The 108103-nt window shown below is 46.2% G+C and overlaps 1 protein-coding gene across 5 annotated transcripts; it reads left to right on the forward strand.

Moving 5' to 3' along the window:
* The first annotated feature begins 1570 nt into the window (after window positions 1–1570).
* LOC142579868 (uncharacterized) lies at window positions 1571–64491 on the forward strand. Of its 5 annotated transcripts, none has more exons than XM_075690500.1 (11): window positions 1571–1985; window positions 6775–7011; window positions 16017–16055; window positions 23925–24192; window positions 35249–35716; window positions 37724–38116; window positions 52212–52447; window positions 55245–55576; window positions 60197–60420; window positions 63155–63349; window positions 64261–64491. In XM_075690500.1, exons 3-11 carry the CDS (start codon window positions 16024–16026, stop codon window positions 64291–64293), a joined length of 2181 nt encoding a protein of 726 aa, XP_075546615.1. In that variant the 5' UTR covers window positions 1571–1985; window positions 6775–7011; window positions 16017–16023; the 3' UTR covers window positions 64294–64491. The 5 variants fall into 5 exon arrangements, with proteins under 5 accessions (XP_075546615.1, XP_075546614.1, XP_075546616.1 ...); XM_075690499.1 differs by having other exon boundaries at window positions 16020–16055; XM_075690501.1 differs by lacking the exon at window positions 16017–16055 and having other exon boundaries at window positions 1573–1985.
* The last annotated feature ends 43612 nt before the right edge of the window (window positions 64492–108103 follow it).

Here is a 108103-nt window from a genome sequence, read left to right on the forward strand (position 1 = left end):
GGGAGCAGATAGTTGCTCTATATGGTCCACCACTGGGAAGCAAAATGAAACAAGGTTGAAGACCTTTTTCATTTTCCTAATCTGATATTTTTTTGGCAACCGTTTATTTAGCGTTTCTGAAAGCCATAGTCATAGAGCGCCCATTCTTTCTTGGAAAGCTCGTTTGCAGGCTCTGAAGTTGTTGAGACGCAATTCATGCAATTTTTTTTTCTTTGTGACTGATCTTGTGCTGCAGTACCGGAAAATACGAAGCCGAGTTAGATCGATAGATTATTCGCATAGAAGTCTATGATGGTTTTCTGTGTGCCAATATATATATATATATATATATATATATATATATATATATATATATATATATATATATATATATATATATATATATATATATTTGTAGAAAATTGTCACTGAAGGTCCGGCTGTTGCTCGTCAATTTTGAGTTGCCCACACCAAAAGGACGAGCTGACATATTCCCCATTTGACTGCTCTCCTTGCGGCTCTCTTTGAATCGGCCAGTGCTGACGTCACATGAAAGGTACCTCCTTGGAGGTACCACGGTACATTAGAGGTGCCGTCACATTTATTCTCAGTTTTCGTCATTTTATCACTTACAGGCTCTGTTCTCGCTACGAATAACGAATTCTTTATTAGAGAAGCCTTATCTTTCGATCTAGCACGACACAATAAATTCCTTTTGTGTCCCCCCAAAAACTCTTCCTTTTTTTTTTTTCCGCAATAGTTCACTGTCTTTTCAATAGTCAGTACAGGTATGTCACCTAATTATGCCTAAATAAGTATTACTGCGCGTAAATATTCCTGCTCTGTTGTCAAGTCGCTACAAAATGCACATCGGTTTTGAAAAACACGTTCAAAACAAGTACCCCCTCCCGGTCCCTGTTCTTTCGAAACCTTTAGCCACGCCAACTATATATATGCCCGAAACGACTTCAATCGGTTTCAAATGATAAATTATTCCTTAAAAACTCTATTTTTGTTAATTTCATTGCTGAATAAGAAAATGGAAAGTGAAGACCGAACGTTCAATTTCAGATGTTCGCGCCGAAACCTCAGCGCCGATAAGTCAATGTGACGTCATGAATTTCTTTTTTTTTAATTTTGCGTGCCTAATACCTAAGTTGTTGTGGCGCTGTTTAAGTTCTCAAAACTTTCTATGTCAAGTCTTCGGATCCCTTAAAATGCGGTGTAGTCCTCCGTTGTACCGATAAAAACTAGGCCCTTGAGTCGCGGCAGCTGGTGCGGGAATTTCAACACGGCATCGCCAACATTATTTCGTCCGTGCGTCTTTTCTGGCTTATCAAGCCTTCTCTCACAGTATGAGTGGCTTGAATGTTGATGGCAAAATGCAGTTTGCTAATACAGAGCCTTTTTAACGCAGCTATAGGGATCGTGCGGAGCAAACAGCGCGTGCTTCCCAGCAAGGGTAGGGAAGGAGCTAGGGTGCTAGGGACGTCATTTTCATGCGTACAGGGCGTACCTAGACGCTAGGGCCAGGTGGCCAGGCGCAGATGTAGTGCATACCTATATGTACGCATTATCCATGGTGCGCTCGTTCTTTTATGTTATAGTCACTCCTATTCTACCACGCTTACAGTGCTGATAGTTTTGTGCTACGTCGCTGGAAATGAATCGCACCGCGAGGCGTGCACAATCAATTCCGTGGTTCACCGTGGTTCTTAAAAGTCCCTATACCAGCCATTCCTTTTTCACCAGCCAAGGCCCCTAGACAAGCAGCAACATATAGCGCCGTTTCACCCATTCCTACGCACAATTTGGTTTTGGTCATCACCTATCGCCTGTATTTTGGTTTGGTTGTAGCCATCATTGTCATCCTGCGCTTTTGCTGTCTGTCGCCTACGCGCGACTTGCACACGACGTGGCAGATACAGACTCAGCCGTGGTTAGAACCGTTTATGCTCGCAATTATGGAGTGCCAAGTTCCGCCTGAATGACGGATGACGTTTGCGGTGAGACGTTTCTTTGTGGGTCACATGGAGTGCGTTGGTGTGTTGTGCGCAACGAGTCGGCGGTGATGAAAATTATAACAGTGGACTGTGGCGTGGTAGCGTGGAGTGTTTTCGTTGGCGCCCGTACTACGTCCGTGCGTGAACGCAAGCGCTCCCATACACTAACCCTGTCCAGCTGCCCTGTCGCTGCATCCTTGTCGTTCCTCGCATGATAGTCACCCTATAGCCTCAGTGCTAGCGACGTTTATGTTTTGCAGTAGCGTGCGCCCCTTGTGCTGTTGTATTTGACTTAGATGGCGTTTCCCTTTGTAAATCTGCTTCGTCCTTCCTTTTTTTTTCCCCCCTTGGAAGCAGCGCCTCGATCGTGCATGCCACACACACGAGGCGAGCCGGTCGGAATCTGTTTAGTAAGAAACGATTTAAACCGTGCCACTTCAGCTTAAGCCAAACATTTTTCGCTTCAGTGCATAACGAATCAGAGCGACAAATTGACAAGCGGCAGCAGATTCTTGATACAAGCACAGAAGTAGCTAGACCCGGCAGAGCGCCTTGTCCGTCTTTCCTTTGTGTCGGGTTAGTTCGTACTTTTTCTGTGCCTGTAGGAAACCAACAGCAAATTGTTTTACCCTGCTCACATGGTCGAAGCAGGGCTACCGAATACGCGGTGAAATCCCCTACCAAAGCAAAGCTACATTAATTTGCGGTGTCGGACAGGGTTACTGCATCACTAAAACTTGACAAAATTGCCCTGTCTTTCTTTTTCGCTTTCTGCTAACACCTAGGTGCCAACATTTTCGGCTAAACACCGTTACAATGGCTTTCTTCTGTTTCAAATTTTTTTCTTTTCTTCTTACTTTAATTTTGCAGGGTTAATAGGTGCATGCTTTTACAGGTGGGGTGCCACGGCTTTCCATGCAACAAGGGATCCAGATTTAATTAAGCTTTTCCTTGGCATGTGCAACAGGGTGTACAGACATGTTGCAAGCATATGAAGCACCACTCATTGCTCAAATCTACTTAATTTATTTATAATCAAGCATGCTGGAGTATTGCGAACAAAGCGCATCGAACAAGCACTCATTGCTCGTAACACATACCAAGCATAGCTGCAGCTCCTGCTAGCATTAAGTGTGGGAGTCCCTCACAACAGTGGTTGACTTGGCATGCAGGACAGCAGACCTTCATGTAAATATGCCCCTGTAATTTGGAGCTTAGCATAATAACTTCGGCAGCATGTCGACTCTAAGTGGCACTGCTGAGCCAGCTCTGCCTTCCCCTTATTCTAGCCTGACCGTCCCTCTTCCTCCCGCAATATCCACCCTCAAATATATGCTATAGAAAGTGCTCACTCATAAGAAAATATGAGGTTACTAATAACTGCTCATTCATCGTATTTTGACTAAAAAGTGCATTAGGCTAACGTAAACATTGTTGATTTTGTGCACTAGCATTGAAACCGGGCTTGACCATGTACCAAATGCTGAAACAATTCATTTTGGTTTAAGTTTGATGATATAGACAATTTTCTCTCCTGTGCAGGAAAGTGCTTAATGTGTTGTACGACACAGATTCATAAAAGTGTGCAAGTTCATTTTCACAAAACTCGTTTGAACAATAAATGAAACTTATTCAAGTTACATCTTCCTACAAGTATGAAAAAGGGGTTAGATTTCAAGTTAAATGAGGTGACTTTCTTTCTTTTTTTGCAATTGGTGATGATGTCTTGTTCCTGAGGTTGTTTTATCATATCTGGTGCACTTGGAACAAAATGCCGCATATCGTCGTCCCTAAAGACCAACCACTTAAGACTCTAGGAAGTGGCATTGAGGTTATTTATTTATTTATTGAACCTTACAGGGCCAAAAGGCATTGTCTAAGGGTGGTTACAATATCAAAATGAATATCAGAGAACAGGGGGGGGGGGGCGAACACTAGGCATTCCATAATAAAATAACATAACAAAATTAATCAGATTTAACAAAACTAAACACAGACAATACAGAATAGCAATGCATGCAGATGCATACAAAAATATAAGATGTGCATACAAAAGAGAAAGCTAGCATGGTAACAAAATTATGTGGATTCTCCTAACAGTACAAGCTAAACGCGTGCTCATGGATATGGTCACGTAGATAGATTTTATTGATAGGAAAGACAGAGAGGGTGACCTGAGCTAGTGCACTCTATAATTATAGTCTGCTACTCTATACTGGGGAAGAGGAACATGGTTATGTAAGTCTTGGTGGGAGAGATGGGCAAAGGTGGACCAGCTGGCTTCTTGGTGGTCTTGGTAAGAGGATGCAATGTGGCTTTTGTGGGGCAGGTACATATAATCTTAATTTGTGCAGTGGTTGTAACACTTCGATCTCAAAGTAACATACTGTAGCTAGACATCTTGTTTAAATTTGTACGAGGATATAACAAAAAGTATTCAGTGATTGAATCACATTTGTTAGGCAGTTCCATTGAAGATGGTCATGTCTAGAGATAGTGTTCAAGTGCTAAATAAACTGTTTCAACACCTATTATTGGCACTAAGAGCTTCTATTCGGCATACATAAGTAGAATCAATAACTTAAAAAATTTGTGCTTCCAAGTATAACACCGGTGTCACATGACCGCTTTTGATCGCAGCCATGTGACACAGGATCAAATTTCATGACTGCGATTGGCTCCCTCCTGCATCTTGTGCAAAGGAGCCAATCGCGACTGAGAAATTCGAGCCCGATTGGGCTCGAATCCTGATCGAAAGTACGCCATGTGACACCTGTGTAAGTAATCTAACTATACATAAGGGAAGAAAGGAGCATGGTAAGGGTTGAGTATGTTAAGTACATTAATTTTCACTTTAAAGCTACACAGAGACCAAATAAACTCAAACTAAGAAACAAGCAGGAACCAAATACCCCATCTATATTTGAGGCTTTACAGTTTTCTTGGCACTGCCGAAGGGTGTTAAACTATACTTAAAAGCATATGATGGATTTATTTGCATTGAAATTACGCCCCTGCCTAGAACTTCTGATGTTTATTTCAACTCGGAAAGGATATTATTCTAGTCAAAGTCTTGAATTAAGGAAAATGAGACATCCACCCTATCGTAGCAATTGCTACAAAGGAAACCCATACGGGTTTGTCGAAAGAAAACCCTCACAGTTGAAGGAAAGTTCGTCCTGGTCCTGGACTCGAACCCAGGAGCATCACCTTTCCAAAGGCAGCCGCTCTACCATCTGTACAAACCAGGCAGCTAGCAGATGGCAGGGCAAAGTCGAATTTGTCAACAACTCAAAGCAAAGGCAAGAGTGTGATGTAATAGTTCTGCAGAAACCCGCAAGGTGGAGAGCAAACCTTGCGGGATTCCACAGAACTATTACGTCAAAGTCTTGAATGTTCAAATTGAATTTTTCAGTCAACTGGTCATGTGACATGAGGATGGTGGCAGACTTCTCTTGTGTGTCTGAAATGAGAAAGTTGTTATGGTTCACCATTTTGCCTGAACTTTCTCTTGGTAATGTCTGCAGTATGCGTGACGTTGGCTAACACACACTTTAACATCTTTGAGAGGGAATTTCCAACCATCTAATTTTTTTTAACAGTGTTGAAGGACCTTTGAAACAATTATTATCACACATGAGAGGATCATTTAGATGCGGGGAGTGTCTCTTAATCCAAGCTTTCCCTAAAAGAATTTTGACACAGTGCGGTATATTCAAGCAGTTGCAAACAAACAAAAATTATCCTCTGAAATTGTTGCTTTCTTCTAAATTCTAACTCTTTTAACAGGTGACTGTGTTCTGCCACCTCGAATGCTGTATCATACAATGACGCCTCAGTTGTCTGGGTTGCTTTCTTCTAAATTCTAACTCTTTTAACAGGTGACTGTGTTCTGCCACCTCGAATGCTGTATCATACAATGACGCCTCAGTTGTCTGGGTCTGACTGGTTTGAAGGAGTGCATCCCTGCATCTCTCCTTAGCAGTTTTGTTCTCTCTCGTTGCTGGGATGATGTTGCCTTAAAGGGAAGAAAGATGCAGAACTGTCATCTGCAGGAAGCAGTTGCTAAAGCGACCTTCTTGCACACAACTGTTTTACAGAGAGGTGCAGCTAATTCATCAGCATCTTAGAAGTGAGCATAACACGGCTATATTTAACTCTAATCTAGTCAGTCTGTTATACGTATGCAAGTTGTTTGCTGTCAACTCTCCATTATCCTCTTGCCCTGTTTTTTTGCTACCCTGCACGAGGCAAATACTAAAGGTGTGCATTTTTCCAAAGATTAATTTAGCATGATGTCCTTGTGGCATGCCATAAACATGGTAAACAGGCAATTTGAGTTGTTTATTATGAATTATTCAACTTGCACAAGTAGGTATATAAAAGCACCTGAATATTTATTATCAATGAAAACTGAAATATTTGTTGAATTTTGGAATGACCTTGTTATCTTAGCAACGACTCTTCTGATCCCTGAATGTGCAAGGCTAAGGTTTGATGAAAAGGGTATAGTATTTTGCCACGTCAGTGTTTCAACGAGAAGTCCACGATTCTTTCGTTTTGGCTTTTATCTCTTAAAGGAAAAGGAGCTGTGCTGTGAGAGAACCAAACAATGCCATCTGCTGTTTGGTACTGCAATGAGCTTTATGTGCAGTTTTGTTAAACATCTTGCCTCAGAGTGCTTGTCACAGCATTTCTCTGAACACACTGGTTTGATTGGCCTTAGGGCCCTCATTTTTCAGATCTTCATGTAAAATTTGGAGCCCATTGAAAGGGGAGTTTATTAATGCAGGTGTGTCAAGCAGCTGAAGATGATGAGAGCAGCTTGTGTGCTTGGAGGAGGAAGGTGGCATTGTGATGAAGAAACTGTGAAGATGGTACGATGGATGCAAGCTCTGGTTAGATCAAGGTAGCACGATATGGCCTGGGGGCGCCTGTTTCTAGTCTAATTATTACCAGCACAGCCAGTGTGGAAGAGTGAACATCGAGAGCACTGTCCGAGTTTCCAGTTGGAAGTGCCGGAAGCCAGGTGAGAGTCGGGCTGCTAGTGGAGCCAGGATTTTCATAATCTACTATCGGAATTTGAAGTGCTGCGTTTTAGATGTGCTGCTTTGTTTTACAAGCATGCTTCCCAGCAGCTTGTGTGACTGGCACTTCAGCTCTTCTGTATAATGGTTTTACTTGCCACATCTGCAGCTAACCCAACTAACTGAGATGGCCAATGGGCAGTGGGAGGTTGATGTGAGCTATAGGCTTCAGGTCTCCTTCCCTCGCATGTCCACAAAATATCAGTGAATTCTCGTTAGGAGGGAGCGCACTTAACCTGTTGCTCCTGGAGTAAGGGGAAACAAATTGGCTGTATTCCAAATTTCCGGCAGGGAAACTGGCCCACAACACTATTGCAAAAAGGACTTCCATTACAGTGATAAAAACATATAAAAGGCACTAGAGGGGTTTGAGTCAAGCTAAATGAATTGGTTACTGCTTCAAGGCATATTAAAGCACCACTATTAATGAGGACGGCTTTTTTCTCAAGTGAGAAAATGGCAAGCATAAGACAGGATTGGTGAAATAAAGTACCTGCTCCCATTGTTTAACATGTCCTCCTAGTAAATGGTGAAGCATAGTCAACCACTGACAGTGAACAAAGGTGGATACATTGCTTGTCAAGACAAAAAAAAAGGAAATGCAGGTAGGCTAATTTTGTTGGATCCACTGGTGCCACCACTTTACAGTGCCTCAACAGCACATAGTACAGCTGTGTGCTGCCCTCTCTATCTGGCCCTGTGACTCACAGGAGGCAGTATTCAATGTTTAATATTTGTGGCAGAAATAAGCATGGGCAGGACATGTAATGAGGAGGGAAGATCACCGATGCTCATTAAGGGCTACGGACTGGATTCCAAGGGAAGGGAAGCGTAGCAGGGGGCGGCAGAAAGTTAAGTGGGCAGATGAGATTAAGAAGTTTGCAGGGACAACATGGCCACAATTAGTACATGACCGGGGTAGTTGGAGAAGTATGGGAGAGGTCTTTGCCCTGCAGTGGGCGTAACCAGGCTGATGATGATGATGATTTACGGCAAGAGCAGAAATTCGGCTAGTTGGTTTTCCCTAATAATCCAATAACAGTGCATGAAATGAGGAACAAACTTGGAAGACAGTGCTGACTTCCAACTAGTCTTTATTTTTCAGAGGGCACACATTTATATTCAACACAGCAAAAAAGAAAACAATTTACACTACGCAGAAACACCTTTTCCTTGTCAATAAGAAAAATGGATGGGGTGCTCACATACTGCTCACCAAGTTTTTCAGTCAAATTTGTTTCAATGACAAGAGAAATTATCAAAGCACATTTGATTACAGCATATCAACATAGGATTGTTGTGATCAGGGCACCACCAGTAAGTCGGAGGTTGACACTACGTTGTCAGGTTTACAATGTCGCAACGCTGAAGGTTGATAATTGGAGCCTAATTATGTTTTTAACTGATTGCTTTATGGCAAATGTTGTAATGGCAGAGTTGAAACTGTCAACATGCAGGACCATTGCAATTGGAACCAATTTTGTAACTAGAACCAATTTCAAGATATACTGTATACGAAGACAGCTAGCAAGATGAGTTGGTGTCCTAAATACTTCCCTTGAGCATAGACGCCGACTATGGGGGGCAGGGGGGGGGGCAGAGATCCTCCCTCTCCTTACAGTGTCATGAGACAGTCTTAGTTGGGTGTCCGGAACAGCTCTGCATACTCAGGAAACCAGCGGAGGAGCATGCACGGTCTCTTGCATGTGCCCACAGCTTTTAAAAAGCTGCGTAGCGTCCACTGTGGGCCTTGCGGGACGTTATCGCGCGTCTACAGGAGCGTATTTTACGATATGGCTCTTGCCAAAAGTATGACTTCGGCTTGTAGTTTGACTTTGTGACAGGTGATATTGACTACACAGTTTCAGAAGCTGGCATATGGCGGCACCGAGTAGCATACTACCAGCTCCTGTGCATGCAAGTCAACAGTCCCCTTCTTGACTTTCGTGTCCAGTCAACTATCGCCATTTTGTGCACGTGTATTTCACTACACACGCATGACTTTGGGCGTTCCGTACATGGTTGGTTGCTGATACCTAACTTAAACTGTCGACTACCATAATTCTGTCGCCCACGTCATTTGAGGTTTCTTATGAGTTGTCTCTAGCTTTTCACTTAAAATTTTATTTTGGATAAAGGCTTACTGCATCACTGTTCGTGCGGACATGCATGGCTTTTAATTCATACTCTCGCATTATTTCTGCAAATCCTGGCAATAGGAGGACAAGCACATTAGAAACACCAGCAGTGGCTACCTCAACCGTATTTTCTCACTTCAACATTAAAAAAATATTTCTGCTGTAATCACCATACATTGTCATAATTTAATTTTTAAACAGACAGAGGTAGCAATTATTTCTAATGGTATGGATAGCCTATGCCGGAGCATGAATATGTTGCTGTATGTTCACCTCGCTTCAAATTGCTTTGTGTGCTTTTTTTTGACCCTGTAAAATACATGCAGAGTTCAGTGACCTCTTTGGCAGAATCTTTTATCAGCGGTGTGTGAGATGCATGTGAATGGTATGTGTTTCAATACTGCTTCTTTTTCCAGCAAGCAATTCTAGTGACTGATAACAAAACCGCTTCTAATTATTTACAACATTTATTAGGGATGGAAACATCCCCAATTGCCTGCAGAGGTCATAAATATATATATTTCACTAAGCAACCGAAATGAAGTGAAGCCAGATTCACTCAAAATCAGAATCAATAGCAGTCATGCACAGCGCTGCTTGTACTTGAATTCACTTCAATTCATTCAATTCACTTGAATTCATTCAATTGTACTTGAATTACTTGGTTAAAAGCACTACAGTTTCACCAGAAAGGTGATGCAGTATTAGTGATAGCTAAGTCTAAGACAATTACATGATTTAAGATTACACCACCGAGAGACGCCAGATTCTTCATGGTGCGAGAGGACTCGGGCTAGGAAATTGAACTGTCTCCCACTATGAGGCCTTGTAAGAACTCGTATAAAGCTGTTACTTTGACGAACACTTCTTCAAGGTCAGATGAAGTTTCTTCAAGAGCAACTGTTATTGAGGTTAACACATACACACACACGCACGCGTGGGGTGTTTGGAAAGTTGGTTGGGTCCCAGCGTCCTCCGGGAAAATGAAAACGTTCCACCTATGCCCTCGAGCGCTGCATGCATATATTTGCAGTGCAGCAAGAAAATAGCTATGTCACCAAGGTATTTTCACCGCACACTTTGATGTATATCCTGAAACTGGTAATGGTTACAAAATTGGTCCCAACTGAACAGGCCCTGCATGTTAACGGGCTCATTCCCACCATTGCAACATGTGCACTAAAGTTGTTAATGAAAAAAATAATTGGCACAATTTTATCAATTAGCTGCCTATTACACGTTTAAAAAATAATGTCTGCCTGTTAAATGTAGCCCAGATGAATAAGCGGAGTGCTGGTATCTTCAACAGGAATAAAAAAAATAGTTTGACATAAGAAAAGACACCCTGTATAATTTGCTCCTTATTCATGCATGCGTTTGTCTTAAGCATACTATAGAAGGCGAGTGCTTTGTAGACAAATTATCACTACTGTTAAAATTTTGTCAAATGTTATCGAACTATTTAGGTACAAACACAACAGAAGTTGGAAAACATTGTTGTAAAATGCTTTAATTGTGGGTTAGTGGTTGGGTCAAACATAATATGTGAATTTATCAGTGACAGTCACGCATGGGCATTTCAAAATGTCTTTCCTTGAATTGCATGCACCCATTTTCCAGAGAACTTTGCAGCCAGGTCATTTGACTGCTTCTGCAATTGTCCTGCTCTGGCATCTAAAATAAGGACATGTACAATACGCAAGTTTCAGAAGTGGGACATGTATAACTACTTTTTGGTTGCTGAATATTCGATCAGATGCTTCGTGATCTCTCAATAACGCTTTAAGCATTCTGTTTGGGAACAGGTTCTGACAAATTCATGATTTCTAATGACAAACACTAAATACGCATAGGGCATGCACATGCAGTCTCACATTATTTAGCCTCAGTATAGCACACATTGCGGTGCTACGTGTATATCATGGTACACCCACCGTCCACTTGCATGGCAAGCTTTGGCATGTGAACTCTTGCACATTGAGTGAAGTTACAGAGACCACAAGGCATTGAATTTAGGCCGCGCTGTTAACACATCGATTTCAACAGATTGAAAACTGTATACGAGCTCTTGAAACAAAAAAATGCAGCCTCAACTTACTTGCGCGCACTCCCTCCAAATCAACTCGACAAAATACAAGCTCTCATAGCGTAAATAAGATGTGCAACTTATGTGTAAATGTGGAGGTCCATGGGAGCTGAAAATCCACAGGCTGGAAATGTTAATTTCTCGCAAACAAGAAGTGCAGCATCATAAAGACCGTGTGAAGCTGTGCCAATCAAGCAGCCGCTGAATGCTTCTTCCTGCCAAAAGCTACCCCGGTCCGGCCCCCTTACCTCCTTATCGCTCTTTCCCGTCACACCTGAAGTGGGGGACAGAAGAGGAGAAAATAAGCTAAACGGAAGGGATAAGAATCGGTCGCCATCCACGTGACCGCCTCTTGCCCGTTCCTTCTCTGTGAATGCTGCCTGACCCGACGGCCACTGACTCGACCGACCGATGGTTGAGGTGACCTGCTTCTCTCTATTCTTTTGCACCCCAACCCTAAGCGCTGGGACGCACATGCTCGATTGTAGCAGAAATAAGTGCGTTTTCAACTAACACCATATAGAAGAGGAGAAAATAAGTCGGTGCTGGTTGGCAGGGGCATCCTGTATGATCAGCCAGCAGTATTGGGCCAGCATCAAGCTGTTTCTGGCCAGCCGAAGCTTTTGCGCTCGTTATTATGCAGCCCTAGGCATCCGAGCCAGCATCCATGGCTGAGCCAGCGCCGATGAGGTCAGCAGCGTAGGTCAGCCTTTTTAGAGCCCAAGCTTTTCGTGCCGTCGTGATTGGTTCGCAGCAATCTGCCAAGCACCACCACCCTATGATTGGCAATTGGAAAATTTTGCTTGGGTATAAGCACATGCTATCTTTCAGCACATGTGTAGCCAGCAGTAGTAGTTTGCAATCACACAACTATGCCATGCGGTTGACTTATCGCGTGGCTGATGACGTCACAACACGTCCTTCATGCACAATTTTAGAAATGATCATAAAATGGGTGGTCAGGTGGGCACAGTTTCCTTGTGCTCCTTCATAAGGGAACCAGCTGCTCGTGATTGTCAGGACACAGTGGAGTGTTGCTGGTGACGATGACTCCAGGCTTTGGTCTATCATCTGTGTAGTATTGGTGACATCAGAGGTACATGGCAGTTCCACTTCAGCCAGTGGGTCATGTCGTACCATTGGCTCGATGTTCGATGGTCGCAGGTGATCCGCATACATGAACCACACCGTGTTTCGCACATATACTAGATATGCTGAAGATTACTTTACATGCATCATTTCCCCTGGAAACGAGTTCACAACTTCTCCCTGCATAGAATGCACCAGTACACTATCGCAAGCAAAAAACACTTGCGGCAGACCTCTGCGCTTGTGAGCAGACATCTTAGTTTTCCAGTCTTAGCGTTTATTACATCTGGGTGCAGCAGCAACAAGAGGGTCTGCAGCTTCCTTCGTAAAAATAATTCAGCAGTTGTTTTTCCTCTGAAGGTGGGAGGCATTGTCCGATAACAGAATATGAAGTTATCTATTCTGTGTTGACGCATTCTATTGGTGCCATTTTCTGCGTCATCTAGCACCTGCTTGGGCAGTACTTTCTTAGTTGTCTGAACTGTGCACTCCGCTGCATCGTTAGACTGCGACTGGTACAGTGGTATCAGTGTGCGCCTTATACCATTGACTTAAGGATACCATTAACTTGAAGGAAGTCTTTAAACTCAGCAGCTCAAAACTGCGACCCATTGTCCAACCCTGCCTCCGAAGGAAGGCCATGTGCCACGAATCAAGAATGCATGACTTCAACCATCCTCGAGGCAGTTATTACATTCATAATCTTAATTTCCAATCATTTGGAATGCAAGTTGATAGTGACAAGAAATGTCTTCTCTTTTTCTTTGGCAAAATCTAAATGTGCTCCTTCCCATGGTTTTTGACATACTTGCCATGACAACCAAGGTATGGGTTGTGCTGCAGGGAGAACAGTCTGGCATCTTTCACATTTGTGCACAATGTTTTCGAGGGCCTTGTCCATTCCAGGCCACTTACTTGCCTATTGATCATGCTAACTCTTTCATTCGGGTTATTCCGAAGTGCTGTTCATGCAGCAGTTCCAGAAGACCATTTTGCAAAGAATCTGGTACTACACCTCTGTTTTTCCATATACCGCACTAGTCGTTTACACTGAGGCCTAACTGTCATATCCAGAATGGCTTTGGCTCCTCGGACACTGCTTTGGGCCATCCGTACCAAATCGTGTCATGCACAGCCCTCTGCAACTTCGTGCATCCCGTTTCCCAGCTGACATTCTTTTTTGTCAATGGCAAGTCATTTATGGCTGAATGGTAAAGGATTTCCTCACAGTTGTTACCTGTGTTGGGTACTGGTAAGCGAGACAATGCGTCTGCATGCTGGATAGCTGAACCTGGCTTGTGTTTGATTCTATGGCTGCAGTCGGCCAAAAATGTCAACCAGCAATGCACTCTCGCCGTGACCACTGAACTGCTCTGCCGTTAAGAATCAAACAAAATTGTCAACAGCTGGTGATAGGTTAATACATATGAAAGGCTCGTCCACGGAGGTACTTGTGAAGTTTTGCAGCAAACACAATACTAAGCGCTTCTTTTTGAATTTGCCTGTAGTTACGTTTGGACACAGACGGCGACCATTAAGCAGAAGCAACTGGCTTTGCTCACTGTGCACCGTGTGCGATAACACTACATGTAATCAATAATCGGATGCCTCAGGCATGATCCAAATTTCTTTTTTCATATCATACAGTTGCAGCACACTCTTATCAACCAACGTTTTTTTTTCGCATCTGCCGAATGCCTCATCACATTCCTCTGACCAGTGCCAAGTAGTTTCTCCATCAAACACTTCGGAAAATTTCTCAGCAGGTGATGTCTCCTTATTCAAAGCCTTTACCGAAAAGACTTGAGGCCATTTTACTTTGATTTTAGAAAGCCAATCATGGCCAAACAAGATGGGCATTCTTGCACCCTGTGCTTCTTTCGCTATGACCAGGGGCAGTTCGAAGCACCGACCTTCTGCACATCCACATCCGTGATGCCTACAGTAGGGACTCGCATGCCATTGTATGTAGCTTATTTGGCATTTGCTTGTCTGCAAGAGGCATTTGGAAAGTGTTTAGCACACTTTATTTCTGACATTATTGACACTGCTGTGCCCGTAATAAGTTCCATGGCCATCACTTTATAATTCATCAGAACCTCGATTGGTAGGCATGCCTTGCTGGTGGTTTTTATGACACAAAGTGAGTAGTTTGTTGTCAGATTCTTTGTTGTGGACAAGCTTAGTTTTGCACACTTTGGCAAAGTGTCCCTTTCTCATACATATATAACTGGTACTGTTCAGAAATCGGCAACTCACGGGTGAACGCTGTCATCTGCATCGATGACACATTCTTTTCATTGCTTTTTTTGCTGACCGCTGTGCTTTTGCGAAGCTGGATGGGGCCTGCGCTTCCCTCAGTGCTTTGTTCTGTTGCGTGCCTTTCTGTTGCCAGTGGATGTCTTCAGTTTCTGAAGGCACACCTTTGGCATTTGGTTGCAACATTTCTTTGTGTCTTTCGTCGCCACTTCCATGGCTATGGCTATGCTGCACGTGTGTTTCCTTGTCACTTCGTCATCTAGCATTGCCAACAGCTTGCACCATACTCCCTTGGTACATAGCCCAGCAACAAGCCAGTCCCCGACAGCTTCGGTCAAAAAGGTGCCGAATTTGCTTGTTGCAGTGAGTTTCTTCAATTCGACTATGAAATCTGCAACAGCCTCATGCGGCTCTTGCTTTCGCTTACGTTTGCTTGCTTTCGCGATACTGTTTCGTGAGCTGGGAGTTCTTGGGAGCGTAATGCTTCTTGAGAATGTCTACAACTTCTGTGAATGACAATGCTTGTGCTGTGGAAGCAGCAAGCTCCGTAGCATAATGTATGCCTTCTCACCTATAACCGTTAAGAACACTGGGAGCTTTTTGCCTTCTGCTGTGTCATCGGTCACAGTGAACGTCTTGAACCACTCCAGGTACACCTCAAATTTGCCATCATCTGGTTGGAACTCCAGTAGCTTCCCAACAGTGGTCGCAATGCTGCAGTTTGGCCTGGTTATGGTGGGCATCCTAGAAACCTGGTACGAATCCCATCCTCATCACCACTTGTAGCTTGACACCAGGCACGGGTTAGAAGATACTGTATTACCGAGGTGCACGCTGGCAGCATATAAGCACACGCTATCTCTCTGTGCATGCAAAGCCAGCAGCAGCTTACGAGCATGTAAATATTCCACGCAAATGAGTTGTCACATGACTGATGACGTCACAACACATTGGATGACCGTGAGCACTCCCTATCAACACTTGCATGATCAGGACCACCTGCAGGCATGTGCTTGTCTCAAATGCAACACTTTGTGCTGCTTCTCACTTCACCCTTTCAGCTGTGCTGTGTCCAAAACTGGCATTATGTGATCTCTAGCACTACGCGTGCAAGATTATAGCCTGCAAAAAGTCATCAGCCATCTCAATTTGTCGTAGTGCTTGGAGTTGCAAGAAATCCTACTGGAGCCGTGGCACATAGCATAGCAACACAGCTTGTTTTGAGTTATGCAGTGGTGTCTTGGCATTTTCCATTTGGAAAGTGTTGTATCCTCTCTGTGTGCCAAGCTTGCATATCGGCAGATTAGCCCCCGTGATGCGCTTGCAGTTGAATAATTGCTGTTTGTATGTTGACATCCCTTATTTTTTGTTTCAGTAGAAAAATGACTGAGAAGAAGCAGGCTCATCTTTCAAGGTAATTGCTCGTGGAATCCATGTTTCTAGCAAGGTATATGGAATATGGAGCAAAGCGTTGGTTTGGGCTAGTTGGTAATCGGTACTTGATACTGTTTAAGTGCAGAGTTTACAAGAACCACAAAGGGACACGAACAGGACAGGTAACAACTTCCAGCTAACGTTTGATGCAAGACGTCGTAAATACATACAGAAAAACAGACAAAAAGAAACGTAAAAGACAAGAAAGAACATAACTAATCATTTGATCATACTGCCAGACATGTGTGCATTACTAAGCAATTGTCACCGACTGCCCTCATGAAAATTTATTTCTTTGGCAGATAACAAAACAGACGGTGAGCTGACGCACTCAAACGTTGCTACTCATTAATGCAGCTTCCATGATCTTGCGCGTGCACCAATCCTTGTCTCTGAAGAAAACTGCAGTGTTGTCAAGATATGGCTCGCGCTTACAGTCTCAGCAGTTTAACGCCAGGTATCCCTGTCCTCCTTTTTCGACGTTCTTGTTGTGCTTCTTTAACCGCTCATTTAGGCATCGTTCCGTCTGCCCTACATATGTTTTGCCACACGATAGTGGTATCCGATAGACAACACTTTTGACACATGTGATGAATTCTTCCTTGTGCTTTACTTTGCAGCCCTTCTTTTGGCTTTTCACCGGCGATGTCATACTGCGCAACTTCGTTCATTTGTACGGGGCTGACAAGATGGCTTTCACGCCTGCATATCCCCCAATCTTGAGACGATGTGACTTCGTGTGCAGATATGGAATGATGGCCACCTTCTTTCCACCAGGCTTTTCACTTCCGTGCACCTGATCAGTCACGCGTACTTGCTTCGTCTTGCGCAGAAGAGCCTCAGCCACCGCAACTGTCAAGTGTTTAGGATAACCTAAACATCAAAGCGGCAGCAGTTGCGGTTCAAGTGTGCGCTTGCTAAAGTATTCTTCTACGTTTCACAGAATTCTACGGCCCGGGGCTATCATCTGCTGGCGAAGCTGTTTGCTGCTCCATACCGCACGTGGGTGTAATCGCTGCTCCTCCAGGTGCACCCAAGCTCCGCTACGTGGCGACGGCATCGCATCCAGAGCGCCTGCGCCAGACCGTTTGAGGCCTTAAAAGCTTCCGTCGGATGGACACCGGCATCAAAGCGGCAGCAGTTGCGGTTCAAGTGTGCGCTTGCTAAAGTATTCTTCTACGTTTCACAGAATTCTACGGCCCGGGGCTATCATCTGCTGGCGAAGCTGTTTGCTGCTCCATACCGCACGTGGGTGTAATCGCTGCTCCTCCAGGTGCACCCAAGCTCCGCTACGTGGCGACGGCATCGCATCCAGAGCGCCTGCGCCAGACCGTTTGAGGCCTTAAAAGCTTCCGTCGGATGGACACCGGCATCAAAGCGGCAGCAGTTGCGGTTCAAGTGTGCGCTTGCTAAAGTATTCTTCTACGTTTCACAGAATTCTACGGCCCGGGGCTATCATCTGCTGGCGAAGCTGTTTGCTGCTCCATACCGCACGTGGGTGTAATCGCTGCTCCTCCAGGTGCACCCAAGCTCCGCTACGTGGCGACGGCATCGCATCCAGAGCGCCTGCGCCAGACCGTTTGAGGCCTTAAAAGCTTCCGTCGGATGGACACCGGCATCAAAGCGGCAGCAGTTGCGGTTCAAGTGTGCGCTTGCTAAAGTATTCTTCTACGTTTCACAGGTTGGTACTTATTTCCCCTGGTGATAGCATAAGAGTATTTGTGACCGCAACTGCTGCTGCTGCTGCTGCATTCGCGTTTCGCACTCTATCGTTTTTCAAGTTGCTTTTCCGTTATGCCTACCAATGCGGAGTTGGCCAAGCGACTCGATGATCTCGAGGCGCAATTTCAAGGTAGATTACAAAAACTGGTCGAGAAACTTGTTTCCGATGTGAAAGGGAAGCTGCAGGAAGCTGGATTGGATAACAGCACCCTGCGTACCCAAGTTTCTGGCATGGATGGCAGTCTGACCATGCTAAATGAAATTGTCGAGAACACGCGTACCCAGCAAGCTGAGCTATCGGCATCAAACAAGGCTCTGAAATCAGAAAATGAAGCCCTTAAAAAAAGGCTAGCCGAGATGGAACAGTATTCTAGAATCAACAATGTTGAGATCAAAGGAATACCATTTACAAAGGAGGAAGACTGCATTTCTATTGTAACTGCCATTGCCGATAAGGCGGCATGCTCTCTTGCTCCGGTCGAGATCGAGATAGCGCATCGTGTGCCCACTAAATCAGGTCATCAAAATATTATTGCTAGGTTTTGCTCCCGCGCTAAAAAAAATGATTTCCTGGCAAAGGCTCGCAAGGCCAGGATGGATACCGGCAATCTTTGTTTCTCTGGAGAAAACGCAGGGCCCATCTTCATTAACGAACACCTTACTCCTGACAACAAGAGGCTGTTTGCTCAGGCCTTAACACTCAAGAAAGAAAAAGGATGGCGCTTCCTATGGACTAAGAATTGCCGTATTAACGCACGCAAGTCCGAAGACAGCCGAGTTCACCGCACTAACTGTGAAGCAGACCTTTCTGTTATCTCTTAACCTGAATCACGTGCATAATGTCAATCCGTCCCCAACAGACCTCTTATGGCTTCATACTTCACACCGTCCGAACTAGATTCTTACCTTAAGCCTCCTTGCCGATCCCTCGTACATTTTAATGCACGCAGCTTACGGAAACATTTTGATGACATTTATCATTTCCTATCATCCAGTCAGCACCACTTCTCGATCATATGTGTTAGTGAAACCTGGCTCAGCGAAGCCGATAACAACTTGTACTCTTTTTCATCTTATACGCCAGAATACTGTCACCGGAGTGACAGCTGTCATGGTGGCGCAGCTGTCTTCATTTCATCAGAGTTAGAATATTCCAGGCGTCGGGACTTAACAATTAATCAAGTAAATTGTGAATCAGTGTGGATTGAGCTGAACGCATCATTTCTCGATATTGACGCCAAAAATTTAGTGGTTGGTTCTATTTATCGATCGCCGTCGTCATCCTTTAATGATTTTTGTTTAGAACTAAACCATGTTTTGCACACGCTATCGCTAGAATGTAAAAGCATCATTATTATGGGTGACATCAATATTAATCTTTTAGATGTTCACAGTTCATCATACACTGCTTATACAGATACATTGAACGGACATGGCCTTGAATCACTTGTAACTGTACCTACTCGGCGGAATATAAATGGTCCGGATACAATAATTGACCATGCATTGTCGAATCTCATGGTTACTCCTGGATCTGGTGTCATTGAAGTTTCACTAACTGATCATTATCCAATATTCGTGCGCATAAATTCCAATATCAATATTCCAGATATGCATGTTAAAAGAAAAAATCTTGACAAAACTTCATTTGTTAGGAAAATCGCCGAAGTTAATTGGTACCCCGTTATGTCGCAAAATAATCCAGAAATCGCCTTCGAATTGTTTTGCAATATAATTTCTAACGCTACTTCCGAATCAACCACAATAACCACGAGTAAGAAAAGGTTCGCTTTTCCTCGTTGTCCGTGGATGACTGATAATCTTCTCAAATGCGTGCGCAGAAAAGATAATCTTTATAAAAAAACAAAAAAGAAGCCATTTAATGTGACCCTGCTCACTCGTTACAAGTGCTACTCGAATATTTTGAGCAGGCTTCTTAAAAACGCTAAAAAAGAGTATTATGAAAAGGAAATTGACCGTGCTGGCAACGATTCTAAGAAACAGTGGAAAATTATCAATGAATTTTTAAACAGAACATCGCCAAATCCCGCCATAACTGCTATTCAAGTTGGGGAACAAACCCTTAATAATCCTTCAGCCATTGCTAACGCCTTTGTCGATTCTTTTTGCCCCGACCAGCCACGTCTCTCAGTTCACATCGACAAGGCTTATAATCGTTTGCCACACAGTTTTTTTCTCGGTCCAGTTTCCCCAGAAGAAGTGCGCATGACCATTCTGAGCTTAAAGAACGCTGGAGCTGGTTTAGATAACTTCAACTCATCTCATGTAAAGCTTATAGCTCATCTTATCAGTGACACACTCTCACACATAATAAATCTAATATTCAAAACTGGCGTCTTTCCTAGCTGCTTAAAAATCGCCAAAGTTATTCCTGTTTTCAAAAAGGGTAGCAAGAACTCGTTATTAAACTACCGCCCTATATCTATTTTATCATTTTTCAGCAAGATAATTGAAAAGTTATTCGTAGTGCGTTTAACTCGCTATTTCACAAAGTTCAGTATTTTGTCCCCTTATCAATTTGGCTTTCGATCTGGTTATTCAACTGAATTAGCGCTCATAACTTTAACCGATCATCTTAAAACAGCCATTGACACAGGTGAATTGGCTGGTACCTTGTTTATTGATTTTTCTAAAGCATTCGATTCGTTAAATCATGACATACTTTTTGCTAAACTAAACGCTGTTGGCGTGTGTGGTCCAGCACTTTCCCTAATTCGTAGTTATTTACATGATCGAAAACATATCGTCTCTATTTCTGATACACATTCGCGTGCCAAACTAACTAACATAGGGGTTCCACAAGGCTCAATACTAGGACCAATTTTATTCCTCGTGTACATCAATGACCTTCCAGAATACATTACACATTCCAGTTGTATTTTATACGCTGACGACACAACAATTTATTCTTCTAACACTTCCTTGGAATCGCTAATATCTTACCTTAATGCCGACGTGGTTAAAATCGTTAATTGGTGCAGAGATAATATGCTCAGTATTAATGCTACTAAATCGAAATTTGTAATTTTTTCATCCGCGCAAAAAAGTGTACAGGAGAAGCCATGCATTAACATTGGTCCGACTTCGCTTCAGGCTGTTGACCATGCAACATTTCTTGGAGTTGAACTGGACAATCATTTGAAATTTACAAATCACATATCCTTATTAACGCGTAAAGCAGCATATGGTATCAGAATACTAATCAAAGTCCGCCCCTATTTTCCTATACGTATATTAATTTCACTCTATTACGCATTTATTCACAGCCACACCTCTTACTGCATTTCTTCTTGGGGTAATACTTACGCAACTCACTTGGCTCCCCTGCAACAGACACAAAACCAAGCTTTGAGAATAATAAGTTACAGCCATTTTTCATGTAGTGCTCTGCCATTACTCCGCACATATAATATTTTGTCCGTAGTGGATTTAAATAAATGTTGTCTTAGTGTACTGACGTATAAATTTTGTCGAGGAGAATTACCAATTTCGTTGATATCAAAAGACCAAACCCCCCATTTCACTGGCACTCGATTTTCACACCATAATAACTACCTCCTACCGAAACCAAGGACTAACTACGGCAAACTTACTGCGAACTTTTTGGCAACATCAATATGGAATTCACTACCACCCTCCATTAAATCATCTCCTTCCATTCATTTATTTAAGAAGAAAATTCGTCACCACTTCTTGGGAAAGTGATTGTACTGTATATTTTTTACGCTTCTGTATGACGAATAATACTCCTTGGATCTGCTTCTCGTGTTTATACTTTGTTGTTATTACTATGACTCGACTTTGTTTGTTAATACTTTCTGTTCCTAGGATTGCTACTGCTGTTGTTAACCGCATTAAGTAAACTTTTTCTATGTATTTTTTGTTGGAGGTCCCTCCTCAGTCTTTGACTATGGGACCTCCTAGAGTTGCTTCTGTAAAACATTTCAAACGCTCAATAAACTGAAACTGAAACTGAAACTGAAACTGAATCTAGGTGCTGTATTTGTATTTCGAAGCTTTCATTTACACAATGCACACATGACTTCTTAAGTGCATTATGCAGACACATCTGAGCGGTTCCCCTTTTTACCAGCTTTGTGTGAGCCGATAGAAACGGCAACAGGGATTTCTTGCTCTGCGGCTCATGTGTCCAACAGACATGACTTGGGGAAAAAACTAGCTTTAGGTCAAGAAGCCTGAGCATGTCATTTTCAGGCACCTCGTGTGTGATTTGCAGAGGCCAATGTGCGGACAATGTTCACCACGTCATTGTTGAACTGCTTTTTGACACTTCTAATCAACACAAGGAAATTATCCACAAACCTGAAAATTCTTATGACCTTGGAACAGGACAGTTTATTTAGCTTTAGTTCATAAGAGGCCAAATAGAGATGGTTCAGCACTGGCGCTATGCATGAATCTATGCACACTCCTCTCTTCTTCCAGAACACCTGACCATCCCATTGCACATAGGTGGACATCATGTACAAGGACAGTAAATCAAGAAACCGGCATGGGGTCACCTTACATTTGTCTTGGAAAGCCATTGGCCCGTGCTCAAAGATTTTCTTGCTGACACATTTCAAAAGCTAGTCTTGAGGTAGAGAGTAATACAAATGCTTAACGTCCACGGAAAAGGCGTACAAGCATTCTGTGGCGTGGTCATTCAGGACATTAGCCACTTGCTCCAAGTGTTTTGTGGCAAAGGGGTCATAAGCTTCAAGCAGGTTAAGACCATGCTGTAGGAATCGTGCTACACTTTTTTGCCAGGTGTGACACGATGTCACATTGTCTCAAGAAGATTGGTGGAAATGCAGGCGTGAAAGTCGTCATGTCAGCCATGGACAGATTAACCAAGTTGCGCAGTATGACATCGCCAGTGAAATGCCAAAAGAAGGGGTGCAAAGTAAAGTACAAGAATTCATCACATGGTGCCGAAGGTGTTGTCTATCAGATACTACTGTCGCGTGACAAAAGATACGTAGGGCAGGCGGAACAATGCGTAAACGAGCGGTTAAGGGAGCACGACAGGAACGTGAAAAAGGGAGGACAGGGACAGTTGGCATTACACTGCTGAGACTGTAAGTGCAAGCCATATCTTGACAACACTGAAGTCTTGTTTAGAGGCAAAGATTGGTGCATGTGCAAGATTGTGGAAGCTGCAGTAATGAGTAGTGATGTTTATGAGTGCATCTACTCACCTTCTTTTTTGTTATCTGCCAAAGAAATAAATTTCTTGAGGGCCGTTGATGACAATTGCTTAGTAACACACACATGTTAAACAGTACGATCAAATAATTACTTATGTTCATTCTTGTCTTTTCTGTTTCTTTTTGTCTGTTTTTCTGTATATATTCACGACATCTTGCGTTAAATGTTAGTTGGAAGTTAGCGCCTGTCCCGTTCCTGTCCCTCTGTGGTTTTTGTAAACACTGTGCTTAAACAGTATTAAGTATAGAATACAGTAAAGCAGTGCACATCTCAGGTGTGGGGCTAATTTAATGTTTGACATGATGGCACCAAGCTTGTAGCCATGGGCAATTTCTCGCACCACAGTGAGGTGGCGTTCTCTGCAGATGGACATATTGTGTGACCTATTGTCAAAAGGAACATTCTAATGTGTGGCTCACGCACCGCTGGTACTGTAGCTGCAAATGCCGGCTGAAACTATGTCAATGCACTTCACAGGTGTGTAGAAAGGTGGCATAATTAAAATTGACTGACAAAGATTAGCTGTCCCGAAACCGTACATTGGTTTACTGGGTTAAGAAGGACTATCTGGCGGAGGGCTCCAGATAAACGTTTACAAGCTGGGGTTCTTTAACACGCACCCAAAGCTTGGTACACAAGCTTTTTTTGCATTTCACCCACACCAAAATGCTGCCACTGGCATTGAACCCATGACGTTGTACTCGGCAGGTCAATGCCATAGCCATTGTGGTGACTGAAGGGTTTCATCACCACCATCTGCAAGTAATTCGCACATGCTCTGCATTTGCATGTTCAGTGGGCAGCAATGCACATGTTTAAAGTGTTCAGTGGCAGCGCTTCTGATTTCTATGTCCACTCTGGCAACTAGAGTACACCTAATGGCCCTGTGCTGAAGTTTTCGCAGGTTGGCACCTGAGTTGGCAAGGCATTGCACAGTTACGAGCGGGAGGTCATGCCGCATCATAAAGTACCTCCCCTGTGTGAATGCACTGTTGAACAAATTGAATGCCGAAGTGAAGGAGATCACACCCGGCAGGCTCTTTCTGTGCCAGGCGATGGGCATTGGCAGCAGTGTGAAAGATTTTGAGGATGTGCCTGCAGAGGAAGGTGTTATCTTCCTCTATTGCCTGCTGCGGAACCACCACTGCTTAGAAGCTGTTGAGGTAATTACAAAGTTTTGTCTTCATAGCAATTTCCAGTGTGTAACACTTCTGCTTGTTTCGTGATAACACCTTGCAGTACTGTAGCTGTTGTGCTATGCCTCGATTTGTCAGTCTTGATGCCACGAGGCAACATATGAGGGTTCATTGGCCACTTGCCCGCTCTTAAGCTCGCATATTGCCTGATGACTGCAGTTAAGAGGGTGTCCTACATCTATTGCCTTGGTAATGAGCTATTATATTTAACACTATCAAGGCCAATATTGTAAACATACACAACTACCCAAGAAAGTGTATGGAAAATGACACTGTCATAGCCTGGTAAAGTACCACACATGTAATGAAGATGTGGCTTTGGCTTCCATCTGCTGAAAGTTATCTTCTGTGTTGATTTACATTTAATTTAATCTACATTGCGATTACACTCGAATGCCTTTATAACTAAGTGCTTTGGACCTCCAAAATCCTTTGTTATACAGGTCACTTTGTTGTAAAAACTGCTCTAAAAGTCAAAATAAACTGAATTGATTCAATATTAAAAAAAATGTTTCTTAAAAAGCAACAAATGATGTGATATAGATTATTTAACTTTTGTTAGTTTCCTTTTGGGGTTTTTCACTTGGAGCCCATTGTGGCAGCCACATACGCATTCTCATGCGACTAGCGTAAGCGGGAGATTTAAACCGCTTGACCAAGAAATGGGCACAATGATATACCTTGATGACCGAAAGCCAAAATTTCTTGCATAGCTTGCACGGCATTGTGCGCTAAGTATGAAATGGAGTATAGTGAAAGGAGTGGCGAAAATTTATTGCACACTTATGTTGAATTCCAATGGCGGAGTCGGAGCAGCCGACGGACTCCACGAGCGAGCACTTGACTCTGGCGTAGAGCAACACCTCCAAATCCGCGAGTGGAACACAACCTGCGCCGCCGGAGCAAGGCGGAAGCGGTACTTCTATCTCCGAGTTACCCAGGATGCCATGCGTGTTGTCATTTCCTTCCGCTGTTTGCTCCCAGCACCGCCGCACCGGTCACTTGTCTCTTCAGCGCCGTTCACCTGTTGTTTTTTTAAAGTGCGGAATGGATATCTCGCCAAGCGTGCAGCAGCTTTTGCTTCCTCGCGAGTCGTGACCGCTGGTGCCTCCCAGCAGACAAATGTGGTAAAGGAAATACGTCACGCAGAGTTCCGGTCCAGTCTGCCGATTTTGGCGGAGCATCTTTTTCTGCTCCACGAAGTGACTCCCGCTCTGAATCCCCTCTGACTCTCTCATTGGAACACCTTACTCCCTCCCGCCCTCACTCTGTCATTGGAACAAACTTGCTCCGAAATGAGCAGAAAAACTTGCTCCGACTCCGCCATTGGAATTCAACATTAGCCAACAGTTTGTGTGGCTGCTGCCAACTAAGAAGCGAAGTGCTGGCAGGTGCTGTCAATTAATCTGCTCTCATTTGGATAAGACTAAACTAGTAATGTAAAACTGTTGATGAATTGACTATCAGTAGGATCAAATGTTTGTTTCAAAATCATAAAAATACTATCAGTAGTATTACTATCGATAGTATTACAATGTTTTGCTATCCAAAATTAAGAAATGGGCTGACAGAAGGAGTGGCACACTGTAGTACAGAAGTTATATAAAGAGGGTTAGAGTGCCTCAGAAAGGCTTGCCATTGTTCTTTCTGGTTGTTCAGAATTGTTCCATTGTTCTTTCTGATTGTGTGGCCATTGTTCTTTCTAATTTTTCCCTGTTTATATTATGTTTTGCTATGAAACTGTCCACATTGTAACAAGAACTAACTATAGTAGTACTATTGACAAAACTATCAATAGTATTGCAGCAGTTTGCTGTTGACAGTGTCATTGATAGGGTCGCAGTTCTTGGCTAGTGTTATTACCAGGTACTTTGCGATAACTTACCATTAGTTAAACTGAGTTCGTGCTTTTTGGAAAAGGGAAATGTTGCCAAGTTCATGTTGAAGTTTTTAAATGCACTACATTACATGGCTTTACATTATTGATAATGCACTATCGGCAGTACTATAAATGGTATTATAGATAGTACCACAGGTAGTATGCTCTTGATGGTACTATTGATGGTTTTTGTAGTATTGAAATTTCGATAATGGACGGAACTATTGATATCATTGACGATGCATAGCTGGCATGTTGAAGGACCACTGCAGTATAGTAATGCAAGATAAAAAATATTCCCAATTTCAAGGAGAGTGATCCCTCACATTTCAGTTCCTCGTATGTTATGATTAGGACGTGCTGTTCGATCCCAGTATATTTGACATGACTCTGCCTGCTTGCTATGAGTAGCAGCATATAGAGGCATTCAAGCTAGCTGGAAGGAGTGCCAAAATGTTGCGATGTCCTGCTCTCATGTGACCACCTTCTGCATCTCGAAGTCACGACAAATTAAGCTCCTAGATAGGAAACGATAGTGGAACTGGTTATAGAAAAACTATTGTATCAGGGCGTTCCAGTGTTTGTCACTATTTTCTTTTTAGGGTTTCAAGGTTTCGGGCCATAGTGGAGCACAAGAAACTAAGAGTTGATAATATCCAACTCAAGGAGGTCTGCCAGTTTAGACCACTTAGGATTGCATCAATAAACCTTCGGAAAATGAAGGGAGCATTACAAAAAAGCCAAGCAGCATAATAATTTCAAATAAGCCATCTGTTGTCATAAGTATGGTCTTCTCTTTGCCCTCAGGTTGCATAACTATGGTACTAGCCTGATCACAAATCAAGCATTGAGAAATAAGTGGCATGTGGGCACTAAGTGATGTCAATCCTTAGTAATGGACAAACGCCTTATTTTGGTTCTTACGTAGAATACTGTACGCGACGCCAGGAAACTTTGCAGTTGTGTATACAGTCAACGACCGATTTTCCGGGCGCCCGATTTTTCGGACGCCTAACTTTTCGGATATGCCTGATAATTCGGATGCCTTCGCGGCACCGCCACGTACGTCCACAGATAATAAAAACGTCCGAAGTTTCAGACGCAAAAAACCTTCGCCCTCCGATTTTCCGGACTTTTTCCCATGACCGCAGCTCCGGAAAGGCATTGATCGAAGCCACCACCGCCGCTATTTTGATTATCTCGCAGCCTCGAACCGGCGCTCTCACATGCAGATCCGCTGGCAACCACCGTGGCAATGCTAGGCCTAGCTGCTTCGACGTTCGCTTACAAGCTTCTTGCTATTCGGTGCTGTGTTTTTCATTAAAACGATTCGCCACGGTTAGCAATGACGCCGACTCCGCCTTTGTAATCCTCGCAAATGGATTCGAAGCTCGGAAAGTACGGCGCGTTGCATAATGCCGATTCCCGAAAGCCAGCTTTGCCTCAATACAAAACTGTTACGCGGTGAAGCATACGCAAAGTATGGCGGGGTAGCATACGAGAAGTGGGAAGGGGCAATTGTTACGGGACACAGTATATATTCTGAAAGGGGGTTTATTGCAGGTAGTACGCGGGATCGCAAGTAGCGCTTGATCGCGAGTTCCAGGTGTTCGCATCAGCAGCCCGAGCTCGGGTCTCGCGCCGCAGCGGTGGCAGTCCGCACAGCGCCACATGCACATTGCCCACTACAATTGCCCCCGCGGCGAAGAGGAGCCATCCTGATGACGTAAGGGGACGGCACGATAAGGGGGTCGTGGTACGGCTTCAGGCGGCTGACGTGAACCGTCTCGCGGCCACGGCGGCGTTTGTCCGAAGATGGCGTCACCGGTTCGACCACATAATTCACAGGCGATGTACACGCGACGACCCGGTACGGACCCTGATATTTTGGAGCAAGCTTTGGGCTAAGGCCTGGAGATTGGAAGGGCAGCTGAAGCCAGATGTGAGAGTCCACGGCGAAGGACTGTGTGGGCTGCCCGTTGTCAAGGCGATCTTTGTGAATTCCTTGGGTAGCCGATGTGAACGAGCGAGCCAGTTGGCAGCACTCTTCAGCATGGCGAGCAACTTCGGAAACAGGGGTGAATTCAGAGGCATCCGGATGATATGGTAGCACGGTGTCGAGGGTAGTGGATGGTTCACGTCCATAAAGAAGGAAAAATGGTGAGAAGCCTGTGGTAGCCTGAACGGCGGTATTATACGCGTACGTCACAAAAGGGAGGACATCGTCCCAGTTGGAATGATCAGACGCAACATACATAGTGAGCATGTCACCAAAAGTGCGGTTGAAGCGTTCTGTTCTGTTAGACCGTTAGTCTGTGGGTGATACGCCGTAGTGTTGCGATGGATAGTGCAGGAAGCGGTGAGTAGCTCATTAATAAGACACGGCCTCTGTCGCTGAGCAGTTCTCGCGGTGCGCCATGCCGGAAGATGAAATGCCGTAACATGAATGCGACGACGTCGCGAGCAGCAGCCAAAGCAAGCGCAGCAGTTTCGGCTTATCTTGTAAGGTGGTCTACTGCGACAATTATCCAATGATTTCCTCCAAAATCGGAAGTTGACTGTATATTGGGGAAACAGGAAATTTTGACCAGCGGTTAAAGGGGCCCTCAACTACTTTCTTCCGAAGAGGACAAATGCATTTGAAGTTAAAATAGGCTACTTCAGAAATACTCTGCTGCAAAAAGTACTTCAATGCATTCAGCAGAAGCGAAGTTATTGGCAGTCAAACACCCTCTTCTCTTTGCTCCCGTTCCTTCTTCATAGCCTTGCACTGCAAAGGCTATGGTGGAGCAGGGCGTGCCCACAAAGCTCCGCCTTCTAAATTCACAATGGCACACAGTTCAAATTTGCTTTTGGATGTTAACGTGGACACCACTACTTCCAATTTTGGCACTTACGACGCGCCAAATTTAAGCCAAACATGGTTGTCCTCAGCAAGCAGCAGTGCGCTTAGCCAGTGGACTCGTGGCAGCACACCATGACGGCTGCGGTATCACCGCTACATAGAAGACCGCAGCTACATGCAACTGTAGTGCATATGCACAGTGTTTGCTTTGTGCCCGACAGGGCTTGAGTGCGTGCTCATGCTCGTGTACTTAAGTCTGGCCATGCTGCGTGGCGCAGGCCAGCTTTGTCCTTCACCAGTTTGGTAGACGTATAGTAGGCCCATCCACTTGCACATTTTTGAAGCGCTATCAATTAGTCTGCCAAGGCATCTAACCAGGAGCGGCCAGGAGTGAGCGTGTGCTGGCAAGCATGTATGTGGTGTAACCTTAAGTTTTGTGCGTTTCAAGGTTATTTGAGCATTCAAAACTTGTCAAAATTAGCGATACCCGCCAGCTACGACATCGATAAGCAGGGTGGCTAAAGTTTATTTCCTAAGTGGGTGGCTGCGGCTGAGCATACGTGGGCAGATGATAGTTGGCTTCTTCCGGAAGTATGTAATTATAATCAAAATTTGAAAACATTCTTTCACTTCGGCCTACTTATTGAACTTCCTCAATAAATATGCACAGTAACAGTAGAAGTGCACTGATCCAAACGCCTTTCTTGATTGACGTCAGATATTGGCCAATAGCAGCCGTGTACGGGAACCCACTCTATTTTGACACAAAGTGCCCAGAAGAGCATAAGGAGTAGGCTGAGTGAGCATTTGAAAGAAAGGCTCCACTTGTGAGCGCAACATGCTGCGTAAGACAGCAAAACTTGGCTGAGATGTTCACAGCAGTATATGCTATCCACAATGTATGTTTTTTCAGCAAGCCTGAGGGGTGGTTCAGGACCACTTTAAAGTAGTATATCAATGATGTAAAAAGAAACAAGTTGCATTGGACACTTTTCCAGAACATGCAAGAGATAAGGGACATCAAATTGATTGGGATGATGCAAAGGTGCTGAAAATAGGAAAGAAAGTTGGCCTTAGCATATCGCCTTGGCTCACTCGTCATCCAAACTACAGATGGCAAGAATGGCAGCGCACAAACATATATATGCCCTCTTGTGCATGGCAGCAAAAATCCTGCCCAACTTGTTCTTCACTGGAAAAAAAAAAAAAAAAACATTAATGCTGTACCATGCTTTAACATACTTCAAACAGCATGAAAGGCCGCGTATATAAGGAACGCCTACCACGTGACCTTCACCTCCATTAACACTCATCGCTCGTGTTCTCCCACTACTTAAGCGTTTAAATTCCTCCAGAATCCCTTCACTCGAGAAGGCCAAATGATCCACAGGGTATCCCACCTCAACTGGTCTTCCCAACTGTCTAGTGAAGCTTTCCTCCATCAAATGCGGACAACATTTCTTCTAGGATGCAGTCAAACAGGAGCAAACTTTTTGTTTCTGCGCGGACTACTATAGTCGGCGCTTGTCCAAGTATCTTTCCTGTGTAGCTTGTGCCGTTTCATGCTGTCAGTAATTTCAGTAAACTAGAACGCCCAGATTCCTGAGTATATCCTCGCACAATGACAAACGAAAGTCCCTCACCAGAGCATTAATTGGCTGCCCTGGCATACTAATTGGCCATCGCTTCCAGTGTGGCTCTGCCAATTGTCTATTGGCCATTGGCCTCCAGAGGCTGTGGAGAATTTGACTATAGTGCCAGTCAGACCTCCTGCATGGTGGAGGGTGCTAAAGGGCCACTAAAGGCAAATATTAAGTCAAGCTAAAGTGCTAGATCAGTGCTTGAGAATCTCCGAGGCATCAATATTATCATGAACAGAATCTTAGTAATTGAGGAAGTTGAGGTAAATGCAGAACATGAAGACTCCCCTGGCACGTTCAATTGCTTGCCTGATAACGAAGGCACCCCACATTTAAATTCTGTCACTGATACTCAACCACTTGTTATACAAAGATTGTTGTATTGCATTATAAGATGAAAGAAAATGCTACTTTTTCAGTTCTATTTCACTTTTAGAAAAAAGAACTGACTGACAATGATGTGGGCGGTCAAAAGGTTTCATTTTCGCTCGAATCTGCATCGCCCACGCTTTGAGTTTCTGTAATTTTGGTATTGCATAGCGCTGCGCCGGTTTTCCTGGCTCATGAAACTCGCACAAACTGCAAGTAGCAGAAAATTCCACGTCCATGTGTTGTCGCAGGATGCCTGAGCGGCTCACGCCATTTGACCAAAAGCAGCTGCAGCAGCGAATCCACCGCTCTGTCTTGGCTCGGGTTTCTCCATGACTGTGCATTTGCATTTTGTGCAACAAACTGTACCGCGGTCTGTCAGGCATTAATATTTTACTCACAGAGGGCAGCAAAGGGTGGTGACGGAGTACGCAACGCCACCACTTTGCGCTTGGGTGGGGGTAGATTTGAATTGCGATAAAGGTATTCGGAGCCTTCAGGTGCAATTTCCTTGTAAACTAAGTCTTTTCTTGTCACGAAACAAGTGCTATGAGGTTTCTGGAATTATATTTAAAGAGACCGTGTTGACTTGGTATTTGCCTTTAGTGTACCTTTAAGAATCTTTGGATCTGAACACGTCACCACTGGAAGCATAATCCAGCAACACTGTACGCTTTATGGAGCGAAGCCAGCACAGCGGGAGCAGCTTGAAGAAATATCCGGCATTGCCCAGGGTCTCGTAAAGCCTAGTGAGGTTAGTAGGCCGAGAGATGTGCATAGCTGAGTAATGGTGGGTCATCTGTTGCTGAAGCCTTTTTTACTGCATCAGCTATTGAGATTCTGGAGCCATGATGAAATGAGCTGAGCACTAAGACAAGGACAAAGAAGACCGGACACAGTAAAACCTTTAAGAAAAGTCTGCGTCAATGTTTATCGCACTACCCTCATTTCACCACGGGTCTTCATCAACTCATTCAGGTTATATGAACCTTGCTGCAAGAGCTCAAAATCTGAGTATGCTGTTTGTCTATACACTCCAATACACCGGCATTTTTCTGTCCCTTTTTCACGTTCTGTTATGTTGTGCTGCTTCTGCTCAAGTTATGAATGAACCAGCCCAAACACATATGATTCTACGGACAAAATGTTGTTTTATGCGCACAGTCACATCGTTTGTCCCTTTCTGTTTTGCTCAAGAATTTGTCCACCACTGCCACTGGGTGTTGGAACTCAAGCTTGTGGGGCAATGTGTAGCTTAGAGCCAGGCATGCTAACCCCTGAGCTGTCTCACAACCTTGGCATTCAAAAACTCAATATCTTCCTTTTTGGTGGAGCTTGCTATCTGCATTACTAATCTGATGCGTAGTGTGATCATAACGTTAATTTCTTTTCCTGAGTGACATACATTATGAGTTGTGTTCAATATTACGTGACCAAGTCTGCCATCTGTGTAAATCCAGTTCTATTAAATTTACTTGTTTTGTCCTCGTTCATGTGGCAAAATAACTTGCAATCTTTCACTTGTTAATTATTGGTTCATAAACCAAGTGTTTTAATGTTAACAGAAAAAACAAATCACCTGTGACATATTGCACAAACTTACTTATTTAGCTAGATTATTCGAAGAGGTAGACGTTACACTGGAAATCAAAATGCAAGATTCACTAATTAACAAAAGTTTGCTAATAAACTTTTTAATTAATTACTCTTGCATGTGTATTACAATACATATATGAATTGAAGCTAGTGATTTCACAAAGCATATTCACCTGTAATGAAAATTAATCTTTAAACTAGAACCAATTTCGAAATAAGCGCAAACTAGATGTAAAAATGCACTGCTGTTCCGCTTACTCTTTAATCACATCTTTATGCATTGAATCGCGAAAGTTACTGGAACATTAACGTGTTATGTCGCAAACTTTGGGAATGGATATCACGAAACTGGTGTCATCCACAGAATTCATTCCAGGTGTGTGTCATAGTCACTGGCTACAATTTGTAAATTGCAGTGTCTGTTTTAAAGTACTACTAATAAGCTTAAATGTAAATTAGAAATCTTTTTTCATTAATCAAAGGTCAATTTTGATTTTTCATGCAAATAATGTCCGTCACTGAGAGAAATTTCGTTCAAGAAGTACAATTGTGCCACATGCCCCGGGTGATCTTTAAGATTCAATTAATACTAGCGAAAAAATTCGCTGACGATTACAATACTCCATAATGCAAAATTTGAGTGCACCTATTTACGTGTTTTCGTTTTGTGATGTATTGGCTGGTGCGGACAATCTGTCTCGTGCAGCATGTTGTAAATAGAGCACAGTGTGGCGTAACTTGCTCACTAATTGGAAGATCCTGAGAGGCAGCGCGTGGCTGATGCGGGGGCACGATTCACCGCCGCACACAGGCCTCCGCTCATGCAGTGCTTTGTATCTGTATATGGTATTGGTGGTGCCATCGGTGAACAGACGATGCCCGCTCCTGTGGCACTTTCTCGTAGCCATCGTCCTCACAAAGCCCGTCTTGTGCGGCACTATGCCTTTCTTCTCACGCTTTTGCCGTACCCTCCTTCTCTGCTTTCAACCTTGTGGTTCCGCTGCACCCTCCTTCTCTGCTTTCCTCTTCGCCGTCTCTTCGCTATCGGCATCTTTCATTCCCCACTGTGCTCCATGTTCACTCTTTCATCCTTCGCTGTGTTCGTTCGCTTGGTTACGAGGGACAACACTGATGCTCAGCGCAGGAATGGGTGTCTAAGAGACCGTATTCTGAAACTATCCACTGTGGCGATACTATCGCCTCGGCAATAGTCACACTCAGTGAATCAACCGGCTGCTTACCCGTGACGTCAGCATTCACTACCAACACGCGCACTCGAATGCTTCACATTGCATGAGAGTGCACCATGCGAGTACAGAGAAGCTCGGTTGTGTTGTTCTTTAGTGTAATGGTCGCATTGTGCATTCTGCGCACTGACTATAAATGCCTGTGGCCCTTTAGGTAGAATAAATTGAATAAAGGAAGTGTGAAATTTTTTATTTTAGTCAATAAGTTGTGCTACAACTCGCACAGTTGTGAAACAGTATTTCTGCATTGTGTGTGTCAGCCATCATGCACCGCCAGATCGGCATCGTCTGACTTGCCTCTACTACACTTCACCACCACCAACCGGTCACCACCAACCATGCTAGCAACGCGCTGTTCATGGTACTGCTACCAGCTGTTCCAAGACACTGTCATAGAAAATTGTCACTTACACAAGGCAACACAATGCTATAGTAGCCGATCAACAGTGAACAAATATTGCTGCGGAATACTATGTACAAACAGCCATAAAAAAATACTGTAAACTACCAACTCTCTTGCACCAATGCACCACCAGCCAACCGCGAAAATACATGTTCGTTTACTCAATATATGTTGGGAGCACCCAACAACACCGTGACTTCAAATTGATGTAGGCCGGAACTAATAGATGGCACTGTTTATTTTCGAGTTCTGCTAAACAGCTAATCAGCATGTGATGTTGGCGGAGGTGTGGCCAAGGCGATAGTATTGCCGAAGTGGATCATTTCAGAATATAGCCTCTGCACTGTAATATATACCCCATATGGTAAACCAAACATTACCTATTCTTGACATGCATCTTAAAGGTACAAACAATCCAGGCTTCAGCTGTAGGCTTTTCAAACTTTATTCCTTATTTTTTTTTCCAACCAAAAAGGTCTCTAGTATTTGATTTGACATTCCATAACAGGTTTATTTGGAGCACTATACCTGCAGAAAAGTTTATATGGAAATGAAGGGAAAGCTACAGGGGTGCAGCATCTGAACCTTTGTTGCTGCAACAACTGTTCTGACAGCATTTGACGGTGATGTTGGTTTATTGAAACATGTTCTGGATGGGTGGGTGGGCAGGGGGAATCAGTGTAGCTTCCATGGATAATGGTTTTTTGCATTTGCTCGAACATGCAAGGCATAAGCGGAAAAATATATCAAATTTTGTACTCAGTGGTGTATCTTGTGTTATGTCGCTGTATGTAAATCAGATGTTTGTATGTTCTCTTCTGTTGCTTAAATTAAACTGAATGAGAACGTGGGACTTTCTTTTTAGGAGTCCTTTTACCTGTGTATGCTTCAGCTCCATGGCTTACCCTCTGATGCCACAGAAAGTCTTCCGTGGGTGTAGTAATATCTTGAAGGTTTCACTGGCCTGACACAGCGAAAAGATGCCACAGACATCTTTCCACTGGTTTTTGATCAATGTCATTAACTTGCCACTTCCACATGCAGCTCAAGCCTCATTTGAGACGCAAGTCGGCGCTGGTCATCTGCGATGCCCTGTGTTACAACCAGTCCCTGACCTGCCTACGGGTGCACCATGCGTCCCTGAGCCACAAGGCCACATTATCTCTGTTCACCGCTGTGCATGACTTGCTGAAAATGCAGCTGCGTGAGCTGTCTCTGGAGAAACTCAATATTTCATTTACGCCGGAGCCATTAGAGGACGTCATGTCGAAGCCACCAGAGGAGTTTGTGTCGGAGCCGCCACAGAAGTTCATGTTGGAGCGACCACACGAGGTTGTGTTGGAGCCACCACAGGAATTCATGTCGGAGCCACCACGGAGCTTCATGTCAGATCCACCAGACTACTACATGTTGGAGCCACCAGAGGACATCATGCCGCAGGCACTAGAGGACTTCAAACAGGCACTTTCCAGTACGCAGACCCTCACAAAACTTACGCTCCTGAACGTCCGCGTAAGTACACAGCTAAGGCGGCATACTAAGCATGCCGTGGAAGTTGGCCAAATGCTCTACGCGTTATCTGTGCATCATAGTTATGCTCTGTGATCTTACTATAAAGCATAGGTGTGTGAATACTGACTAGTACATTTCTAATCGAATATTGAACGGTATCAAGAAAGAAAAAGCCGAACATTGAATCAAGTATTGAATATACGAAAATTTAACACACACTTCTTTGCTTCCAAATTTTGTGCAACAAACACAGTGCTGCACATGCTTAGGAGGCTGGTCACATTACTTAATTAACATGAATGTTGCTGGCTATCAGTAACTTATGTACCTATGAACCGAGATGCATAGTATGCCAGCAGTGTTGACAACTGAGTTCTTATACGAAGGTCTCAAAAATATAGTTTTATGGATAGAATGTCTGTCAAATAATATTAAGGGCTTTTTTCGCTCTGAAGCCGTACAAATAACGTTCTCCTAAATAACAAAGGGTCTTTAGCTTAATAGTGGGCCATACTTTGCTTAATGGCAATCTTCTATTGCTTAGAAAGGATTCCAGTTTCCTTCCAGAAAATAGGAGGGTTTTGCCATCATTGTGGCAGGTTATATTTGTGGGTTATCGTCAGTTTAATAAGGCCAATCTGTGCGACAGACAAAAGCGGGGAATGCACATTCTGCGCGGTCATTGGCGCTGCACGGGTCGGCTATGGTCGGTGTCCGTGGTTAACAGTTGTCAAATCGGGAGGCCCACAGTAAGTTCGCGCAACAAAAATTTGCTGCCGGTTGATGTGACTACGAGCTGCAAACCTTTGCGGAAAGCTTGTCACTAATGTTCCTGTGGATATCACGTCAGCGAGAATGCACGCCAATTTGGTCTGTGTGCTCACATGTGGGTAGAAAGCTCCGAATTGTGCAAATCTGCGTAACACTGAATTCGCGTATTCAATGTGATCAGCATGCCTGCCGGTGGCTAATCGGCCCAATGTTCACGCATATTGCCTCCGTGCTTTCCACACACACTGCTTTTGTTTCTTCTGTTCGCGTAGCGTTAATCGTTTAGATTGGTCCTGTCGACTTGGTCCAACCTTGTCCCGATAAATATCGCACGCTGTAGGAATGTTGCATGCATCAAGGTACCAACCAAGACTGGGTCATTCGCTGAAAGTATCGATATTCGAAAAATAATATATTCACAATATCAAATATCACGTATTTGATTTGCGAATCGGATGATTTGAACGTTCACTATTCAGTTTAAAACAGAATTTTCGAGCATTTGCACACCCTTATTATAAAGCTGACTCAAAAAGTTATTTGTGCACTTACCGTTCACTTGTCTTACATTTTCGCCCAGTTTTTCAAACCCATTTTGCCCATCTATCAACGAGCACGGGATCCAGTATAATCAGTTCATGTGCACATTTAGTGCTGTATCAGAGAGTCAGAGATGTTTAAATGATATCCAGCAATTTCACGGCTAAAATTTGCATGTAATTCCTTCAAATTTTGCATGAATTAGACTAGGAATGCTGAGGGATGATTTAATGCTGCTTATACTTGTATGCCAGTCATAGTTCAAAGCACTAAAATGTGCCATGCATTACTTTCTGTAACTCTGCTGAAATCCCCAGTGGGAATCACAGCATAACGAAAGAGAGGCTCAGGGAGAGAGAGAAAGAAATAAAAATAAATATATAGCAGGTTTCCTGAAGTGTCTATAAAATTGAGGTTTATCTTTATTGCTCTAAATTTAAACACTTTCAGCAAACTTTGTGAAAACGGCTGTTTTTTCCTTGCTCAAATGCTAGTTCATTGTCTGTGTGGTAACATACACAAAAAGAAATGTGATAATGTTAATCCTCATAATTTGGTAATACAGTGAAATTCTCTTTTACTTCAAAATGATGATAATTTTTTCCTCATTGTCCATAAGACAAGAGTTTCAAGGCCATGCACAGGCTTGAAATTTATGCTGACATAAATTCATCACTACATATTTCCCTGCTGCAGGAACGTATCCCTTCTGCAAGGACAAACGTTTTGACTGCAGCTCTGACTGGTCTACAGGCCAATAAGAGTGTCACCAGCCTGAAAGTGGACACTAGTTACTGCGATGGAATGACGGCAATGAGGAATTTTCTCGACGGCACACGGACCCTAGCCGAGCTACACGTCTACAGCAGTTCCGAGTATGACTCCGCGAGTGCGGACTTGCTCTTCAATGCACTGGAAACGAACAACTCTGTGAAGAGGCTCACCCTCCGCAAATTTGCCATGAAGGATATGTGGTCGTTCACGGATCTCTTGGATGTCAACAAAAACCTGGAGGATGTGAGCTTCTACGCCTGTCCCCGCAATGAAAAGGAGATCCAAGGTGACCTGAAGACACTTGACACTTATCAGGTCAGCCTCAGTGTTTGCACACGTGGTATCCGACATTTAGTTCCTTGTTTTGTCATCATCATATGCGAACTATTTAGGTCCACTGCAGGACAAAGGCCTCTCCCAGTGACCTCTGATTACACCCCATGCATCTTGTACTAGCTGACACCATCCTCCGCCTGCAATTTTCCTAATTTCATCGCATCACCTAGTTGTTTACTGTGCTAGACTGCACTTCCCTTCTCTTGGTGCCAATTGTGTAATTATAATAAACCACAGGCTAACTCACTACACATAACATGGCCCATTGAGCTCCAATTCTTTCTCATAATGTCAACTAGAATATCAGCTATGCCCGTCTGCTCTGTAATTCAAAGTACTGTCTTAATGTTACACCTAACATTTTTCGTTCCATCACTGATTGTGTAGTCCTTAAAGGGACCTTGAAATGATTTTGACGATCTTCTACAAACGTACTGAGCTGTTAGAGTAGGTCCTTCTGATCATTAATTGACACATCTAAGTGCTCCGTGTAAAGCGTGTAATTTATTATAAGGCTTTAAAAATGCACATCGCTGCCGATTGCAGCACACTGCTCGGTGGAATTTTAAGCCGCCCCTACCCATATGACCGAAATCACCCATATGACGGCAGTGGGGCGCGCTATCCGATTGGCTGACCAGGGCGCGTGATAGATAAATTTTCCAACTTTATGGTTAACAAATGATGTTCGTAATAGTTGGAATGTTAGTTAATTTGTTTTTATAAAAAGAAAATAACATAAAGAGAATGCACAAGAACAATTTTTCAGTACACTTAAGCACTTCCGGCACACAGCGTCGTCTGCTTGTGTTACAACGTGCTCCGTCTTTGACGAGAGCTCCGCCGTCAGTGTCGGTTTGTCTTTTCGCGAGGGCTATGATTCGACTTTGTTGCGTTGTGGACTGCAAACGTAGCGACTGGCAATAAGTCAAGCTGCGACATCATGTCCCTCTGCAATCCAGTGGACGAGCGGACTGGCTGCAGCGCATCGGACTGCCGCTATCCGATCGGCGCCAGGATTTGTGCGATTGCGGCCGTCACTTTACAACGGAAGATTACTAACGCAATAGCGTTTCGCGAGTTCGGTATTGGGGTAAAACCAAGTACAAGGGGACAGGGCCTGGCCGGGTCACCTTGCGTGTGGTTTCAGGGGATGAACAGAAGCACAAATGTGAATGGTCTGCACGGTGCAGCCGCCTGGTGACATAGAGCTCAACCACACGCAGTAGCAGTAACAAAATGTAATCTTCTTTGCTGCTGGTGTAAATTTTTTGCAGAAGTGTAATCATTAACACGTTGTTTTTGTAAATGTTTAAAATGTTTTACACTTGGTTAGAGCAATATTAGCTCTTTCTTTGGCTGGTTAAGCTCTGCGCCAACGGGTGGCTGGACCGTGGAGACCGATCAGGCAGCTCACGTACGTCTACGCTAAAGTTCCTTCATCAACTTGAGTTTATGCCTCCATCGTTCCGTCGAAATATTCAGGTAGTGTGTCATTACCGGAATACCAGACACTTTCTGCGCTACAACAGAATGCTCGCAACGCACGCTGCTTCGATAGCTCTCGCTTGGGGTCGACGGCCAAGCGGCTAGCGGAGAGGTTTCTCGCGGGTGGGGGCGGGCTCCAAAACAACCGGAAATGGACGATGTGACATCGCATTGTGATGCAGAACCAGTGAAGGCGGAGCTTAGCCCCGATCGCTCGCCGAACGAGTTGAGGAGGAAAAGCATGGCTAGGGAGGAGGGTAACTTGTAATCGCTTGTAGCTCCATTAATACGTAACGCTTCACTGAAATTGTGGTGCGAATGTTCTACTTAAGTTGTACCCTATGCATCTACAAAATTTGTCCGAACCGTTTCAGGGGCCCTATAAGTTCTCCTCAACCATGTTGATAACCTCGAAGTTTGTGCCCCATATATTACTGCTGGTAGAATGCAATGATGCAATATATGTTTTCTAACGCACGCAAAGGAGAACCGAATGAATGAAGATTGGAATGAGAAAGGACCACCTATCATCAGGACTATGAGGCTTTAGGGAGGAGAGGGTAATAAGAAATTTGGTATTCCAGTATATACAATGGTTTTTGGGTAATACTGAGTTACCAGATGCTGGTAGTGACACCTTGTGATGCTTCATCTAACTGCAATAACATATAGACACGTTTTGATGTTCCGCGAGTGTTCTTTTCAATAAAACGTTTAAAAAGGCAGCGTGTTCATGATTACGCCGCTGCTGAACATTTACACCAGCAGGGAAGTAAGAGTATACTTGGATTACTTCAATAATAGCTCTGTGTTTGTCTGGTTGAACTCTGTGCCACCAACCTGGCCACTCACGCTCATGCCTTCAGTACCCCAGTAACCTGCAAATTTATAGAAGTTTGTGGACAAACTAAATTTCTAATGTCATATGCCGAGGAAACCTTGTTGAGCAATGCACATGACCATTGCTCTGCTACTGTTCTATCACTTTCATGATACCAGGCCATGGAGGAAGGAAAAAAACTGAGAGGCCCTACCCCCTTCGCGAGCTAGGAGAAATGTGTGGAGGAAGTGACGTGATAGTTTCTCCTTTTCTTGCTTTTTTTTTCTTCTTTCTTTTGCTTTATTGGCCATGTTTTCAAGCCACAGTGGCAGCTTTGTTATGGTTGTGCGCGCTCACACATGTTGCTCCGTAGGTTTCGTACCGTGGGAAAGGTGCTGCATTAGTCTCCATGTCTTGTTGCGCTGTGTTATCTGGACCGTGCTCTCCTGGATGTTGTTGTGGCTAGGTGGGAGAGGAGGAACTAAAACTTGTGAAATAAATGTGCATGTAATGCTGTATGCAATGACCATGCCACGGCAATGGCAACGGACGAAGGAATACCAGCAGGAAATTTTGTCCTCTTCGGCGGAATCTTCCTAACGTGCCATCGTAGGCCAAAACCGATGCATTTCAGTATCTGTACAATGAACGCCTTGCAGGTCAGTGATTCCTGCTTTTTAATGTGCATGGTGCATTTGCGGCACCTAGAACATACACTATTCCAGAATGCATAATCCCGGCTTTAGAACTTCGTGTTCAGTCACAACTTGTTTTGTGCATACTCGTGTTTACGAACGTCACCAACATCGACACGATCCTCAAAGACTGCCGCCGTCTCAAGTATGCCCTGTGTCCCAGCACATCACGCGACTTCCCAGCACAGCTGCTATGTCATCCTGTGACGACCTCTTCCACCAGCCGTCGCGATGTGACATTTTTACCCGCATCATTCGTCGTGAGGTCGAAGCAGCACAACCGGCGGCCCCTTCATTCCCGTCACCTGATCATTCTCTGGTGACAATCTCCTTGATCCAGGCCGTCGTCCATCAAGAGTTGGCCAACGTTGGCCTGCAATTCATTCGTTTCGTACGCTCGGAACCTCCTTCTCCATGCACGTCACCACCCCGCTCTTCTTACTTCACTTATGGACAGCACAACCCCTCCGAATGGTGAACCGTGGACGACAAGCCGATCTGTTTTATCCGCCGACGCATTGGACATGTCGCTTGCCACTGGCGCAGCCACTGGACTTCTCCGACGCGCTATTCTCCTGATTACTACCCAGCACCTCCATCAAAATAATGTTACGTTTAGCTGATGCCCAATGCTATTTACAATTTATTTACAGGGAAGCTAACGCAGGCCAAAATGGCGACGCTATATTGAGCAGGTACACGTCGTCTTCTTCCTCCTCAGTGCAGCCACACTGTGGCAGCTGTTCCGTAGCAATATTAAAACAATTGTTACCGATCTGTTGCTTGTTTCTCACAGTACTCGCGACATCACAAACTCTTTTAAGCAGAGTGCATTTGAGGGTTACGCACAGCGGCACAGTTGTACCACAATACACATGCTGATAGAGCCTTACACAGAGTATGTGCAGTTTGCTGCCCTCAGCACCATGCGCTGGCCAGTCAACGCTTCATCCGGGAAGATGGTAAAGAAGCGGCAGCTTTGACTTATGAAGGAACTAATCCTCCCTACTGCAGGTGTATCTTATCTGTGCGTGCGAGAAGCGCAGGAAAGTGAAAGTTAGCAAATGCACTGCAAGAGTGAGCAAGGCTCCACAGAATGTATGCCTGCAAACACATCAAACAGCTGTTCCACAGTTGCATGTAGGCCGGGTCTGCACCCATACTGTTCTCCACCGTGCGCCGGCTATCACAAAACTTTGGTTCTGTGAAGCTTCACTTATTGTGGGAACAAGGCACCTCACGCCGCAGTCAATGTATCTAAACGCAGAGTCAGAAATGACGTTCTGCCTCCTTGCAGGTGCACTGTGGTAGTGATGTGCGACCACTCGAAATTTGTTCAGTAAAGCATGACGATTCCTCAAGCCACAATGAGAATATGTGTTGGTGCTTATAAACACCAGATGGATCACAAATGGGTCGGTGTGTCGTATGTGTCTCCATGCAGTGCAGTGAGAATGCATAAATTTTTTACGTATCGCCAGACGCCTAGCTCGCAAGTCCATCTGAGAGCCTCAGGAAATTCAAGCAGAGAAAAACAAGTAGAAGGGAGTGTTAAAGGTGATATTTTTCAAAAACATGCAAGAACTGTACAGCGGCTGGTATACCTGCAGTTGATGAGAACAGTTAAGTTGGCTGGGCTGATAAAGCATGTTTATTTTCATAAAAGTCGGTAAAAGCAGCGGACTCGACCTGATGGCCCAGTTTGATAAGTTCATTACGAATTTCTTTCGACATGACTTCGTCAATGGTAATGCGATGAGACATTGTGATTTAGGATTGCTGCGGTGCACGCTGTCCGAGCAGCCTGGTTGCGTGCAGCCTGGCATGGTTTTGCGAGAAATGTAAACGAGAGAGGAGAACTGGCCCGACATGATGGAAGAGCAACGCCAACTTCTGGCTTCACTTAGCTTCACAAAGAGTGATGTCAGGGCCCTTCCTCAGTTTTTTCCTTCCTCCATGTGCCAGGCTCTTAAGCTTTTCTTCTTTTGTCTATAGATGCTTTTGACAGTGTTTTTTTCATCATTATATTTGTCAAAGAATTGTAATAAATTGATACAAGTTATCTGGACCAATAGCCTACATTGGTTAGTGGCCTGTCCTGTGAAATGTGCAGGAAACAGGTCAACAGGGCAAAAAAAAAAAAAAAAGCACTGAAACACTAAAAAGGTTTGTACGTAATCAAGTCAGTACAATAGATAATAGGTGATATAAGTAAAATACTCACTACATGTGGAAAAGCTCTCTACAAATCCTGATTTCATAAATAAAATGTTCAGAGCTAAGTTAAACCTCGATATAACAAACTCCAATATAATGAAATTCTCGGTATAACGAAGTGTTTAACCTTTTATAACCGCTTGTCCAAAGAACACCATGTATTTAAAAACGAAGTGTGTTTGCATGCGATTTCGGTATAACGAAATTTCACTACCGCTGCAAAGGAATGCCCGGGCAATAAATGGAAACTTCCGCAGATGCTGATGGTCAAATGATTAAGTTACTAGCGGCTGCTTGCAAACGCACCTCTCAAATTCTGCGCCACGCGACAAGAGCGACCGTCGAAGTGAAGCCGCATCGTGTTCCGTACAAAGTCCAAATGTGATAAGATCCTATCGCACCCCGCGCACTGTGTGCTTTATGTGCGAGTGAAACTGCGTGGGTGAGACAACGAAGATGTTGGCTTCACGAGTGAGGCCTTCCCGCGCGAGCGAAAGAAGAGAGAGAGAAGCGAATTCGCGGTAAAGCGATCAAGCGTGTGCGAAGGGGCGGGGCGGGGCGGGGGGGGGGCGAAGTAGTGGGGGGTATGTTGGTGCGCGTCTCGGCCGTGGCTGCGCATGGCTGTAAGCGCGGCTGAGCGTATACACATATATGCAGCCATGCACCTTGCTTTAGACGTTTTCTGCAGCGTGTGCGAAGAGTGGGCTTGTGAGATGGCGGGACACCATGTAAGCTGTTCTACCCGCGCGTTTAGTATTGTAGGTTGCGTAATCTCGAGTTTTGGTGACCTGTTGGAGCGAGACGCAGACGAAGCATTCGCTACCCGCTGCTGGCGCTTTTCTTAATGATACCTTCATCCTGTGCTGCTACGCTATCACCTGCGGGGGCGGAGTGCACGTGAAGGCGTGGTTAGCCTCGCTGAATTCGTACCGCCGATGTGAAGATATCGTCGACGCACGTGGCATGAAACCGCATCATTCGTGGCCGACTCCCAAATTTGTCAAAATCAACTGTTTTCTCATTCGTGTTTGCTTTTCTCGGTTGCCCGATAATTCGGAAAATTCTGCGGCCCCTTTCCGTGTAAGAAAAATCTATTGGTCACTGTACTTATTCGCATAAAAGGTCAAATTTAAATACAACGAAATTTTGATATAACAAAGCAAGTTGCCGATTTTACCAACCTCGTTATATCGAGATTTCATTGTACATTTAAAGTTTCTTGCTACCTCAATTTCCATGGGTAGCTTATTCCAAATTTTCATTCCATGGAAGTCAATCTCTGTATAACTTGTAGCATGTAGGCAAATTGAAATTGCCATTTGATGCACATCTACTGTTGTGAGATTGTATGGTGAAAAGAGTGACAGAGAGAGGAAAACTGGTGTCTGTTATTTTGTTAACGAAGAGGGCAATCTCATAGTTCTAATGTGCTGATACTGAGAGTATATGTTGCTCCTGAAATATAGTGTTAAAGGACAGACAACTGCCCAGAACATGAATTGAGATAACCCCGCTGATGGAATGATTCCCTATTGTAGTGGCTAAAATGAGGCAAGTTTTTCTCATTAAACATGGATTTATATTTTTAATTCATCAGTAAAAGTCGTGAAAAATGACCCTTGCCGCCCCATGCTCGGCAAAAACATGAAGCTGCATAAGACGTCCACCACATGACGTTCTACTAGTGTATGTGGTTCCTGGTCTTTTTTATTAGTATTGAAATGCATCCTACTTTTTATTACAAGTTTTTCCTGACTTACAATGTGCAGGAAAGCCTTTATTTGTAGTGAGCAGAAAAGTGGCCCTGCCTTTGCCTTTGTTTTCAATGAGTTGACTTGGCTCGTCTGTCGACAGAACGACGATGACAGGCGCCAGCCAGCCACAATGTAGGCGTGCACTTGGGGGAAATTGCGGTACAAATATAAGAAAGGTCTCTACAACAACGCAAACTTATTGCACTAGCTTTTAATTTTCAAAAGTGGTTGAAAAGGTCAGAATGTAGGTGGTTAACCACAGTTTCACTCCTGTGAAAGTGGTACGATAAGCAGCTTTTATGAATTGCGAGGCGGGCTATTGACATCGCTTTCACTTCTCAGCGTTGCTGGAGGAGGGAATCTTACTTTTTTAGTGGCTGCTCAGCTCGAAAAATTGCACTTACAAAAATATCCCTGCACTTTTGGAGGTAACCGATGCAGATGTAAACCCTACTGAGGGTAAGCCTTGCGTTGCACCATAAAAAACTAGGTCTTTAAGAATTGGTTGTCAGTCCCTTTAATATTGCCATTTATGCAGTTACCACATAATACACTTAGTGTTCTCTGTTTTAGTTACAGTTGTGGTTTTCATATATGCTTCATCTCGTGGTTCTATACAATAACTATTCTGAGAATGACAAAATGCAAAGTACAGTGACCGAAGCATAGAATGGGGAAAGCATTGGCTCACTTTAATTAGTGTATAGCAGCCATGTACCACTTTTCTGCATACACTGTGAATTTGTTCTTCCTAGTGCAGATGCTGCTCAAACATCACGCCTAAGTATTTAAAAAAAGTAATTTGTTCAGTTGGCTTGTTGTGTAGATAGTCTAATTGATGAAGTGTCAATGTTTTCTGTAAATTGAAAAAAAAAAACAGTATTTAATCTTTTTTAATGCAGTGTTAATTTGTTTTGAGTAAACCAGTTGCTGATCATTAACAATTTGCTCTTTATGTTTGCTTGCAGGATTGATAGAGAATTTCCGGTGAATATTATGGCCATGTCATTCGCATACATTAGTACCTTAGAATGCACAAGCAACCTCGGGAGATCATTTATGTACAGTAAAAAAAAAGTAGGAGGCCCAGAACGGACCCTTGGACAACTCTGTACGCTACGTTACTGTGTGCCAATTTGTTATGGTCAATTACCACTTTTTATTTGCGTACGGATAAGTAGCTCAAGAATAAGTGAAGCGAGTTGACACTGAACCTATAGATTTCAAGCTTGTGTAACAATGTATTATTAGAAACTATGTCAAAGGCATTTTAATATTTTGAAAGACTGTTATTAATATTTTGCCATTATGAAATGTGGAGTTTATGGCTTGCGATAAGAGTTAAAATAGCTTTGGATGTATATCCGGCTGGAATAAAACCATGCTGCTGTGGGCCAATGGTATTATTTTCACTCAAAAAAGCACTTCAGTCAGAAAGCAATGAGGTTCCCGAAAAGTGTGTTAAGAGCACTTAAAACTGAGATCAGTCGGTAATTGTCTAGATGATTTGAATCTGCTGCTTTGTACACGGTAACTACTTTAGTCGTTCTTAGAATAGATAGATCTGAATGAGATGCAAATGCACGGTTGAATATATGATGTATAGGAATGCAGAGATGGGGGGGGGGGGTAAATATTATATTTAAGAGCCTTAGGTGGTATTCTATCATCACCGGTTGGTTTCTTTACTGAGATATATGCTACAACAGATTTAATTTCATTGGTTGCAATGCATGTTCAATAATGAGGTAACACTTCCATTGCTTGCCTCAGTCTGCCTCCGCTTCATTTGTCTATGGCTGCACATAATGTTCCGGCACAGCAAGCCACCATTTCTGTGGCTTTTGTTTACAGTGGCTAGGTGAATGAAACAAGGCTTCATTTTGTTCAAATTTTTAAGAACATGCAAAAAAGAGAGAGAGAGAGAGAGAGAACCCTTTAATGAAAGGCAGAGATTTTAGCCAGCGTATAGACATAGCTGACATGCTACTCTGCGTGAGGAAGGGAATTGGGGAGAGAGAGAGAAGGGAAAAGTAGAAGGTTCAGTGGTAGAAGAACATGCAACTATTGCACATCCAGCCTCCTAAGCTCATTATGCCTTTTCCAAATGGTGCGAGCACCATGGTGTGGTGCACACAGGAGAAGGCAAAGCTAGAAACTCAACTCCAGGACACAGTAGCATATATTTTCCTTGCCTGAATTAAATCAGCTCACTGCCTTTTGCTCTTAGTTTTATTTTCCTTTATTTGCCAATTGCTTTAAGCCACAGCTTGTCGTGCTTTTGTTTAAGGAACACTTTTCGAAGCAGTGTTGTTTGATTACTTATTTCTGACCTTGTAGCTTGTTGCTTTGCCCAGTTGCGATAGATTTGTTTTTGTTGCACTCTGAGTTTAGAACATTGACATTATAAAGATTTGTAGTGCCTTGATGAAAAGAGGTCGCATTGCTAGTAACTTGTTTACATTGTGGTTCCTGGTGAAACGTCCAGCTTTGAACATTCATGTGCAATGGATGTAAACCACCCATTGTTCAACATACCCCCTAATGAGTGTGTTCATTATAATATGTGAGCAATTTGGCCAGCATAAGTGAGCATCAGCAAGTTTGAGGATCGAGGGGGGTGGGAGGGGGGAACTGAATGTTAATGGATGCCTGATATAGAAAGATTGAGTGTGAGCAAGTGCCTGCCAATATTGTTGAGCTATCTGGCCACCATATTGCTAGTCCTGGAGTATTGTGCTTCATTAAACAGAATCACAAGCACTTTCTGCTAAAGCGAAACCTTTGAGGTAGTTGGTGGTTCAACATTTTATTGCTAGGTCGTGGTGCAAAAAAAAAAAAAAAACAAGCCTGAAGAACCCGTAATGGTACAAATCTACAGTGAAGCAGCAAAAATTTTGCGAGTGATAAATCTTCTCGCCTTATTTCTCCTTTGTCCTCGCGAAACACTGCGAGCTGATCAGCTTTATTACAAAGGTCCATGTGAGAATGCCACATGTCTCAGACCACTAACTGGGAAGCAGCCTTACTGAAGTACGCATAGACCTTTTTTTCATGGGCGCCATCATATTGCGTAGACAGTGGCACCATCTATGGGCAGTCGGCATACTGGCTTGTGTGAGCACTCCGTGTATACGCTCAGCGGCAGTTTCTGCTGGTTGTTTTCGTGCTCATGCGATCTATTTTGTATGATGTGGCATCTTCTACGTGAAAAACGTTTCTGTGAAATGTACTGAAGTGATATAAGTTGGCATGGGCAAAGCTTTTGCTAGCGTTTAGGCAGACGGAGCACCCACCGCGATGAGGGCGTGCATGTTTGCTACTACTGTCAACCTCGGAGAACAGTTGTGAATTTCTGAAAATTCATTTCCCGAATGTGACCTTACTGCAACTTTCTCACTAATTCTAAGCTGTGGTTTAGCTGCAATGAGTAGTTACAAAACATATGACGATCCCAACAGCATGGGTACCGTTCTGCTGTGGAATAAGTGGTGCTGTTAACTTCAACAAGCTTTTAAATTGTTATTTGTGAATAGCACCACTACTTCGTTTGCTCGACAAGATTTCCGCCCACGAATAAAATAGTATGGTTAGTAATAACAGCATACCATACTGTGTGAACTGCACTTGTGAAGTGGTTGGGCAAGTGGCTGTGGACTGTGCGAGTATCTGAAGCAGTGGTAGATGCTGGGTTTATAGATCTGCATGGTTACGGCGCATGGTACAAGCGTGCGGCATGACCATGCAAGGTCTTAGTGAAGCGTTAGCCAGAGTTTCTCTTCTTTCTCTCTTTAGTTTTGCGGGCAAAGAGGACAAAAAGCATTTTTTTTATCATTGTTCACACACTCTCCTGTTTTATAGAAACTGTGTCCTCGTAAATAGCCGTTGGATTCTTTTTATGTGATCACCCTTGAATATTACTGCTTTACAGGGCAAAAAGGCAATGCCCAAGCACAAAGCTTATATGTATCAGTGGTGGAACAGCTGTACAAATTGCGCCAAATTGTGCCAAATTGCACGAAATTGTGCCAAATTGCACCAAATTGTGCCAAACTGCGCTGAGAGCAGTCCTGTGCACCATCCTGCGCCAAAACGGCATTTTAGCAGAAAATTGTGTCGAGCCTGCGCCAAAGCATGCATAACAGCGAATCCCCCTTCTGTTCGTCCTTTGCTGCTAACAAAACTGAAATCAAAACCAACAGCCTGCTATCATCATCATCATAAAAGGAAGCAGAGGCCCGTTGGTAGAGTTCCTCACCATATAGTTGGGGTGCAGTTATGGTGTCGCTGGACATACTTTCGCAGTGCCAGTATGAGTAAATTTTTTTCATAATCTGTGAAAGCCATAGAGAGAGATTGATTGTACGCCACAGATTTTTCAACTACCTGATTGATGACATAGATGTGATCCATTGCACAATAGCACCACCTAAAACCAGCCTGTTCTTTTGGTTTATTGAAGTGAACTGTCCTGATTCTATTTGAAATTACCTTGGTAAATATTTTACATAATACTCACTATATACAGCCACTTTTACATAACTCATTATATAGTGAGAAGCTATGGGCCCGTCGGAGCCATCAGGTTCATCATTCGCACATTTTTCTACAACAAAAGTACAACGTAGTGCTGCTGTACCGTCTTGCTGGCGTATTATTTCGGTGTTCAGTGAACCTGCATGGTACCATCGAGCTTGTCGAACGACGATGTCATATTCTAGGATTAAAGTTAAGCTTTTTCGATGTTCATGGGTAATAGCAGGGCTTCGCAAAAGAGCTGCTGCAATCAGAATCGCATGTAGTGCATAGTTACAAATGGTATTAGCGAATGAGATCAAATGTGCTAGATGGCAAGAGCTGCCACTTTGATAGGTGACGGCATGTTTGTTGACGCGAAAGTTTTGTGTCGAGCTTGGATCACTGTGCTATTTCTGTGAAATAGTCTCCGACGCAAACGTAAAATCCTGTTGCGTCTCGCGCATGCATAGTGGTGCTGACGCTATTTTATTTTTTTTTCTTGTGGCTGCAAAGCCTTTGCGGCCCCTATTCGAAAACTACCTAATGTGCATGGCATGACAGTATATTGCGTGATGTCATGTTCAGTGCAGTCGTGCATACTGATTGGTGTTGCAGTGAGCCTTTGCGCATGAGCCGTGACTGTCACGCTGTGCTGCATCCTGGGTTAATAAACTTGTCTGTTGACAATCTGTCTGTGGTGCCTCCTCTGCACTGTACCGACTAACCCCGTCATAGCACCCTTTGTGTGTTGTGGTGTCGAGGAGCATTGCATTCTTTCCTGACCGCGCTTGCAGGGTAAGCCTCGTGAAAACCCGTCTCCACAACACATTAAATATATCAGTTAAAATCTGCATGGTATATGATGAGCACACATGGTTTGGACCCTGCACCAAAAGTGTTTGCTGCTGCGGAAAATCAGCTGTTTGCCTGCACCAGGACCTGTTCCAAAAGGTGAAATGGCTGTTCTACCACTGTGTATCATGCTGGTTTATCAACACCGCAGTGATCGCTATGTTGAGCAACGCCATTGTCTCACACAGTGGGCTAACGTAGGCATAGCATAGTGATTGCAGGTGTACTAGACTTAAGCTGCGTGAAAATGGTGCCGGTGGCTGATGAAAATATTTTATAATGATTGGTGCTCATATGTCTCGCGGCTGCATTAGGTTGGCCATACACGAGCACTCCTACCAGTTCTTGTAGCAGTTCTTGCCAGTTCTTGTCAAGCGATCAGATAGCGAGGTTTTCTAATTCACGCTGGCAATTCAGAGACATTGCTGCTCTTTGTTCAGTAAGAACTGCTACAACCAAAATAGTTCTCAACACATACAAACACCGTGGCTGACAATGTGTGTCACATGCTTGCGCAGCCCAGAGAAATTCCTGCATACTGCAGTAACCGCTGCACCCAAGGGCTACGCATTGGTTCTTTGATCACCTCGTATGAACTGATGTCACATACATTTCATGGAGAACAAGCTAAGACATTTCTAAATCTTTCCTCAGCACGCGGTGGCAAAACATTCAAGCAGTGCTGCACCGGCTCGCACAAGCCAGAGAGAAGGAAAGGCTCACCGCGTGCCATTTCCTCCTCACCCACTGAAAAGCTCTACACACTGCACATTTGGCAGATAAGCTTCAGCACATTTGCGTACACTGACCTCATCTAGGTCTGTGCTAAGGAATAGAACATGTGAGGTTGCTACCTAGAAGTTTTCACTGCGTTGCACTTACTTTTGCTCTGTGTTAAGGTCATTATTCCACACCTGTGCATCAGCTGCCTATCTGGCAGAGTGCATTCTAATGGTGGGAAGCCAGCTGTCAATTTTGGAGGTATTGACTCCAATTTTTTTTAAAGGTGGCCATGCGGTGTCAGTTCCCAAATGAATGCACAATGCACATTGGTTTGAGGTAGGAAATCATATCAATCAAATTATGGCATTAGACATTTAAAATCAAAACAGAGGCTCAGAGAGATGCTGTATAGAGGTCTCTGGATTCAATTCTATCTCTGGCATTCTTTAATATGTACTTAAATCAAAGTACATGAGTTTTTTTGGGGGGGGGGTGCAATCCGCCCCTATCGGAAGGCTGTGAACCTCCACTGAGGCAGCGTGACAGGCCTTGAGGCAAGAAATGGCTTTGTGCGCCGTAAGCGCCATCTCATTTGTGATGAGCAAACTAGTCAGTGAAAAGAATCTGTAGCAAGCCTTGTGGAATTCTTTCAAAAATATAATAATGGGAGCTGTTTTTTATGTAACTAAGTCACATTTTGGCACTATGATAGACTTCTAGACGAAGGATCTATTGACCTAATTCTGATTAATGTTTTGCTCTAGTGTCCTTTGAAGAAAGCAATCCTTTGGAAGAGAGTGTCAAGAAAAAACCCAATAAGCTCATTTTGTAGTTCATAATTTGTACAGTAACAATTTCAATAAATAATTCCTCACGAGATAGTCGTTATCACCATAGCTATTCAACACGGCGCCCTGTCCCATCACACATCATCAAAAAACCTGGGTCCACTCCTGACTGATAATTAACCAGCACAACTGCCTTTGCTTATTTTTCCTTTCATTTAGGGGCCCGAAGGTTGCATGAACGCTGTGGTCAAGGCGCTCAAGAGGGGGACGTCGCTGCGCCGCTTGACCTTGGACTGGCCATGCACACCCCACATGGTTTATTGTCTCCTGGCGGCGTCCAAGAACTCGCCATCATTTACAGAGCTGCACTTGGGCGATGTCATCGTTGATGATGCAGATTTCTTGCATGGCGTGTTCATCTACACTCGAGCAGACGTCGTCGTGACCGCAGCTAGGTGAGAGGATTTCCCTTTGGGTAGCAGCTGCTAGATTGCCAATATTGACAATGTTTATAACGATATAACGAGGTGTGACTGAACTACTAAACCATTTTGTGGCTTGCATACTGCTTGAGAGCCATGAAAACACATAACTGGTTATAGCAGAAATGGGTGTCCTGTGCCGTGAGTGTGCAAGAAAGTTTACATTGAAGTTACTTAGCATATGAGCTGCAAAAATACAAACTGTGGTTATTGAATACAGTGGAGGAATGGCTGGTGTGTGGTGTAGTTATCACCACTGGTTGACAGTCGGGTTCGTGAAGCTTGAGGTCTGTCAGTCTTCGCGAAGCCGTGTGGGTGTCCAGATGTGCATTAAGGTGTGGTGCAGCAACGCTGTTATGGGTGAAATGGAGCAACGTATAAACTCTGCCTCAAATTTGGGAGAATGTCAACAGAATGTCACGACTAGTGATGTAAAATTGTTGGAAATTTTAAAGTTGCAAGAAAACCAAGAAAAATAAGTTTTTTCTGGAAATTTTATAAATGCTGGAAAAGTACCCTAAATTTTCTTAGCATACAAAAGTAAATATTACTGCAGACGGGGGCGCTGCATGCCAAGACATATCTATAGATGTTCTTGGCAAGATATGGACATTCTATAGCAAATAACCCACTTTTTTATTCACTCGGAAATTCCTAATAGCTTTCGGAATTCTCGTCTATCGACCATGAAAGGTGTTAGTAAGATCTCGATGAGGGCTAGTTGGTTCATATTTAGAACTGAGGTTAAACAGCGCGAATAAAACAAGGACACAAAACAAATACCACAGACAAGCGCTGACTGCCAACTATAAGTTTATTTGAAATTCTCCAGCCACTTTATACCTTTTTCAGCGTAGGCATACGTACACCAGTCGCCAAGACATCTGCAAATCGGCAACATCATAATATTTCATCCAAAAAAGCTATTTCTTTTCCCGACAAGGCAAAAGAGGGAGCACTTACACATTTATCTCCTTCCTTTCTAATGTAATAAGCCTCTATTATTTCCCTTCCCCTCTTACATTTTCCTTTCCCTATGAATTCTTTTTTTTCAAATATGGGAGTGCAGTGGCACTTGTTACAATGTCCTGCTAAACGACTCCCATAGCCATTCTTTAGGTTACTGCTGTGCCGACGAACTCTTTCATTGAAACACTGTCCCATTTGACCTATGTAAGTTTTTCCACAGCTCAGCAGTATCTGATAGATAATGTTGCGCCTGCAGTCAGAGAAACGGGACTTGTGATTTGTAGTGCACAGGGGCCTTTCACGCGTTTTCATACAATGACATATCGAGGACAGCTTACATGGGGCACTGAAAAGCAAATTAGTATTGTCTATTAGAAACTTTCTTTAGATTGTGTGACAACTTGTGTAAGTATGGCACCACATGCGCTTGTCTCTTGTCTTTATTCTTTTCTTTTTGTGATGTTTCGGAAATTATTTTCTCTTTCTGCAAGATGGCTTCGCATACTGAAGTGATCACAGAACTGGGAAAGCCTGCATTCTCTAATCGCGCTATCTGATTTAAAAAACTTTGATCGCACTCATGCTCACACGACTTACTCAGTGCTACACGTGGTTGCTATGCCTCTCTTAATCAATTTAGAGTGTGCGCTGTCGTAGTGCAACAAGGTTTTTTTTAGATCTGGGATGATATCCCCAGCATACATGGTCATCAGGAGGACTTAAGTTCACGTTTGAATTGCCAATTAACAACTGCATTCAGTTTCTCGATATTAATTTCTGTTTTTCTTTGGACGAGCATGTATGCTGGGGATATCATCCCACGTTAGGCTGTTAGGATGTTAGGCTGAAATTTTTCTTCATATCTGTCTACCCTAAAGCTGTTGCTTTGTAAAACACTAATACATCCGAAACTAGAATATGCATCGACAGTTTGGTATCCGTGTGATGACAATCTTGTTACATCTGTCGAACTATTTTAGAATAACTCTGTTCATTTCATTTTATCTAACCAGAATCAAACTTCGAGCATAAGTGTCATGAAAATTATCCCATCATTGCCATTAGTATTTAAGTTATTGCTTCAAGGTATCCAGATTAACACTATTTCATGAGTTATACTATCACCCTGTAATGTGAAACATCACTCCTCGACCCATATTCGTCACATCACATTCATCATCGTCAAAGGTAGGGGACTATTTGTCGTAACATAAATTCATTCAATCTCCTTCTTCCTCTATTTCACAATAATGGAACCACCTTCCTTTGACATTGTTTCAATAAATGATAAATATGCCTTTAACCAAGCTTTAGCTAATGTATAAATGTCCACTACTTGTAATACACACTGCATATTGCTTATTACTTTATTCATTTCTTTGTCATTTGCTTTAAGCTTATATTTTTACGTTATTAGTAATTAGCTAGCATTGTATTAGCAGCCAAGTTTCTTGTATGCACTTTAATCTACTGCCCGTTTCATTGTTTCTCGTTGATTGTATAACCACTCCTCTCTGTAATACCTTTGGCTCTGAGGGTGTGCTAGATAAAAATAAAATTAAAAAATATCATCGCAAATGAGCTAGCTAGCCACCACATTACATGGAGGATCAGTTTTGCTTCTTTTTAGCCAAATGATCAAATGGACTTATCTCATTCGAAAATTTTCAGCTATAGGCTCAGTGCAATTGACTGATGCAGTGTAGATTTGGTTATAAAATAAGGAGCGGCATTTTGTGGTGATGTGAGCTTTACTTTCACAAAGTATTTGACGAAATTAGTGTGTCTGCTTCTGGCCCAGGTGTATGTCTAGCAACGGCACCTTGAGTAAACTAATTCCTCTATGGGAGCCTGGAGACACAGCAAGCTTTGTCGACTGCCTGTACAACGTCAACCTGATGGACGTTGGCCGTGCGTTGTCCTCGGACGACGGGGACTACGTGACCTCGCTCAGCCTCCAGGTCGGCGAGAATTCCAGCTCGGTTGCAGTTCATGCACTGTCACTCTACCTGACTTCCACACCCAAGCTACGAGAGCTGCAACTGCGGCTGGGCCCTATACCACGAGACTTGCAGCTAGTGCTCCTCTCAGCCTTTCAAAAGAATGTCAGCATAGAGCGTCTCTCCATTTTCGGTAGGCTCAAAAAAGTGCATCCTTCCAGAGTCACTGTGATTAATGCAAAGCCTTACATTTCTAATCTGGAGGCTCAGGGGGACAAGCAGTGCCTAGCTGTCTACCGCTTGAATGGCCTTGAAGTACCTAGTTATAAGTTATGTTGCGTCTCTGTAAGTGTTTGTGCCCTATACCGAGAGGCAATCATCAGATATTATTTAATTGCTTGAGCTTCATTGCAACACGATACCCATGCCTGAGCATCCAGCCACGCTCCAGCATATCATAATTGTCCTCTGCAGTGAAAATTTATGCAAGATGTGGCAGTGTACTAAAATCCACGTGATTGCATGTCTGTCGTTAGTATCCACTGTGGCAGGCAGTGCGAAAGTGGCTGGGACATAGGAAAAGTGAAAAACAGCTTGTTTGTAAAACAAGCTGTTGCTTGCAATCAAGCAACAAATTTCGACACAATACCTCTCTCTCTCTGCATACATGCGCACACACTCACACACTCACACACACACACACTAGTGAACTCTTGTGTATTTTGAAAGCACATTAAGGTATAAGTTTGCATAATATTGAACAATTTCATTTTAAAGGTGCGACACCTTAGTTGTTACCTATGTACGTACTTGCCAAATTCATGGAGGGTATACGAATACAAGGGCTTAGTTGTGTAGCATGCTTGCAGCGTTGCTTAGCCATGCTGTTTTCGTAGTGAGCATTCCCAACTGCTGCTCGTGCATAGCTTACGATAAATGGCTAGGAATGCCTGATTTACAACTTAAGTACGATTACCACATCTTCTCTAACACATAAGAAGCATGAGTCGAGATTTCGGTTTCTTATGTTCCTGAACGGAATAGGTACCTTCAGTTGTGAGCCTGCAAAAATCTGGATATTAGGCCACACTTCTTAATATATATATATATATATATATATATATATATATATATATATATATATATATATATCCTAAAGGATCACAGAATCAAATTCGATTGAACTTAAGATCTATTTGCAAATGGCTTGATATATCCATATCAGTACACTCCCCTCTTGCATTCTGGTGGGAAATTTCAATGCCTTGCTTCTAGATTAGAAGTAGGTTACTTTCTCGCACACCTTGATAGGCCCCGAGGACACCCAAGCATAAATAGAATAAAAATGTGTTTTCTGCATATTGCTGTCAGCAATGGCAGTGATTTTGGTTTCCACAAAATTACTGGCCTCGCTTGTAGGTGGCAGTGAGAACTACCTCAATTCAGACAGTGGCATAATGTAGCACGTATGCCAGTAGCAAATCGTGCACCTGGGAGATGAACTGCCAAGGCCCATTGCGTCTTGACTTTTTAAGCCCACATGATCGGCTGTGAGGTGATTATCAGCTGCAAACATCTTCCAACCCTTTGTTTCCCATCTGTTTATTGGTTGGCCGGAGTGATTTTTCTGTGTCGCTGCAGATGTCTTCACAAGAAATGAGGGACCGTTGCCGAAAAAAGAATGTGAAGAGCAATAGTTACATAAACGTGTGAAGACCTGCAGAGGACGCATTGAAAGAGCCAGGCCAGCTCATTCTGTTTACTATATTTGTGCTGTGTTAATAAATGTTCGGAGGGAAGTAATTTAAAAATAATTGATTACTTTTTTTACTAATTGCTTAGTTACTTTCACAGAGCGGTGATTGGTAACCACTCTGGTGAAACAGCTGCGCCAATTGAGAAATACTGCGCCAAGAGCAATCCTCTGCACCATCTGCTTCAATAAGGCATCTTAGTGTAAAATTACACCAAGCTTACATCAAAAGAAGCATAAGAACGAGAACATTTTTCCATTCATGCTGCCTCACTATTAAAAAAAACAAAACCTTATCAACATCAACCTGCAAGTCAACGAGGCAACCATAGCCACTGGTATAGCCACTGCCGTTGTCCTCCATTTGCTGTTCTTGCTCTCCTGTTGTATTTCTCTCTGGTTGAGGTTCCAACCTACTGCCACTGTGCGATCTTGTTGTTTGTTCCACTTGTTCAACAGTTCTGTATTCTTTGTACTAGTATGGTGCGGATCTTGCTCAAGAAAAAAAAATAAGAAAACTCGGGCAATGTCGTCTTCCACATGGTCCAAGTCGCAGTTACTATGCTGGAGAAACTTGGTACATTAAATATAAAGAAACCTTTGGGCGCCTTCACTGTGACTTCATTCTAGTTGCAGACGTCTTAAAGTGCAGTATTCCTTACATTGCCTCATATTCTCTATTTTTTTTTAATGCTAAGCTTTCTTTGCAAACCTTCCCAGACTTTCCTAACTATAGCTGCCAGCTGCTGCCATTCTGTCAAATAGCTCATACTTAAAAAAGAAAAAGAAAAAAAAATCTAATTATATGCATGATGCTGAGATCGAACCTCGGCACCCCGGCATGGCAGCTTGATGCTCTAACCAGTAGGCCAGAATCACATATATACCATATTTACTTGCATAATGATCGCACTCGTGTAATGATCACACCCCTGAATTTTGTCGTCAAAATTAAATTTTTTTTCTTTCCTGTGTAAGGATCGCACCCCGAACTTGCCGCAGCGATATGTCGTGTGCCAAGTCTAGCTAATGATGATTGCGCTGACCATCTGTCGAATGCTATCGAATGCTTTGCGAACGACTTCAAGGCATACCATGCGGTCTTCGCACCAAATATTCTTAAGCAGATGCCCCATTTTAGTCCGTTATCACTTTCCACACTTCCATGAAAAAAAAAAAGCTACAACCAAACTTGCCTAGGCTTTATTATTTGTAGGCTTCATAATGGTTGGGGTCAACTACAGCAACAAAAAAGGCGCCTTTCGATTCTTCTTGTCTGCACTTGTGGGCACGCCACAAATCGCGAGCGGCAACGATAGTAGCCACGTTCACACTGATACATTAGAAGTGTACCCTATTCATACGCCGATGCTTGTAACACAGAAAGACATTCGCCCACCCTCAGCGGAAGTGTGCTGTATTAGGATAGTAGTGAAAATAAATGCCGCAATTTCCGCAGCATAGCCGCCATGTGTTTCTATGTCACTGGCAGCTAAGCATGCCGAGAGGTGGCGACGAGGCAAGGCCTCGAAGTCCCCTCATGGGAGACCTGAGCCCGGGTCATCAAATTTGCCGGATTCAGAATAAAGTTGTTTCCATCCATCCATCCATGCCCATCTCTGTTTCTGTCCCCTCAAAGTGTACATGGCAACGTCTTTGCCACAGACTTGCCGATATTAACAACATTATTCATTACTGATACAGAAGGAACTGTTTCAATGCGCGTAATGTACTCACGAAAAGAAAAAGATCTTGTTCGGCACGTTCGGCTGGCTCTGCCGGCCACCATTTTTGTTTTGGTGTCCCGCACTGTTACAGCAGCAGCCACCTGTTTGTTGACCTGTTGTCATCCCACAGCAAATCAGAGATGAAAAATTTTTTGTTTCTTTTCACGGGAAATTTAACCCACGTAATGATTGCACCCCTGAATTGGCGGCAATTTTTTTTGACAAAGAAGTGCGATCATTACGCAAGTAGATACGGTATTCTTCTAGCGTGCCAATGTAGACTAGCTCTTTGAGATGATTGCTGCAAGTTGATTGTGATGATGAGTTCCATACTATGGCACCTACCAGCAGTGGAGGATTGGCCAAGAAGCAGGTGGTGCATTCAAAATAAATAAAAGGCAATATAAGAGTTGTCACATTGCGTAGCACGGACGCGCAAGAGCACATGCGGCCACACCAGTTTCCTTTAAGCCAAAGATGCAGAAATGAAATGGGTAAATTTATAGCATTTTATTAGCAGCTTCACAAAGGTTTGCTTCATATAGATTCTGAAATGTGCATTGGATACGAATAATTCTTTCCTGGCTCACTTGAAGCGCACTGAACACGCAAATAAGTGTTGCAAGTCGTAATTATAGAAGCAGCTTTATACCCCAATGTGCGCAACTAAAGAGCCATTCTTTGATAATCTATTGTAAATGCTTTGGTAAATTTTATCCCGAATGCCTTATTGGTGTGCATAAAGCTGGCTCCGCTATATTTATTGTCTACTTTGGCTAAAGATGAGATAGTATGGTGCATAGATGTACTTTTGACACTGTGCCGGAAGTGCTTATTGCTGCACCAAACCAGCACTTTGCCTGCGTCAAGATATATGCCAAAAAGTCAGATGGCTGTTCCACCACTATAACTGTAATTAATTAGGTTTTTGAACGAAGTAACTGTAATTGGTTGTTTTCTGTAATGTGTACAAATTCGATCCATACACCAATGCATAATATGTCTTTGCAACAAATGAAAACATTCGTTCGGTTGAATGACTGGGGTTGATAGGTCATTTAAAGGGCTACGTTACATTAGCATGTTGAATTTTGCTGGTTGGTACACTTTGGAACTTGAAGGTAACAGCACTAAAAACTGGACCGAAATGAGGGCAGACGAACACAATGCCATGTTCGTCTAGTCTCATCTTAGTCCCATTGCTGTTACCTTCAATGATATGTTGCGATGGAGGTGCTTAGCTTGGTCATTGACGCTGTGCTGCAGTGTGTGTCTCTTTAAGTGTGTTCGTGCTCATCGTCAAAGCTTCCGCAATGCAAAAATTAACATGCAGGGACTGAGGACCTTTGCATCCCCGAGGATATACAGAACACGCTGTTCACCTGGATGGCGAATAGTAAGCGGCTCTACAGCATCAATGTGGATATGCACAAATACGACACTACGCATCTACTGGGGGTACTCGCTGCATCAGAGGGCCAAAACTACGTCCTCACATCCCTGACCTTTAAACAATGTTGGGCGGATGAGTCGGTCCTTGAGACCACCTTCGAAATGGTGAGTCCAGCCATGATGGTGCCACAATCGGAAATCATTCAGGCATCCAATGCAAACTTCTGCCTGAATGGTGTGAATGTAGAGCTTGAGTGGCTTCTGTAGCCGTGACGCACGAACTTAAACATTTCAAATTTCTCGAACAATATAATGTCACTCATGCCCCCGCAAAAAGGGAACTGATGAAAATCTTCTTTTTTTTCCTATATGGGAAAACCACCATATCGGAAAAATTCAGTTTTCGTGGAACCTGTATTTCATAAACCTTTCTGGCTAACTGTGCATGTGCAAGAGGTCACACATACACACAGTGATGAAACGTGTTGAAGTCTCTCTGTGGTGTTGCTTTGTCTTGGTGTTTGCATGGTCGTGGCAAGCACATTTTGTTCGGCTATTTAGCTAGCGCTGTATCTACATGTCCACACAATGCATGCGTTCATACTTGTACATGCATCAGAATACAGTCAAACCTCGATGTAACGAACACAGATATAACAAAATATTGGATGTAATGAAGTAAATTAAAGTTGGTTGGTTACACTCTATTTGGGTGGGCTAACCTATGGCTGTAACGGTACCGAAAGTACAAGATCTAACGTAATATCAGATATAAAGAAGTGAATATTTGCTCACTCACAGTTCGAAACATGTTACTTGGGAGGCATGCGTTCCAGAGGCAGTATCCTGGGTCAATAATTTTTGAGGATGCAATCACTTCTGTGTGACTTGGCACCAAACACATTGGCATCTACGAGCGACAGCATTCCTGGCTAGGGCTAAGGTAGTGTGCTCGGCACTGTGTGAGAAGTGCTCTAGCTTGTATATCACGACGCTTTTGGTGCCAAGTCATGCGGAATATTGTGAAAGTGATCCCATCGCCGACTGGAATTGACAGAGAATACGGCCTCTGCCGTGCACTTTTGTAACAGTCCTCTCACATAACAAATCCGAACCATGTGCTTGTCAGCAAAGAACCATTGAAGAACCGTTATGAGCACTACAGAAGCCGTCAGCAGGGCTAGGAAGATACGAAATTACCTAGAGAAACTCCTAGCGCCAAGACAGGCTGAAGGTGGTTGCATCCATAGACAACTTGAAAAATGTTATGGCTTTGCAACACCATGGAAAGCCAGCAGATGACACTAAATTTTTTTTTCAAGTAAATTGGCACTTGCGAGCTGCTATTTTGTAGAGATGCCTTCCGCTCAATTCTATGCCAGTCTTCCACCGCTCACGGCTGGATGATCCTGCTGATAACGCAGGCACAGCATTGCTCTGACTACTGGCGATAGCGTGAGAAAGCATTAACGCAAGAAAAAGCATTGGCATAAAATGGCAGTCCAGATGAGTTTGCGTTCACGTGTTGTGCCGCATTATGTTCATGTGCACTTGATCAGTTGGTATGCGGGCATGAGTTTTGCTGGGCTCCGGCAGGAATGGCACGCCACCGCACAATTGTTCTCGGTGAGATTGGCCACACGGCATTGAGTGACAGGCGACCATCGACCCTGTTAGTGCCAGAAGCTGCGCTGCCAGTCTGTACGTGCAACCACACCGAACAACTTAAGTCCTGCTGTGTTGCAATTTACTATAAAAGGGCACTATAGTTGCCTGACTGACATGGCTACCAATACGGATAGAGGTACTGCAAAAGGCTAGGGCCTATGACAGAACTGGAGCTGCGACAACAACAAAACTGCCTTTGCGTTTAGGACAGTGCAACAGAACACAAAAAAGAAAAATGTGCAAACGAGCTGTCACGCATTAAAAAAGAAAATCTGGTGCGCTTATCGTTATCCAGTAGACAAAAAACAAACTAAATTGGGAAATTTGGCCATCTCCACTGGGTCAAGTTGAGACACGAGACATTGTCAGGACAGTCGCGCTAAATTCGAGATGGTTGCCAACCCAAGTTGGAAAGCATGCTCAACACAGTGCCAGGAGGATGCTGTCAACTGATGAGACAGTTGCTAGTCATGCGAAACGTTGCAAAAGTGGTTTTACCTCCGAAAATGAACGACCGAGAATAAAGCTCACGCTGGGTGGCTTGCCATGCCGGCAGAAGGCATCGCACTTGCCCTTCCCTCATGTAGGCACGCTCTCAAATTTTTGTCTTTGATATCAATGTGCACACTTATAATGAATATAGAATGTAATGAACTCACTTTAGTGGCAGCTGCAACTTCTATATAATGAGGTTCGACTGTATTTACAATGCAGAAAAAGAGGTAAGGCATGGAGACACTGACACAACAGAAGTGGACAACACGACAACACACTTCTCTAGTGTCCGTGTCTGCATGCCTTACCCCTTTCTTGCATTATAAATCCTTACCAACTAGCTCATCTTTCTGTCGTTCTGTAGTTACATGTGCATAAATGAGTAATGGCGACAATTTCTACACCTGCGTTTGCTTTTCTCCACCAAGCATGGCAGGCTACTTATGTTACACAATGCATGTTCAAGAAGCAGATTCATATCAAAAACAAAAAACACTCTTGAACCTGTGCTCCTAGGGGTATGGTTCCTCATTGCCAGTAGTGGCCAGTGGAACCACCATTGGCACAACCACTGTTGCTGCTTGCTCATATTGAAGGGCCTTTAAAGTCAGCCATGATTTCATATTTTGTGATACTGTGGGACTTCATCTTACACAGTGTACGCCTGCTGTACTTGCATGTCGCAATATGCACTGAAATGTCGGGAAAATTCACAAGCAAATTAATCGCGCTGCAGGTCCGTCGCAATCGCGAGCTTCTGCGGTTTGCTGCCGCATTCGTTCATGGGGCAGTGGACAAGCGCGCACTGCACGCCTACGATTCTGTCTACTGGCACCCTCAGCTCCCAGAAGTCGTGCAGAGCATGGGGTGCAGCGATCGAGCTGTGGCCAAACAGATGATCCATGAGGCTGCCATGCCACGTCGAACAGATGTGAGTATGCGTAATCAGTTCGAAAGCTCATAACCTGAAAATGAAAGTAAGTTTATACCCTGATGTGGTGTTGCCATAGTGGAACCAAAAGCAGGCTACTGAGAAGTTTGTATTGGTTGAGCCCAATAGGGACGACATTTTTGTGTGTTTAGGAGTGGGGGTGGGAGTTGAAATCATGGTGAGAACCAGCAAGTGTGATGAATCGCATGGATCTAGAATTGGCCTCTACACTTCACAGAGGGTGTTTCAGCACCAAAAACAGACATAAACAAAGTGTCAATAGTAAAAACTTGCAATTTCGGCCCTAATGCAGAGAAGTGACGCAATAGCTGGCGCAATATTATGTACATTAAATTTTGCACTCTTTTGCGCGGTTCTTTCTTTGCACAGTGGCCTTAGAACGTAAATAAAATTGTATTTTTTTGATAAATTTTTTTTCTCAGACATTCGTTAGTCCAGACTTATTACATTCTCTGTGAAGTCCGAATTATCGGTCATCGACTGTATAATCGGAATTGCGAAATGGATGCATTTCATTGCATCTTACTAAGTTGCCACGTGTGCGTATTCAAAATTGAGTTTCACAAGTGACTTAATCAAAGAAACCTGGTATCAGCACTTTTGCGGATTGTGTTCTAGAAGTTGCTGGGTTTGTGCTAGTGCGGCGAGTTTTTTATTTTTTTTAGCTAATGGTATCGCTTGCTTTGCACTTCACGAAAACGCTGAACTATTTGCACAAGTTTCATACTTTGAGCAAGAGCAATAGACTTGCTGGTTAAAAGTGCAACCTAACTGCGGTTTAGCTTGAATCAATACTTTTATGTAGTTTTCTGTAATTGCAATATTTATTTGCAGTTCTGACGGCTGACAGGCATAGTTAGAAATAAAATTGTATGCCTTGCCCCTTCAAGGCCGTGGCAAGTTCAGCTGGCAGACCTTGGTAAAGACACCCTGGACCGCATCACCTCCTTCCTGAAAGTGGACAATGTTGTGAGTGACGACAAGTCAAAAGACGGCGTGTCGCAACATCCGCCCATTGAGTATGATAGAGCTGCCTGTGGAGACCACACACATGGGAGGACATTTGTTTTGTGAGAGGCATCTCATGCAGTGTACAGAATAAATTGCTAAATTGTTGTAAATTGTGTTTTCTCTCGAAAAGTACCATGAAAGTTCAAGCGGCACAAGTAGCGCCAGAAGCTGTCGCCATAGAATTTGTCTTATTTGCTTTTTTGTTGTCTTTCTTCATCCTGCGAGTGAAGAGCCAGCGGATAATTCTCTTAATCATGGTACTAAAAAATACCTTAGTGGTTTTGCTGCTTTACTTTTAATATTGTAAAAATGATGCCTAGTGTTCATCTCACACACACAAAAAAGGACTTACGTTGCACCTATTTAGTTGTGCGTTTGAATGACATGGAATTCCTTCGTGTTTGTCACCTGAATGTCTGGTTTCAATCCAATATGCATTGCAACCATCAGATTAATACTGTATGCAGAGAAGTGACGTATGGATGCCATGTCCTTTCATGAGCCTTTGAATGTTTGAACCTGGATGCGTGGCACATCTTTTTCTTCTTCTTTGTGGATAGTAACTTATCTCTTCGAAATCTGAGCTTGTACATGTAGCACAACTTACACTGCACTGATTAGAGTAGAACTAGGATAGAATGATCACTGCTTCTCCCTGCTACTGTGTGATCAGCTGTCGGATATTCAATTGGGTGTTCGCTTACGCGCTGTGCTCCATTCACGCTGCAAAATGTGGAAACGGTAGAGGGAAGATGTGTGGTGTAGTTGGCTGCAAAAATAGGGACTGGGATATTAACGAATGGAATTAATCTGAGTGACTGAGTTCATGGACTGTTGCTACATAAGGACTGCCTGTGTTGCTGGTCCTTCACGATGCACGGCTTTCCTTGAGGATGAAAAAATTCGCTCATCTGCCAGCGTTTTATCGCCAACCACCAAAAAAGGACTTAACTACGGAACGACAGCAAGAGTGAGTACCACTCTGACACAGTGGCAAAGTGAGTAGCGCCGCTCCCTGGCATATAGCTTCTCACATGTTATCTAACCGCATCTACCCCAACCCACACGCAAACTTATGCCCACTCTGTTACTCACATCAAGAATAAGTGAATGGGCTCACACTTGACTCAGTGTGCTGAAACATGGGTGACAGCGACTACACCGACAGCACTTGAATGTTCGAAGCTGAACGTTTTGTGACGGTCCCCAGAGTAAGTGAGTGATCAGCGGTAATATGTCCTTGATTCAAGCTATCACAAAGTACAGGACATCTACTTTCCAAGCCTTGTGCACAGCAAGAACAAATCCATTGAAACAGCCCTCCCGCGAGCGAGTAGACAAAAAATAAACAATCAGATGGTAACTGCGAAGAGAAACTTTACCGAGTCAGAAACATGACAAGCCGCTGCTTAAAGTGCTTGCCTAATAAAGAACAAAGAGCAAAGTACACTGATAATGATTTAATCCATAAGTGAAAAGTTTGGACAGCTTGGAATATATTTCTAGTGCCGCTTTAGTACAAGCACCGTTTACGTTACCCATGCCGTTCTGACAAGGTGTAATAAGCTCCGAAAGTGCAATACAGGGTCCACCATGAAAGTAATGGGCATTTTCTGGGAAAAACAGATTTATTGACCGGAGCTGTACAAATGGTTAAAATTCTTCAAAATACTCTCCCTCTGCATCAATACTCTCTTCAGTCCCAAGAAAGAAGTTTTCGTACAATCTGTCTCAAACTTGTTTATTTGGCACTTCTAGACGCAAATGAGCATAGGAAAAAAAAAACAAGTATAAAAAAATGAAGAGTGGTGAAATTTGGTTCTACCCGATCGGGGACTGTGGGTTTCAACGGGTATGGAAGTTGAGAAAGCAGTTGCGGTTTTGCAAGCAGAGAAATATGCCACGTTTCATGCATTTTAGTCTCTATTTACCGCTGCAGCCTGGATTTCGGCATGTGTTGTACGATCCCAGCTTTTGTTGCTCCGGAAACTGTCCGGTCCTGTCATATCTGACGTCATCCGGACGTAGCAGAATGCTCTTGAATGCAGTACGTCCCCTTGAATGCAGTCCGTCCTTTTCGTCGCTGGTCATTTGTGCTGGCCGGGCTGTCTTCAATTTCTGATTCTGTGTCGCTATCTTCGTCTGAGTCGTTGATGGTGTCAAAACTTTCGATGTCCTCTGAATCTGATAGACCAGCATCACTTTATTGAAGAAGAGCCTGAATCTCATCGTCAGTGAAGTACCTCACTGAAAGCCGCAAAAGAACAACCGTTAAGAACCACAGTCTCCGTTCGGGGGCATCAAAGTTAAACAGCACCTAACGAGACGCAGCAGCGAAGCAGGCAGACTAAACTTGACTCAAATTGTGGGAACACCTTTAAATACTGCTGAAATATTCTCAAAATAGAGAGGCAGTGAGTAAAATGTTGGAAAAAAAGAAGGAAGTACGTCGAGGTCGACAGCTCGCGCTTTTGCTGGAAAACGCCATTTTGAAACGCGCACTTTTTTTATTCTTTTTTTTCTCTCGTTGGACTGGCAGCGCCATCTCACGGATGATAGAGAAAGTAAGATCTCAGGAAGCAGGAAATGTGAATTCGGAGTTGAAACGCGCATGACTGCTGACGCTCAAAGCAGTGTTCCCGATCAGGGACATAGGGACCGAGGACTTGTGGAGATGTGTCTGCCACGCCTGGAAGGCACCCTGAAAGTCCTCGACAGGAATGTCTCTCAGAAACGCTGTAACATGCTTATGGATTTTCTCCACGGTCTCCCAATGCTTACCTTTCACGCTCTCTTCAGTCGGGAAAAAAAAAAGTCGCACGTAGTGTTGCGTACTCCAGGGTAGCGTACCGTACTGCTGCCGAGAAGTAGCGACGACTGCCTATCGAAGCTCGACCGACATTACTTATTGGGTAGCGTGGCGTTGTCGGCGGGCTGCAGGCATCCGGTAGATCATGGCGACCAAGCAGGGGCGAGACGATTTGCTAGTGCAAAACTTGCACTGTTTATTCAAAGGTAGTTGAAAGAAAATAAGAAGAGCATGAAGTATGAAGTCTGAAGTATATTTCGGAGCCCCTTAAATAGGCTCTCTACAAGTGTGGGCGGGATCTTGCTTCCGTCGATGACACGTGACAGGCACAGAGAGAGGGCCCCTCTTCCTGCAATAACGAGCACGGGAAGGAGAAGTCGATCCTCTTTTCGACGAATCCGGGGGGAAGGTCGGGTGAATGACCTCTCCGGCGCCGTGGGGTCCGGCCAAGAGAAGGTGAAGGGGATGAGGTCGCCCGTGGGCTCCGGCTCAGGAGGTAGGGTGAATGACCTGTCGCCACGTGGTGTCAGACGCCAACCCTAACAGTAGCCAAGTCGGGACTGTAAGGGGGATTGGGAAACCACCGGGGTGTTGCTCCGGGCCTGGAAGTTGGTAACGACGAAGGACGTGCGGCTGGCGGCATTAGAGACTTTTAGCGTGTCTGGTATGCGGGCAAGCGCGGGCGGTTTTCCGGTTTAGCGGGGGCGTCAACGTGAGCGGCCAGATTGGTGGCGCAAAGTTCAACTACACAAACACAGAGCTAATTACTATATTCTGCTTAGCTGCTGGCGTAAATTTTCGACAGTGGCGTAATCGTGTTCACAATTACGCCGCTGCCAAAAATTTGCACAAGTGGCGAAGCAGGATATGGTGAGTTACTGCAGTTTTAGCTGTGTGTTTGTCTGGTTGAGCTCTACAACACCAGGCGGCTTCACCGCTCACGTTTACGCCCCGACCATCCGGTAATCCGCCCAAAGCGCTCCCGTTTACCGGAATAGCGTACAAGCTAAAAGTCTCTATTGTCATGGTGGAGCTTGACCGTGTCTTTGATGTCAGTGTTTCCCTGCGGTACAAACTAAAAATGGAAGATTCCTTGGGTGTCAAAGAAGACAATGAGCATCGTTTTGATGCGAGACTTGCTCATTCGCGCTTTGTTGGGGCGGGGAGATCATTTTGTGCGCCATTCGCTGCCCTAGCTGTCTTTTCTATTCTGGGTCGTACTCGAACATCCAGGATTTGTCTCCGTTTACGACAGAATGAAGAAAGTACGGCTCATATTGAATCAAATCCAACAATTCTTGACAGAACAAAACTCAAAGTTCTTTCTGATCTTCCATGAACACTTTAGGCGCAAGCTTCGTGTAGACCTTGCGCATTTGCAGATCCTTGGTCGCTATCCCATGTACCGCAAATGTGGACAGATGTAGCGTAGAAGCCTCGCCACATTTCCCGACCAGTTTTACAGTGCTGCCATGGATAGTCGCGTCATAATAAAATCATGCGCATTACTTTCGTAATGGACCCTGTATATCCTCTGAAGCTGTGGCCAAAGCTTCGTGTAGTTCACTCAGTCACCACCTACAATATCCGCCAAAACAGCGGTTTGCTGTGCCGCAGTGGTGTCATGCATGCTGTTACGTTTCGCCTCCGACGTGCGGTATAGCCGGCGCGGATGCAACGGACGCCGGGGCTTCGTTCACAGCGGCGGACATTTTGGCCAGTTCAGCGCTGTCCCAACGCCTCCTCCTAAAGGCGTCCAGGCATGTTTCAATGCCACGTGTCTTCGTGTGTGTGTGTGTGTGCGTGTGTGTGTGTGTGTGTGTGTGTGTGTGTGTGTGTGTTGGTGCCCACGCTTGTCAAAGCGCGGCAGCCGGGGAGAGGAGCTCCCCAACTGTGAAGCGAGGTGGTCTGACCGGCGCCGGCCCGGCGGATACTGTCGCGACGTGTTCCGTGCGCCGCCGTCACGAGCGCCGCCGTCACGAGCGCCTCTTCCGAGCCGTTGCTTTTCTGCCCCCGGACGCGGGAGAGGCTTCGATTTCTTCCGTCGAGTAACGTGGTCTCCCGTTTTCTCCACTTCGGTCGAGCTGACCGGCCGCTCTTTTGCGATGCGAGAATAAACAAGTTGTTCTGTTGGCAGTCGACTCATCCTTTGCCAGGACCTTCGAATGCTTCCAGCTGTGCCCCAGTCCGCCAGGCCAACGCTACCCTTGGGGCTTGCGACCCAGTTGCAACAATGCACATTGTAAATACGGAGGCAGCTCAGGCAAGCAATGGATGCATCGCCACGTGATCAAACATGGTGACGCCCACGTTGCAGTGTACTACAAGTGTTCTAGTTCACTCTACCTGCGGGATTGCTGCGGAAAGAGTCTGTAGATATGTCTGCGTTCAGGTATCGCAGCGACCACTTCATTTATTTAAAACAACCCTAAAAATATTTTTTTCCGTGAAGTGTTAGATCACAAGGTGATACTAAAATTTAAACGATTGTGACGCACAGAGGGCGCGGCGATCACACACCAAGCACTCGACATGTGCAATCACTACTTTTACGGCAGCCCAAAGGCTACAGCGCAAAGTCAGATGAGCGTTTATATTGTAAAATATAAATGCATACCGCCATTTAAGACTGCTGGACCATACGTGCACATGTAAACAAATAGTGACTAGCAGCTTGCCATTATCATTGAAAAGGAAGGTCTACAATCATGCATTTTACCGGTGCTGACATACGGGGCAGAAGCTTGGAGACTGACAAAGAAGCTCGAGAACAAGTTAAGGACCACGCAAAGAGCGATGGAACGAACAATGCTAGGCATAACGTCGAGAGACAGAAAGGGAGCGGTTTGGATCTGAGAGCAAACGGGTATAGCCGATATTCTAATTGATATTAGGAGAAAAAAAAATGGAGCCGCGGTTTAATTAGGCAGGCCAGCCACATGGTTTCACGGAATCTCGGGAGCGACCGACACTGTGGCCGCTGGAGGCGACAGTCGCGCCGCTACAAACTCTTTGTAAGTACATCCAGACTTTCTTACTCGCGTTGTTTCCATCACTCTAAACTTGCAACTGATAGTGTGTGTATATATCGCGCAACTTGTTGCATTTTTGCACTGACAGCCTTCCTAGAGTGTTAAAGGGAAGCTGAAGAGTCTGTCGAATTCAATAAGACGCTCATATACGGATTCGGGAACTTTATAAACCATGTAGGTAAAATTTGGGTTTTTTTTTCAATTAGGAGCGACGTAATCGTCGGTTAAAATTGCGCTGTAGCTCCGCCCCCCGTCGTATGCCGCGCGCTGCTGCTGACGCTGACGATGCGAGCGGAAACTGGAAACCGCGGTGTTATGACGTCAACACTAGTGTTCCGTTCCTTCGCAGCCTCCGCGACCGCGCCTGACCGTGCTTGCTACTGCGTGCGTGCCATCGTAATCTGCTTCGATCGACCCTGCATTCCTTTGTTGGCGCGTCTGCGTGTATGTAGAGTGGTAGTCAACGTGCGCAGCATCAACTGAAGTCGTGGGCCGATCATGCCGGCTTTCTGTGCAGCCTACGGTTGCACGAACACCAGCGGCCGCGACGATGTTGTCTTCCATTACTTCCCACAAGACAAGAAGCTTTTAACGAAGTGAGAGGCTGCTGTGAAGCGAAAGCTTTGCAAAAAACATACTGTGCTGTGCAAAAAACAGGCTGCTGTGCAAAAAACATACTCACCAAAGAGCATTTCCAACACGAGGAGATCCCAAGACTTCGCTTTCGTTCGCGTCGAAAGCACTGCTCGCACCAGCATCGTTTGCTTCTTCGAGAGGCCGGCTCTTCGCAATCGGCTCGTACATGTAGGGAGTAACGCCGAACTCCTCAGAAAAACGCAGTCTCTCTAAATTTTCCATTACCGTCTCAGAAAAACAGCACCAAACTACCTGGCACCGCGGTCGGTTCGGACGAACACTAGTGTTGACGTCACGAGGCGCCCGACCAATCACAGGCGGAAACGAGACGCGCGAGCTGGGCGTGTCCGCTGCTGCACTTTTCGTCGAAATAAAATATATTTGCGTTTTCTTTCGCTCAATTTCGATACGATATTCGAATTCGGAGGGTTGAAAACCATTATGTACAGATGTTCACTCATTTTTTCTGGAAAACCTTTCAGATTCCCTTTAATTAACTGATGTTTTTGCTGAGCCTCGTCATATAAAGGCTTCTTATTATCCAAAATGATTCTGCTTCGTGCATTCCACCGAGAGACCATGACAGACACCCTCCACTTACCCCCGGCCACGCCCATAATGGCACTTGCTGGCACCCCTGTTTTGTCGAGAGCGCCATGGAAAAGAGCGATTTTCTCAATACTTAATTTTCTTTATAATATTTTCGCACGTGATCAACGAACACCTGAGGATCGAAAAGAAAAAAGGAAGAGAAAAGGTAATCGGAAATTTCCACCAAAATCGACCATTCTAATTGCCGAAGGTGAAAGAGCTAAAATTTAACATAGGGCACTTTCGTCCGGTTTTAGTTAAATATGAGATGCGAGGAATTTGGAAAGGAGTAATAACGCCAGCGCCAACGTTCGCTTGGTGCATGATGAGGTTTGGTATGGTTCCAGCAGGTGAAAAGATCGACGCAAGCACAGGTCGGAGGACACGGTACGAACGCTAGACGTACAACTATGTTTCACTTTGAAGACAATGCCACAGGTGGTTGACGCGCATGCATGGGATCGTCTTCAGATTAAAGCTCAGTTGTAACTCCAGCGTTCGTCCATTGTTCTCCTTCAACTTGTGCTCGCGTATTTTCACCTTGCTGAAACCATCATACAGCCCACTTACGTTCGTAAATGCCATACTATGTTTAAAGTAAGATATCTTGTCCGAGTTCGAAGTTAAACAAAGCTCGATGGACTGATTTGGCATTGGGCGCCCGCGGTAAAACCACAAATGAGGCAGTGCCGCTTTTTGAAGTCTGAGAACTGTGCAAAGCAAAATTAATTTTGAAGAAAGGCTCGGGAGAATGGATGAAAAGAAACGGGCGGCTAAAGTGCACAACCATCTGTACCGCGAAACCGTGCACACGAAATGGAGAAAGAGGTGAACAAACTTGGCGACCAAGTTCAGGGTAAGTTAAGTGTAAATCGACGACCCGGAGTCTTCAAAAAGAAAGTGAGGGAAACAGATTGGGGGCAAAGGATGGGAAGAAAAAGAAGACCACGGAGAACTACGAATACGGCAAGGAAGAAATCAGGAGGGAAAATGTGTGCGATGACACGAGGGGCGTTGCCTTGGTATTTCTGGCCAGAGACGGCTGCGATGTGAACTAAAAGGTACCGAAGCAAATATTCGTGACAGGACGAGGCACGCGGCAGCAGAAGCCCGGAAACGACTCGGCACGTTCCAATGGAATGCCAAGATACGTTCACCCAGCAAGAACCGAGGGAATTAACGTCCGCCTTCCACAAGAGCTGGGGTTCAAAGCTGGTGGAAGCCTTAACTGGTAAGCGGTCGAGATAATCAAGATACGTTTAGAGTGCAGTCGACTCCCGTTAATTCGACCTCTGCGGGGTCGCAAGATGAGGTAGAATGATCCGAAATCGAATTAACGACCTGCGGAGAAATAATGGAATTCAAACATTTTTGATTACGTGGAGTAGTCTGTGTAACGTCTTTTTATTTCTCTCTCTTGAAGCGCGACTCCACGTCCCTGAGGCGAAGAGCTCTGGCATGTATAAGCTCTGCCTCGGCTTGACACGACATGAAACGAGCGGAAATCGATGGCTTCAAGGGTGGAAGGAGCGTCGGTCACTAAAAGATAAATAAAAAATTAAATGAAACAACTGCACACCCAGGCAAGCAGCGGCACCGCCAGCTGAACTTCATGTGTTTTCAAGCTCTTACTAACCGCTGCGCGAAAGAAGGGAGTGTTGGTGGGGGTCGAATTAACCAAAGTATAGCATGCTTTCGAATTTGAACTAAAGGAGCTTTCCTTCCATAGGAATGTATGGTTCTTCACCTTAACTTCTCATTGTGTTCGAGTTAAACAGACAGTCGAATTAACCGAGTTCGAATTACCAGGAGTTCGCGGTATCGGTGGAGTAAAAAGCAAGGAAGATATTTACAGAGTCGGGGACTTTACAGGTTTAGCTAACAGTACAACATATAGATATATGCTTTAATGAAAAGAGATGATCAAGAACTTATATGCAGTAAAACCTGATTAGTTCAAGCAGACCAGGAAACTATTTGTTGCCGCTACGTTTAGAAGGGAGTGCCAGCAGAGATCATCATCATAATTTCTGGCACTTGGGGCGCGATCGGAGATATTTTGTTCGATACGCGTTCTGTTCAGTTGCTGCAACGTCACAGAGTTGCAGTATGCAAAATTTGTGACACCGGGGCGGAGAGAGCAGCCAATCAGGAAGCGGTGACCTCCCCGGAAGTTTACTTGCGTCGTTTGTCGTCTGCTTGCAAACAGTGTACTACAAAACCAAATGTTTCTCGTCTTCCAAGTGAATTAAATCTTTATCTAAAGAAATGTACTTTTTTCTTCTCAAGCACAAACACGTTTTCAAATAGTAGTACGTGTGACTACTGCAATTTATAACTATTAGGTTCTTTGCGTCGTCCCTAGGTGGTGTCGCGCACAGCGAGAAGGAAAAAGAAAAAAAAACGACGGGAAGAGTGGCGCACTTTTCAAGAGGCAGCGACAACATCCCAGTGGCTCGCTGGCACCGATGAACTTGTCGATTTCTCTGTACAACCAACGAATTATTTGTTTCGAGAAACAAAAACGACGCCGGAATTCACTTTCTGCCATCTCTTCAAACGCGTTTCGCACCGCCACCCGCTCTCCTCCTTCCTCTAGAAAAGCCAGCGCAACAACCTAAGTTTCCAACGGAAGCGCCATTTTCTAGAATTAAACTATGAATTGGATTCAAACCTGCCATTTCGCAGCCGAAAAGGCCGCCTGTTGGATCCAATCCAATCCACCAGACGCGCCATGCGAAGCCGTATGATCGCTCCAAACTTCTCAACTCCCGTCGCGTTCGGACGAAATGCTCGGTGGGCGGATGATTGACAGGAGCGTGTCGTCATTTTGACGTCACCAAAAACGGGGCGGCGCCCCGCGGCTGGCGACGTCGGCGCGGAGTAGGCCAATCGCGCGCGCCGGTAACCGAACGAACGCGCCGAACAACCATCTCCGATCGCACCCTTGGTTTAAAGGGATGCCAAAGCTGATCATATATTAACAATAGTTTAATTAATTATTCGTCACGTCGGAGCGCTTACGTTTTATTTCCGTGATGATTAGACAGATCAACACGTAAAAGCGAAAACTCAAAAGCAAGAACTTTGCTGTGGGTCTCTTCGAACTTGCAAACACTTATATGTGCACGCTTTGTAAAGACGCTCCTCCTGATTTTTTGTCCTCTGGTACAATGTGGACCACATGAGGTTCTGTAACTCGCACTTGTAGACTTACGTACACGAGGGGTCGCGCGGGCAGGAAGTCGAACCAGCTATCTACAGCACAAAGCCATGACACTGAGCCACCGCCAGCGGGTAAAGAAATCTTAATTGTATGTTTTATTACACGTGTTGCCCGAAAGCCGACGCATTGACAGCGATAGCAAAGTACTGAGTGGAGGCTGGGCCTTTTTTTAGTGGTCATGTTGTCGCCTTTACAGAAGCCATCGTTTACTTTTTTTTAAAGGTCTCGTATTCGACGTACTTCCCGAAGTTGCGCAATGGGCTATGAGGTGGATGGCTCCGGGTTAATTCAGACGGTGACACCATGTGGAGTTCTTTAACGCGCACGCGAAGCGGAGTACAGTAACGTTTCTTGCATTTCACCCTCGTAGGAATTCGGTCGCCGCGGTGGGGAATCGAACACGCGACCTCGATTTCAGCAGCGCAGCGTCCTAGCAACCGTGGGGGGTAAGTTAGGCTATTCTCAAGCCACCGAGCAAAACGTTTACGGCCTCACGTGCACCGATGAGCATAAAGCAATGCCTTCTGTAGCGGATGTAAGTTTCAATGGCTCCAAGAATCGAGAGGGGGGGGCGAAATGCAACAACGCTTGTGTGCTTAGACTTTGGTGCGCGTTCAAGAAGGTGATCAAAATTAATCCCGAGTCGCCAACTACGACGAGCCTCATATCACATCGTGGTATTGCCACGCAAAACCTTCGTTTTTTTTTTTTTACCGCTGAATATCTCCGTGTCATTCGGCAAACGAGAGCGAGAGAGAAAGGGGGCGAGGATTAAAGTAATTTGCTGCCTAAGTGGCTACTCACACAGTCCTGTCAGTAGCCTGCGCGCCATCTTGGCACACTTGTCTCACGTATATTCACTCGCCAAGCGGTACAAGTGTGTACAGACGTGGCTTTATTAAGCTTATCTGTGACAGGAAAGAATACACCCGAATTCAGTTTGCGTACGTCTCGTATGCCGTGTATGTCTTGTACGTCTTGTACGTCTTGTATGCGCACGTCCACAGTAAGCGTGAGGGAAAGATAAACTCCACGCCTCAGATTAGAATTGGCAGATTAAGAGCAGCTTGTCTTGCTGCCTCCTCCTGCAGGAAGGAACCGCCGACGGGTGGCGCAGTTAAGGTAAAAACAAGCCTTGTTCAGACGTACATCATTTCACCCGTTACCTGGAAAAGAAAGGACGCGAATAATCACAGCGTGAATCAACAATAATAAAAAAAAAGGTCGCAAAGGTCGAAAGAAGCCCGCAAATGCACGGAAAATTGCCGCATGACTGGCCGCTCGAGTCACTTTGCGTGTATTCGCGGGCTTCTTTCACGCTCGGAAAAACACTTTCATGTAGCGCGTATTGAGAAACAGAAAGCTGCATCGGGAGTTTTGCATGTTCCTCTACAATGTTCTCATCGTCACTTTTAATCTAATTATAATATTTGGGAAATTAAATAATTAATTAGGACTAATTATGTCATTAGGTAGAATTAAAAAAAAAGCGTCTGAGTATCTCCTAGCGACGGAAAACAACATTGACAATATTATTTCTAAATTACTAAAGAATAGAGTCTCAGTATCTAGCAGGTTTTAATTCCACGTTTTCCATCAAACTATAATGACAGGTCAGATTCCCCAAGATTGGAAAACCGTGAAAGGCATAGCCAGCTTCAAAGACGATAGCAAAACTTGGCTGAGAACTGTCGACCGATATCGCTGACATGCATGCGCTGTAAAATTATGGAATCGCATCTCATGTTATAGAACACCTGGAATCGAACAGCTTTTTTCATAATCACCATAGTTTCAGGAGAGGTTTGTCGCACGAAGCGGCTTTGCTTAATTTTACGACAGACCCACGTTTCAACATTGACTCAAGCCTTCAAACTGACTGCGTCTTTCTGGATTTTTCTACTGCTTTCGACTGCGCAGCCAACTGTCGCCTGTTTTTGAAACTATCATCATTAAAACTTGATTCACTAACTTTATTCTGGCTTCGAAATTTTCTTTCAAATAGGCAGAAGTTTACTTCCGCTAGCAGCTTCTACTCGCCCCTTTGCGATGTTTCTTCCAGTGTGCCTCCAGAAAGCGTTCTTGGTCCCTTACTCTTCCTAATGTACATAATGACGTACCCAATGACTTACCATCACGCACGAGCATATTCGCTGACGACTGTATTATCTCTGTAACAGCTCTGATGACCACAACCCCAAAACGATCTTAGCCAAATTACTAATTGGTGTGACACCTGGCTAATGACTCTAAATTCATCTAAATGTAAAGTGATATCCTTCAGCCGCAAACGTTGGTAACTCGAAATATTGTTACTGGATAAAAAATATCCCATTATCTCGGGCGTCATTAAAATGTCTAGGCGTAACTCATTCAGCAAACCTCTCCTGGACTTCAGATTACCACCATCTTTGCCAGCGCCTCTCGATCACTGAGTTACCTGAGCCGCAACCTTCGAAACTGGCATTTCAACCATTCGTTCGCTCACGGCTTGAGTTCGCCCCTGCGGTCTGGTCTCCCCACCAAAATTATTTAACATGCTGAAATCAATTCAAAATAGAGCCGCACGTTACATTTCCCGCAATTATCACTACCGTTCTAGCGTAACTCAAATAAAGCTTCAACGTTCACTTCAGCTGCTAAGTAATCGTCCCGACATAACCCTTTTGTCATTATTTCACAAGTACGCTCACCGCAATAACAAACGCTCCCTACACCTAGAAACGTCATCGCACACGTCGTGAAGATTACACAATCAACTTCTCGCGCATCTATACGGTAAAACTGAATGAAGCATTCAAGCAGTCTGCAAATCCACGTGCCATTCGTCTCTGGAACAGCCTCCTCGATAATACTGTAGAGGAAACTGACCGCGAAAAATTCAGGCACTCACTCAACTCGCCTATCCCTTGTTAATCATAGTCACGGTTTGGTTTTCTTTTCCTGCTTTTTTCTTGCACCGTTGTACATTTGTTTCCAAACTTATCGAGTTGTTTTTATTGTTCTGATAGACAGCTGCATACATTAACATATTCCTGCAATATTTAGGCTGTGTACCTGGCTGGCGTTGTTGTTTAGACCTTGATGTGGTCACGAGTTTGCAACTTTTTTATGCGTGTACTTGGTTCTAGGTCCCCCCTTACTCGTGTGTGTGAAGTGATTTTTGGAAAGGAAACGGAAGAGATGAGTGCAGCGCCGTAACTGTCTCACAGGAGGACACCTCAACAGCACTGCACGGGGAAGGGGGAATGGGAAGAAAAGGATGAAGGAGAGAAAGACTGGACGAACGTGGGAAGGGGGAAAAAAAGAATGTGAGTGCGGGGCTCACAGCCGCGCTCTCAAGTGCGTCGCATTGCAGTAGTCTAGCAGCGCTGAGAGAGCATGCTTCACGATGGACGAGTGGGCTGCAGGGAATAGCAGCGCGGTCGCCGTATCGTAAGTCAGTCCCAGTCGCCGATAGACTGTACACAAGTCCGTGCGCTCCGCATCGAAGGCAGGGCAGCGAAGTAGCAAGTGGTCGAGCGTCTCCGTATCGGCGCAGTTGCTGCACGCGGGGTCGCCAATTCCCTGCAGCCTGTGCGTTCTAGCAGCCGTCCTGTAGCAGCCGACGCGCAGGCGAAGCAGGAAAGAGCGGTCCGCCCGGGAGAAGCCCACGCGGGGGAGGAGCCGAAGTGACGCACCCGCGGCGACGCGCTGGTCCGGGTGGCGCGTTCGTGGTCGTGCTGTTTGCGCGAACAAACGCGTCACACACGCAACTCGACTGCTCCGCGCACACCAAACGCCAAAACGCGATATTCCACCTTCGTTCGTGGTCGTGCTATTTTGAGCATACACATTCGTCACACACGCAACTTAATTGCTCTTTGCACACACCAAGCGCGTCACAAACACACCACCCACCCACACACACACACACACAGCTTCGATTGCCGTAAAATCCGCTGTTCCACCTTGGTATCGCTTCGTTCGTGGTCGCGCTGCTTGCGTGCACGCGCAATGAAACTCCCACCCTGTTGCTCCGGCGAGTTGGCACAAACCCTGCGCTAGCGCATATTTCTATGGGCCCCGTGGCGCGCGCATGGGGACTAGGGCGTTTCAGGAGCTAGGCGCGTTTTTTACACAACAACTAGGGACCTAGACTCCCCTAGGGCGAAAAGTTACCTAGATATATAGTTCCCTTTGGTGCCGCGGGGGCGGCGCTGCAGTCGACCGGCTGCACAGGCGAGCGAATGTAAATGCGCGTCCGGGTGCTGCGCACGGAGCGTTCGCAGAATGGTTGCTTTGGCCACGTCGAAGCCGCTGACCGAGGTAGCGAGGGGGAAGCGCAGGGAGTGAGCCTGCTTTGCGAGAGCGTCCGCGGCTTCGTTCCCTTGCAGGCCGATGTGCGCTGGAACCCATTGCAACGCCAAATCGCAGCCCTGGCTGACGAGATGGCGGAGCTTTGAGCCGACGCGCTGCACCAATGGAGGTCCAAGGTAATCCTTCTCCAGCATACACAGTGCCGCGCGCGAGTCCGAAAGGATCGCGGCAGAAACAACACTGCGCTGTTGAAGCAGGAGATCAGCTGCTAGGTCGATCGCAGCAAGCTCGGCCACCGTCGACGACCACACAGCACGAAGGCGGCACTGCCGTGTAGCGCAAATATCCGGCGCCGTGCACGCTGCAGCACCAGAACCATCACTCGCCACGGAGCCGTCGGTGTAAACGAGCAGCCGGCCCCCTAGGCGCTCGTGTAGCAGTGCGGCCGTTTCCTGCTGCATAGCACAAACAGCTGTTTGACGCTTGGACTTGACGCCTGGCACCGTGGTGTTTACATCGAGTAGCGCGGAGGCGTGCGGCGATACCGGCAGTGGTAGGAGTTGCGGCGTCGACGCGACGAGTGCGCTGAACTCGGTGGCACGCTGGCCCATGCCCGAGCCCTCGAGGGTGTGGAGGCGACAAACGAGGCGTTGTCCCTGTGGCGAACGTTGAAGGCGCTCGATGTGGTTCATCGCTTGCTTCCGTGCGCGAAGTGAGGGCGGCCAGTCTCCCGCTTCGGCGAGAGTTGCTCCTACTTGCGAGTTGCGAGGAAGCCCGTAAAGTTGGCGAATTACGGTGCGGTGCTCCATGTCGATGGCGTTCCAGTTGGTGGCTCTGGCGTTCGTGAGGGGAAGCGCATAGAGTGCTCGCGTTGTTGCGACAGAGTTGTAAACTCGAAGCGCAAGTTGCGGTGTACAGCCACGACCACGGGCGAGCAGGGAGCGTGCGGCGCCAGCCACCTTCTTAGAATTCTTGCAGAGCTGGGAGACGGCGGCGTTAAAGTTGACCCGGCAGTCGATGTCAAGTCCGAGATAGCGCACTTTTCTCTGCCACGGGAGGGGGCTTCCGCGCAGCGTGAGACAAGGCATTTCGAAGCGCGCACGAGCACGGGGGTGTACCAACAACGCCTCAGTTTTTGACGCCGAGAGCTGGAGCCCTATGCTGGCGAGATATTCATCGACGGCATTGATCGCCGACTGCAGGGATTCTCGCACTTGGAAGCCGAGGGACGTGGGCCCGCACGCGAACAGTGCAATGTCATCGGCGTAGATCGCCACGCGGACTTCGTGGGCTGTCATCTTGGGGATGTAGTCAGGTAGCCTTGCCAGAGCCAAGTTAAAAAGAAATGGGCTGATCACGCTGCCCTGGGGAACCCCGGAGGTCACGCTGCGAGGGGCACTGAGCGTGTCACCAACTCGCACTCTGAGCGTGCGGTCACTGAGGAAGGCCGCGATGTAGTCAAAGAGGCGGCCGGTGACACGTAGCTCACGGAGGGCTTGAATGATGGTGGTGTGAGGGAGACCATCAAATGCGCGTTGCACATCGAGCAGCACGAGATATCCGGCTTCTTGGCGACTTGCTGCGTGCTCGAGCGTAGCTACGACGTCCGCGAGCGAGTCAGCTGCTGAGCGCAGTCGCCGGAAACCACTCTGTTCAGGGGCGAAAGCGTCGAGGGCGGAGGCAATCCACTCAAGGCGGCGCAAAGCCATGGCCTCCAGAGTTTTGCCGGCTACCGAAGTAAGCGACACTGGGCGATAGGAGCTGACGCTCGTGGCAGCTTTGCCGCGCTTGAGAATAGGGACGACGATCGCCTCTTTCCAGTCAGCAGGAATAATGCCACTGCGCCAGACGGCATTGAAGGCCTCGAGTAGGGAAGGGAGCTGCGCTGCGTCGACGTTCCTGAGGACCTGATGAGTTAGTCCGTCGGCACCAGGCGCTGAGCGTCGTTTACGCGTGTTCAAAACAATGCGCAACTCACTGAGGGTAAACTCGGCCGAGCAAAGCACCTCAACGTGCTCCAAGATTGCCCTCGTAGGAAAGTAGCGCAGGGGAGCGAGGAGTTCAGCCTTGTTGTGCGGCGGTAGTTCGCAGGATGCACTGACGGGGCGCACAGACGGTGGCGGTGGGGCGAAGGCATCGGCGAAGAGTTCGGCCAGTTGCTCTGTGCTCAAGCCCGTAGCCACCGCGATGGAGAGTGCAGGATGGCGAGGGATCTTGGGACGGAGGAGGGAAGCGAGAATGCGCCAAGGGCGCGACTTGTCGCGAGTGTCCTCCAATGACACGCAGAGACTTTGCCAGCTCTGATTGCGGCGCTGCCTGGCGTGACGGCGACACGCAGCGTCCAGGCGGTTGTATAAAGTCCAAAGCTCCACCTTGTCGCTCTTGATGGCACGGCGTTCGGCGCGACGACGGACAGCGCGCAGATTGAGAAGCTTGATATCGGGGACCGGCGTTCCAGCAGGCACCGCGCACGATTTTGTAGCGGCATCCAAACACCTCGTAAGATGCGTAAGAAAGTTTGTATTTGCCGGAGGGGATATTGCGCAGAGGGACCGAAAATGGGACCAGTCCGTGACACGGTACGTACATGTCCTCGTGCGGTTCAGGCCGAGCGGGTCGAGAGAGATCGGATAGTGATCCGACCCCTGCGTGTCAGGGCTGCGAACCCACTCGTAGTGGCATCGCTCACTCGCGAGCGACAAGTCAATCGCACTCCCGTGTACCCTCCGACGCACAAATGTGGGACTTCCGGTGTTGATGATTAGCAGGCCCGAAGCATGGATGGAACTCAGCAGGTCCCTGCCGTTCGGCTCACTGTGGGCGCTTCCCCACGCCGTGTGGTGGGAGTTGAAATCACCGCACACGACACAGTCACCACCGATGCGCGCGGTGAGGCTCTCGATGAAGGTCGTATCCCACCGTCGTACGGGTTGCACGTACACGCTGGCGACACAAGTGTCGACCCCCCCAACGCGTACAGTCACAGCCACACACTCTACGGAGGTGGGCACAATGTCGGCCACACGAACGACGGCTTGGGCAAGACGCGCACGGACGTAAATAGACGCGCGGGAGCGACCGGGTTGATGGAGCGGATCACAGCACTGCACGTTGGCGCAAGTCCGTAACTCGCAGGTGGTCGCACTGTGGTAGCCCACAAATCCCGGAAAGTTGCACTCCCCGTCGCGCGTGTATGTCTCTTGCAACGCGAGCACGTCGTACTCGTGCAGAAGTAGGTGTTCGGAAAGTTCGGCGTGTCGTCGGCGCAGCGAGCGCACGTTCTACTGCAGGATGCGCGGCCGCCGTTTTGCTGTGCGACTAGCCATGGTGATTGTGTTGCTGTTGACATGCCACTGCCTGCAGGCAGATGGCCCGGAGCGGATGGTCAGCTGGCAGCAAGGTGCTGACTGCTTGCATGGTGAGCAGCAGGTTTTCTACCAGCTGATCCATAGTAGTTTGGGCGGGTGGAGCAGCAGTATCCTGCGTCTGCTGGCGTTGAGAGGCACGAGGGGCTGGTACCGGATGCCTGGGTGCAGGACTGGGGCCCTTCAGCACGCTCGCATAGGACCGCGCCGAAGACGAGGACTGCTGTGGCTGCTTCTCCTCCCGGACTGCTGCCCTGACAGCACGCCTCGACAATGCCGAGGTGGAGGAAGCCATGATGGTGGCCACCTCCCGTTCTTCCTGCCATTTGGGGCAGGCGGGAGTGTCGGCCCTATGGGGGCCCCCGCAGTTCCGGCAGCGGACTTTCTCGCAGGAGGCGCCCTCCGCGTGGCTTTTGCCGCAGGAGATGCAGTCGGTCGGCCATCTGCAGGACTCCAGCACGTGCCCGAAGCGGCCGCACTGCCGACATTGCACTGGACGGGGCCGGGCAGGTCGCACCCTGAACCCGAGCTTGAAAAGGCGCACGTGTTCAGGGGGGACCGGTCCCGCGAATCGGATGGTGATGGTGCTCTCCTCCCTCGTTGCCGACAGCACGGGAACGCTCGACTCGATGGCTCCCAGCAGGTCTGTGTCCGCGGGTAACCCGACCACCCCGTGCAGGAAGCCGGTGCTCTTGCCGCGCTCGGCTGGCAGTCGGGCAGTCACTGGAATTCCGTGCAGCTCAGTGACTGCCAGCAGCTCTTCCAGGCATTCCCGGGTGGTAGTATCGGCGGCCACGATGTTGCGCTTATGGTTAACGCGAACCACTGCAACACCGGGCCGCGAAGAGAGGGTTGCAGCGAGTGAGAGGCGCGGTGCTCCTCGGAAGGTTCCGCCGGGCGCCGAGGGACGGAAGAGCACCGTACCGACGACCGCGGGGTCAACCGGAAGTGCAGCAGTCGCCAGGGCTCGTGCACGGCGCCGGTCCCTCTTTGACTGCACCAGCGTGAAGTCTGACGTGGTGGACTCGCGGGCGGATGGTGTCACTCTCTGTGCTGCGGCTGTAGGCACACTGGGGGTGACCAGGGTAGCGGGCGGGCGCCGCGAGTCGTCCGTTGCCCCGGGAGACGAACGGGAAACATGGGCAGGCCCCTTCCTCTTCTTCTGCTTCTTCTGCCCCTTTGGCTTCGGCCGCGAAGCAGACTGGCATGGTGCGTCCTTCAGGAACCGCGCCGCGGGGTGATCAGGGCCCTGATGTGACGAAACAGTGGGTGTTGCGTCCGTCAGCTCCATCTCGTCGGCAGCGCTTTCGTTTGTAGATGGTTCGCTAGCAGACGCTGCAGGGGACGCGCCGCCATCAGGAGCAGACGGCGCGTCGAGGATGGTTCCGGGCGCGCCCTTGCTCTGAGGGGGCGCGGAGGCGGCGGCTGTAGACTCGGCGGGATGTCGAGAGGTGGTGCTCGCCCTTCTTGGAGGGCCTCCGTCTTGGGCGGCAGGCAGAGAGGAGTTGGCGGCTGTTTCGCCCGAGTGTGGGGAAATGGCGCTGCCGTGGTCCGGTTGCTGCACGTGGCAGCTGGCTGCCGTGTGCTGCTCCGGGCTGGGGGGAGAGCTCGACGGCTGCTTACGTCGCCCGGTTGGCTCCTCGTCCTCGCTCTCCGTCTCGCGGGCGCGTTTCCGGGAACTGGACATATCCATGTCCTCGTCGTCGGAGGGGGGGAGCGGGACCGAAGCATGGGGCTCTTGTACTGGGTGGCCGTCCTGGAGAGGCTTCGAAGCTGTAGTAGGCAGGGGGGGATCCACAGGGAGATCGAGGGTGGCGGCCCGTTGACTGAGCCACTGGCCCAGCATGCGAGTGGCACGAAGTTCCAGGTCCTCCCTTGCCCGGAGTTCGTCGAGGGATGCAGGGCCGAGTGTCACCAGGCTCAAACTGGCATGGCGACGGTGGCGAACGCGTGGTGGGCGCTCTCCGGGCGAAGCGAAAACCATCTTGGCCCGAGACGTCAGAGCGACACGCAGCCTATCATATCTTCCGCGAAACGATCCTCGGGCGTTGGATGCGTCGGCTTCGGCTCACAGTGCACGTGAGACGCTTGTTGCTCGTGCGGCATCGAGCGCTGTCAGACTCCTTTCACGCGCCGTGTGCCTGCTGCACGTGCGACAGGTGTTCTCCCCGGCGGACCGCCGTGGTCTCGAGGGGCGTTAGGCGTAGCAAGGCGCGGGGCGGTCGGCGAAGATGAAGCTCGATATCTTGACCAAAACGCACTCACATGTAATGTAGGTGGTATCCGCCGGTTCCTTGAATCTTGCCGATTCTAACGGTGCAAAATGAAAGCGGTGAGTGGCCTTTCTGTAGAGATGAGCGCAGGACGCAGGAGCCCATGTGAGGCACGTCAGTACTCCACGGCCTCCTGGCGGCGACCCCCCCTTACTCGATGCCCCATGTAGGGACCCATGTAAGGTATTTTACAAATAAATATACGTTTTTGCAGTACACGACAGGAAGGCACCAGCGTCGCTCCCCAGACGGTTTTTCACTTTCTGCTGGTTCTTACCGCCCTATATTCAAATATCTTCTCGAATTCCGAGATGGCCAGTCTCCAAAGGGAGGCCTCAGCCTGCGGCACAACGACGGGCAATGCCGTGGTGTCGCTGGCTGCTGCGGCGCTGAAGCTTCTGCGGTAGCCTTTCACCAGGATCGCCTCCTTTCCGTGTTCAGGTGCGGCGAAGGTCGCCACTGTAACCCATGAGTACACCAACTTGATGCTGGCAGGAAAGAAAGAAAGAATGGGTGTTGCGACGCGTACCAGAAATTTATCCGACAAGTTTTTTAGCTGTAGAGATTCATCGTGTTTGTAAGGCGCGCACGCGTGATGCGTTCTCATTGTTGGGTTAGTAAAAATAATTGGAATTAATTTGCACAAATGCTGAGGCCCATACCAGGGACGAACTCGACGAAACTGTTAAAATAGGTCGGTTGAAAATAAATTAGTCGAAGTCAACATCAGCCATCCACTATAGGGCTGCATAGGCTTTATAAAAGACTTTAACTCGATTAAGCAGCGCCTTTTAGTCGACTAATAATACGAATAATGAGATTTCTGGATTTACGGATATAAGCGAGAAATATTTGAAATCGGTGATTTGTCAGCATTCGTGCACATTGAAGAAAGGAACAAAAAAAAATGCTACAGAAATTCTGAGAGTTTTGAACTTATGCGTAAGCATTCTTTGGCTCGGCTGCTACTTCGCTTTTACTTACTTATTTAGCTAGCTTATGAATGTAAACCCATCGCTACCAATAATCTACTATTACACTATTATAACGCTTACATTTGTTAACGTGACCAGTATATGCATCTATGTTGCAGATATATTGTATCAACTAAGCCGAAACGACGTCACAAGCGGTCCTTTCTGCCCCACCACAGCTTCTTTTTTTTCCTTTCTTGTTACGCGGCGACGACGGCGCGACGTCACCAGTTTTCTTTGTTCTTTTTTTAACGCTGCCAATCATGTACTATTACACTATTATAAAGATTACACGCGTTAACTTCTCCATTTTTCTTTTTTGTTACGACTTTGACGCGGCGACGGCGACACAACCAGCTTCAAATTTTTTTTTTTCTAGCGCTACAAGTCTACTATTACACTATCGTAACGACTACATGTGTTAACTTGACCAATTATGCATCCATTTTGCAGATATAAGGCGCCACGGGGTGGACAGATTTTGCTGGGGTACTCGCCATAGAATGCTCACTCATTAAAAAATCAGAGGACACCCGAGCACTTCTTACGAGTCGTGAATGAAAAAAGCATTAAGGTCCAATTGAACGCCGCTGAGCCTAGTTGTAGTAGTTTTGCACTTCGAGTTTTGCGCTGCGGGTAATGCACCATAGTGGTACGTGCTGCCCCAGCCAGCAAGCAGCAGCAGCAGCAGCAGCAGCAGCAGCTTGCGTTGCCGACGCTGCATGCCACCGACGCCGTGCGCGACTAGAGACCGAAGGGACAAGGCCGGTAGCCGAGGCCGGTAGACAAGGCCACCGAGGCCGGTCTAAGCCCAGTGGGGGCGAGAAAGAAAGATGCGGACTGTGCGCCGGCTTTCGAGAGCGAGGGTGACGTGGCGTAGCCCACGTAGCGGCTATGCCCTCTGCCCTCACGCAACACCTGGCGCGCTAATGAGGCAGCAGGTGTTCGCTTGCGCCCGCTCTGCTCCGTCGAGGCGCGTACGTTACGTGGCGTCGCAGCCAATGGGGACTTCAGGAGCCGTTTCGCTGCTACAGACTACAGACGCCAGCTGTTTCGCTCAATGGGCCATTTGTCACTTACGGATAATAAAAAAAGTACCGACGATTACGTTACTTCCTAATGCGAAATTTGAGCGCAGCAAATAAGCTGTTTCACCTTTTCGATAGATTGAGGCAAAGAAATCGAGCAACACATGTATGCGCTATCACATAATTTTTTTTTATATTTCCCGTACTCCTGGATCATCTCGACGGCGGCGACGGTAAGCTTCTGCTTCGGCGGCACGCACCTCTGGATTCTGACGGCGACGGCGCTGGGCCTCTCCTCTGGCAGCTCGTTTAGCAGCAGCAGCAGCAGCAGACGGAGGACTTCCATCGGTCGTCTCGCTCATGGCTCAGAAAGAACTGGCAGATAATTTCGCAGTGGCGAACGGCAGCGGCAATTTCGGCTCGGGCGGTGCACATATACAGATCCGTCGCCACCGATCTGGCTCTCTGATTGCCACCGCACAGGGGTTGCATTGGAGGAGGAGCGAAGAAAGGAATTAAGTTCGAGCCGGCGCTTTGACAACCGGAGACTCGCAGGAAGAGGGGGGAGGGAGGCGGCGTGTACACCCAGCGGCAAACGATGGGGGCAGAAGCACGCGCAGCAAGCGGACAACACGATAAAGGGAGGAGGGAAGAGATAGCGACCCTTTCCTCCTCTTTCTGCATGGCGGCGACGGTGTTCTATGCAGTCACGTTATCTTGACTCTCTAGCGGCGTCAGCGGCATCCAGCGGTATCAGTCGGTCGCTGCTAGCGCTGGGGGGATGAAAGGGGGGCGGAGCTGGTTACGAGGCCGACGACAACGCCGACGACGACGCGAAACCCAGGAACGGACGCCAAAGAGCTGCGCTCTAAAAAGAAGAAGCGTGCAATCTGAATCGACGGTTGCCTCTATTGTTACATGCACGACACTCTGCGCAAATGGACGTTCGAGCATGTCGAACTCGGTCAAACTCAATCGAAGGTCTAGCTACGGAGGCAGAGAAGCTTGTTAGCGTTCTGTGGCAGTAGGGAGTTCCTTTGCTTATTAAGAGCCATTATAGCAGCACAGAAGATGCGCTCGCACCGGCGATTTTCTCTTCTGTTAGCGTAGGCTGCCGTACGGCGAAGATGAGCGGCTTGAATACGGTGACGCAGAGCTAGAGTGACCTTTCGGATGCAACGCTCGATATTCCGACGCCGCTGGCCTGGCAGGGGGCGTGGAGTGTCAACGGCGAACCCACGAAGGCCCATGTCGTGGTAGGGGCACTCTCGGAACAGGTGGCCAGCTTCACCGCAGTGGAAGCATAGTGGTCGGTGGTCCGATGTGCGCCACACGTCGGTTTTTCTTGGCTTATTGGGCTGAAAAGTCGAGTTTTTCAAGTTTATAGCTTCGTTTATAGGAATACGTCGTACGTAATATGCAATAAATGTTTGGACCCATAGCCAAAGGTTAGCAACGGGTCCAATAAAAGAAAAGTATATCCCTGAATAAGAGACAGGCACTTTCAGTAAATATGCAATTTTTTTTGTCGCACATGGTTTATGTGTAAAAAAATGTACTTAACAATTGACGTGCATCACTAAGTTTGAGGTTGCCACACAAATATTACGACAGAAGAAACGAACAATGGTAGAAACATCGAGTTTTTTCTCGATTAGCAAAAATAATAACTGATAAACACGGCATCATACGAGCAATGTAACATCGCACAGTATGTCAATTGGTGACAAAGTAATTATTTTAACAGGTAGAGGATACATAATTGGGTACAGTGCAAGTAATAATAGTACTTAAGGAAAAAGAAACAGTAGGATTTGACCAGTAGGTGCCCCTAATTGTTTTAAGCTTAATGGTAAGCTATTCCATATTTTAACTCCTGTAATTGCACCTGCCGCTCAGTATAAATACTATTTACAGAAGGTAGGTTGAAGTTCCCTTGCGTAAGGTTTCTTGTGGGATGGGAAGACGTAGAAAAAATGCAGGAGTGAAATGGGCGATTAGAATTCCCTATATTGTTGACGAAAACTGCCGTCTTCAGTTGCCGTAAGTAATCAAATGGGAGGACTTGCAAAGCACGAAATAATGGCTGGTTGTTTTATAGGGCTTTACTATGACGTTATAATTCGAAATGCGCGTTTTTGAAGTACTCGGATTGGTCGAGATAGGTATCGTACGTCCAGCCCCAGGCTTTTATATAGAAGACTGGGGCTGGACGTACTTTTCCTATATTGTATATACAATATATTAAATGAGTATGTATGAGGGAAACTACGGGATACGCAAAATGTCGTGGTCGAGATGCTCACTTGCATGTAGTGGCACGTAACACCCATATGAGTTGATGTGGTAGCTCCACTGCTAAATTGTTTTCTAGAACAACACCGAAGTATTTAAATGAGCTTGTGTGTTCGAGCGCAATGTTATTAATGACAAGCGTGACATCGTGAAAGCTGATTAGTTTTCTGTGTGAATGGAATATAGTATGCTTGGTCTTCTTGGTGTTAATAAATAGTTTGCTAGCTGTAAACCAGGCATTAATATAATCTAACTCAGAATTTGTTATATCTTCCAATTCTCAGATGCAGTGAGCAGTAATAACAATTGCGGTGTCGTCAGCGTACATCACCATTCCTGAGCTACTTCTGCGGCAAATCGTTGACGTATATACACAGAAGGAATGGTCCAAGGACGGATCCCTGTGGTACTCCCGTGGTTTAAATTGTAGTGAAGACAGATGATTGTTGACTGCTATACCACTTGTTAACGACCGTCAAGGTAACTTGATAACAGTTCATAGGTGTGGGCCCGAAATGCAGCATGCTGTAGCTTCTGAAGAAGCATACTGCGATCGACTGTGTCGATCGTCTTTTTTTCAATCAACGAACATAACTATTACAATTTTGTTTCTATCTAGAGCTGAGTTTATTAATTGTGTTAGTGACAGCACTGCAGGTGCCGTCGAATGTTTAGGCCGAAATGCGTGCTGCTGCGGGCAAAGTATGTCATATTTATTAGGAATTTATGCATTCGACCTACTATATCTTTTTCGAATATGTTATTGATGGCTGAGAGCACTGAAATCGGCCAATAGCTGGATTGATCTGAGCGATCCCCTCCTTTTAAGCACGGGAACAACTCTGGCAGTTTTCAAACGTGACGGGTACATTGCGGCGCGCAGGAAGTGGTTGAAGATATTGCATAACATAAGAGCTAAGATACATGTTTCCTTTTAACAGGTGCATTGTAACTTTACTCATACAGGGAACTTTATTAGTTGATAAAGTGAGAATAGTTGACATAACCACACGTAATTCGATGTCATACATGGCAAAAGTGTTAGAGACCTGATTTGGGCCAATGAAAGCTCATTTGAGCCAAGGGCTTGTTGTAACTCCTTCCCGATGACGTCGAAGAGGGACGAGACTTGTGGTTGAATTGTTGGGCAAATATTATGCGGTTCTTCGCAAACGACGGCGCGGATCAGGTCTCGAAGGCGGGTTGTGTCGATTTCATTGAAATCCGCGTTCCGGGTTCGCACAGTGTCTAAGTGGCGTTCGTACTGTCGTCCCCAGATGTTGAGTGCCTTCTCGATCGCAGCTACCTCAGGGATGATTTCCTCGACGGTGCTTGGAGGGCTACGTACAAACCCGGCGAAGAGTTTCTGCCGAGCTCATGCGGTGACCGCCCTTCTTATCCTCGGGCATCTGGATCGGCGTGATGAAAGACGCACTTCATTTCTTCTGCGCAGACCATAATGCTCTCGGTTGGGCATTGCATTGTCGTCTCAAGCAAAATTTTAGCGCGTTCTTTTTGAATGGCGTTTGTGAACGCCTGCGTGAGCTTCGTTCAGAATGCTGCCCAACAGGGTCGCTTCGTGGTCTTCGAACCACGTCCGCGCAGATACTTTTAATGAGAAATACGCGTTGTGCAGCTTCTGCGTGTCGCACCAGCACTTGGATGCGGCGATTCATTCGAATTGTTCGAGCCACTATTCGAGGCCGTCGGATGCTGCGCCCCGAGGGGTCTGCGGCAACCGTGGCTGGTTCAGGACGACTTGACCGGTCAATGTGCTCACCATTGTGGTGGTCGTTGCCTTCTTCACCTGAAGAACTGGGACTGGCAATGCCCCGAATTCTGGAGGCGGAGAAACACCAATACCTAATAGAAAGTTAGAAGCTGTCTAATCGGACGTTTTGCTAAATTTTTCTTGCTAGAATCTCATTGAACTTAATTGCTGTTTAGTCGCAAGCTGCACATGCCCGAACTGCTGTCGTGGTCTCCCCCACTTACCTTGCTCCTGGTTGCCACTGTCCGTAGAAGAGCACGAAGCCTCCCACGTTAAGGAGCACGTCTTGCATCATGAAGAAGTACGCGAAGTGACCCGGCACTTTCTTAACCTGCGAACGAGCACGCAATGAGCCTTTTCGTGTCAGTTTCACATTTCAGAGTGCTCTATCGCTCACACAAAGAAGCGAGCGGGAAATACAGCCCGTCGCTAAAGGTAGGGACAACGAATTATCTGATTTTCAGCGCTATTGACATCCTTAGCCCACTTCCCTTACTTTGGCGTGCCTGCAGCTGTCTGCTGTCTATAGTCTTTCAAAGGTCGACCTCGGTTGCTCGCTCGCCCGCTAAACGAAACAAAACGTAACAAAAATTTTATGACCGAGGAGAATTAGGTGAGAGCTTGCGCTCTTCTAGCTGATTATGGAAATTAAGGTTTTATGCCTGAAGAAGACGCCTGCCTATACATGCAATTGCGCCGTATAGTTCGTTCCGCGTCAGATGTGGTGGAGCCCAACTGCTTTGTCTTCGGGAGTAAACTGGCTGCAGTTGGGAAGTTGCTTTTGTGGCAGAAACTTAGGCGGGCTGATGAAGTGAGGGAATTTGCAGGCGCAAGTTGGAATCAGCTATAGCGCAAGCCAGGGGTAATTGGAGGTCCCTGGGACAGGCCTTCGTGCTGCAGTGGACGTAAAGATAGGCTGATGATGATGGCATATCAGTTTTTGTCATATGCGCATAATCTGTGCCGACTGACGTGGACAAACCGTTTAAGAGACGCCGTTGTGGAGGGTTCCGAATATTCTTGGTTCCTGAGGTTCTCAAAGGGGTCCTAAACCACACCTCTGGCTTGGTGAAAAAGAAAAATGCAGCCCGCAGATAGAATGCGCGGCTGTGAACACCTCAGCCAAATTTCGCACTCGTACGCGGCGCGTGGAGCTCGTAGGCGGAGCGCGAAGTCACCTTTTCCTCAAACACTTTATTTAGAACAGGAGCCCGCTTCTCACTCTTTTCGAGCTGCTTTGTTTCGTAATATAGGAGATCCCCATATTCGCGGCTGCTATTGGCCAATAACTGACATCAATAAAGAAGGGTATTTGGATCAGTGCGCTTCCTCCTTCTGTTACTGTGTATATTTGTTGTGTGCATCAACAAGCTGAAGTAAGTGAAAATGTGCTTTCCAATTTCAATAACAATTACGTACTTTCGGAAGAAGCCGACTGTCGTCTGCTCACGCTCGGCCGCGGCCGCCCAGGTAGGAATTAACACTTTGGCCACCCTGCTTATCGGTGTCGTATAGCCCTCGGGTCTCGCTAATTTCGACTCGTTTTGAATACTCAACTATAGCCTCGAATCACGCTAGACGCCTCGGCAGACCGCTTCGTATTGAGGACGGGTCTTCAAAATGCGCAAGTTGGACGTGGCGGCTATGCGTTGGTCAAGTGGATGCAGGACGAAGCCGGTCCGCACCACGTAGCCCGGCCAGACAAGAGTATATGAGCGCCAGCGCGTACTCAAGCCCTGACGCGCACAAAGCCAACGCTGCGCATACGTACTACGCTTGCGTATACACTCTTAAAGAAATGTGTACCCTTTGCGGTGTATATTTGCCACACAACGATAATCGTCATCTGTCTTGCTTGCGTTTCCTTTCTTGAAAGCGCTGCGCTCGCTACTTTCCTGTCGCTAAGGCTCTGTCCTGCTGATAACGCGCACTTGGAAGTACCGGGCTCGCAGCGTTAAAGAAAAGAAATGCGGGCGAGACAGGTGACGATTATCGTTGTGTGGCAAGATACGACCGGAAGGGTGGAATTTCGTTTAAGAGTGTAGCTGGGGGTCTGCCGCGTCGCGTATATGCCGCCGCGGGGTGCCGCGGTGAGTCCGCTCGCCGAGTGCACTGCGACTAGCTAGGGACAACCGCGCTTGACGCGTCGTAGGCGCCGAAAATGTGAAATAGTGGCGTCCATGTTGGCATTCAAAATCAATTTTGATCTGCGCGCCGCGGTGACGTTCAGCAGGCGGAGCGTTGTGGGCCCCGCTCCACCGCAGCCTTCGCAGTGAAAAGCCCTAAAGAAGGAGCGGGAACACCGCGAAGGGGGTCATAGGCGACCTTTGATGACCAGTAACTCCGCTTCAGCCGAACGCATTCACTGTTACAGAAGTTTACATCCTTTGAGGCTTATCTTGTCCCACAACGATAATCGCCATCTGCCTTGCTTGCGTTTCCTCTCTTGAAAACTGAGCGCTCGCTACTTTCCTGTCGAGAATGCTGTGTCGCGCTCATAATGTGCAAGCCGTTCGTGACTTGGAAGTACCGGGCTCACATCGTTAGAGGAAGGAAATGCGGGCGAGACAGATGATGATAATCGTTGCGAGAGAAGATACGACTTAAAGAGAATAAACTTTTTTGAGAGTGTTGAAGCACTTTTTGCGGCAAAGTATCTCTGAATAGCCCAATTCAACTTCAGGCGCGTTTCTCGACTCCGATAAAATGTGGTTCAGGGGCCCCTTTAACGTGCACTCAAAGCACGGTATTCGAGCGTTCTAGTCCCCAATGAAATGCGGCAGCCACGGCCGGTAATCGAACCGGCGACCTCGTGCTCAGCAGTGCTACGCCAAAGCGACTGAGCTCTCGCGGCGGGTGGTCAATGCTTTAAATTTTTGTGTGTACGTAGGCGGGGGGAGGGGGAGGGGCAAGTAGGGAGATATACGACAAAATGAAAAAAAAAACATAACAATCCAACACAGATCTTGGAATCTACGTGAAGCGAAGCTTTCCTGGAGCGGTTAATCGAATGCCATGAATTTACCCATTTCATTCCTGCGACTATGGCGAATACGAAAGTGGCTCGCGCGCACCCGCGTTGCGCAATGTGGCACACGTGGCGATCGTCTCAAAGAGCTAGTTGAGAGTTGGCGCGATAGAAGTTGGCGTGCGATTGTGGCCTAGTTGTTAAAGCGCCTGCATGGTATGCTGGGGGACAGAGGTTCGGTTCCGCTATCGGGCACGTGATTGATTTCTTTTAAGTGTGAGCTATTCGGCAAGACAGCAGGAGCAGCCACGGTGTGGAAAGTCCGGGAGGGCTCGTGAAGTTAGTTTCTTTTGAATACTTGTTTTATTCTATGTCTATATATAGACGTCTAGACACCTACCGCGGCTGCCTTGACAATAGCACCGGGGTCGTCCATTGTGTAGTGGAGCTCGTGGAAGACGACCGGAACCTTCGATTTGAGCGTGTACACGCTTACAAAGTGACCAACGTAGAAGCTTACATATTCCGGGGCATTGTTGCTTATGGTGTCGTGCGGCACCACCAGCTGGCCGTCCAGGTGAACCTGCGAGGCCAAGAACACGGCGTCGTCGGCACTTCCGCGTCGTGTGAGCTGATGTACGGCCTCCGCCAAGAAAAACACAAGGTTGCGCTAAGCTCTTGCAATACTTCTGTTATGAACGAGAAGAATAGGGAATAGGGTCCATGACAGAATAGGTTCTGTTATGAACGAGAAGAATAGGAATCCGAGCGGCTCGATTTTTTAGTCTCGATCATACGAAGTGACATACAATGAGGTCAGAGAACGCATAGGAGAAATTTGTTCGTTGTTTAATTGAAATGTTGAAGTAGTCACTCGGTGAATAGAAATGAATCTGGACGAATAGACAATTTGACCAATAGTGGGGACGGAAACGGCATCGATCCTTCGTATTACGCACGCGGTGCCTCAGCGATTAAGCTACCAGTGCGCCGCACCTCCTACCACTGCCTTCTGAGTATTTGTACAGAAGATCAGCACTGGAAGTGTTAGCCAGCGCCGCTGGCGGCGCACGTGTTACGTACGGAGGACAACGGACGAAAGCGGCGAAAACGGGAGGACAAGACCTATGAAACATGATGATCATGAAGGAGTGTGCAAACTTCTTGTTAGCTCTCTCCGTCGGCCAATTTCTCCTCCGTGGTGGCTTGTGCCACCTACTCAAGCAGTCAGCGCGCAGACTTCTTCGTCGCAGTTATCCTTACTTCGTGTTAGCCTACTGAAAGACTCGATCTTTTGTGACATTGCCTGCACTCTAGGCACTACCTTGCATGGTGGTGTGGTATGTGATTTATTCCTCGAGTGAAGTTCGTGATCTTCCTTTCTTTTCTGATCTCGCCTTCCATGTCTGCACTGATTTTAACAAACAGTGTTGTGCGAGTAATTGCTTGAGCATTGCTTTTCCCTCATTGAGAAAGCGGCAAAACCAACCGGGCGGTTTTAGTACGCCCGTCGAAACATGTTCATGTTTGCGACGACTTCGCACTAGTACGGGAAATAAGTGCTTTGCCATAGCGTTACAGCAACTACGCTTCCTGAGATAACAGCATAATTTCTCAGTGCTAAAAAAATAACTGACTGCAACTCCGGAAAAAGGCCATATTTCAACCAACGGACTATGTCTGCGAAAAGCACTTCGGTCCTCATTTTCTTAACAAGACATGGACTGCTGAGCACGGTGGCGAACGTTTCGCTAGAAAGTACAATCCGGCGAGTGTGTCTTGCAGAAGAGGCATAGCTGCGACGATTTTTACGAACGGCGCAATTTTCCTATCAAAGCAGCCTGTGACAGGCGAAGCACTTGGACTTGCCTCGGAAACAGCCTAACAAGCGAGGCCTCCGCGATCGCCTCCTCCTCCGGTTAGACTTGTCACAGACCACATCAAATAACGTCCTTGCAAATTCACAAGGCAACACCGAAGGAACCCCTGGTCTGTATTGAAGAAGTGGTATTAAACTTAAGAGTTTGGAATTCACTTTTTCGAAGTCTATCTCTTGTTGCCTTATCGTACGTCATACAGCTATAAAGCGCACACTCGCTGAAATGAAGGAATACAGAATGCCGTCACTCAGAAGTCGCCACAAAATAAACGAACTTCGAAAGCATCCAACGATCGTTTACAAGTAGTGTTCGCCCGAAACTACAGGTTTAAAGGTAAACACCAATACAACGGTCCGTCGATCTGCACCTACCGCGAAAAAGACCAACACGAAACTTTCTGAGGGCGCAACCGATGTCGGGATGTCGGATCTCACTTAATGGCAACAATAGTTGCGCAAGATGCTTCCATTGCTACTGAGAAGGATTTTCAGCACGACATCTCCGAATATATATATATATATATATATATATATATATATATATATATATATATATATATATATATATATATATATATATATATAATAACGAAGCACGCGAAGGCGCTCTTATTGAAACCCCACAAAAACAGCGTAGTGAGCGGCCACCAAGACATGTGCTGCCCCCCGCGGCGGGGCTTAGCGTAACCGAATATTTGTTGGAGGCGCCGCTCACGCTCGGGGTCGGAACACCTGACCTTCTTGCACAGTTACTGAGACAGAAGACGGCGCGGGCCCCGTAGCACTGCCGAGCATGAGCCGAACGCAAAAGCACAAGTTTCGACAAGAATCTCCGAAGTCACGTATTCCTCTAACTTGCCTTTTGTTATGTTTGTCAGCAGGCTTGCTGTTAAGGCAAGTTTTTTGGAAATATAATGTCAAGGCAAGTGTTATGGAAATATATATCTAAACTCTTATTCAAAATATATCAGTCATGAAGTCGTTGCACTCAAACTGAATCTATATGTTATGCAGACAACACACGTTCCTGCTGGAAGCCGTATTCGCAAAACGTGTCAGCACGTTTGTACTCTGCTCCAAATGCAGAATGAGTTTGGAAAGCAGCATAGTTACACATTGTCGCGCATTCAATCACAAGACACGATGAGCTTGAACTTGTAGACCCAGAGCGCCACAGGGGCACATATACAGTGGCCTCAGTGGCGTACACCAAAGCTGACGTCAAATAAGTTCATTGTAGAACAGAACATACGTAGCGGCTGCACTATTTTCGGAATCCACAAATCACATCAGCTCGCCGAAACCGACACAACTGTAGATTGCTAGATAGCGCCCAATAGAAATGCAGGCAAGAAAACTGAACGGTGCTTCACAAATATAACTCAGATCGCTAAAGGAAAAATAAAAAAAAAACATAAATTCGGTTGTGAGGTTTTATGGGCCAAGACCGGGGTCTGATTATGCGGCTGGCCATAAGTGGGGGTGCCCGAATCAATTTTGGCCGCCTGGGGTTCTTGAACGTGCGCCCAAGGATTTCTTGCGGTCGGGCCCCATTGGTATGGACCTGCCTCCTCTAGCTCAGCAGTGCAACGCCATTGGGCTATGGCATACCGCGGTGGGTCAGATTGTTAAATGAAACCAAGGGAGTTCTTACCTGGACGTACAAGCCCGTGCTTTTGTATTGGAGAACGTGCGTCCCCCGCACGGGTGACGTGATAGAATTGACCGTCACGCTTTGCGGACGTGATTGATCCGTTGTTGTGAAGCCATACTGGTCACTGAACTCTAGCTGCGCGTACGTGTTAGCTTCCGTGCCAACTCTTCCCAGGAACAGACTTGCTGGGTTGCTGAAAAGGTGATAAACAGGGGACCTACATATTGACCTTTCAGGTAGTCATATTTTTTAAGTGTGCTGTAGGTGAAGGCGTCACATATGCTATATAGCAGAGAACAAGAAGAGATATATGTTGCATTTGGGTCCTGTCAGCTAATGTGCTCAGAATGTTGCTGCTGCGTTATGCTAGACCACTAGTCTAGAGCAGTGGTCTCTTGAAGACGCACTGCCATTGCCCTTTATTTCCACCGCGCAGCCCACCCAACGTGTACGGAATTTGCGTATTCCAACAATGTATCAATGGGAAACCGTAATATAAACCAACCAATAGTGAAAATATGTGCGACCTAGGTGGGGATGTTAGCTAAGCGAAAGGTTTGTCGTGATACTACAGGTGTAATATCGAACAAGAGAGGAAATGACGAGAGAAAAGAAAAAAAAGCACACGCATAGAATTGCACAAGATCTCTGAATGGGGCCTGAATGGCCTTGAAACTCGATTGAGGATCTGGCCAAGGGCCTAAAATAACGTCCTCCGACAACGGTGCGCTGTCGAGACACGTAAGGTCGTTGTCCAACCTTTCACGCTCTTCCACGTACTTAGGGCAGTCACAAAGCACATGACCTATAGTCTCAGTCACATTGCACACCTCACAGCGTGGAGACTCGGTGCGTCGCATGAGGTGCACGTATCCGCGCGTAAACGCTACCCCCAGCCTTAGTCTGTGCAGAAGACTGGCACAGCTTCGTTGAAGTTTCGGTGGTAGCCTAAAAGTCATGGCAGGGTCCAATCTCTGGAGTCGTCTGTGGCGATTATCCGGATTGTCCCAGTGCTGTGCTGTCAATTTTCGGATGACACTGGAGAGGAGACAGTTGGCGTCCGCTCTTGAAAAAGGAATTGAAAGCAGTGACTCTCGGTCTTCGAGCGCTTTCTTCGCTTCGGCGTCGGCCAGTTCGTTGTCCTGTATACCACAGTGACTGGGAATCCACTGAAATGTGATGTGGTGGCCGTTTTCTTGTGCTAAAGTGTAGAGCTCGGCAGTTTGAAGAGCCAACACTCTGTAAGCGCTTTCTTTCAACACCACTCTAAGTACTGAACCTTTACTGAACTTTTTAAAAACAACGGGCTTGGATTGCAGACTTTGAGCATGCCAAATTGCTTGCGATATGTTCTACTCCTTCCTTCTATCGTCATCGTCACCCATCATGCACCTCTTCCCTCTTTATTTCCCTCTTCCCCTTCCCCCAATGCCGAGTAGCTGGCTAGAGGGATATACCTCAGGCCGACCTCTCAGCATTTCATATCATTAAACTTCTCTCTCTCTCTCTCTCTGAATGGGGCAGCAGTGAGCAGCATGAAATCAACTAGGTGGAAAGTGCAGCTTTATGGCGCCATCAATGAACCAAAATGTTGTCCATATCTATCATTTTGGCTACACCACCGAGATGCATGAAATTTTGTTGATACAGTCAACGTCAAACAAGATTTAAAACAAATAAAGTGCAGGAGGACCGACTTGTGACACTGAGTGCGCTTTCTTTTAACGTAAATACAACATACCGGCAACATCAAATTAATAGAACCTTGCGTTAAGCCTGACAGTGATGCTGGGCCTCCCAACGAGTTCGAGGGCGCCAGTTAGCCTGAGACAAACGCTGATACATAGATGAGTTCGGCATTGATTGAATACAGGAATAAATGGGCATCGAGGATAAACTAAAAGGTTATATACATTAATACGAAATGCCGCCTAATAAAACTAAAAATACAGAATGTTCTGTGACGCCTTTGTTTCTTAGTCTTCAAGTACAATAAGCATAGGCATCAGTTGCTTTAGCCGAGGGAGTCGTTTTTTTTTACTCATTGCTTAACAGGCACCTCTGAAACATGTTGCGGTGATTTGTCCTGGTGAACACGATTGCGATTTGGTCCACGTCAGTGCCCCATCGCTCAGTGCACGCGGATCAGGAGGCCCGCCAGGCGTTCATCGGTGGTAGCAGACCGCGTGAGTGTGATAGTTCGGCGCAGCGTAGAAAAAAAAAAAAAAGCATCTCTCCGCATCGACGCCTGCGCTCGGCTGGGCCCCTCCTGTGTGCCACATAGAGTTAGTTGCAACGCCGTAACCACTAAACTACCGAAGTGGTAGCTCAGTGGATATAGCATCGCGTTGCTGATCTTGAAATGGCGGGCTCGATGTCGGTCACGGCGGCCACATTCCTCTGGGGATGGAACGCAAAAACGCTCGTGTGCTTAGATTTAGCACTACTTCTAGCTGGACTTGTTGGTACACATTCAGTAAGTATAAAACAGCGCAATCTGGAACAGGAAGAAAGAAAGAGGACGGAACGAGCGCTGTCCCGTCCTCTTTACACTTTGCACTCCTTTGCACTCCTTTACATGTACAGATGTAACTGCCCCAGGTAGTCCAAATTAACGCGGAGTTCCCTACTACGGCGTTACTCATAATCACATCGTTATTTTGGCTCGTGTAATCTTATCGTTTCATTTTTTTCCCTATAGCCTTTGGGAGTCGACCTATTTTCTCCTTGCCCGTTTTACTCGCGACAACTTGCAATCGGCGAGTCGCGATAGCGTTTAGTGGGACAAACACCACAAGTGAACCAAACTCAAAGCGCCCTTCTCGGGAAGTAGAATGCGCTCATCGCAATTAAAGCATTGGCTCATACAGTGCATAGGAGAACTCAGAGGCACGCCGCCTATATGCGCGCGCAGTATTGGCAACGGGACTTACGCCACGTCACCGAGGAATTCAAAGACCAACGTGAATGTGCAGCCTTTCTCCAGGAATCCGGGCAGGATCACGCTGTACTCCCTTTTTTCGACGCTGAACCCACCCTGAAAACGACAGGTACGTATGTGCGTATTTGAACACGTGGGGCAATGGTTAGTGAAAAAGTCCAGCAGGCAAAATCCGAGAGTGCGGGTCTCAGCGCGTCTCGTCTAACTAATTGAAAACGGCGGGCATCCGATGAGAACCGTGCAGACTGGCGCCGGCATATTATAGGGAATGCTAGATGCGTGATGAGGTCCGTTATACCCACCGTGGTAGAGCAATGACTATGATGTTCGGCTACACAGCACGAGGTCACGGAAGTGAAACCTGGCCGGGGGCGGCCGTACATTGATGGGGCGCAATGCAAGGAAAAGCTCGTGAATTTATATTTAGGTGTTCGTCAGTGAATCCCAGGTTAAAACCAAAACGAACCCGGAGCCCTTCATTACGGGGTCTTTCATAGCCCCAGCGTTGCTAAGGGACATTAAGCATCATGAATCATCATCATCATCATGATCGTCGTCGTCGTCGTCGTCGTCATCATCATCATCATCAGAAAGCACGGCACTCAATCCCGGCCGCGGAAAGTGAAACGCAGCCCTTGCTTCGCTGCCGAGGTCGCAGTGCGGAACATGATCGTGCATGTGAGCGGTATATTTTGTCCTTTTGCAGCCCAGCTGACCGCCAGTTTCCCGTATTTTCGCAACGAACACTTATATAAGCACAAAATCAACGTAGCCCTTCAGCTATCTGCCGAGCTTCACTGCGCTGTACCAGCGTAACTCAATGTCAGCATTTTCAAAAAAATAATGTTTCAGCAGGGCGCCCGAATTTCAACACATTTCAGTTAGAAACGTCGAGAGGGTACGCCCTTTTATTCACATGCGTACTTACGGCGCTTAGTCGTAAAGCCCTTGCGGCGTTATAACAGAATTCCTGTCTTGATTAAACCACTACAATAACGCAGCAGGAAAGTCACGAATAAGGGCCGTAAATACGCGTGATATTAGTAGGACGTACCCTTTCGACGTTACTAACTGAAATTTGTTCAAATTCGGGAGTCCTTACGAAATATCAGTCTCAAAAGGTAGGCCATTGAGTTACGCTGTTGCATTGCGGCAAAGTTCTACAAATAAAAAGAATTAAATTATCGAGTTTCACGTGCCAAAACCACGATCGGATTATGAGGCACGCCGTAGTGTACCGCCTACAAATGGCCGCTGGGGCAATGCCCGAAGTTCCTGGGTATGTGCAACCGGAACGAACCGTAAGCGGCACATCAACTAATGTAGTATAATATTATTCTTTTTTGTTTGACCACGCATGGGTGTCCCATTGATATTCGGGACAAACTGAAAAAAAAAGCAAGAAATGATTATGGCCGGATCTTTGGTGCTCACCAGAAGTGTGCAAGATGAGTGTACTTTGCCGTGCCGTGGTTGAGATAGCTCAACATTTAAAAGGCTGAAGTTATCTCCACACACGCTTGATCCTCCTCGCACACACATACAAATTAAGAACGCGCCTTGGTGGCTTTGTGGCTATGATTCTGCGCTGCTAAGCAAGAGAATGCGAGATGTTACGACTCGACGCGGGGTTCGCGGGACTGCAGAAACAACCAGCATTCCAGCTGTTACGCCTAGACGATGTCGGGTGAACGTGCAAGCATTCTGTGAAAGGGGTAATGGCCACCAGGACCTGGCGAAAGTGAATTGCTGCAATGAGTCAACCTCCGACCGTGAGGATGTCGTCGACAGCTGCTTCCCGATTACCTCGTCATTGCGTCATATATGCGGAAGCGAAGGTGCAACATCCGAGGCACCTTCGCAACGTACTCCGGCATGTGGTATGCTCTGATATTCATGAAACCACTTGGGAGCTGTAAATATGTAGAATAAACGTGTTTCTCGTTTCCTTCACTCTCGATGCCGACCTTATGTCACCCACAAGCAACTCTCGGCGACAGAGACGGACGACGGCGTGGGTCATATACCTTAGTCACCTTAGTGTGACGCCCCGGTGTAGCGCATGCCTGCAGCTACAACGTTTTAGGCGCTCCGGCGGTGTAAGCAAGCGACCCTCTGTGTGACGCCGGAGTCCGAACCACGAGCCTCCGAAAGAGATTCCAACAATTTGTGGCAGTGGGGGAATGGAATATACAGCCAATTTCAATCACCAAGATCTGTGTTTGGGAATTACAGGGTTAAGGAAAGCTTTTTGTTTTCCCTGGTGACGAACAAGGCTAAACGAGTATCCTCGTCGGAACGCTTGCTCCAAGGTGTAACAACTCCCCCCTCCCCGCCACTCCCCCCGCGCTCTTCCTTCAAGGCTAAGGCTTTTCTCACTGTTGATCACTTCAAGTCGTCATCCTGTTGTGACGTATTTGTTCTGTCTAGATGTTACCTCCGTGTATGGTGCTGCTGGAAAATGTGAACTTGGCGGGCCCCAACTAAATTCAACAGACAAGGAATTGTGCCTAACACCACTCGCATATCTAATTCAACGAAGTTGAATTAGATATGCGAGTGGTGTTAGGCACAAGCGATTTCGCTATGTGCATTATGCGGGATATACTGCTATTTCAAGCAGAATAAGCATGCAAGTGCTCAGCTGTCGTAGCAGAACCAACGAATGGGAACGAGCTGTGGGCCCATATTATATAACTATCCATTCGTTTCAATTTCAATTCGTTTAATGGCCCTTCACCATTGATTCGCACAAAGGCACGCTCCCGCTATCCTCGGGACCACCTACGCATCTGGAAGGACTATAAGAAATGAAAAGAACCGGATGAAGCGAGTCGGCATGTCACACGGTCCCTGGAACCTCGTAAATGGTGGCAGCCAATTTCAGCGGTAAAAAATAAAGTTGTGTAGCCCGTTAATTTGCGATTTTCTCCGCTACTAAATCATCTTTCCATTTAAAAACGAAACGCTTCGAAGCTCTCGAAATGGTGACATATTATTCTAGATTCGTTCGTGCTGCTTGTATTTAGGGCTCCTTTTAGTTGCGTGCTTTTAAACGGCCCAGAAATCAAATAGTTCACAGCATAATTGCATGCATTCGCTAATTTCTTGATAGTGAAATCCACGAGTATCACGTGTCATTGCTTTGACCCCGCAACTACTGTATACTTTCTTGCAATGGGCATTTTTCGCCTTCATCACAACGAGCCAAACAGGCTATTAAAGGACTAATGTGGAACGTATGTCAACTTACAGCCGAAATTTTCCTTTCGCCGACGCCTGCCTTCTCAAACTGCGCCCCGGCACCCGAGCTTCCCTTTGATTTGCTTCAAAAGAAGAAGAAAAGGTAGATGAAAACTACGTACCGTGTAATGCAAGTGAAAACCAGGTTTCGCCCTTTCTATCGTGACGAGGTTTCGTTGCTCAAAGTTGCATTTTGATAACGAGGTTATGGGAAAAGCCATATTGATATGTTATAATAGATATTTCATTATTGCGAAAACGTCTATACCTTTAAGCTTAATGACAAGTCTACAAGCTCAATATCGCAACGGGAGTCTTATAGACTCCCTGGATGTGTGTAAATGAAGTGCTATGGATGATTTCTACGCCGACGAAGTGCGCGGTGGGGCCTACAATGGCCCTTACTTAGATGGATGAGTCTGTCAGCAGAAGGTAAGTTGGCAGGTAAATTATTCACCCAGACATTTCAATCTACTGGTACGGATCCGCTTTTTTATACGTATAAGCGCTCATATCAGCGGCAAATAAGACTACCTTGCTTTGAAACTTCGCACTATATATAGCGTCACGGTACAATATTTTGGCTTGGAGCGCCTTGGCCAAACCTTGAGCCGAGCTATTAATGAGATGGCAAAAAAAAAATGATGCGGATCTCAAACACATGTTAGAACCTGTGTGAAGCGTAGGTTTCATGACATGGTTAATAAAATGCGATAAATTTGGCCATTGCGTTCCTTCGTCTTTGGCACAAAGAAAAATTGGATCGCGCATGGGCTCTCGCTCACCCGTGCTGTGGAATGTGACAGTTTCTTATATTGGTTTACGTTTGCCTTGCTTGGTAATAACTTTATTGAATTGTTCGGCAAGCTTTGGCGGCCGCGGCTGAGGTTTCCCTCGAGGTCTTGTCTCAGTGCCGCCTTGCGGACCTGCTGGAAAGCCCAAAGTAGTCGCCGAGGTCGGAGCTGCGCAGAGCGGTAGCCCAACTCAGCGATAGGGTGTCGGAGTTGGCTCGTTTTTGCGTTGGGCGTTACTTTCCCATAGCTTGTGTTTGAGTGTAGTTGTGTCCCGTTTGCATATATTACATGTGTCTTCTTTGTGTACTTCAGGGAATATCTGTTTGAGGTGAAATGGTTTCGGGAAGGTATTTGTTTGTAGTCGGCGTACGGCCACTGCTTGTGCCCTGTTTAGGTCTTTGTGCGGTGGTGGGAATGTTCATCTGGTTTGCTGGTACATATTCGTGATGTCGTTGTGTGTGGTTAGTCTGTATCGCTCTGCGTGGGGCTCTTATTTATTTGAAATGTAGCGGTCGTTTCTTGGCCGATCGCCCACTGTGGGTATGGGCCGTAGTATAGAAATCACATCATAATCAACAGTGCGTGGCGATCATCTCAAATAGCTAGTTGGTGGCGCGATATGTACCGCCCGCTTTTAGGCCGAAGGAAGGAAGGAATCAACTTTATTCAGGTCCTGCAGGCCACGAGAGCTTTGAACCCCCGCTGCTGTTACGTGGTGTAGTATAGAGAAATCATCATCATAATCAACACGCGGACACGCTCTTTCGCATATCTGTTATTATGGGTATGTATCGATGTATGAAAATCGTAATCATCAAAAACACGCAATGCGCATGACCATCTCAAAGAGATAGTTGGCGTTGTCACAATATGTACCGCCCACTTCTTGGCCAATCTTCCGATGTAGGCTTGAGCCACTGTACCGCCTGTTTCTTGGGTGTGTGCGATTGTACGAAGATCATCATCATCAACATTATCGACACGTGGACAAGCTTCCTGACCGATCCCCTGTTGTGGATATGGGCCATCGTACGAAATCATAATTATCATCAACACGCGGTGATGATGACAAGGAGCTACTTGGTGGCAGGATTTGTGCCGCCCGCTTCTTCGCCCATCCTTGTGTGTATGCGCCATATTATAAAGATCATCATTATAATCAGCACGTGGCGACTATCTGAAAGTGCTATTTGGTGTTGACACAAGTATACGTGCGTCTGGGACTTAATGGTAAAACGAGTCAGCCTATTTTTGCCGACACAACAATTACACTCTGTTTTGTAATTGTGAAAACAAACTGGCAATAAAGAAAGAAAGAGCTTGTAGCCTAATAGAGCATCGGCTGCTCCGCTGGCTGGCCGAGGTTGGGATCCCGGTTCTGGACGTGCCTTACTTTTTTTTAAAAGTTTGGTTGAATCTATTTAGCGAGAAGCCAACCGACCGAACCAAACCATGGGATAGTATGCAAGCAACTTTTCGCTTCAAAATGGCAATTCCATAAAGGCACGGATACACTCCTACGTTTCCAGCGGGCCAGGCATCGGCAGGTGACGCGGTGATCAGCTGTTGCCACAGCGCATGCGCACAAGTGCGCGGGGAACAATGGTTAAATTTAAGACGAAGCTTCTTTTTCCTCCCATCCAGTGGTTTAGCGTGAGTCGGTCGGTCACTGGTCAGGTTCTCGCTGGGTAGATTCAACCTCTCTATTAGGAAAAAGGAGTGCGCCTGGCGGCGGGATTCCAACCGAGGCTCACCGTCGCAGAAGCCCGATGCTCTATTTTGCCACAAACACTTTTTTCTTTGTTACATGGAAATAAGACGTACAGGTTTGGAAACATGTATGCTAAAAGCACTTTGCCTGATTAGACCACGAACGGTGCCAGACTTGGGGGTAACCTTGCCCAGCAATACGGGTTGGACAAGGCTTTTGGTTTACGTATGTGGGCGTGGTTTCCAGTCTCACTTCTCGCACAATGTTTTTCAAATGCGTAAGTATTTATATTCTTACCCAACGAGAATTTCCATTTGTCCGTTCGTCCGTCCGTCCCGTAATATGGTCGTTCTCAAGACAGGGCCCGCAGCAGTGAGCGAATTCACCTTCGTGCTGCCTCTCGCTTCAACGCGAACAAAGCGGCGAGAACACAGCGCTCAGGAAGCTATCAGCACTTGCCGCACTATCTGGCACATTGCCCCCATTGGAGCTGGCTTTCTAGATAGGGACCCGCGCGTTAGGCTTCAAGACGAGACTGTCTCCAACGCAGATCGCTTTCAAGATAGGGCTCGCGCGGCCGCGCCATACGCAGCCGCCACTGGAGTACGATTGATCACGGCTCATAGTGGTTCGACGCGGATAAATAAGGCGCTAAAAGTAGAAAACGGCATATAATGATCGGAACGTCATCAGTGCAACTGGCGCCGCCACCTGGAGTCGTTGGCTTGCGTCATCGACTCACCTTGCACCGCCGTCCGCAGCAGTTCGTGTTGTCGCAGCGCTGTCCTTTATACTGGTCCGATCGAGCTTCATAACATTCATAATGACACCGGGCTGCATGAAGATGAACAAGTGGCACAAAGCTTAAGCGTGCCTAGGCAAATCGCAGAGGAGTTTCTGCGTGACTTTCTCTTATACCGCTCCATACGCGTCTCTGATTGCTCCTTGTTCTAACGGGTGTTAATTAGGCCGTCAAAGGCGCCGCGCTCCTGGAAGATTTTGCCCAGTGATGCGGGTTGCGCGTGCCTTCTGGTCCATGTATGTGGGCGTGGGTTCGAATCCCACTTCTGACACAATATTTATTTTTATACCTTTCTACGCGTGCCACTCATTGATCCTTGTTATCATGGGTGTTATGCCAAGTCAGGATGGTCGATTGGCCTAAGGTGCCACGCTGAATGGAAACCTTGTACCCCGTTGCGATTTGCACCAGGCATCTGGTCCAGGTATTTGGGCGTGGGTTCGCATCCCACTTCTGTCATAATTTTTATTTTTATACCGTTGTATACGTGCCGCTCATTGCTCCTTGTCGTCATGGGTGTTATGCCAAGTCAGGATGGTCGAGTGGTCTAAGGTGCTACACTCAAGGAAAACCTTGTCCCGCATTGCGGCTTGCAACGGATGGTCGTGGGTTCGCATCCTGCTTCTGACGCAATCTTTATTTTTATACCGTTCTATACGTGTCTCTCATTGCTCCTTGTCATCACGGGTGTTATGCCAAGTCAGGATGGCTGACTGGCCTAAGGTGCCACACTCCAGGAAAACCTTGTCCCCCGTTGCGGGTTGCACCAGGCTTCTGGTCCACGTATAAGGGCGGGGGTTCCAATAACAATTTTGGCATATTTTTTACTGATCGCTCCGTCCTTTCACTGCAACTAGGGCTTGTCACAGTGGCCAATATGGCGTGGCTCAACGCAGCAATCACTGCGGTTGGTAAATCAGCATGATACATATAAGCTTCGCGCTTCGGCCATTGCCTGCTTTACCTGTAAAACAGTAATATTGAAAGGGGATCAAATCAAATGAAAACCCTGGCTAACGTAGCAATAACACCAGGCGTGATCATGTCCGCATGCTCGGGCCATGCGCTATAAGGCAAACAGGTTTACAAATCAGCATCTATCACGGCTTCGGACGCTCGTGCAGTCTACGTCCAGCCGCACAACCAGTCGACACGTGTTATTTACACTGTATGGTATGCTTTTATTACTAAAGACAAATCATTTATTCACGCGTGCTGAGAAGGTGTCCAACAAACGAAGGAGTGACGCAGTGTAATATACAGATAGAAATTTGAACGCTTGTCAAAGTAAACAGCAGCACTTATTCCACAGGAGAATATGATCGTCGCGTATACTTAACTACTCACTGCTGCTATACCGCATGCTATGATTACAGTGAGAATCACAGTGAGGTCACATTCGTGACACGAATTTTGATAAGTACACAAATG

The sequence above is a fragment of the Dermacentor variabilis genome, chromosome 4 (assembly GCF_050947875.1).
Source record: "Dermacentor variabilis isolate Ectoservices chromosome 4, ASM5094787v1, whole genome shotgun sequence".
Taxonomy (NCBI): Eukaryota; Metazoa; Arthropoda; class Arachnida; order Ixodida; family Ixodidae; genus Dermacentor; species Dermacentor variabilis.

Bases quoted from the DNA above. Each gene is read 5' to 3' on its own strand.
- LOC142579868 (XM_075690497.1), top strand. From the start codon at position 15,353: ATGCTGCAGTTTGGCCTGGTTATGGTGGGCATCCTAGAAACCTG. The intron at 16,056-23,924 runs GTAATTGCTCGT...CCTGTGCTGAAG, and splicing joins AAGCAGGCTCATCTTTCAAG to TTTTCGCAGGTTGGCACCTG. The intron at 38,117-52,211 runs GTCAGCCTCAGT...CCTTTCATTTAG, and splicing joins AGACACTTGACACTTATCAG to GGGCCCGAAGGTTGCATGAA.